We start from the raw sequence: 141,802 nt of genomic DNA, 5'->3' as shown, positions 1-141,802 counted from the left end.
TTTTAGGTATGATGATGTCATTGTGGTTATGTTTTTTTAATAAAAAGCCCTTCTTTTTTAACAATACTGTATAATTATAGGTGAAATGGTAGGATCACTGAGTTTCACTTCAAAATGATCCAGTGAGTATATAGACGAAACAAGTCTGACCATGTATTGACCGTTCTGGAAGCTGGGCAATGGGTAGATGGGAGGGGAAATAGTATCTCCCATACTTTTGTGTTTATTCAAAATATTCCATGACCCGCTAGTCATTCTAAGTGCTCTACATATATTACTACATTGTAAAAAAAAAAAAAAAAAAAAAGACACAAAAATTGAGATCTTATAAGAATGAGATAAACAGGGGTACCGGGGAAGCTCAGTCAGTTAAGCATCTGCCCTTGGCTCGGGTCATGATCCTTGGGTACTGCAATCGAGTCCCACATCATGTCCTGGCTCCCTGCTCAGCGGGGAGCCTGAGCAGGGAGCCTGCTTCTCCCTCTCCCTCTGCCCCTCCCCCCACCCCACTCGTGGCTGTGTGCTCTCTCTCTCCTTCTCTCTCTCAAGTAAATAAAAATAAAATCTTTTAGAAAAAGAATGAGAAAAATATAAACAATATTTTAAGATTTTATTTATCTGTCAATAATTCAAAAGTTAGTTTTGTGCCTGCTAACAAGATGTTAGGAATAAAATGGTCCCAAAGCAAGGGTTTCAAATGTCAGACCAGGCACCGTAGCCTCAAACTATTTGTAGTTCCTCTTTTGAGTTCAACTGTACACCTACAGAGAAGTTCATCATTAAGTTTAAAGGATGTGAAACCAATTTCAAGTACTCTTCTTAATTATTGTTGCTTTTTTTGGTCAAGATTGAAGTCAGATTATGGTGGTTTTTTTTTTTTAATCTTGTCATGTGGCTGATGAAGGGCTTGTTCTAGGGTAAGAGAAATGTACAAATTCAGATATGTAGAGGAAATGGGGGGTGGGGAGAAGGGCATGAGTTCTGATGCAGGGAGGCAGGGGTAAGGGACGGCTTTCTGAGGGAAAGGATGCTGTCAGCCAGATGAAAGGAAATAGGCCATTCTAGGTAAAGAGAACAGTCTGGAACTTCATAAGCTGAGATCTGGGGGCATGAAGAAGTTGGTGGATTCAGAGAGCTATTTGTTCAGTATTGCTGAGTGTAGAAATAGTAAAGATAGTCTTAAGAGTTTGGGGGGTTTTAGAGTTTGGTTTGGTTTAGTTTGGTTTGTTTTGGAGGGTGGGTGGCTGTGTTACAGTTGTTCTGGGCATGCCTGGAAAATCCTTAAGGGAACAAACAAACTGAACTGAGAGGCAAAGTTCTTCCCCACAAGAAAACCTGTTCCTCAACATCGAAGAGCATCCAAGAGGGTTGCAGAGAGCGCCAGCCCCTGACACTCCTGAACTTAATCCCACCCGAGTACCAGGTAGGAGTCTCTGCAGAGGCCCATGAGTAATGCTTAGTGTCCTGAGAAATACTGGGCATTAAAGCAATTGAGCAGCCACTGACCAGCCAACCCTTTCTAAAGAGACTTCTACTAATATCCTTGATGTGGAGCTGAACCCAGGGATGCAAATCTGCTCAAAGCACTCACCAGCTTAGTTGGTCTATTTTGAAGATTCCAGCCTCTAAAGCCAGTGGGAAATGAGAAGCCACTGGATCATGGTACAAAAAATATAGGGAGATTTCCATTTCAAATCTGCTTCTGTGATAGCCACACATGGACTGATCTCTTTGAAGGAAAAAGAAAAGGAATCAAGGTGCTGAAGTCAGGAAACACATGTACCAAAAAGGAGCTTAAGGTTCATGGCGCCATCTTAGAAACCACCAGTGTCTGCATGGGGCAGGTGTGATGGGATTGACTATACAAGAATATTCCTCCAATTCTGTTACTTCCTAAAGGACCAAGACCCAGGTCCTTATTCTGAATGAGGACCCATCTGCCTCCCTCAGTGAGCACTTTGACAAATCGAGAAGCTAAATTCTGCAGAGTGAGAGGACCCTACCTTTATCCTTGAAGAACTTCAAGACCGTCGGTTCCATGTCTGTTGTTTTGGTGTTGCTCTACCTATAACAAAATTGCTGGTACATGTACACTCTTTTCTTATACAAAGCAAAAATGAAACTTCATTGACTCTTCCTATGTGAAACTTAAAAAAAATTTTTTTGAAGGTTCATTGACACAGAGAGAAGTAACAGAAGCAATTAGGGATTCTTCTCTAGTGGCCCTCAGGTTCACAAAACACAAATTTTGTTGTCCTTGCTTTTCAATAGTGATGCTGAAACAGAATCTTCAAAGTTGGCTTCTCTTACCCAGGTTTTCTAGACCAGGGGCTGGCAAACAACAGCCCAGGAGCCAATTCTGGGCCACCATCCATTTTTTTTGTATGACTTGAACACTAAAGGAGTTCTTAAACTTTTTATGAGTTGAAAAACAATCAAAAGACCTATAGTCAAAATATATATATACTGTACACTTAAAATTTGTTAAAATGACAGATTTCATTTTAAATGTTTTTAACCACAATAAAAAAAAGTCAAAGGAGTATTTCGTGACACATGAAAATTTTATGAAATCCAATTTAAGCGTCCCTACATAAAGTCTGGTTGAAACACAGCCACACTCGTGCTCACGGGGTTCGTGACACAGCAGTGGAGGCCAAGGGAAAATCTGCCACCAAACAGCCTTGTAAGGCTTGGAGAATCCCAAGACTGATCTGGATCTATAAGAGTAACCTGCTAATTCAGGGTTGTTAATATTAATAATAATAACAAATAATAACAGAATATTAAACCTTTAACAGCTACATTGGTGCTTATAGGCCAAACTCCAATTGTAGACCAGTGGGGGACTCTTTTAGAGTTGACCAGCCCTCCAGGGAAATTTAAGTCAAGTGGGGACCTCCTGAGGATTTTCTCGGTTTATGTAATGAGGCGGTTTGCTTAAGCTCCTCAGGGCCATTGCAACCAGGACCCCTGGGACACCCAGGTCTGCACAGTCTATCTGCAATCTGGGAGGCAGCCTGCAATGCCCGTATCTGTCCCTTGCTATTGCAAGCAGAGTAGAATGAGTCTAGCCTTAGGAATGCAGCAAGTCAGATGGGTGGTTGCTGGGTTTTGACTTACTTCCATACCCCCTCCTTCCTGTCTGTACCCTACCCCCACATTTTCCCCCAGTGCCCTATCTACATTTAAGAAGAAGAAGAAGAAGAGGCGGCAAGCACCAGAAACTTTCTTTCTGACAGCCCAGCTGCCTGTCCCCACTGCCTCCCAAATTTCATGCTGGCAGACAACTGTGTCCAACCTCTGCCCTACTGGGAAGGTCTTCTCCAGGGACCGTCCTTTCTCTGTCGGTCACCTCAGCTTCCCTGAGGTGAGTTGTCTTGAGAGTGGAAAGAGGGTGGTGGCTTGGGGGTGTGAGCTGGACTGGCCCCCTTCTGGACCTCCGAGTGAGGGCTGGGGGAAAGCTGGCAAGCCAAAGGGACAGTGGCCTCCAATGCCAGCTACTGCTATCTCTTTGATTGGAACCCTTCTCTGGGCGAAGCAGGGAGCGGGGTCATGAAAAACACAGGCCAAGCGGAAGCACATGATGAGGTGGCGCAGTCAGTCCGGTGTCGCACCGGGCCACAGCAGCCACCAAATCAGCCCAGGTCTTGCTTGACCAATTAGGTGTCACTTAGGGTTCATATCTTATTCAGGCTTCTTTGCTTGGTTTGGTTTACCTTACATTCCACTCCCATTCCTGAGCTCACATCTGCCTCAGATTAGTAAGTGATCCCAGTGTTGGGATGCCATTTGGGACCAAAGGCAGCAGCCCTAGGAGAGAGAAAGTCATTGGAGGACAGTGTGGTGGGAGGCAGGAATTTCAAGACTTGTGGGGAGTGGAAAGAGCACTCAGACACCCTCTATAATCAACAGGGAAACACAGTGGAGCCCATGGAATAGGAGCCCCTTACTCTTTGGGCTAGGGAATTATCTTTTTAACCACTTCTAGTGTCGGGATCCTCTCTGTAGGCTACAGAAATTTGGTAATGCAATCCTGCATAACCTTCTCCATCTCCCCAATATCACAATGAAATGCTGCCTCTCCGCAAACACATCCAGCATGGAGACCAAAGGGTCACTGGCCACTGTCTTTCATTCAGCTACTGTTCCCATTTCTCTTGCCCCCCTCCTGACCCCACCTCTTAATAAGCCACTGAGTACCAGAGGAGGAAATTCCAGCCCAATGGGGGACTGGTCATCTCACTGGCTCCAAAGCAGAGCTTGGCTTAGGGAAGGGGGATTGTCCTGATGTCATCATTATTCAAGAGGCTCTTCCTGTCCAGCTCTGGGGAGTAGCCTGAGCAGCTGGGAGAGAGAAGAGATGAAGCCTCTGAGGTCTCAAGCTGGGACCTTGGGCTGCCGATGGCCTCTGGAGACAAGATGCCTGGTGGGGACCAAGAGGCCCTGAGAAGAGTAGGTTGAGAATATTTGTCTCAGGCTGTTCTAGCTGCAAAATAACCAAACACCCACTGGGTACAGAACACCTTCCCAAGCCTAGTGACATATGCAAATAAGTAGAAGATGCAACAATGCCCTCACCATGTTATTGTAGATGATTGAAAGACACATCTAAAAAAAAATTAGGAATACTCACTAACCCTCATTCTAACAAAAGCAAAGTCATTTGATGCAATTCAAGTAGGGTATGAGCAGGGGCACATTAAGGAGTGTAGGAGCTAAGCCAGGAGGTTTGGGGAGGGGAGTTTTCAATTTTGAATTTTTTCTTGATGGATGAGGGGGCAAAGGTATATATATGAAGTTGAGGATTAAAAGTAATATGTTATATTCCTGCAAAGAAAAAAGGATTTTACCTAGAGAAGGAAGAACACAAGAGAAAAATTTTTAAACCAAAGATATCCTTTTGCAGCAATAAATGCCAGGATGGAACTGATGGAAGACTGACCATAATTAATAAGCATGTTGGTGTAATAGAATGTTCTAGTTATTCAAATTCTTTTTATTTATTTATTTATTTATTTATTTGTCAGAGAGAGAGAGAGAGAGAGCGCACAGGCAGACAGAGTGGCAGACAGAGGCAGAGAAAGAAACAGGCTCCCTGATGAGCAAGGAGCCGGATGTGAGACTCGATCCCAGGATCCTGGGATCATGACCTGACCCAAGGGCACCCGCTTAACCAACTCAACCACCCAGATCCCCAAAATTCTTTTTTTATAACAATGTGTGTTTAAAAATTCTTTCTTACTCTAATAAATATAAGATCATGCTTATTTAGAATCCTGGGAGGATTTTATATTTATGCCAAGATATATTGTGGATACCCTGGAAGTTATTTTGTTAAATAAATTCCTCAGAGGAGGTTCCCATAACATGTAGGAATGGGTTAATGGCAACAGGTCCCATGACCCAACAAATACCTAAACCATATAAATGTGCTGGATAAACCATCAAACACCCCCCCCCCACACACACACACACTCTCTCTCTCTCATTATATATATAACCAAGGTAAAAGAAAAAAAAAAAAAAAGGAAAGGGAAAAAAAGGGGTCGGGGAGGGAAATCCCCAAGTTCTAAAACTCACAGCTAGAGAGAGCTGTCACGTGAGTCTGATGTGGCGGTCAAGAAGCAGGTGGGGGCTGGGTGAGTCTGATGTGGCGGTCAAGAAGCAGGTGGGGGCTGGGTCAGCCGGCCGGCTGGAACTGAAACCCTTGCATAAAGCAGCACAAATGGGACTTGAAAATTTCTTCCCACAACTCCAAAGAAGCAGAAAGTAAGATTGCTGTGTCTCAGAGCTCAAGATAAAAACGGAAATACACTCTTATAAGAAATTACATAAGGGGCGCCTGCGTGGCTCAGTTGGTTAAGCAGCTGCCTTTGGCTCAGGTCATGATCCCAGGGTGTTGAGATCGAGCCCTGCCTCGGCTGGCTGCTCCACAGGCAGCCTGCTTCTCCCTCTCCCCTTCCCTGCAGCTCTCCCTGCTTGTGCTTCCGCGTGGGCTCTCTTTCTGTGTCAAATAAATAAAATCTTAAAAAAAGAAAAAAAGAAATTACCAACCCAAATCTATGTTGTGTGGCTCTAAATTGGCACTGCCTGTCCTATGATATGAGAATTCTAGGCCAAGAAATTAACATAAAAGTTCACCCAGGCTCTGTTTAACTCCAGGGCTCTAGTAAAAGGGGATGCAAAACAGCTCTACTTCTAGAACATTCTCACTGGAAGTAAAACAGTCCTGGCAGAAGATAAATACATAGTAACAACTTAGAAACAACAAGAAGTGAACCACCTGAAGATTATTCAGTAGACACAGGTAATAGGAGAATTAGCATCCCAAGAATTAGAAATAATAGAATAATCTGAAAAACACTATACAACAAGAGAGATTAAAGTTATCAAAGAGATAACAGAATACAGACTGTAATGAAGAAAACAGGACATTTTTTTAGAAAAGGACTAACAGATTTGGAAAAGAATCAAATAGAAAACTAGAAAAAAATAATCACTGAGATTCCTGATTTCACCTGTGTGTGTGACTTGTTCTAAGGAGCCCCAATTTCAATCCTGCCTCTTAACCTAAATTTGAAGCAGACCCTGCACCACTCTCTTCTCCTTTCAAAATGAGAGTTCACAGAAGGCAAAGAGCAAATGATATATTCAGAATCATGTGTAGCACACAACTGTTAACTAGGAACGAGAAGATACCAGTTTACCTTCAAATTATGGGTGCAGGGCCCCTGGGTGGCTCAGTCGGTTAAGCATCTTCTTCGGGTCCTGGGATCCAAGCCGCATTGGGCTTCCTGCTCAGCAGGGAATTTACTGCTGCTTCTCCCTCTGCCTGCCGCTCACCCTGCTTGTGCTCTCTCATTCTCTCTCACTCTCTCTTGCTCTCAAATAAATAAAGAAAATCTTTTTAAAAAATAAAATGAACAAATTATGGGTGCAGTTGAGGAAAGGAGAACATATGACTCCCCATGAGACACACTCAAGAAATAGCAGCATTTCGGATTCTCCCTCCCAAGCATCATGGAGTAAGTCCATGCCATTCATGAAGGAGATCAAAGAGGATGGGGAATTTTCTCTGGGAAATAGGACTTCCTGTGTCCCCTGCGACCTTCCAGGGCCCCTGTGATCATTGATGTCTCAGCCGCCAGACTGGCTCTTTAGGGGAAGGGCTGGCCAGGCTTTGGTCCTCCTTCCCTTTCATTCTGAGCTTCCCAGTATGTTTTGTCTTACATGGGGTAGAGAAATTCCTCTTAGTTTATTCCTTTTTCCTCCCCTGAGATTGTTTTAGTTATTCTAGGGCCCATGCTTTGTATCTAAATTTTAGAATAACTTTATCTATGTATACAAAATGTCTTGCTAGGATTTTTTTTTTTTTTTTTTTTTTTAAGATCCTAGTTGGGATGGGGGAGGGGCACCTGGGTCATTCCATTGTTAATCGTCTGTCTTGGGCTCAGGAAATGACCCAGGGTCCTGGGATGGAGCCCTGCATGGGGACTGCTTCTCCTTGTCCCTCTGCCCCTCCCCACTGCTCGTGATCTCTTTCTAATAAATAAAGTCCTTTTAAAAAATTTAAATTCCAGTGTAATTAACATATGATATTATTATTAGTTTCAGATGTATAATACAGTGATTCAACTCTATACATTACTCTGTGCTCATCAGGATAAGTATGTTCTTGATCCCTTTCACCCATTTCACACACACACCCCCCTCTGGTAACCAGCAGTGTGTTCTCTGTAGTTAAGAGTCTGGGTTGGGGGGCACCTGGGTGGCTCAGATGGTTAGGCATCTGCCTACGGCTCAGGTCATGATCCCATGGTCCTGGGATCAAGCCCCGCATCTGGCTCCCTGCCCGGGCAGGGAGTCTGCCTCTCCCTCTCTCTCCCCATTATCCCCTCGCTAGTGCTCTCTCGATCTCTCTGTCAGATAAATAAATAAAATCTTAAAAAAAAAAAAAAAAGAGTCTGGGTTGGGGTTTTTTTGGTCTCTTTTTCTTTAACTGTTTTGTTTCTTATTCCACGTACGAGTGAAATCATATGGTATTTGTCTTTTCCTGACTGACTTATTTCGCTTCCTTGCTAGGATTTTGAAGGAACCACATTTAAACCTATAGACGAACTTGGGGAGAATTGACATCTCTACTATGTCGAGTCTTCCAATCTATGACCATGGTATATCCATTTATTTAGGTCTTCTTTGATTATTTCATTACCATTTTATAGTTTTCAGCGTATAGATCCTATGCATGTTTTGTTAAGTTTATACCTAAATATTTCATTTTCCTTGGAACAATTATAAATTGTAAATTATTTTAAGATTTTATTTATTTATTTGACAGACAGAGATCACAAGCAGGCAGAGAGGCAGGCAAAGAGAGGAGGAAGCAGACTCCCTGCTGAGCAGAGAGCCCAAATTCGAGGCTCAATCCCAGGACCCTGAGATCATCACCTGAGCCAAAGGCAGAGGCTTAACCCACTCAGCCGACCAGGCACCCCAATGGTAAATTATGTTAAATTACAGTTTCTAAATGATTGTTTTTAGTATACAGAACTGTGGTTGATTTTTTGTGTTGATCTTTTATCCTGCATCTTTGCAGAACTCATACAGCAATTAAAGGAATTTTTTTTTTTTTGGTAGATTATTTGGGGACTTTCTTTAAGGACAATCATATCATTTACAAATAAGGACAGTTTTATTTCTTCCTTTCCACCTTTTATTCTTCTTCTTCCTTATTACAGTGGCTAGGAATTCCAGTACTATACAGATATTGGCTTATAGTTTTTATTTTTCGGTATTGTTTTTGTCTGACCTCATAAAATGAGTTAAAATATTCTATATCTGCCCTGTCCAGTAAAATGGCCCCTAGTCATATGTGGGTATTAAGCCCTGGAAATGTGACTAGTGCAACTAAAAAAAATGAAACTTTTAATCTTAATTAATTTAATCTTTGTTATGTGTGGCTAGCAGCGACTGTACTGGGCAGCACAGACCTAGAAAAACCCCTGTAAATGCTCTCAAGAACAAACCTGAAAAGCACTTGAAAGTCAGAAGCATAATCTGTAATAAAGGAAGGAAGCACTAAGATACACTGTCACTTAAAATTGAGCCAAAAACCTCACTCCTCAAATTTACACCAATATTACATGATTCTCTGGTTTCCCTTTATTTAAGCTGTATGTGTGCCAGGTTTTTACAAAATCACTTTTGGCAATATAAAAGGAGTGAATAATAGGCTTCAGGGATCCAGGGGCGCCGGGGCACCAGTCAGTTAAGTGCCTGCCTTTGGCTTAGATCACGATCCCAGGGTCCTGGAATAAAGTCCAGCATTGGTGGTGGTGGTGGGGGGGGTGTCTCTGCTCCGCGGGGTGTCTCCTTCTCCCTCTCTTTGCCCCTTCCTGCCCCAACCCCTTGTGCGCGCTCTCTCTCTCTCAAATAAATAAACAAAATGTTTAAAAAATAGGCTTCAGGGATCTAAATGGAAGTTACTAACCCTGTATCGAGTTAGTTTAGAGAAATAACACTGCTAAGATTTGGTTGTTTTGTTCACCACTATATTCCCAATGCCTAGACTATCCACTGGCAAGGAACATACTCAGTAAAAATTTGTTGAGTGAGTGAAAGGAGGGGCCGACTGTCCAAGAAACTGGACTTAAGAAAAAGAAGAAAAATTTACAAACCCGAACCTCTAGGCTCAGCGGAATGGCCACCGGAGGGCGCTCCAGCCCAGCAGCTAGCTCTCAGACTGCGTGACTTGACGCAGGCTTAATTATTCTCCTCCTTGAGAGAATTCTTGGGTTTCCCTAGCACTTCCCACGCCCTATGGTGGCCATAAAAGAGTAAATCCAAGCCACCACCATCCCCTTCCCATCATACTCCCAGTTCTTTCTTTCTTTTTTATTTTTCTGTACGTTTTCTCATGTGTACCAGACAAGCCCTCTGGCGCAGACGTTAGGATCACAGGCTATCTATGAGCAGTGCGAGGCACCCCCAGCATGCTAGAACACTTAATAAATGTCACAGTTCATGCTTCAAAGAAGGGAAATGGAGAGTCAGAGGCAGAAGCTCAGACCTGGATATCAGTAGGCAGGTTTCCAGACAACTCTGTTCACTAGAAGTTCAAAATGGTCCCAAACATTGTGCTGTAAGCTTTGCGTGACAGGTGGTGTTACCTCCATTTTGCAGATGAGAAAACTGAATTTCGGAGTGGTTGGAAAAGGTCACAGGATTACAAGTGGGTTTTGAACCCAGGATGATTTGTCTACAAACCCATGGAATAAACACCATAGTGTCGGTTTTGAGTTCAAACACGGTACTACCGCGAGCATTGCTTTCTGTGAGATCCAGTGAGGTTAGAAGACTGAAATTGGGCCTTCAACTAGAGTCAGGGAAAGGAAAGAAAAGATAGTTATATTGGAGCCCTTCCTGGAGGCTGGGCCAGGGCACTATCACCACCCAGAAGACCAGGGTGGACCTACTCTAGGCAAGAGTCCTCAAGATTTCTGTTTGGGGCACCTGGGTGGCTCATTGGGTTAAAGCCTCTGCCTTCAGCTCAGGTCATGATCTCAGGGTCCTGGAATCGAGCCCCACATCGGGCTCTCTGCTCAGCAGGGAGGCTGCTTCCCTCCTCTCTTTCTGCCTGCCTCTCTGCCTTCCTGTGATCTCTGTCAAATAAATAAATAAAATCTTTAAAAAAAAAAAAAAAAGATTTCTATCTGTTTAAGGGTTGAATGTTTGTGTCAGCCTCCAAATCCACAAGTGATGGCAAGCCCCAGTGGGATGGTATTTGGAGGTGGGGCCTTTGGGGAGGTAATCAGGTTTAGATGAGGTCATGAGGTGGGCTCCCTTGGTGAGATTGGTGCCCTTGTAAGAGGGGAGAGGGGCACCTGCATGGCTCAGTTGGTTAAGGGGCTACCTCCTGGTCAGGCCCTGATCCCAGGGTCAGGGGCCCAAGTCAGGCTCCCTGCTCCCTCTCCGTCTGCCCCTCCCCCCCTGCTCTTGTGCCTGCCATGTGGATAATACTTGCCTTCTGAGGTTGTTGCGTGATTTATTGATTTTGTCAATGTCAAACCTCTTGCATTGGGTGTAGGCACAGAGTAGAAACTCAGGAAATGTTCGCTTCCTTTTTTCCTTACTTGTGGAGTCATGAATGTCAAGGACAGTTTACATTTAGCAGAACCTTCAGCTCAAAGATAAAAGCTAAAATGGAAGAAGTTCAAACACCAGTCTGTGAGTGGAGAAGACGCTTGGGGGTTTAGAGGAACATTTGGGGACTTAGGACCTTGACGTCTCACCTTATACACAAGGGGATGGTGGGCACGGGTCATTGCCATCACCCCAAAACAAGAGTGTGTTGTGAGGCTCAGCACGCTTCCAGCACGTGCACACGCATTTGCCAGACTAGGATTTGCCCTGGATGGCTCCACACAGCACTCCCCTCCTGCTGTGTTCTCTACTCCACTGTGCTGTAGATTGAATCTCCACTCTTCTGTCCTGCTCTATGCCCCAGGAGGTTGGGCTATCCCTTGTCCTTTGTCTTCCAGCTGGATAAGCCCAGTGGGGAGTCAGACAGGACAGTGGAGGGCTGGAGGTTGGAGAAATCTGAGTTTCTGTTCCCTAGGCCCCTCACTGTGCCTGGGCAGGACTGAAGGTGACAGCCCTGGTGTAGCCACTCCACATAGTGAGCCTGGGCTTGTGCTGGCAAGTGCACACTCTCGAGGACTCTCTTTCTCTCTGGATTTCAGTACCCACACCTTCCCCATGCTCCTTCAGGCCCAATTTCAGTCCCAGATACTGCAGTTGACCTTATGATTTCCCTATTTCCAGCCCACACCTTAGTAAACCACCCCTTTATCCAATTCTCTTCAAATGACCCAGTCTGAGTGCCCTAAATGTATCTCCGAGGGCTGGTTAGGTCCAAGACGCTGGTCTCCCACTGATCTGCTCTTCAGCTGCCACCAGAGGCTCTCTGCTGTGTCGCTCGCCTGAGCAGCACACAAAACCTTCTCAGGTGGACACACACCCAGAGTCACTCATGGGGTTGGGGGGCGGGGATGATGCAACTGCAAGCCAGTCCCAGATGGCCACTCCTGGCACTCACCAGCACCAGGGTGTGGTTCCCACACAGGAAGAAGATGATTTTAAGCCTGAGAACCTACTCTTGAGGTCCACTGAAAGACCGCAGACCCTGCTCTGAGCCATTAGAATTTTTGTAATCTCTCCAGCCCAGAAACCATATTAAAATGTTAAATTCGCCCTTGGGAATTGTTAAAAGAGGAACGAGAAGCCTCAAATGGAGTCATTTGTCCCCAACCACAGCAAACCAAAACCTCACTGCAGTTTGAACCTCTCCCAGGAATGTGACCTTTTAACAGTGGATCTGAAATTTCCTCATCAGCTCTGGTAAGATAATCCCCATGATAAGAACTCTGTTATCCTCTGCCCCCTCAAAAAAAATGTGACCATCCTTTCCTTTGCTAATAATACCCTTGCCCTATCCTCCTTCCTATAAAAATCCTCCATTTTGCACAACTCCTAGGGGCATCCCTCTACTTGCTAGGTCCTGCCCAGTTCGAAAATCACCTCACAAAGCCAATTAGATCTTCAGATTCACTCAGTGAAATTCTGTTTTTTAACAGGCTGCTTCATGTTAGCTCATGTGACCTGCATGCTGTGTCTTTGGGCTCCACAGCATTCAGCCCCTTCGTGCTCATGGGCTGTGACGCCATGACTCTCACTTCTGCTTTGCCTCCAATAACAAACAGCAAAGATATTTCTCGCAGTAAGATATGTTTCTTTTCAATGATAGTCTGTTTATCCTCTAGTCAGTGAAGACTCTGCCTCTTTTCTTTAATGTGTTTTTTTTTTTGTAACTTTTGACCCCCTTCACCCATTCCTTCCCACCCCCCCACCCTTCGCTCTGTCTCTGCAACCACTAGTCTGTTCTCTGTATCTATGAGCTTTTTTTTTTTCTTTTCTTTTGAACATGTCTTTTTCAAATAGTTGAATCTTGATCTGGGGCAAGAAGCATAGGAAGCCCTTATTGTACGAGAAAACGCAGTAGCCTCCAGAGGCCACTGGGGCCATGGCGACAGGATGCACTAGCTGAAGTGAAGGACTCCCAGTGGTGAAGGGGGAACGTTTTCAGCATCAAATAATGTGAGGAATGGATTAAAACTAACACATGGGTCACTTCTTTTTTTCACACGTGGATCACTTTTCTCCCACTGCCTAGGCCCCCAAACTCCTCCCTAACCTGAGGGGCATCCTAAAACAGCCTGTATTGTAGTGTGGTTTAAGACTCTGAACGCGGGTCTCAATCTTGTGGTGCCTGCCACTTCCTCAAGCAGCCACTCCTGGAGACCCTCTGTTGGCACTCTTTCCCTGCACTGGTCCAGTTCAGCAGAGATGTATTGAGACAAATACCGGAGAAGTCAGGGCTGCTTAAAGACTAGACCTGTGTGCCTGGTTTGCTACCCAGAGAAATTCCACTTACTTAAAATGATAAATTTGGTTGGTTGTCCCTCCCTACGTACAGGTCAAGTAGAGCAAGATGGGATGGAAACTTCTCCAACCTGTGTGTGGAGATCATTGTGAGAGTTGAGCTAAGTGGGTGCCTTCCCTGGAAGCTCAGCTCTAACTAAAAATGCACATCCAATAAGGCATCTGAACAACCCCCCTTTCAAACCAGTTCCTCCTAAGGCAGGAGGATGGGCCACTTTGTTTTCCAGTGTGTTGACAAAAGGGCAGGCCTGGCAGGGAGGGGAGCCTGGGTCTTCCAGCTTTGCCTCAGGTCTTTCATAGCTGTGTGGTCTTGGGCAAACCTCTGCATCTCCAAGACTCTGGTTTTTGTTTTTTAAACAAGACAGTGGTGAATTAAAAAAAAGGAAAAAAAAAAAAAAAAGATGTGGTGAGTTCTGCACAGTAGAACCATGGGATTATGACATAGAATGTTAGTTTATCTTAGCTCAATTTGTAAAAACCTTAACTGAAGAAAATATGTACATAGGATCATTTGAAAGACATATTCCACTTACTCTTTCAGATCATTTTAGTTTTTAATCTTTGGCCAGGACAGACTTTTAATAAAACTGAGTTTAAATTATAAGAATTATTTTGGAATTTCTTTTTTACCTTAGTGCCAATGAAAAGTTTTCTTTCCTTAATTATTAGCTTTTACCTCATAAATATGAATGAATGAATGAATGAACGAATGAATGAACAAATGAATGAATAAGATGGTGATGAATATTGTCCTGGACGACCTACTGTGTACCTGGCCAAAGCTAAAATTTGATGATTGTATGGTTTTCCAAGAGGAAGTTTCTGAGAACTTTAGAATTGCTTTCATTACTGCCTCATTCTAGAGGAGCACTGCCCAATAGAAATATATTACGAGCTATATACATATATATTATATACATATAATTTCTTATAATTCCACATTATCTCAACATGTCATCAACATAAATTGAGATATTTTCCATTTTTTTATGCCAAGTCTTTGAAATCTATGTATTTTACACTTGTAAATATGAACTAGCCATATTCCAATTGCTGCATAGGCACGGGAGACCAGCCTTAATAGTAGGAAGTGGAGGCCTAGCGACCAGCCAATCTTCCTATCTGGGGCCTGATACCTCCGGGGATCCACTCTCAAACTCTACAGCCTCCAGCTATCTTTCTGAAAAAGCCACCCTAATCGTGTCACTTCCCAGCTTAAGAGATCTCTGATATCTCCTCCTTCCCTAGGACAAAGTTTGAACACCTTTGCATGCTTTAAAAGACCCTTCACCATCAGGAAGCAAGCTTGCCGCCACCGAGCAGAGAACCTCGTGCGGGGGATCATGACCTGAGCCGAAGGCAGAGGCTTTAACCCACTGAGCCACGCAGGTGCCCCCCCACCCCATTTTTCTTTTAAACTGTTCTCCCGTCTCCTCTCCCCTTGCATGATGTCACCGTCATGACAGAAACTGTTCTCTCACCCGATGATGGGCTTTGCCGCCCTCCTGGCATTTTCCATCCCCACTTGCAGAGCTCCTTGAAGACTCAGTCATCGTTCGTTCAAGGAGGCCCTACTGTCAGGCTGCGCGTGGACCCCTGTACCCCAACTCAAAGGGCCACAGGGAACCTCGCTGGCCAACTCTTAGCCCCCGCCCCCCCACACACCCGTGCCACCACGGACGTCCAGACCCTGTCAGCTCCACCTCGGCTCTAGCGTTAGTCCTCATGACCCAGCTGGGCGGCTTGTTCACGCGTCCTCCCACCCCGTCCCCCAAACCACCAAACGCCCATTCTTGGTTATTTCTTTACACCGCGAAGCCTCAAAGCCGATGAGGGAGTGAATGACCAATTACACCGCACTTTCTCATCGGAGGAACTAAAGCACGAAATAAGAAGGGTTGAGGGGCCCATCCCGCCCCAAGTCCTCCTGTAGAATGTAGGCCTTCCCCAGAGCCGGGGCTGCCGGGATCACCGCACAGCCCTGAACACCGCCCCTGCCCCGCGAGGCGTTGACCTCCACAAAACCCCGGCCCCCGCCCGCAGCCAGTCGCCGCCAGCGTGGCTGGAGGCACCCGCGAGCGAAAGGGGCGGGCCGAAGCGAGGCGGCGCCCGCACCCGCGCGCGGGAGCGAACGAACGGGAGCCTCTGACCTGAGCTGCCGAGGAACGCACGTACCGGGTGCCGCGCGGAGGCTGGTGCGGCCGCGGCGCCGCGGCAACTACAAATCCCAGGGGGCGCCGAGGCTCAGAGGCGGAAGGGGCGAGCGGGGGGCGGGACAAGGCGAAGCGGGAGGGGCCGGGGCGGCCGTAGGGCCACGCTCCGGCTGCGGGCGCAGCGCGAGAGAGACCATGTCTGGGGGCAGCGGCTGCAGCCAGACCCCAAGTCGGGCCATCCCGGCCACCCGCCGGGTGATCCTCGGCGACGGCGTGCAGCTGCCGCCCGGGGACTACAGCACCACCCCCGGCGGCACGCTCTTCAGCACCACCCCGGGAGGTAGGCGCGGGCTCCCGGTGCGGGCGGCGCAGACTGACTGGGCAGTGCAAGAGGGTTCGGGAGCCGTCAGTCAGACGGGGCGAGCGGACTGAAGGGCGCGGTGGCTGGAATAAAGGCATCAGGGGGGCAGCGACGGTCACGGAGGGGGCCACCGGGAGTCAGCAGATGGCCGCTTCCCGACTGCCTGCCCCCTGGATGCATGCTTCCGAGCCCGGGCTGCAAACTGCTCGGTTCGTTTCCTCCCGGGAGAGACAGCCGAGTCCCCCTGCCCAGACCCGCAGCACGCTTCCAGACCGACCACATGCTGGGGTGTGCTGCCCCTTGTGGGTGTGGGGGCGTTCTGAGGCAGCACAGCGTGGGGTCAGTGTGGCCTGGGAGTAAGGAGAGGCCTGGCCTGGGGTTTTTAGGGGATGGGGATGGGCGTTCTCTGTTGGGATAAACGACTCTTGCAGAATCCTTTTTCTTTCCTGAGGCACCCCCAGTTTTGCAGTGGACCAGCACCCTCTGACGGAGGATTTGGGCTGAGGGCGCTCGCCTGCCCCGGCCGCGCCTCACCTGCACCTGTGGCAGCTTGCCCATATGCGCATGTGGGATCTCTGCAGAGGGACGTGGGGCCTCGGGCAGGGCTGTGCAGAAAAACACGTTCTTCTGTCGGGGGTGGGGGGCGGGGGAACCGTGTGACCTCCCTGAAAGTGCATGAGGAAGAGGAAGCTGAGCTGGCACGGGTGGGGGCCAGACTTGGGCTGCCTTCTGGAGCCGGGCATTCCCTCCCAGCCCGGGAGCCCCGGCGCACAGGCGCTGATGAAACCCGCCTGCCCGTTTGCATGATGAAATCCCCGTGGCTCACACTTCCCTACCATGCTCACGCAGCTCTCACCCCGCTTTGCCCTCACCCCGCTTTGCCCTTCTCCCCTCCCTTCCACCCTCCTCCACCGCTCCGACCCATAGGCCAATTACTCGAAAACACCGCAGATAGTGGCGCTACGTTTTGAGGCAGGGGTGCCGGAGGACGCAGGCAGAGAGCGGCAGCCTGGTCCCTTGGCAGCCTCAGGGGCCACATGCTTATTTTCTCAGGCAATGGTCCCACCAGATCCGAGGGCAAGCACTGCCAGATCCGAGGTCTTGAGCCCTTTGATCCAAAACATACAACGTTAGAATTGTTAAGGATCATAGATGTACTTGTTTGATCCGGGCCCCAAACTTGGAAACACATGTTCCTTATCCAGGGTCGCATGGCTTTCTCAGATTGAACAAGAAACCGTATCCAAGCATAGAGGGGGAAAATGCTCTCTCCTCTATTAAAAATGATTAAGGAAAATTTCTCAGCGAGCGTTCTTTCTCCACCCTTGACTTAAATTCTCTTTCCTTGCGATATAGGTCTTTTATGTAGTCCATTTGGTGGGCCTTCTCTGTGTCATGCTGGGTCTACCAGGATTTTTCCTGACAGTTTTGGGGTTCCTTCAAGTGAGGCTGTGAATCTCTACTTGATCTTTTTAGGGTGGGCAATGAGGCAGGTCTGAAGGCTCAAGTGCTCTTTCTTGCACCCTTTGTTGCTGGACGGGGGGCAGGTCAGATTGGAAGCCATGGCCAGGGTTACTGTTTATAGGGAACTCTGATCCATTTCTGACCATGGACTGGGAAATGGGTTTTGGGGGGAGGGGTGTTGTTTGTTTGTTTTTAGGGGTTTTTGTTTGTTTGTTTTTTTATAAACCAGAACAAATCTCCCTGCCTTTGAAAGTTTTTAGTTGGGAGAGAGGGACAGGGGCACCTGGACCAGTGTAACTTTGTGTCTGAGACCAACTGGGAGAAAGCTAGCTGTGCCAGGAGCCTAAAGCCAGATTTCTTGTTTGGAGTGTTCAGCAGGACAGGCACAGCTCACAGTCCATAACCTGAAAACCACACCTTGCTTCCGCTAATGTGAGCGAGTCTGGTCTGCCTCAGTTAGCCAAGGCTTAGAGTCTTCCTCCAAAGCCCAACTTCACCCTATGTCTTTGCCAAGGCAAAGAAGCTTAACCTAACAAAAGGTCATTTCTAGCACCCTTTTGCTCCAGTCTAGAGTGCTGCTTCTCATTCCTCAATGTATGTATAAATTACCTGGGGGCCTCACTTAAATGCAGACTCTGAATCTTTTTTTTTTTTTTTAACATTTTCCTTATTAATTTGACAGAGAGAGATCACAAGTAGGCAGAGAAGGCAGAGAGAGAGAGAGAGAGAGGGAAGCAGGCTCCCTGCTGACCAGAGAGCCCGATGCGGGGTCTCTGGGATCATGACCTGAGCTGAAGGCAGAGGCTTAACCCACTGAGCCACCCAGGCACTCCACAGATTCTGATTCTATAGCTTCTGGATTTGGGCCCGAGATTCCACATTTCTAACCAGCTCCTAGTGATTGATCTCAGTACCATGCTGAGTACTTAAAAATTAGTGGAATGTGACTTCTCTCATCTTTTGACATCCCTGGGGTCTGGCAAAAAGTGATGCTTCTCACGAAGTAACCTCCTCTTGAGGTTGAGTTTGGCATCAGCCTTCAAACAAGGATCTAGAGAGAGTCTGTGCAGGTGCCCACACTAGCTTATTTGCAGGTGTCAGGAGCTCTCGCAGTGTCCACAGGTCACTCTTCCTGGGAATGGCACTGCAGTGTTTGTCCCCAGGGGAACAGGAACAGTAGCTGATTTGAACCATCTGCATTCCTAAGACGCCAGTTTACTTTCCATGGTCATTAACCTTTCACAAGCTAAATCACTAATCTGGTTAGAAGTCTGGAGAACTTTAGAGAAATATGTTAGAAGGAGTGTTATGTATGAGTTTTGAGCCAATGGAGTCTTAAAAATGACCAGTGACAGCACAGACTAGCAGAATCTTTGAATGGGTCAGAAACCTTCCACCCCTCTCCCATTAACCTCCATGTTCCCCATTCCGTGTTGGATTCTTGACCCCCAAACCTCCAGGATTGCTTGGCTGGTAATCATACCCAAACCCCATACCTGGATAAGGTTAATCAGAAGAAGGCAGGTAAGGCTACAGGTGTTAATGGCACCCTTGGTTTAGATAAACAAAGTCTGTGCCCAGGAAGCTTACCCTGGAGCAGCTTCCAAGTCTTTGGCTATGGGACAGCCAGTGCTGGGAAGAGGAGAAGGAGGCCTCGGCACTGACGCTAGGGCACAGCCAGTGTCCCGAGGCCTCAGTCACACAGGGGAAGATTGTGTCTCCTCATTGTCCAGGGTCTCATCATTAAGGACAAGTTAAAAGAACCTGGACATTAAGACAGTGAGGGAAATGTAATGGGTTCTCTTCTCACACTGTTCTGAGCTTCCTTTTAAAGCATTTAGAGCATTCCACATTGTCCCTCATTAAAGGCTTTGATCGGGGGCCCGAGCGTAGAGCACCCCAAACTCTCCCTCATGCCCACCAGCCTCCCGGGTTGTAAGGCATTCACCACATCCAAAACCGGAAGACAGTCTGACCTCAAGGGCTTGGCTTGCTACTTAGGAAGATGGAAACATGCCTGAAACAGAATTGGAAGCATCAAAGTTGTAGCATAGAATGAGGTAATTAGGCAGACACCCCGCACCCTCCATAACCAGTAGAACTTGTATGATTCTCACGTGAGAATTGCCTCTTCCACGTCTTCAGCCTGCTAGGCCTTACATGCTAATAATGCACAAATAGCTGTGAGATCTCATTGCTTTCTGAGGCTTACATTTTGTTGTTGTTGTCTTCCAGTATCCTCAGAGGATGGCAGGGCCTGATTTAAAAGAGGAGTTTGATTTTTAACTTATGTGTGTTTTTCTGAAAGAGCAAAAAAGTCCTTCATTACCAAATGAAGGACAGGCAGGGTGGCACTATGTTCGTCTGCTGTGTAAAGCAGGGAGGCATTTTCTCCTCTGGGTCTTTATTTGATATCCTTGCAGGGGAGGAAAGGAACATGGGACAGCAGTATGGAAAAGAGGATTCCTTCCCAGAGGGAAGGTTTTTAGCAAAGAATGTTCATTTGTACACCTAGATTTTACATGTTCAGACAAACAAACAGAAAACCTGTCACTTTCAGGTCTCAGCCACGCCCATGCTCTTCTTCCATTATGATTCATGACAAATTAATCACGTGTGTTTGTTTACATGTTTGTTCCCTGGAGTAGAAGGGAAGTTCTTTCCCAGCAGTGTTACTCATCTTCCTATTGTGGCTTTTGAGTGCTGAGTCAGGTGTTTAGAAAGTGAAGGGTTGGGGCGTCTGGGTGGCTCAGTTGTTAAGCGTCTGCCTTCAGCTCAGGTCAGTATCCCAGGGTCCTGAGATCAAGCCCCGCATTGGACTCCCTGCTCAGCGGGGTGTCTGCTTCTCCCTCCTTCTGCCTGCCACTCCACCTGCTCGTGTGTTCTCTCTCTCTCTGTGTCAAATAAATAAAATCTGAAAAAACAAAACAAAGAGTTGAAAAGACTCCTAGAATGACAGTATTCTTTTTTTAATTTTTAATTTTTTATAAACATATAATGTATTTTTATCCCCAGGGGTACAGGTCTGTGAATCGCCAGGTTTACACACTTCACAGCACTCACCAAAGCACATACCCTCCCCAATGTCCATAACCCCACCCCCTTCTCCCAACCCCCCTCCCCCCAGCAACCCTCAGTTTGTTTTGTGAGATTAAGAGTCACTTATGGTTTGTCTCCCTCCCAATCCAGAATGACAGTATTCTCAGGGTAACCTGTCTCCTTTGCCATCAGGCCTGAGTCTGAGCTGACTTAATGGTAACATTCAAATTTTTCTTTTCTGCCCATACAGCTGCGGGGTACATACACTTGTTTACCTTGGAATGTCCCAGGGACAAAACTACTTTCCCTGAACTTCCTCACTTACCCTGGTATTATAGAGAACAGTATTACTAATACTACTGTTTCAGTTATTGAGCAGAAAGAAGTGGCCCTTATACAGAACATGTCACTAGTGGGGCCAAGGCTTCAGACACCGGGACAGAGGCTCCTTGTTTATGTTTGCACCCAGCATCACTGATTAGGCAAGGAGTAAGTCACACCTGCCCATGACATTTGGATGATCAGGGACATGGGCGGCACAAGTATCTTGTAATCCAGTGTCCGTGTCCCTGAAATTCTACTGAGAGCTCAGATACTAGGCCTGGAGTGTCAAAAAACGTAGTTTAACTTCAGCAACAATGATTTGTTATTTCTCTCCATTCTTTGGGCTGGTTGGGCATTCTTAAGAAGCTTCCTGAGGTCACTCATCTGGTGACATAGAGTTGGCAACTAGATTGTCCTGGGCTTGAAGGTCCAAGATGGCCTTACCCACGTGTCTGGGGCATTGCTAGGGACACCTGGAAGGCTGGGAGTTCTCTGTTTTCTTGGGCCCATGCATTCAAGAGTCTAACCTGAGCTTATTTATATGAGTTTTCAAGGCCCCTTGAGACCTTGGCCCACATATGCAGTATTCTATCTGTCAAAGCAAGCCACAGAGCTAGTGCTGATTCCAAGAAGGGGGAGATGATTGCCTTGGAATGAGAAAGTCTCCTGTAGGGCAGGGATGGGAAGAGTTCAGGGGCCACATGTTCAGGCAGTCTTCCACAAAGGCCAAGCCTCAAAGTGTGGTCCTTTGAGGAAACTTACCTGGCCATCCTGCTGTGTGGCCAAGCAGACCCAAGTCCAGGTATAGAAACAGACCAGAATCACAAGCCTCTGAATTGACTGTTGGGTTAAGAACTGAGGACACCTTCCTGAAAATGCTGTGCCTGTTTTCAAGGCCCAACGTTCAGCTCCACAAAGCAAACGATACAGGTGGCCATGATGCCAAAATACCTGCCATTTATGCCATGCTCCCCCTGCTACCTGCTTCCTAGCCCGCCTCTACTTTCCTCCTCAAGCAGCCAGACTTTTGGAACATCCTTCAGGGGAGCCCACGCTTGCCCTGCCCAGCTGCTCCTGCCCAGCACCCCCATTTGAACTTCCTTGATTTCCTGGAGTGCTGGCAGGAGGATGGAGTCAGGTTCGGAGCTGAAAATGTGTAGGAGTGAGAATGCCAGCAGGGGCAGGTTGGCCCAGAACTTCCTTTGGTTTCCTGGTGACACCAGATCTGCCTTAAAGAAAGTGCGTGTGTACATTGATTTATCTTCTGCCCTTTGGAATACAAGGGGGAAAGCAGGCCTATATTAATTTGCTAGGGCTACCATAACAAGATACCACAGACGGGGTGACTTAAACAACAGAAATGTATTTTCTCACAGTTCTGGAGGCTGGAAGTCCAAGATCAAAGTACTATCCAGGCTGGTTTCTCTTGAGGCCCTTCCCATTGGCTTGCAGATGGCTGTCCTCCTGCTGCCTCATTTAAAAAAAAAAAAAGATTTTATTTATTTATTAGAGAGAGAGTGAGAGAGAGCATGAAAGGGAAGAAGGTCAGAGGAAGAAGCAGACTCCCCACAGAGCTGGGAGCCCGATGCGGGACTCTATCCTGGGACTCGGGGATCATGACCTGAGCCAAAGGCGGTGGCTTAACAAGCTGAGCCACCCAGGTGCCCCTCCTGCTGCCTCTTTACTGGTATCTGCGGTATCTCCCCCCCCCCTTTTTTTTTTTTTAAAGATTTGATGTATTTATTTATTTGGGAGAGAGAGAGAGGGAGCATATATGTGTAGACTCCCCACTGAGCACAGAACCGGGGCAGGGGAGCGGGGAAGCTCAATCGCACAGTCTTGAGATCATGACCTGAGCTGACACTAAGAGTTGGGCGCCTAACCCAGCCACCTAGCCACCCCCTCCACACACTTAGGGCATCTGTGTATTGGATCAGGGCCCCACCCTAACAGCCTTGTTTGAACTTAATGACCTCTTTAAAGACCTTATCTCCAAAGACAGTTTGATGGAGGTCCTGGAGGTTGGGACTGAAGCCAACGAATTTGGATGTGGTGTGGAGGCAGTTCACACAGCAAACGGCCCCTCCCTTTTCCAGCCACAGCTTTTGTTGCTATGGAACGGGAGGCATTTTAGATGGGCACTCCCTTTTGGTAATGAATTCCAGGGGTAGCTTTCCCTGTTCTGCACTGGTGCATTTTGAAGCGTTTGGGGACAGGTGAGGGAAGGGGAAGGAGCTTGGCCAGCCCTTAGAATAATTACTCGGGCTGTTTTGTTCTGCAGGTTTCTGCAAAAGCTCCGTCCCTGCTGCTTTATTTTCAAATAAAGTGGACTATTCCCTCACACATCAGGGCGTCAAAGGCAAGAAGGCCTTTTGTCACTCACCGATTGCCCTCATTTGGTATTTAAGGAGCTTTGTAACATTTTTGGCCCCCGAGAAACATCCAGATCTTGGTTGCCTTTGCAGAGCTAATAGGGCCAGAAGTGAAAAATCTTGGACCAAGCAAGCTCTGATTCTCTACCCAAGATTTTCTCCCTGACAAGGTGGCTCAGCTTGCTAAACAGACTGCCTGGTGTGTGGTGGGCGAGAAGGGAGACCCCTAGTAGACCCTGTGAGTTTGCCTCCACGATGACACAGAGCTGCTGGCGAGAGCTGAGTGTAGAAGGATCTGGAGTATTTAGTTCACGGGCTGCTGGCATCTGAGCATAGGCATCTGAGCCTCCCCCGAGCATGTTTGAAACACTCTCCCTTTCCCTGGAATGGGAACAGCAGTTCTAGGAATTCTGTGCTTGTACTCTTGCTAGGCCTCACGTCACCCGCTCAGGGGAAGAATGTTTCCACCAGGGGAGGCACAGGGGGAAAGCAAGGGACAGGCTGGATTCAATTTACAGAAGTGGTGGCCAGCCCCCTTTTGAACCCAGTGTGGGTACTGTGGGAAGGTGGAGAAGAGATCAGGGCAGGCCTCTCTCAGGGAACATCCTGTTCTGGCCAGATCCTGAGAAGAATAGGTAAAAGTCAGAAGATCCCCGAGGCCTGGCAGCCTGGGTCTGCTTGGCTAGTTTTAAACAGAGGTTGGATTGGAGGCAGGACAGGCTAGGTCTGTTCCTGGGGACAGACTTTCTGAGCCTCAGTTTCCTGTCTGTGAGTTGAGGATACTGTATCTCCCGTGTGGGGAGTGGGGGAATGGGAGCACTGAGACCTGGCATAACAGGCTCTGAGCACAGCGTCTGGCCCACAGTGATTGCATCTTCACAGTACTCCTGGGAGGTGAGTTAGTACCCTCCTCTTAGAGCTGAGGAATTCAACTGCCCTTCAGGGTTGAGGGGCTGGTACTACACACCCAGGTTTGAGCCCAGAACTTGAGCCTCCCAGCACTGTGGCTGTTTGCACCACCCCATTGGCCACCTGCCAACAAGAAGATCCCCAAAATAGACGGTAGTGTGTCAGAGCTGGAACAGACCCTAAAGATTACCTATAAGGCCTGGCACATGGTTGGGGCTTTAAAAATCGTTTGAATGAGCCTGGTACACTGCCCTTATTTACAGGTAAGGAAAACAGACCCAAGAGGATGTTTGCATTCTTTTTTTTTTTTTTTTTTAAGATTTTATTTATTTGAGAACAGAGAGAGAGAGAGAGCACAAGCGGGGAGGGCCAGAGGAAGAGGGACGAGCAGGGAGCCTGACTCAGGGCTCAATCCCAGGACCCCAGAATCATGACGAGAGCTGAATGCAGACACTTAACCAAGTGAGCCACCCAGGCGCCCCAGAACGTCTGCATTCTTTGTACATTCAAGCAAACTGTCGTCACCACAAGCATGCCTCGAGAAAAAATACCATTCTTGTATTTGGTGCACATCTGAAAATTTTAAAGTCCTAAATGACACTGGTTTCCCAAACATGCCAAAGCTCATGTTGATTCTTGAAGCACGTTTCTGTGGACTGAAAAAGGGATAGAGGCTGTCCTTACCCACCCTCCTCCAACCCCTAGTTTCTTTTCAAGGTTGCTTACCTCCCATCTGATTTGTCCTAGCTCTAACCATATAATTGGTCCCTAAAAATCTGTCACCTGAAGGCATGCTAGTTGTAAAAGCTAGGCTTTGTTCGTAACGGTCTTATCTTGTGTCAGCCGCTGTTCTAATCCACGCCATAACCCTATGAAGTTGGGAGTTAAAGTCTAGCACACAGCAGCCCTGAGAGGTGCTAGAGGGAAAGCTCTGTGCTCCACTTACCCAGTCCAGCAGGGAGCCCCGAGGCTTTCTAGGGAGAGCAGGGAGAGTCTACCTAGCTCCAGCCAGGGCCATTTTAACTTGACTTACTGGAAAAGGAGATTCTTACCCTATCTCCATATTTATTTGTTTGCTTAAATGCCCTGTGTATTAGAGTTTTGTATTAAAAAACAAAATCTGCTCAGTGTAAAAGAGGTTCACTTTGCCTGGATTATCTTACTCCCCCAGAGGTCACCAGACACAAAATATGTACAGTCCTGTGACTGTTTCACACAATATGTCATGGATAATGTATGCGTTTTCCAAATAGTAACCATACAGCACTGAATTGTAGGTCTGATCCATAATTTAACCTGTCATTTAATATAAAAAAAATCAAAGTTTTCCATACATACATGTGTTTATATAAATATATTATTCTCTTTTGTATGAGCCTGATTTTTTTCCATAAAAAAAGTCTGTCCAAGTTAGACGTAAGTTGTTTATATACATAAATACTTAAATCTCAAGTTTGCTAAAAGGCTCCTAAGAAAGCAGTAACTTCTTGCCTCTCAACCTCCCCTCACTCTTTAGAAGCAACTAGTGTTTTCCAGCTCTTTCTCTGGGGATTTACCCCCATATTTCTAACTTTTTCTGGATTTACCTATTGATAGAGGGGAACTTATCACTTAAACACCCTCCTCTTTCCATTCCCCAATAGAATTATACCATGATTTTTTAAAAAATATGCATTATTTTTATTACCATGACCCTTGACAAGCCAGGTAGTTAATTATTGTACAGCTTTTTAAAAAAAGATTTTATTTATTTGAGAGAGAGCACACACAAGCTGGGGAGAGGGGCAGAGGGAGAGGGAGAAGCAGGTTCCCCACTAAGCAGGGAGCCTGACCAGGGGCTCAATCCCAGGACCTTGAGCTGAAATCATGACCTGACCCAAAACTAAGAGTTGGATGCTTAACTGACTGAGCCACCCAGGCACCCCATTGTACAACTTTAAAAAATATATATAGTTAATTATTGCTTCATTGTAAAATATGGTTAGTTTTGGGTTTCCACTCTTGGTTTTGGCTCAGGTCATGATCTCATGGGTCCTGAGACTGAGCCAACCTCAGGCTCTGCACTCAGCAGGGAATCTGCTTAAAGATTCCCTCCCTCTGCCCCTGCCCCCCCACTTTCGTGAATGTGTGTGTGTGTGCGCGCGCACGCACACACACACATCCTCCCTCTCTCCCTCTTCCCTTCTCTTTGAAATAAGGAAATCTTTCAAATGTAGTTAGTTTGAGGGTGCCTGACTGACTCAGTCCATAGACCATACAACTCTTGATCTCGGTTGTGAGTTTGAGCCCCACATTGGGTATAGAGATTACTTTTAAAAATGTGCTTAGTTTTCATTCAAGTAAGTCTTCCACACCCTCCAGCACCTCTAAAATACTCAACAAAATACAGTCTTACACACAAAATCCGAATTCTGGATTTATCAGTCCGTTCTTTTCCCTCTGTTGGGAACTGACAGGGTTTGGCTGCTCTGGACCTGCTATGTAACCACTGATATGAGATCCCCTAAAGTTCTTACTCTTGGTCTGATTTTGGTAGAATATTCCTCCTGTCGTGTTCTGAAAACGTCTCTGTTCTACTTTTACTTGATTGGTATTTGGCTGGGCATCAAGCCAGGCCAAAATGGATTCCCTCTCAGGACTGTGAAAGCATTGGCCCACCGTCTTCAGGCATCCAGCATTGCCATTGAAAATGTCTGTGCCATTCTTATTCCCAATCCTTGTGAGCACCTGTTGTATTTTTCCCTTTCTGGAAGATTTTAGGATCTTTTTACTCAAACAATTGAGAAATTTCCCAATGAATTTTAAGTTGGTACTTTTAATTCATTACACGAGATACTGAAAGGGCATTTTTCAAAGACTGATCTCTTACAATTCAGGAAATTTTTCTTTTTTTTACTTTTTTAGTAAATTCCTTCTAGCAGTTTCTCTCTTCTCTCTTTTTTCACTGTTATCTGATACTAGATTTCTAATTTGTTCTTTTTTTGTCTGTTACCTTTTTTGCCCCTTCTGTTCTTTAAAGTCTTCAAAAAGTTTAAAAAACAGTGAAGTCTCTTTGCTGTTTCCCTCTTGGTTTGTTTGGGTCTCTCCATTGATGTAAGCTTTTCTCAGAAATGCGTGGAGGCATCTGGCTGGTTATATTTAAGAGTGAGCACTGCAGAGCTGACTGGAGGCCCTTTGCAAGGTGTGGAGGCAGGTGGGTGCACTCAATCTGGGGGCTAGCTGCTGTTTTTCATCCAGAACCCCCTTCCCAAAACCAACATCAGTCAGTCTTTATCTTTGATCTGTATTCTGAAGCGGGGCAGGGCTGGGCGTTTGAGGCTCACCATTCAGGAAGTCAACTTGAACTTAACTGCCCTGTCTTCCCTCCCTCCTGGAGTGAGGGCCATAGGAGATATCTGCCTGTTGTTAGCCCCCTTCCCATTTTCCATGATGCCTCTAATTCCTGAACCTTCCTGGGGTTCTGCAGAACCCCACTTCCTATTGCAACATCCACCCCCACGTCCCCACATTTAGATGCCCCCCATCCTCTCTGTTAGAACTGTTCCTCCATTCGCTTTCTGTATTCACAGATTGTGATTTGGAGTCCCATTTTGAGCCCCCCTTGCTTCCAACTTGAGTATGTGCTTGTGTTTCTTGTTTTATTTCTTGGTGTTTGCATGATTTTTGAGACAAGCAGCAGGGGGGGGGAAATGTCTTGGCTTTGCCATCTTGAAGCCTCCTAGAGCCCCGAAGCTCTTCATGCTCTTGTTTGTAGAAGCCTAACGGAGTTGGGTCATTTTCCCTAATATAGAAAGAGAAAGTAGGCCCTCAGCTCTACTTTGTGGAGATCACCAGGTGTGATACCCACACACCCCAGAGGCCCACACCTGATCAATAGCCTCCAGCTGTTGCCACTTAGCCTCTTGCAGGGACCTTGGCATTACCCCCAACCCCTCCACCCTGCCTCGGTTTCCATTTCCTGCTCCTGTATGCAGGCCAAGTCCCCATCTCGGGAGACTGTATTTTAGCCAAGGGTGCCTATTTTTGACAATATGAGAATGTGTGTTTTGTTGTTTGTCTCATCTGTGGGAGACAGAGGGAGTTTCCAGAAGATCACTGTTTGCTGAAGCTGTGTGGTAGTATAGCCCACAAAGGGATAGAAGAAGAAAGGGTTGAAAAGCTAAAGCTGCTTCCATGGGAAACATTTCCACTACCTTGCTCTCCATCTCATATTCCTCACTGACCCCAAATGAGTGGGAGGGGGTTTAGAGTCCCCTGCAAGGCTTGGCGCCTTTGACAGCTGACTCGTGAACATCCCCCTCCCACCCTCCTTGCAGGCTCCCTCCCCAGCGCCCTCCCTCTGATGGCAGGTGTCCTGGGTGCCTCCTCTGCTGGCATTTAGTTCCTGGGTTTTATTAGCTCAAATGAGGATTCTTATTTTTAAACAGCTGCCCTAGGTGTAGGACAATAGGCACAGAGGCTCTTTTTCTCTTCTAAGAGTAATCAATGATTTAAAAATCACCTGGTGCCACTTCCCAGTATACACCCCCCAAAAATTGAAAGCAGGGTCTTTGCAGAGCTCTTTGCACATGTGTGTTCACAGCAGTAGTATTCACAATAGCCGAAAGGTGGAAGCAACCTAGATGTCTGTGGATAAACAAAATGTGGTATATCCATGCGATGGAGTATTACTCAGCCTTAAAAAGTAAGGAAATTCTGGGACACCTGCGTGGCTCAGTGGGTTAAAGCCTCTGCCTTCCGCTCAGGTCATGATCCCAGGATCCTGGGATCGAGCCCCACATCGGGCTCTCTGCTCAGCAGGGAGCCTGCTTCCTCCTCTCTCTCTCTCTCTCTCTCTCTCTCTGCCTGCTGCTCTGCCTATTTGTGATCTCTGTCTGTCAAATAAATAAATAAAATCTTAAAAAAAAAGTAAGGAAATTCTGACACCTGGTCCACATGTGGACATTATGCCAAGTGAAATAAACCCGTCACAGAAAGACAAATACCGTACGATTCCACTTGTATGAAGTACCTAGAGCAGTCTGATTTGTAGAGACTGAAAATAGAATGGTGGTTTCCAAGGGCTAGGGGGAAAGGAGATAGGAGTTGCTATTTCCTGGGTATAGAGTTTCAGTTTTACAAGATGAAAGCGTTTTGGAGATTGGCTGCACAACACTGTGAATGTAGTGCACTGTACACTTAGGAATGGCTATGATGACAAATTTTATGTTATTTGTATTTTACCACAATGTAAAGAAAAAAAAATCTCACGAGGCTCATGACTTTAAAGAGCTTCTCCAGAAACTACTGACCCCCAGTCTTTTGGGTTTGGGGTCTTTTAAATTTTTTTTAAGGGAGGAAAAGAGGTGGGGGAGGGGCAGAAGGAGAGTGAGAGAGAGCCCAATGGGGGGCTTGAGCTTACAGCCCTGAGATCATGACCTGAACTGAAATCAAGAATTGGATGCTTAGGGGTGCCTGGGTAGCTCCATTAGTCGAGCATCTGACTCTTGGTGTTGGCTCAGGTCATGATCTCAGGTCAAGAGAACAAGTCCTAAGTCAGGTTCTGCGCTCAGAGCAAAGTCTGCTTGAGGATTCTTTCCCTCGGCCCCTCCCTCACACGCACCTGTGTGCCTGTGCGCAAACGCTCTCTCAAATGCATAAATAAATAACATCTTTTTGGAAAAAGTCAGACTTTTAATCAACTGAGCCACCCTGGTGCCCCCCGCCCCAGTTCTTTTTGAAGACTATTGAATCTCTAACTCTTAGGTGCCACTTTGATGGGGTCAGTTCCCGATTCTTTGGTGAACAAAGCAACAAAAAAGTGAAGCTGGAGGGAGGCAAGGACAAGGGAGATTCTTGCTGAGTCTTGAGGATTAAGAAACAGAAGCGTGGTCCATCTCTGAATCCAGGGCATTTACCCTCAAGGAGAAGCCACTGTACTTCTCCGTTTGTAGCCTCTGGGTTCACAGGCACTTAGGCCTTCATGTTACCAATGAAGAAACTGAGGCCCAGAGAGGGAGGAGCAGAGCCTCCAATGCAGGCTGGGTTTTGTGTGCTTTGCTTTACACCTTCCCACTAAGAAATGTGAGCTATGAGCTATGGCCCACGGGGTGATGATGATTTTTTTAATTTGACAGACAGAGATGACAATTCAGCATTACTGCCCCTCCGGCAAGGAGAGTGGGACAGGGTAACTGCCTAGGTCAGGCTGCAGTCAGATGAGGACAGGCAGGGAGGCCAAGTGCACCTGTTGGTATCTTACCATTTCTCTGCTGCTCACATTCCAGCCCTCGGTAGAAGGACCCTAACCTCATGCATTCAGACTCAAGAGCTCAAGGGTGCAAATGGGTTCCTCTCCTGGGGCTGCTCCTGGAGAGCCTGGTGCTCAGCATTGAGATGTGGATCCCCACTGTTGGAATGTCACTGTCGCCCTTAAGTGGGGAAAATCCTTCGGTTTTATTGACAAGGACATTCCTGAAGTCTTTAAATAATCACTTCTAAACTCCGGCACCCATATTCTGTCTGCAGTTTGTACTATACCTTGTCTTCTTTTTGTATATATCTTTAATATTTGTCTTTATATCATTTACCTTTTTGACTTAGTTTCTGTTATTTTATTATATATATTATCTATAACATACATGCTATTATCATATCCACTGATATCCTATCCTATATTAAAAGGAAACTTGATATCACTACTATATATGGAAAACCAGATCCACTTACCATAAATAGAAGGTAACTATAAAAAGAAATATAATGACACCAAGACAGTTTTAAATTCTAGCTGGATTCCACTGCCTGCTGAAGGCTTTGAGGCGGAGACCTGCTCTTTGTTGAAAAGGGAGAATCAGGAGTTTGAGGGAGGCATTGAAGAGACGTTACTAGTGCCATCCTGGTGCTTAGAGGTCATGCTGAGTAAACAGGGACCGAACATGAATCACTTCTCACTAGTCACTGTTCTTTGATGAAATCAGCTGGGGCACAAGAATCCTGGGTCCTGGACTATAGAAAATGTTCCTTTTTAAAGTATCAGGAAACCGTCCTCACAGGGTGGGTCCTGGGTGTGGTTTAAGGGTAGTGAATAACTCCATGAGACTTGGTCTCCACCCAAGGGTGATGCTCGGGGAAAAGAGAGTGAAGAGGGAGTGGACAGAACACAGGCCAGGTGCAAGCCTTGTTTTCAGTGACACATCAGAGCAGATATCACACGGAAGACGGGCTTAGCAGGAGAGCCTTTGGTGAGAAGACCCCATGGGCCACTCCTGTCCACAAACCCCAGGTGGGAGAGTTCTCATTTTTACTAGTTTGGGGGATTCACTCAACTTTCTCTTTGCTCATCTATAAAATAAAGTTACAGATTCTGGAAATCCCATGCGGGTACTCGAAGTACTGAATTGAAAAACGAATTAAAATGTACCCTTTAGGGGAGCTTGGGTGGCTTAGTCAGTCAAGCATCTGCCTTTGGCTTAGGTCATGATCCCTAGGTCCTGGAATCGAGCCCCCCATCATCAGGCTCCCTGCCCACTGGGGAGTCTGCTTCTCCCTCTCCCTCTGGACCTCCTCCTGTGTGTGCTGTCTGTTAAATAAATAAAAAACATGTATCTTCTGTAATATTGGCTGTGATTGTCCTGAGTAATAGCACTGAGCACTGATGAGGTAAGGGAGCTGATGGGTTTTAAGGAGAGAGCCCAAGGGAGAAGGTGCAGTGTGGCGGGCTGCCAGGCCTCTTCTTCCATCGGAGCGTCCACATGATGGGGTTGGTGGTTCTGAGGCAGCAGAGGAGGGCTGCAGCGGGACGCCTGAATTTGCCTTGCTCCTCCCTTTATTTGTGTGTGTGTGTGTGTGTGTGTGCGCGCGCGTGCGCTTTTTTTTTCTTTTTTTTTTTTAAAGTTAACTCTACCCACAAGGTGGGCCTCAGACTCACAACCCTAAGATCAAGAGTCATATGCTCTGCTGACTGAGCCCGCCAGGCACCCCAGCCTCACTCCTCCTTGATCTGGCTTTTGCAGAAAAACATGCCACCTCTGCTAGAGCCATGCCTCAGAACTGGAAAATAAGCAGGTAGGAGGTTGGAGATGGCTTTTTCAATGTCCCTGCCCCGCTGCAGGTACCAGGATCATCTATGACCGGAAGTTCCTGATGGAGTGTCGGAACTCACCTGTGACCAAAACACCTCCAAGGGACCTGCCCACCATTCCCGGGGTCACCAGCCCCGCCAGTGAGGAGCCCCCCACAGAGCCCAGCCAGAACCACCTGCGCAACAGCCCGGAAGATAAGCCAGCCGGCGGTGAGTGACAGGGCTCGACCAGGCTCTTCCTCAGGAAGGGACGTATGTGGCCGGTGGGGTCCCTTCAGAGAGGATATTTCAGGGAAGGGAATGATGGTCACTTCCCCGCCTTCTGTGGAGCAGCTCAGAAACCAGACAAGGGGTGTCGGGAGGGTGGGTAGAAGTCTCAGCAGCACCAACCTTCCCCATGGAAGGGGTCCAAGAACTCCAGGAGAGGTGGTTTGGCCCCATCAGGTAATCTAATTCGTGGGGAGCTTGTTTGAAATGATGCTCAGGAAAGGAGAGTGAAGAGGGAGTGGCTAGAACACAGACCAGGTGCAAGCCCTGATTTCGGTGACACATCAGAGCAGGTGTCACAGGGGAGACTATTCAAACAACTGACATCAGCGTGACCCTTGGTATAATTGTCCCTGAAGCATTTCCTTGTGTCTGCCACATTTGGGACACACCCATGGTGTGCATGTTGAGGACATGACTTATCAAAGATACAGTAAACTTGCCTTCTGGGAGATTATAGGCCTATAGGATCAGGAAGGCATCCGGGGTGCCTCCTGTCAGAGTAATGATCACTAGTGGGCTCTTGAGGAAGACCAATCAAAACAATGCAACCCGTTGTTTCTGCAGGTGACATGGGGCGGCTAGGTCCTTCCTGATATCTTACCCCACTTTCCCCCCACCCTGATGAGGGTGACCACCCCAGCGGAGGTGTGTGTGAATGCACTCTGTGTGGCGTCGTGACTAGCTCACCAGAGTGGCTCAGCTCTTCTGCTGTGGGAGGATGAAGTGTAAGCACTTGCAGACAGCCTGTGAGTCCCATCGGAACCCGCTGACCCTTCACCCGGAAGGCAGTGGACCAAGGCCAGACAGGAAGCAACTGGGACCTCGGGCTGGGCTGGCCCTGCTGACAGCTGCGGAGTCCATCTACCTAGGGCCTGCAGGACGTGATTCATAATTACCCTGGGGACCCCACAGTCCATGCCCGACAGCCCTTGCTTTGCCTTGCCTTATAGACTTGGAGAGCACTGGGAAGGAGGGAGGAAGGGAGGTGAAGCTGGGCACACACAGAGCAGTGTGAAGGACCGCTCCAGGCAGTGTGGTCACTGCCTTTCGTTGAAGGATGCAGAGAAGGATGGACAGATTCATGGGGTCAGCTCCATGGTACTTCCCACCCACCCCCTTTTGCCTCAAAAGTTGAGGATGGAGATAGTCACACCTGACATTGTGGAACCATCACTACCTGCTGGCTGCGGCAAGTCCCTCCCAGTTTCTGGAGCTTTGCTCACCCACCGCAAATGCAGGGTTGGCCCAGAGGTGCCCCAGGCTGACCAACCCTGAACCACAATAATGGCTTAAGAGTTCCGTTGTGCTGGTGAGGGATGGACATAATTTTTCGTTTTGCTTAACGGGATATTAACCAAAGCCTCTAGCCTTGGACCATATATTTGGATAAATATAACCAGAAGAAGTGGCCAGTTTCCTTCTGGGGGCCGGGGTGGGCATCTCGGTACATAGAACCTCAAAGCAGCCTTACTTGAGAGATCATGAATGAGGCAGCTCCATTTAAGAAAACAACCTCCTGCAGCCTGAGTTGCTTGGAGATCTTTGTGGAAAGAGTTAGGGTGAGGGCAGTGAGTAGCTGAATTACCAAAATAACCCCTTTACTGCAGAGTCAGGCTAGTCCATGGGTATTTGGACATATGCCTCGAGGGTTGTTTTATGAACTTCAAAACCACAGTTGGGACACATGCTTGAAAAAGGTTTTTGTTTAAGGAATATTCTTCTGTGAGGTTATATTTATATCAAAGTCAAGTAAACATTCATTCTTATTAAGAGAAATAAAAACTGTACAAAAATTAGGACAGTCCCTTCTCTTGTGGGGAGACCCAGGCTCTACTCTTCCTTTAGGATTAGGGAAGAGAGTACAGCTGGACCTTCAGGCCTGTTTCCAGGAAATCCTACTGGAGTCCTGCCCTCCCTCTATTCTCCTTCGCCCCCACTCTTAGGAACAACAAAATGAAAAATAACGCCTCTCCCTGGCCTCTAAAATATGGGCCCTACCATTCACCTGTTGCTTACTTGGCTGTCTGCCCCTTCTCTCCCTAGGTGAAGAGTCACAGTTTGAAATGGACATTTAAAGGACCAGCCATTGAATCGAGCAATGCCTCAGGGCACCCCTGGCCCTTCTCGGGAGAAAAGTCACACCAGCCAGGCCTTTTGCAAGTCATAATCCTGGGCAGGCATTGAGTATGTGGTCGGCCATCCCGGCCCTCGGGCATGGGATGGTCGGCCATCCCATGCCCTTCCTCATTCAGGGCACCTGCTCCCCCTTCCTCTTCGAGAACACCAGCGGATACCTCCATGTGCCTCCCCTCAGGGGGGAGCTGCCACCCTAAGGGAAGTGACTCTCGTGGGCACAGCCTGCAGCTCAGGGCCAGGATTGGATGTGGAGGAGCCCTTCTGAGTGATTATCCAGCTCTTCCGGCCCCAGCCTCTGGGGGCGCACCCACCCCTTCCTTAGGTTGGTGTTCCCTCCTTCCCCAAGAGAGGAAATAAAAGCCACCTTCGCCCTAGGGCCAAGAGTTGGCCCCTGTCTGAGCTCTTTTCAACTCCATCTGGATAACTAACACCAACTACTGTTTGTACTTCTAAGCACTTTCCTATATGTTATCTCGCTTGATTCTCACACTGAACCTAGGAGGTAAGTAGATGAAGTGTTATCCTCATTGTATAGCTCAGGAGACTGGCTCAGAGAAGTAAAACGCACACCAGTACACAACAGATGGGACTGGCTTTGAGCTGCCTGCTGCTCTCCAGCTCCTGGTCAGTGGTAGGTAAAATTTCTTCTCTGGGCTTTGTCCCCTAAACCTGTCAAGTCTTGCTGTCACCTTCGCTCTGTGGCCCATTCCCTGCAAGAGTCCAGGGGAAGAACCTGAGCCTTGCATGATATAGCGTGTCTTTGACCCATGCTCCCCCTTCTGTTTGTCCAGTGATCCCTTTGTGTGCACCGTCTGGGGGACACAAACATGAGATGAGTGCTCTGTCTTGAGGATTTCACTGAAGCATAAGATTTGCCCAAAAGGAAAGGGAGTATAAAAGAGATCGTATTAGGATTGGTTACCAGAGAGTGGCCCATGCAAGTAGAGGCTCCGTGGAGGGGATGCTGTAGCTGGGATCCTGAGGAGGAGTGGGCGGAGGAGAGCTGGGGGTCCACTACGGCCCAGGTCGAGTGGTCTTGGGGAACCAGGGTGTACAAGGACAAGACCTCAACCTGCCCACTTTAGCCAGAGCCAGCAATTTGTGTGGTTGGGGTAGCTTTTATAAATGGCCAGAAAAGAGCCAGATTTCTAAGGGCCTTGAATGCTGGGCAGAGGACTTGCTGAAAAGCAGCGGGTGTTTCTCATTACAGGGTATGCTGGGGGTGGATGGCCTTTGGCCAAGAGGCAATGGCTGAGCTGGACCTTACAGTTCTGGACTCCTAGCACTTGTCAGTCTGCCATTTGGGGAGTAGCAGGGCTTAGTGGTCACGGTCTTTGTCTGGTCTTTCCTACAGTTGAGTTGGAGTCCCCTCCCCTCACAAGGACTGAAGGCAGCTGGAATCCATGTGCCTGGTGAGGGCATGCAGAAAGGCCCAGCTCTGGCTGCCTGCTGGCTTCAGGCCGGCAGCATACCCTTTTCCTATAGATAGAAAGGGACATAGTGGAGAGGCCTCCACCAGAGCAAAGACAGCAACTGAAGCTCCACCTAGAATTGGGATAAAGACCAGCCAGCCTTCCCCGTCCTTCAGTTTTCCAGTAAAAGCATCCAACCTGAGGTCTTGCTCACAAGTCTGCACGATACAACCATTCCCCTTGGTCCTATATCTTCTAGTCCAAGAGAGGGTAAAAATAGGCTTCTCTGACAATAAGAAAATCATTTACAAGTTGTACGCCTTTCCCACTGAACACAAGTATCCTCCAGAAAAACCCAGGTGTTTTTCTTTTTACAAAGATTTATTTTAGAGCAAGCATAAGTGGTGGGGGGGGGGGGCAAAGGGAGGGAGAATTCTCAAGCAGACTCCCCGCTAAGCATAGAGCCTGATGGGAAGGGGTGGGTGGGGCCCGATTCCAGGACCCTGAGATCAGGACCAGAGCTGAAATCCAGAGCCTGCTGCTTCATGGACTGAGACACCCAGGCACCTCTCTTGAGCATCATTTTAGCTGGGTACTATGAAGTGGCAAAGATCTATGACAGGAGGCTCCCCGTGGTCCATTCTACCATCCCAGTGTACTGAGTCTTACAGCTTTTGTAGGGACACCCTATGAAACCATCCGAGTTTGGCTTGGGAACCCAGGGACAACTCAGGAACAGCCGCCACATGCTGTGAGCCAAGGAATAGAAAGACGAGGTATTACCACTTGGTCTGGAGATGCAAGGTACCGTGGGTAGTCGGACACCTAGAAAGGTCGTAAAGCAATACTTTCGTGGTTGTCCAATGTGTGGCAGCTGTACAGATGCCATAGGATAAGGGAATCTGAGAAACCTTCAGACAGGAGGAGGGACTATATAGGACCCTATGTAGTATAGGACTTGAATTTAGGAAGGGCCTTCCTGGGTCAGGAATGGCCAAGGGACTGGGGCCAAGAGCAGTTTAGCTGGAGGAATGTCAAAGCTGGTGAGTCTGCATGTGGATGAAGCGGCTGCAATGGAGTGGAGTCTGCCATACTCTCTCCTGGGAAAGGAGGCTTGACGGCACTTGGTGGAAGGAGGAGAGACGTGACCTGGAGGTTTCCAGTCCAGGTGGCCCCGAAGAGAGGTCAGAAGGGAATGCCGGGTTAGCAGTTGGCACCAAGTAAACAAGAAGGCCAAAACCAGAACCTTGGGGAATGTTCCAGGGAGCACGAGTGCAGCGGGGACCTGAACCGCCAATCATTTTCCAACTTCCTTGCTGCTGTTGGTACAGCTGTGGGCATCCCTCCGACTCCCAGGAAGCCAGACAAGGTCATCTTTCTACCAGTATCCCTTCATGAGACATTCACCATGGAAATGACTCAAGGAAGGGCCCAAGGACACAGCCAAATCAAGGAATCCCTTGGACTGAAAGCCCGTACCTCAGGAGAGGCAGGGTTCATTCAGAGACCTGCAAGTGGTCCTTTCCCACCTCAGTCTGATGTAACAAGCCTTTGCTAAGCCTCTAATCCATACCCAGCAAGGTGCTAGTTCTTGAGGCAATACAGAGGAATGTCAAGACCACCACCTGAGGATAAAACTGAGGCATGATGAAGTGCTTGTAAGCAGAGTGGGAGCAGGGCAGGAGCAGATGAAGGCTGTGGGCTGGGCGGGCTGCCAGAGAGACTGCAGGAGCAATGGCTGGGTGTCTGGAACGGATACAGTGTGCATAGGAATATCATGTGAATATCATGGGAGGCTCCTGTGTGTTCCGTAGCACAAGGTAAATTTAGGTAGCATTAAGATTTGGTTATTTGGGGGGGGGGGGGAATCATTGGTTGAATGCCTTTTGTATGCCTGTAGCTTTACTACAATCTTATTCATGGCCCTGAGAATGTAAGGTAGATTTTCTTCTTTTTTTTAAGGTAGATGTTTTTAATCCCATCTTACTTATGTCCGTGGTGGCTATGTGTCAGAATTAGGATTCCAGCTTCTGTCTGTCCAGCTCCAAAGCCCATGCATGCTCTTTAGATCGTACTGGTTGGAACTGAGGTTGGGTTCTGTAGATTCTGAGCCCTAGACAACTAGGATGTTGGTTGGAGGTATTAGAATGAGGCAGTGCCACACCGGTGCTCAGGTGAATCAGGTGAAGGTAACTAGAGCCCAGCAGACCTTCGAGTGTTCAGTGGATTGGATGAGGGTGAAAGCCAAGGAGTGAAAGAAGATAGATTTCATGCTTTCATTTATGCAAGGGCTATTTATTGAGTGCCGACTGTATGCATTCAAGCACTGGAGACAGAGCAGTGGGCATAACAGAGCTTTCTCCTTTCCTGGTGCTGACCTCACGGACGTAACCTATGTTTAGAAATTGAGGCTACGTGTGATTCTTGTCTTGTATATTCAGCTTTCCTTGCTAAAATCACAAACCTGGCCTTCTCAAAATAAGGTTCAGAACTCAGTCAACCCTCCCTGCCCTCCTAAGCAGAGGACACGTGCCCCTGGCTGTGGGACGATGAATCCTGCAAGGAAGAATCAGCCCCCCAGTGACAGGCAGTAGATAGCTCAGTTTCTGAAAATAACTAGGACAAAGCCTCCCTCCTCAACTGCAGCAGGTTAAATCAACACGAGAAGGGGAGAAAACGGCAGATGAAAGCATAATCCCTGAAGATTAGGTTTTCTTGAATGTAGACATTCCAAAGAATACAACTTGCAGGTATCCTGTAGGGAGAGAGGAGACCCCATGGCCAGAGTGGAAATGAACCCCTCCCTCCCCCAGCTGTTCAGAGGCCATAACCCAGGGCGCTGGTTTTTAAAGGAAGACCTTTGAGCTGATCCTTATTCTCAGGTTCTCTAGGAAATGTTTTTGAGTTTTCCAGCTGCAATATTCCAGTTTGTGCTGCCCCCTGCTGAAAGAGTTCACTAAAACAAGGAAGGAAGCCTACATCTCCATTGCTCTGTTCCATTCAGTTAGGTGAGGGAAAGTGAGGGTGCTACAGGTATTGTAGACCTAAGTACACTTCTTCACGTTATCTCAAGATGATGCGACTGGCCCCTCGTTCTCTGAGAAGAATACTGAGGGGCAAGTATTCCAGACAGTGACCAGAGGTGTATCCCCTGGTAACGGAGAACACTTCTACACTGCTCAGACCTCATTTGGGACAAGCTAGTGACAACCTGTCTCTCCCCCTCCAACCAAATACAGCCATGCATGCCATGGTACTGCCTTCAGTCCTCAACTCACCACTCACCAACAGTAGCCAGGTGGCTCCATCCACTTAGGAGCCAAATTTACTCCTGCTTGGCTTCTGAACTTGAACCTTCACTATTAGGTTGCATTTAAACCTTTTCTGCATCACTCCACCCTAACATAGGAGAAACAAGACTGCCTTCCAAAAGGACAGGACTCTGAACTGTTAAAAAACACTTTCCTTAGGCTGTATCAGGATAGGTTCAGATTTGCACTGGAATCATGGATATAAATGTAGTTGTCACTCAGGCCATCTCCCAACTCCTGGGACAGTTTCAGCTCCTGAGCCCTTCAAGAACCACCAAGAAGCCCATCCAGAGCTCTGTTTCCTGGCACCTGAGCTGACCCTCTTAGCTCAGGCAAGGGGCATGTACAACCTACTAGAAAGCTCTAATGTCCTGCATAGTGGCATTGAATTCAAACACTGTAAGCCTGGTGAACCTTCTCTCCCTTTTACTCAATTCACTGAGAAATTATGCTAGTGGTACTGATTTGTGGGGAAAGTAGCATGACTTCCTCTCTCCTATCCTTCCTAGACGGCATTTAAACCAGATCAGCTTTTGGCAGTACAAGGGGCCCAGAGGCAAAAAGAGAATTTTTATGTAGGTGCCTTGTAGCCTTGTAGTGTGCTTTGGTTCATTACCTGTACCTATTTAGCCCTGGATTTGGGAGCTCTCAAACCACAAAAGAAGAAGATGGCCCCTCCAGTTTTTGTTTTTGTTTTTTCTGTAGTCAAGCTATGTTTGGAAATGCCACTCAGTTACCAGTGGATTATCCCTCCATTGACAGGATTTGGCACCTCCAAGCAGAACGAACTTTCAACCAGACTCTTCTTTCCCTTCTGGAGATTCCAATTCTTTCTTCTTTATCTCAGACATGACGGCTCCCTTCATGTTCCTCCAGGGTTGAAGACAAGCCAGGAGGACATGCTCAGGAAGACATGCTCAGCCCAAGGGATAGTTGATCCTGACCCATCAAAACAGCTGGGCTGCTATGTGTAGCATTTGCACAGATGCAACACAAAGTATATGTGACTGATGGGTATTTGGATCCAGTGAGGGGTGGTTAGCAGAGGGCCCTGGCTCTTGGGTCTGCATCATGAAAGCTTCAGTCCCTGCATGAGTAACTGCATGAAAGTTTACAGTTCAGTCAGAATCTCTCTTTTGTCAAGGAAGGGAGAGAAAGGAGGTCATAACATTGTCTCTCCCCAGGAGTCTTCATGGACTCCTGAATGAGGCAAACTCTCTCTCTTTGCTCCTACTTCAATTCTTCTTTATAACTGCTGTCCTCTTGAGCTTTCCAGATATTCCAGTTTCTTGTACTAAACAGCTTCCTTTATGTTCTGAGGACCTGACTATGCCTCTTCTCCTGCAATTCCAATAGAACAACCATCTACTACGTCCGGTCAGAACCTACTATATCTAGAACAAGGGAGAATTTTAACTTCACTCTTTCCCTCCCCACCTTTTCGGCCTCAGTATCCCACAGGGACTCTCCCCAGAAAAACTCCTATCCAACCCATGAGTTCTAAACAGCCTTCATCACTAGCTCCCCAAGGAACTGCAGGAGGGCAGGAAGCATCTTTTTGCTTGGATGCACACCCCACCTGCCCAGCACTCAAAATGGGCCCTGAACTTTAAGATTTTTATTTTTATTTTATTTATTTGACGGACAGAGATCACAAGTAGGCAGAGAGGCAGGCAGAGAGAGGGGGAAGCAGGTTGCCTGCCGAGCAGAGAGCCCAATGCGGGGCTGGATCCCAGGACTCTGAGACCATGACCTGAGCCAAAGGCAGAGGCTTTAACCCACTGAGCCACCCAGGGCCCTGAACTTTAAACACTTGGTCCTCCTCTAGCTCAACCTCTTGCCCGTTATTCTGCTCCATCAGCGATATTCAAATGTTAGAGGGCATTAGAGAATGACCTGGAGACCTTGTTAAGACCCATTGCTAGGCTGGACCCCCAGATTTTCTGATTCAGTAGGTCTAGAGTGGAGCCCAAGATTCTGATGCTGCTAATCCCGGGACCACACTTTGAGAACCACGGAGCTACATAATCTGAGGATGTCAGCTCTGTTAGTCCGAATCATCACAGCAAGCTTGCGTCTGCTACAAGGGCCAGAGGAGAGAAGCAGCCAATAGGTGCCCTTATATCTTTGGGTAGGCAAAGGCAACTTGTTTCCAAACTCCTCAGACTCTTGAGGACCCCCTTGTTGAACTCTTTGGGCCACTTTTGCCCAGTGGGGCTGGTGGCATGTTTGGACTTATAGTGGGACAGTCCTTCACAGGAGATGCATTTTCACTTATTCAACAAATATTTCCCAAGTGCCTTCTGTGTGCAGGGCACTGTTCTAGGTGTGTGGGATACATCAGTGAGCAAAACACAAAAATCCCCACCCATGTGGAGCTTACATTTTTTCCTAATGAAATGAAGAATAAAACCCTTTTTACTGTTTTTAGGACTCAAGTGTCTGGTTACTGGAAGTAATCAGGAGTGTTTAGTTAACTCTGTTTATATACATATGAGATTAAGGACCAAGAGCTCAGGCAGAGACTAAATAAATGCTTCATTGAGATGAACCACCACAGTAATTATCTTCATCTTTTTTTTTTTTTTTTTAAGATTTTATTTATTTGACAGGGAGATCGAGACAGTGCGAGAGGGAACACAAGCAGGGGGAGTGGGAGAGAAAGAAGCAGGCTTCCCACTGAACAGAGAGTCCAATGCGGGGCTAGATCCCAGGACCCTGGGATCATGACAGAGGCGAAGGCAGAGGCTTAACCCACTGAGCCACCCAGGGGCCCCTATCTTCATCTTTTGATAGTTACAACAAATACAACATTTTTTGCTTTGGTTTTGGGTTTTGTTTTTTGGTGGTTTTTTTTTTTGTTTGTTTTTTGTTGTTGGATTTTGTTTTTTGTTTTTGTTTTTGTTTTTTTTGCTTTATAGTTGATAAAAAAATAAAATACGGAGGTAGAGGGAGAGTGGGGAGCAGGGAGCAGAGTCCTGGACATCCGGCCCATTGCTCTTTTTTCAGAAAGGGCCCAGAAACCTTTGGCAAAGGCTGGGGATGGGACATGCTTCCCCCACCCCATGAGTTCTCTCCCCAGGGGACAGGAGGCCCTCTGGTAGTCAAGAACCGTCTATATAAAGTACACATACAGTGTTTCTGAAGGCCCAACACTGGAATCCTTGCCAGTGTTACAAATGTGAATCTTGGTCCACAACTCAAGTTAGCAAGGACTGGGACTATATAATCCAAAATAATTTCTCTTTATATTCTCTTTCCATTTCTTTTCATAATCCAACAATAGAACTTTACGTTCTATTGGGGGTGGTACACCTAAGGCTCCCCCCGAAAGGTATCCACTGAGCCTTCCCTTGCCCCATCTGGTGTTCAGTGATGGACCCTGGCCCCTTCAGCTCCAGCAGCACCCTCTGCAACTTCTGGGCCAAGTCAGAGTGTGTAGGAGTCATCCTGTCCCCCCTGTGCCACACAAGGGCACTGAAATCACCACCAGGCTCAGTCCCATCTATCTAGACTTACCCCACAGTCATGGCGCATCCGTTCTCATCTGGGTAATCTACATGGGGGGTAGAAGTATTATCCTGAGTATCTTAGTTATGAGACCTTTCTGGACCTCTAAGGAATGCAGATGACTGTGTCACCTTGCGCTATTGCTCCTTCAGTCAGTGAAGCATAGGGCAACCGTGGTCGCACGTTAGAACCAGACAGGAAGCTTTTTTTTTTTTTTTTAATCTTATTTTATTTATTTAACAGACAGATCGCAAGTAGGCAGAGAGGCAGGCAGAGAGATAGGAGGAAGCAGGCTCCCCGCTGAGCAGAGAGCCCGATGCGGGACTCGATTCCACGACCCTGGGATCATGATCTGAGCTGAAGGCAGAGGTTTAACCCACTGAGCCACCCAGGTGCCCCCACAGGAAGCTTTTTTAAATCTACCAATGTCTGGATCCCTGCTTTACAAGGTTGAATTGAATTGGCCAAAGGGCATTGCCTGTTCTTCCTAAAGCTCCTCAGGTGATTTTTAACGTATAACCAGGGTTAAGCACTATGTGGGAAGCAAGAGTGTTGCGGCAAAAAGACTAAAGAGGGAAAAGAAAAGACGGGAAACCCATTACTGTTCCGGGAATCATTCTGCTATGTTAGCTACTAGCTAAGCATGGTCAGTTATTACCCGCTGTACACAACGCCCTGTTGCAAGGGATTGCAGGAGAAAAGCTAGTGGGGAGGTGAAATAGGGTTAGAAATACTCTACTCCCTGCCACTCAGAGCGTGATCCTCGGAAGAGCGTCCTGGCCCCCACCAGGGAGATTGTTAGAAATGCAAATGCAAGAATTTCAGGCCACACCCCAGACTTTCAGCCTCTGCAAAGTACTGCCCGTTGCCAATGCCGCTATTTTGTTAAAGCAGACTCTTGGGAGGAGGAAGGTCTAGAACTAGGTTTTTAAGCTGCAAGGCTTTCTGGAAGGTTTCATTCTTGGAGACAACAGCAAAAAAAAAAAAAAAAGTCATGCAAGAAGTTACTGTGGGGGCGCCTGGGTGGCTCAGTCGTTAAGCCTCTGCCTTCAGCTCAGGTCATGATCTCAGAGTCCTGGGATCCAGCCCTGCATCTGGCTCCTTGCTCAGCGGGAAGCCTGCTTTCACTCTCCCACTCCCCTTGCTTGTGTTCCCTTTCTCGCTGTGTCTCTCTGTCAAATAAATAAATAAAATCTTAAAAAAAAAAAGTTACTGCAGCTGTTTGATGAAGAGACAAAATGGACACAGCTTGAGTGTGTTTCTGGAGTGAGAAATAATCCAGCAACAGTTAGAAACTGGCTCAGATAGGTCTTGGTTTTGTTTTTATTTTTTTAAAGATTTTATTTATTTATTTGACAGAGAGACACAGCGGGAGAGGGAACAGAAGCAGGGGGAGTGGAAAAGAAGCAGGCTCCCCGCTGAGCAAGGAGCCAGATGCAGTCCTTTGGGCTTGATCCCAGGACCCTGGGATCGTGACCGAGCCAAAGCCAGACGCTTAACCACTGTACCACCCAGGTGCACCCCAGTTTTGTTTTTAAATGAGAAAAAAAATCTTCAGTTCCTTAAGGGTCTGGAACATCTTTTTTCAGCTTAAAAGATGATTAGGTTAGTTCACTTCAACACTTACCTTGGGGGAATTATTTAGTTCATATATGTGTAAAGTTCTTAAAAATGTGTTGGCATTTTCTTTTTTCAGGATTTTATTTATTTGAGAGAAAGTGCACAGAGGGAGAGTGAAAGGGGGAAGCAGACTTCCTGCTGAGCAGAGCTTGATGTGGGACTCAATCCCAGGACCCTGGGATCATGACCTGAGTGGAAGGCAGACCCTTAACCCACTGAGCCACCCAGGAGCCCCATGAGTTCACCTTTTCTTTCTTTCTTTTTTTTAAAGATTTATTTATTTATTTATTTGACAGAGAGAGATCACAAGTAGGCAGAGAGGCAGGCAGAGAGAGAGAGAGAGGGGCGAGGAAGCAGGCTCCCTGCTGAGCAGAGAGCCTGATGCGGGACTCGATCCTAGGACCCTGAGATCATGACCTGAGCTGAAGGCAGCGGCTTAACCCACTGAGCCACCCAGGAGCCCCATGAGTTCACCTTTTCTGATAACAAATCCAATTCACAGAAAAATCTAAGATACTACAGGAAGTATATTACTATGGAAGTATATTACAGATACTATGGAAGTATATATTGTAATCACCTCCCCTCCCTCAGAGATAACCACTGAGAAAAGCCATAACCCAGATTTTTTTGTGTATAGTAACAAACATACAAAAGTAGGATCACAGCATAATAGTTCTCTTTTCTTTTTTTAAGTTTATTTAAGTAATCTGTGCGAACCCACAACCCCAAGATCAAGAGACTCCTGACTGAGCCAGCCAGGAGCCCCAATACTGTTTTTTCCTGTACACTCTTTTTATTCTTAAATCCAGAAGGTCCATCAGACAAAATAATTGCTTCTTATTTAAACTGATTTAGGATTTTTAAAGTAATCTCTACACCCAGCATGGGACTCAAATTTACAACCCTGAGGGGCATCTGGGTGGCTCAGTGGGTTGAGCCTCTGCCTTCGGCTCAGGTCATTATCTCAGGGTCCTGAGATCAAGCCCCGAATTGGGCTCCCTGCTCAGCGGGGAGCCTGCTTCTCTCTCTCTCTGCCTGCCTCTCTGCCTACTTGTGATCTCTCTGTGTCAAGTAAATAAACAAAATCTTTAAAAAAAAATTTTTTAGGGCGCCTGGGTGGCTCAGTGGGTTAAGCCGCTGCCTTCAGCTCACGTCATGATCTCAGGGTCGTGGGATTGAGTCCCACATCGGGCTCTTTGCTCAGCAGGGAGCCTGCTTCCCTCTCTCTCTCTCTCTTTGCCTGCCTCTCTGCCTACTTGTGATCTCTGTCAAATAAATAAATAAATAAATCTAAAAAAAAACCATTTTTTTTTTACAACCCTGAGATGAAGAAGCATGTTCTATTGACTGAGCCAGCCAGGTGCCCTACTAACTTTATCCAAAATAATTAAATCCCACAGCGTCAAACAATACCGATCTGAAACCTGGTTTTTCACATTTGCTCTTCAAGCCAGAGGGAGCAGCTCAATGTGAACTGCGTGCAGAGTGGGGTGCTGATTGCTTTTGAACATTTTAAAGAAGTCAATTATTCATAAGACATCATGGTTTGTTAGAAATGAAATGATTGCCTGTGTTTGACCTCATACAGGTGAACCAACCAGGATTATGGACACTGTGTCTGCAATAAAATTTTCTAATTTGCAGCTGAGGACTATTGAGTCACATGTACTCACGTAAAGACCGCATGAAGCAAGGTTTCCAGGAGGAAATAACTTGGATGTGGGTCTTTTTTTTTTTTTCTCTCGAAGATTTTATTTATTTGAGGGAGTGCGCACCAGGGAGCATGAGTGAGGGGAGGGGCATGGGAGATGGAGCAGCAGGCTTCCTGCTAAGCCATGGCTAGGGCCCATGGCTTAACTGACTGGGCCACCCCGGCGTCCTAGATGTAATGCACATGGATGTAAGAATGGGGTGTGGGGCAATCCAGATGGAGGGAAACAGGACCCTAGAGATCTGAAACAGGACCTAGAGATCTATCCTGAGAATGGTGGGTTCCAACAAGTCTGGGGCTCAGCTGCTGGGCACTCTTGAACACAGGGCTGAGTCGGCGTTTTCCCTGAAAGGTGGTAGGTAGCTTGCTAAGGAAAGATGCAGTGGTGCAGGGGTGTCGAATGGCTGACTGGGCTGGAGTAGGAAACCCTGAAGCAGGAAGGTTCAGGTGTGATCATCCTAGTGAGGTGAACAATTACAAGAGGCCAGAGGGAGGCACAACTGAGACAGGATCAATCTCCAGACAAATCTGGAGAAAAATGAGGAAGGAGACAGTCTTTTTTTTTTTTTTTTTTAAAGCTTTTACTTACTTCTGATTTGAACAACACTTGCACATTGTCGAGCATTTGGAAAACAGAGAGGAGAGAGTAAGAGGCAGTCTTTATCAACCCACTGCTCAAGAATAACAATTGTGAGCATTCTGAATACTGTGTTTGAGGACGAGGGAACAGGCTCCGTATTTTCACCAGGGCTGGGCGAATAATGGACTCTCCAGCGGGCAGAGGGAGACAGCTTTCTGGCAAGCCAGGGGAGTTCCCTGCGGCTGACAGGGAGAGCTTCTAAAAATGTGGAGTTTCTCCCATTTATCCATCTTAAACTTCTAACCCGGTGCTATTAGTGATTTTCGGTAACCTTTATCTTGAACAGCTGCCCAGTGTGGAGGATGCCTTGCTTTCCAGTTCTTGAAATTAGGTCTGGTTCCACCTGAGCCTTACCCATTTTTACCCACAGGTGAGCTGGCTGTGGAATTCTCCTAAAATATTTAAGATCACTTATTTGCAGGAGAGGGAGAGCGAGCAAGCGAGAGAGAGAAAGCACAAGCCAGGGGGAGGGCAGACGGAGAGGGAGAAGCACACACCCCACTGAGCAGGGAGCCGGCCTGGAGCTCAGTCCCAGGACCCTGAGATCATGACCTGAGGGAAAGGCAGACACTTAACTGAGCCACCCAGGCGCTCTGAATTCTTCTAACATCTGGAAACTCAAATATTCTCTGACTTCAAACTCTCCCCTTTCCAGTTCCTACCTTCTCATCTGGACTTCTGGACGCTTGGGTTCCCCGTTTTCCCTGTCCTTCTGCTTTCTCCCAGACCATGGTTAATCATCGGAACTGCTTTCTTGCTATCCTCTCTGATCGCCCTTTCTCCTGGCCCTTCCTTTTATGTGCCTGGCAAAACAGAACACTCAAACTGTTTCACCTTCACTGTCCTATAGCCTAGTGTTGCTGCAGGAACCGGAAGATAGAAAGTGGAACCACCAGGGACGCCTGGGTGGCTCAGTTGGTTGGACGACTGCCTTCAGCTCAGGTCATGATCCCAGAGTTCTGGGATCGAGTCCCGTATCGGGCTCCCAGCTCTGCGGGGAGTCTGCTTCTCTCTCTGACCTTCTCCTCGCTCATGTTCTCTCTCACTGTCTCTCTCTCAAATAAATAAATAAAATCTTTAAAAAAAAAAAAAAAAGAAAGTGGAACCACCATAGCTGTGCAGGCTCAGAGCTCAGGGAGGCCGTCACTATCGGCCACCTGTACTGTCTCGTGGCGTCCTGTTCCTAATTACAAGCCACATCCTTATTCCATCCCCCCAATTTCTTCCTGTCTCAGAGGAATGGATTCTCTCCTTGCCATCAAACTGAACTCCATCAGACAGCTGACTCAGCTCCCTGACCCAGTTTCTTTAGAAAGCTGTTCCATCAACCACCACTTCTCCTGTATTTTCAACCTTTGGCTCCCTACTGATGAGTAGAAGTGTGTCATTAGTTCTGTCCCCTCACCCTGCATTCCCTTCCAGCTGTCATTCAATTGTTCTGTCACCTTCAGAGTCAAACATTTGTTTAGGGACTATTTCAAACCTGTTACATGATTCCCTGAGGTTATCAAATCAATCTAATGGGTCACTACTGGCATTTAAAAAGAAGCTCTAACACAGAGTGCAGATTGTTTCAGGAATCTTTTAGTTGTAAATAATGTAAGGTATATACTGGATCACATTGCAAAATGTATCATGGGAGTTGTGGTCAAACACTTGAAAGACCTTGTTCTAAACTGGTGGTCTGCAAAATTTTATTTGCATGAATTTATTATTGTAAGTTTAATTATCTGCAGAGGGTTTTACGTGGATTGCAAACATTAGCATTGTTAAATAAAACTAAAAAGAAATTTCCACTGTATTGATTTGACATCTTCCATAATCCATTCAAAAAATACACAATCAAAGGGCACCTGGCTGGCTCAGTAGGTTACGAGTCTGCCTTTGGCTCAGGTCATGATCTCAGGGTCCTGGAATTGGGCCCCACTTTGGGCTCCCTGCTCAGCAGGGAGTCTGCTTCTCCCTCTGCCCCTCACCCTGGCTCATGCTCTGTCTCTCGTGCTGTCTCTCAAGGTGAATACATAAAATCTTAAAAAAACAAAACAAAAAAAAAGAATGAAGATGAAAATAAAAATAAACTTGAAACAAATACATGAACAAGTTTTGGGGTGCCAGGAAAAGCCTCTGCCTTTGGCTCAGGTCATGATCCCAGAGTCCTAGGATGGAGCCCCACAGTGGACTCTGCTCAGCAGGGAGCCTGCTTCCCGCCCTCCCCCCCACCCCCACCCCCCCACCCCCGTGCCTACTTGTGATCTGTCAAATAAATAAATAAAATCTTTAAAAAAAAATACGTGAACAAGTTTTAATTGTTGGAAATTTTACATCATCTCATTATCTCTTTATTTTTTTAAGGTTTATTTATTTGAGTGAGCCCAAGTGATGGAGATATATATATGTATAATAAGATAAATAAATAAATAAATATTTAAAAAGATTTTTAAATATTTATTTATTTTTTTTTAAAGATGCCAAGTGGACTGAGCCACCCAAGAATTTATTTAATTCACATCCATGGATGAATACTACCATTGCTAGAATGAGACAGGTTTAGCATCAATATTATTCCTATTTTTCTTTTTTTATACATGTAAAAGCTGACAATCTTTGTTTACACAAATAAGTAGATTCCCATCTAGGATTTATTGAATCTACCAAATTCAATTCTTTGAACTCCTTCAAAGTTCTATGCCAGAGCATACTGTGATCTATCATCAATTCTTTTAATTTAAATTTTCAGTTACTTTTACATTTAGAGAAGAATCAAAGATAGTTCAAAGAGTTCCCCCATACAGTCTTGTTCCAGCTTCCCCTAATGCTGACATCTTAAAGCATAGTATATTGATCAGAAATAAGAAATTAACATTGCTGTAATTCTACTAACTACAGACATTGTAGATTTCACCAGTTTTCCCACTATTATACCTTTTCTGTTCCAGGATCTAATCCAGGACACCACACTGCTTTTAGTGGTCATCTCCTTGTCTCCCCCAGAGTTTCTCAGTCTTTTCTTGTCTTTCATGATGTTGACAGTTTTGAAGTGTACTGATCAGTTAGAATGTCTCAATTTGGATTTGACTGTTTCCTCTTTATTAGACTAGGATTATAGATTTTGGGGAAAGAATTCCAGAGATGAAGTCCTTCTCACTGCATCATATCAGGGGGCACATGATTTGATTTACTAATGGGATGTTAACTTTGACCACTTAGCTAAGGTGGAGTCTGCCAGTTTCTCCATTGTAAAAATTACTATCTTCCTTTAAAATATTCTGTTCTTGGGGCGCCTGGGTGGCTCAGTGCGTTATAACCTCTGCCTTCGGCTCAGGTCATGATCCCAGGGTCCTGGGATCAAGCCCCACATCTTGCTCTCTGCTTCCTCCTCTCTCTCTGCCTGCCTCTCTGTCTACTTGTGATCTTTGCCTGTCAAATAAATAAATAAATAAATAAAATCTTTTAAAAAATAATAAAATAAAATATTATATTGTTTAGAAGCAAGTTAGACCAGCCCACACACTCAAGAGTTGGGATTCAAGCTCTACCTCCTGGAGGAAGCAGTACCACAGATTTTTAGCTGTATGTTAAAACCACCACTATAACTATTAAATATTTTGGGGGGAAATACTTTGAGTCTGTGAAAATATTGTTTCTTCTTAAAGTTTCACCCACTACTTTTAGCATTTATCACCAACAGTTTTTAAAATAATCTTATCAGCTGGTAATGCAATTAGGTCCTCCTTCAGTTTTGTTGACAGCAAATACTTGGGAACCAATGGCGAAATCCAAATATCTACATATTTCCAAGTGTTCTTGTGTCTGAAGTCCCATAGGTTTGTACACCTTGGGGCAGTGCATCATAGATATGATTCAGGATTGGAGACAGGTATGCCTTCTTCTGCCAAGTGGGAGGAAAGAGTGTCCTTAGGCAACTTTGTAAAAATCAGGATGTACACACTGATTTCCTGAAAACTGTCTTAGCCTGAATACTTCATGAGGTTAGTATTCTCGAGTTGGAAGACCACGGCGCTGAATGATTCTACTCCAGTAATTTCACCCACCAATACTCCTGTGGATTCCTCACGTTCTTACCTTTTGGTCGATACCTGTTCCTTTCTCCAAGGCCAATCTTTCAACCAGTAAGTCCTTAAGCACCTGACTGCCTAATTTGGGCTTCATTTTCCTTCTCTTACACTATTAAGCGGCTGGCAGCTTCCAGAACACACACTGCTGCTTACCTCTACCGCCTGGATATTCCAACCACATCCCCTCTCCGCTCCTCGCCTGTACAGCGGGGGCTCTGCATTCACAGTCTAGGCTGGACGGCCACTTGAAAACGTGCTCGAAGTGGCCGATCTCAAGGGCAGTTAAGCGAACTGCGTCTGGAGCGGGGCACTGAGCGCTAGCTAGCGTTTGCAGAAGACGGTTCCCACATTTCATGGTGAGGAATGTTTGCATACCACAACCTTCAGAGTCCGTAGGTACCCAGCGCTCTCAAAGCGCCTAGTCTGCGCGGTGATTTCCAGTGCTGGCTACGAAAACGCAGCGTCCAGTCCTGAAATGAAGTGAGTCCTAGAGGAAACCCACTCCTACGCCTTCCCGCCGACCAGCCCAGAGCCGCCCCAAGCGATCCCAACCCCGAGACCCCGCCCGCCTCCCCCTGCCCGCCCCACCTTAAAGTGGGCCCGGAGTGCCCGTTCTTCAGACAAGCGGTGGACCCATCAAGAGCCTTTACTGTTTGAAGATTAGAAAGCCTGGCAGCAACTCACGCGAGACAGAGATAGTATTCTCGCGAGAACTCTGGGAGGCGGCAGTGATGGCGGCGGCGGGAACTGGACCCGGACCGGGAGTGGATGCAGGACCCGGCCCAGCAGCGGCCGCAAATGCAACAGCGGCGGAAGAAGGGGAGACAAAACCGGTGGTAGCGGTGGCAACTGCCCCGGCTGGAGAGGTGACATCTGTTGCTCCAGTAGCGGAACCCGGTTCTGGAGAGGCAGAAAGCGGGTAAGACATCCTGTGGCCCGAGGCAGACACAGGGCGGGAGGCCCTCCCCTCTTGGAATCCGGCGGCTCCCAGGAGCCCTCCTGCCCGCCCCCTCCGAACCTAGGCCCAGCCGCCAACGGCTCGCCCTGCCCCCTCCAGGACTGTAGTCCCGCCCGCTGCTTGGCCCGTCCCCTTGGCCCTCCCCTCTGAACTGGGTCTGAAACTACGCCCCTTTCAGCACCTTCCGCGGTTTGTGAGAGTCAAGGTTCTTGTTCTCTATCCTGCTTTTGCATCCTAACAGGGGGCTCGTAGCTCTGTCTTCTAGCAGGAACCCCTCAAATATCCTAGGGAAAAAACCACTTTGCATTGCCGGACTGGAAGAAGTAACGGTTCCTCTGAAAACAGTGGGAGAGCTGCACCCCTGCGAACTTTCCCCAGGACCAGTTCCATCCCATGTAGTTGTGCCTGTAAGGGCGGACCAGGCTTCCCTGTGCCCCATGGGCCTGCGTCTGTCTAGGCCGTGTTCTTCCTAACCCGGGGCAGCCAGGCTGAGAACAGGCTTAGTTGAAAAAGCTGTAGAAGTGTGAAGTTCAGCTAGACTTGGATCATTACCTTTGGGAATACGCGTTTTGAGGTTTGTTTCTCCTGAAAATTCTTACTTGAATGCTTCCATTATTTCGTAGGGATGCAAATTCAGTCGATGTAGGTGGTGGTTTGGAGACAGAATCTTCTAATGGAAAAGATACACTAGTAAGTATTTTTGGATGTCTGCAAGGCAAAATAGGTTTTACATTTTTAAGTGAGTCAGAAATACAATTGGATCAACTAACTTGATTTTCTGATTGCTCTGTGGACACAGGAAGGTGCTGGGGATACTTCAGAGGTGATGGATACCCAGGCGGGCTCGGTGGATGAAGAGAATGGCCGACAGCTGGGGGAGGTAGAGCTGCAGTGTGGGATATGTACAAAATGGTTCACAGCGGACACCTTTGGCATAGATACTTCGTGAGTATTTTTTGGTAATCTGTAAGAATCGCCCTGTAAAATAAATCTCAGCATGTTCAACACCTGAATCATAGTTTGTGAGCAAATATAAAAGCACGTTATTTTCTGTGTCTTCTAACCCCTGTTCAGTGAGTAGTAGGATTTGAATCAGAAATTGTTTTAGTAACCTGAGCGTGTTTTCTACCTGTTGAGGGCCCAGACCTAGTAGATGCAGTGATAGATATTGTCCTTGTTTGGAGCTTACAATCTGGTTAGGAGACAAAGCTGTGCAATTATGAAGCACTATATAAATATGGGACAGTATCATTTAAATGTTGTGTTGGGTGTTATGGATTTTGGGGAAAGGGTTGGTGTCTATGGTAGACAAAGTCTGTTGTCAAAAATTTGAGATGACCAGTGCCTCTTCATGCTTGAGCCATTCTTTTTATCCTTTTGGCTTCTAACTCACTCTCTTTAAGTATCCGATGTTCACTCCTCAGCATATTTCCAATTTCCTCTTCTAATGAATCAAAATCATTTTATGATTGATTGGGAATAAAAGGCTTTGTGCTTTATTCTCAACAGCAAGTCAACAGCAAGTGCTCAATATTGACTTTGTCTATGGAAATAATTGTATTGCTGGCTCTCTGTTGTTCCTTATGGTTCAGGTTATGCAAGTAAATTTAGATTGTTTCAAGGCTACATTATTAAGTCTGAAATTCTTCCTCAGTGGGTGGGTTTGCAAAGAAATATCATCCTTTAATAATTTATTTTATGTTTTCTAGTTAAAAACTTATAGTGGGTTTTGGAAATGCTAATGTTTAATTAACATGTGACTGGTGATCTAAAATAGAATGTTTAAAAAAGAGAAAATACTGGGGCGCCTGGGTGGCTCAGTGGGTTAAAGCCTCTGCCTTCAGCTCATGTCATGATCCCAGGGTCCTGGGATCGAGCCCCGCATCGGGCTCTCTGCTCAGCGGGGAGCCTGCTTCCTCCTCTCTCTCTCTCTGCCTGCCTCTCAGCCTACTTGTGGTCTCTGTCTGTCAAATAAATAAAAAAAATTTAAAAAAAATACTAAAGGATCTGGAGGAAAGAATTGATCTTGGTAGAAGGATCTGTAGGGAAAATATACAACATAAGCTAAGCTTGTCATTTAGACAAGACCTAAAATTGGGCCCCTTTGGCGAAGAAGAGTTTACTTGGATAGACAAAGCCTAGGAAATTTGGGCGCCTGGGTGGCTTAGTGGGTTATGCCTCTGCCTTCAGCTCAGGTCATGATCTCAGGATCCTGGGATCGTGTCCCGTATCTGGCTCTCTGCTCGGCAAGGAGCCTGTCCCCACCACCACCCCACCGCCGCCTGCCTCTCTGCCTACTTGTGATCTCTCTTTGTGTGTCAAATAAATAAATAAATAAATAATCTTTTTTAAAAAAGCCTAGGAAATTTACCAGAGAGAGAACTTGGGGTGCTCTAGGGAAGAATCAAAGCACAGTTTGGAGTTTTGGTAGGAACCAGTTTGTACCTGAAATTGAGAAGTTACACCTGAAGCCCAATTAGGTGGGACAGATTATCTTTCACAGCTGAGATGGAGGAAGTGAGCTAGCAGGATTGGAAAAAGGCAGCTATAAACACCAGATTATATTTGAATTAAATAATGACTGCCTACATATCTCTAGTTTGAGGCTTTGCTCTCTGTAGGTGATTTTATCACAGGGGGCTGTTGAACAGAAAGGTTTCAAGAGCAAGGTAAAGGCAAGGGAACTCAATTTTACATTCACAATAATGTCTCTTAATTTCTTGAATGGTGGCAATAATGGACACACACTCGGGAAGCTTCTCTTTGAGCATAACTTAAGCAAGTTTCAGCTGAGTCCAAGATAAACCCTTTTTCTTTTTTTTTTTTATAAGCCTGCTTTTGATTTCTTCTCTTACAACTTGAACTAGTCTTGTATTTTTCTGTTACATTCTCCTTTTTAAGACTAATGTCTCCCTGTACTCTACTTCCAGTCATTGGATACAGTCACCACCACTCCTCCTTCTCCAATGCATTGATTCCTCAGTTATATCCTCAGCATCCACCATTTTTTTTTTAAATGTTATTTATTTGACAGACAGATCACCAAGTAGGCAGAGAGGCAGGCAGAGGGCAGGGTGGGGGGTGAGGTGCGGAAGCAGGCTCCCTGGGATCATGACCTGAGCCGAAGGCAAAGGCTTTAACCCACTGAGCCACTCAGGTGCCCCAGCACCACCATTTTTTAACTCTTCCCCTCCACTGGCATCTTTCTCTCTGCCTCTAAACAGACGGTCTTCTCTTGTCCCCAAACTCTCCTTTAAGAAGATTTCATCCTTGTGATAAAAGCACCCTTAGTAATAAGAACTCCTTTCACTCCACAACCCACACCACCCCCGCTCTGTTAGTCACCAAGCTTTACCAGTTTTTTCTCTTACAAGCTTGTCCTTTCTGTTTTTATTTATTTCACCCTAGGTGAGGCCGAGGCCTTCTTTACCTTCTGCTGGAACAGACAAAAAAGCATCTTACATACATTTGCTTTTTCTAATCTCTTCCTTTGGACCCATCCTGTTATGAAACTTGGATTTTTAACCACGTCATTTTCCCCTCAAGGAATTCCCATTACCCACAGAAAAAAATCCAACTCTACCTGACTCCTTGGACTCCTTACCTTTTAAGGCTTACCTTTTTTTTTTTTTTTTATTAAAAAATCCCTGACAGATCCCCTCTCTAGGACAAATTTGTTTATAGCAGTTTGCCTCTCTGCCCACTGGTTGGCCCTTTGTCATCTCTATACATAGTTCACGTAGAGAAAAGAAAACTGACTCATCTTCCCAAATCCAGTTCGTAACTTATATCCTCCAAAAATGTTTTCTAACTCTTAAATGTGAAGTTCCTACCTGTATCCTTAAAACTCTTATAAGACTAATTATCATCTGTGGGATTCTTTTGGTGATGAGACAAGTAATGTTTTGTGACCTATGTGTTTTCCTGAATAATGATGTACATTTTAAAAAAGATTTTATGTATTTATTGTAGGGAGAGAGCAGTGGGGAGGGGCTGAGAGAGAGGATGGCGGGGGACAGAATCTCAAGAAGATTGTGCAGTTGCGTGAAGCCCAATGCAGAGCTCAAGCTCCTGACCCCCATGAGATCAGGACTTGAGCCAAAATTGAGAGTTGGACACCCAACCAGCTGAGCCACCCAGGCACCACCATTATTTACATTTTTAATTAATCTTGTCATAATTTCTGTTTGCCTTTTCCAATGGTGTTATTGGCAGTTTAAGTAAATATTTAAGTGTTTAAACATAGTTTGTGTATGGACATTTATAAAGCTGTTTATATTTAAATATAATTTACATACAAATATTTAGATATAAATATATTTAAAGAGACTGCTTTGTCTTCTTCCACAACTGGCCTGACATACTCTTTTTTTTTTTTTTTTTTAAAGATTTTATTTATTTATTTGACAGACAGAGATCACAAGCAGGCAGAGAGGCAGGCAGAGAGAGAGAGGAGGAAGCAGGCTCCCTGCGGAGCAGAGAGCCCGATGCGGGGCTCGATCCCAGGACTCTGGGATCATGGCCTGAGCCGAAGGCAGAGGCTTTAACCCACTGAGCCACCCAGGCGCCCCCTGACATACTCTTTTTAGGTACTCAAATTCTATAATAAACTAGCTTGGACAAGGTCCCAGAGAGAAACTTCCTGGTGCTGAATTATCTGCCATGGTACATAATGTCTTATTAAATTTCTGTAACAGAAAAATCCAGGTAGGGACACCTGGAGTGGCTCAGTCGGTTAAGCATCTGCCTTCAGCTCCGGTCATGATCCCAGGGTCCTGGGTCCAAGCCCATGTTGGGCTCCCTGCTCAGCGGGAAGCCTGCTTCTCCCTGGGCCTTCAGCTCCCCCTGCTGGTGCTTATGCATGTGCACACTCTCGATCATTCTGACAAATAAAACCTTTCTATAGAAAAAGAAAAATCCAGGTATTTGTAAAAATACAAGCCCTCTTTTGGCTTTGATGACCTTTTTAAGTTTTACTAAGTTTTAATATATTGTTATTACCTTACTTTCACGGTGGGGAGAGGAGAAACCTTGTTGATTCTGTTGATTTATTCCTCAAAAGGAAATATGTGTTGAGAAGTTCACTAATGTGTTTAATCTGGCTGTTCTGCAGATCCTGTCTACCTTTCATGACCAACTATAGTTTTCACTGCAATGTGTGCCATCATAGTGGGAATACCTATTTCCTCCGGAAACAAGCAAGTAAGAACAAACTATGGAGTGCGGCAAAATTGCCCTCTGATGAGCTGCAAAAGAAAAGGGATTTGGATGTAGCAGAATCAGGAAGCCTCTGCCTGGTAGCTAGTAGAAGTTCGGGTTTAGCTCCAAATAATGGCTATTGTCCATTTCAGATCAATGATGACTCTACTTTTTGCTGCTATAATTGTTAGTTTGTGGACCTCCTAGTTGAATTTCTTTTGGTAATAGGGATATAATACTGTAGATAACTTTTTTTTGTTGTTTTTGCTAGACTTGAAGGAAATGTGCCTTAGTGCTTTGGCCAACCTAACATGGCAGTCCCGAACACAGGATGAGCATCCGAAAACCATGTTCTCCAAAGATAAGGTAGAGAAGAAATTAATGTAATTGCAATTATGCCCAAGAATCCGGTGGAACTTCTAAATATACTTCTCAACAATAAGTACTTTCCCCACAATTTTTATGAATATATGACGGTAGATTCATTGGTTATATGTTACATATTTTATGTGATTTACTAACTTCTTAGTATGTACACAGTATGTCACTTTGCTTAGCTATTAGTTGGGTGAATCCTTAAATAGTTTTGGTTGGCTTTATAAGTAACAATTAATAATCAGATCTTGAGGTGGACCTTCTCAGCAGCTCAGTTTATCTGTTTTTGTAGATGGCTATTACAGATTTTGTCAGAGGGAAGGGGTTGAGTTTATTTAAACGAATTATCCTTCATTATTAAACTGCCAAACCACATTACCAAAGTCAGGAATCAAAATTAGATGATTTTAATAGAGTGAGTGATCATGAGTCTTTCCTACTGTGAGTCATGGTAAGAAAATAAGAAAATTATGTAAATTTTAGAACAGTGGAGTTTACATTGTGCCTAGTGTACATTTATACCTACCTTTCATTTAAAACTGAAACAAAAATATCACCAAACAGTGCTTACTCTCCAATCTTTTCCCTCTGCACTGTTATTTTCTATTCTAGTCCATGCTAGTTTTGACCTACAGAATTGATTTTATAACCTGTTAATTGATTGCAATCTACTGTTTGAAAGACACTGGTATGGGGTGTCTGGTGATACTAGTATGGCTGAGATCAGACCTGCAAGGGATTTTCTCCTGAATAGAAATGAGAACATAGTCCTGCAAGCTGGAGTAGTCAGCAGACGGCCCCTTCACTTTCTTTTTATTCCTGCATTCGAGATGTGCTGTGATCAAGTTTGGGTTTTTTCTTACTTTTTCCCCCAAATTATTATTTAGGATTTTCAAACATTTAGAAAAATTCAGATAGTACAGATAGTTTATTCTTTACCTAGATTTACGGGTTGTTATACTTTACGGCATTTGCTTTATTGCCCAGTGTCTCTGTTTTCTCTCTAAGCTATATGAGACTACATTGAACACTATACCCAGTATTCTCTCATAACCACAATACAGTGATCATACTCAGAAAATTTAATTCTGTTGTAATACTACTGTCTAATATATGTAGTTTTTATTTTTTAAATAAAGTATATAATTTTATTTTTTCACTGCTATTCTTAAATCCCTCATAGCTTTTTCCTCCATCCAGGATCCAGGCATGGATCACACATTACATTTAGTTGTAATGTGTCTCTTTCTCACTCTCTCTCTTTTTTTTTTTTTTTAAAGTAGGGCTGCACGCCCAACATGGGGCTGGAACTCAGCAACCCTGAGATCACATGCTCTCCCTACTGAGCCAGTCAGGTGTCCCTGTAGTGTCTTTTTTTGTCTTTAAAACAGTTCCCAAATTAATTTTACTTTGTTTTTTTGGTCTGCTGTGGTGTACAGTTATTTATTGATTTGCTTATTTACAAAGTTTATATATTTTATTTAAGAGTGGCTACACCCAATGTGGGGCTCCAGTTTATGACCCTGAGATTAAGAGTTGCACGCTCCTCCCCCTGAGCCAGCCAGGCGCCGAGGTCCACTGTGACATGAAAATTTTGAGGAGCCTAGACGGTTGTTTGGCATGATGCTCCTCAATATGCATTTATCTGATTGTTTCCTCATGGTTGAGCTTTTTGTTTGTTTGTTTGTTTGTTTTAGAGACGGAGGGGAGGAGAGGGGCAGCGGGAGAAGGAGAGAAAGAATCTCAGGCAGACTCCACATCCAGTGCCGAGCCCAGTGCTGGGCTCGATCTCACAACCCTGAGATCATGACCTAAGCCAAAATTAAGAGTCAGATGCCTAATCGACTGAGCGACCCAGGTGCCCCTCTGGTTAAACATTTTTTGCAAGAATATTATGTAGATAGTGTATAGTTTTCCTTGTGTCACATCAGGAGGCATAAAATATTAGTTTGTTTTATTAGAAGTAGTCCTAAATTTGATTACTTAGGTAGAGAGGAGGTATCACCAGATTTCTCCATTGTAAAGGGACATTTTCTGTTTGTAATTACTAAGCATTCTGTGTGTTGATGCAGTGAGATTGTGTTACCGTCTTGTTCAAACCCTTTCAAGCTGTGGTTTTAGCAACCACCTATTATCCTAGCCTGAATCAGGTTAATAGAGTGATCATTATGAAAAAGAATACATTTATTCATTTATTTCTTGCAGTTCTTTCTGTCCACCTTTTTTTTTTTTAAAGTATCCCTGTGGATTTGTGGATTTTTATACTCTGTTACTAGATTTCTCATAAATGGTGCTCAAATTTGACCAGTGTAGCCCCATTTAGGCTGACTCCTGATACTTTGTGATATGTTCCTATCCGTTTTTGAACTCTTCCTTACTTTCTGGACCAGCAGAATATTCCAGACTTCCTTTCGACTTTCCTTGATTGAACCTGGGTTCCTTTTATTTTACTGGTTATTTATTTTAAAGATACTATTTTTAAGTAATCTCTACACCCAACATATGGGGCTTGAATTTACAATCACAAGCTGAAGAGCCACACACACTACCAACCGAGCCAGGCAGGCACCCCAATCCTGGTTTCTTTTGGTAAAGATTTGGTATTCATGGAACTGACTAGTGGAGGATATTAGTGGTAGACTCTGACTCTGGTGGACTCTGGGAGAATGATGAGAATAGGGGAAGGTTGATGTCAGAAGAGCAAGCTCTGATATTTTTTCAGTCACACCAGCAAGAACTGGTGAGGATGATAATCAAAGCAGCAGGGATAGAACGGAGGCCAGATTGGTGAGAAATTTCTGAAATCTGAACAGGCATTTGGTGTTGGTTTAAATGTGAAAGGCGTACACAAGAGAAGAATCCAAGATGGCTCCATGGGTTCTAGCTTGTGATTCTAAGTAATAGGTGATTCTGAGCATTAAGAGCAAGAACAGAAATCAGCATGGGGCACCTGGGTGGCTCAGTGGGTTAAGCCTCTGCCTTCAGCTCAGGTCATGATCTCAGGGCCCTAGGATTGAGTACAGCATAGGGCTCTCTGCTTGGCAGGGAGCCTGCTCCCCGCCCCCCCTGCCTGCCTCTCTGCCTACTTGTGATTTCTGTCAAATAAACAAAAAAATCTTTAAAAAAAAAAAAAAAAGAAAGAAAAGGAATAGAAATCAAAGCAGATTTGTGAGGTAGGATACAAAGTTTAGTATTTTTGTTTTGTTTTGTTTTGTTTTAGAGGGTGGGAGTGAAGTGTAGAGGAAGAGAGAGAGAATCTTAAACAGCCTCCACACTCTGGAGCCAGATGCAAGGCTCGATCTCATGACCCTGAGATCATGACCTGAGCTGAAACCAAGAGTCAGATGCTTAACCAACTGAGCCACCGAGGCGCCCCCTGCTCCCGCCAAAGTTTAGTTTTCTTTACAAGAAGTTTTAAGTACCTGTGGGGTGGCCACATAGGGATGTCAGAAACAGGTAGGAATAGGAACTCGGGGGAGAGAATGATTTGGGAATCATTGTCCAGATGGCACCCAAGAGAATGGAGTAGATCTTTCCTTCCAACTGGATTGTAAGCCCTATGTAGTTAAGGTTTGTATATACTTTCTGGAAATTCCTCACAATCTATGTGTTTGCATGCAATTATGTATTTATTTAATCATGAGAAGACTAAACATTGGATTTTTCTCTCAATTCTGACAAGGTCTTTGAAAAAGCTGCAGTTTTCTTTCCTTTTTTGTGAGTATAACTTTGAAAGCAACTATAGAAATCTTAATATATTCTGTTTTAAAAATTAGGATATCATACCATTTATTGATAAATACTGGGAGTGCATGACGACCAGACAGAGACCTGGGAAAATGACTTGGCCAAATAACATTGTTAAGACAATGGTGAGTAGACTAAAATGATTAGACTCGACATTTTGAAAGTCAGTGTTCTTTGTAAGAATTAAATTTGTTTTAGTCTCACTGAAATGTGATGACTAAGAAAATGAGAACAACTTAGTTTTAAATCTTGGAGAGTAAGGTATCACTAATTGTAAATTTTAACAGGTTTCACACGTCACAAATTGTGTCTAAAGTGAATATCACCCTGGTTGCTTTATACATGACACTGAAACCTTTGTCCATTGTACTTTTGCAAGTATAATTTTATATTGACATTGCAGACTATTTTTTCCTTTGCTTTAAAAACAAAAACAAATAACACTGTTCTAAACATTATTGTCCTTAGAATTAAAGAGAGCACCTGGGGAGAAGCCAACAGCAAGCTGTTAACAGTGCTTATCTCTGTGAGGTGGAGGGATAGGTGAGGATTCCGAAGGACTTTGGCTCTCATTTTTTCAAGTTTCTCTGTTTGAATTTTTGGATGGTCATGTATTAATTTTCTAATCAGAGGGAAAAGCAATACTGTCATTTTGGGAGATTACACTTAGGAATTGGAGTTGCTGGTTGATCATCCATTCAGTACTACTTTGAAGAATAAAATTTTCCAGTAATGCTAAAATACTGCTTCCTTTCAGAGTAAAGAAAGAGATGTATTTTTAGTAAAGGAACATCCTGATCCCGGGAGTAAGGACCCAGAAGAAGATTACCCCAAATTTGGACTTTTGGATCAGGTACTTTGTACTCCCCTTGTGATCTGGAGACAGAGAATTAGGTTCTGTTAACATTTGTCTGTTTGCCACTGCCATTAAAGACTTCTAACATGGTGGGCTCCAAATGAAGGGTCATTGCTGTGTGCAAAAAGAAAGAGCCCTCACCTTAAACCAGGAGTGTGGCGTTTTAGTTCTGGCTCTTCCCCTCCACGTTACAACTTTATGCATATTCTTTTTATCTTTTTTAATGTTAATTTCCTCCCTTATAAATGGGCTGTGCCAAGTTGTTTCTAATTTTCTTTCCATCTCAAAGTTTACTCTTAAAAACATTTGTTATTATAAAGAAAAAATTTGTTGTGAATTAGAATTTGTGTTGTGTATCTAGCATAACATGAGGAAAAAGAAAATTTCCACTCTGTTCAATGGCAAGTAGGTCAGGAGGCCAAATCTTCCAGCTGTCCCTTAAAATGTTTGACCTGCACCATTGAAAATTCAAGGTTTCACATAGAAATGTTACTGTACAAGGGTCCACTGCCCAATGATGCACAGAAAGGCAAACACTGACGCCAGTTTTGTAAAGAAAAAGGGTTTTATTGCAGGGTTCCAAGCAAGGAGACGGGAGAAAATTTCTCAGATCTGCCTTCTCGAAGGATGGGTCTTGGGTATATTTAATCATAAGGAGACAGGATGTCATGAGGTGGCATGTATGTTGAATAGAATATGCTGATTGGATATAGGGACAAAAGGAGATGTCTTCCTTTCTGAGTGTGAGCATTCAGGAATCAAGCCTCTTTATGGGACATGTGCTCAAAAAATGGCAGCATAAGGTTGGGGGGGGGTTGGACGGGTGTCCTTATTGAGGTTACTGTTGTTTACTCTTGGTCCCTTCTGCGAAGTTGCAGCAATTACTTATTTGTTCCATTCTTAGCTAGTCTTGACCTTGGTCAGTCACCTTCTGCAAAATCGGTTCATCAATCAATCAGGTTAGCCAGAGTTTTCTTAAGGTAGGTGAGTAAAGCATTTGCTAACTTACTGTGCTGGTTTTAGAAATTCAGATATCTGTCTTTTTTTCTAAAATGAGAAGATCTGATTACAGTGGGCCTGAATTCCCACAGCAGCTGAGAAAATGGGGTTTAGGCACTCCTGTGTGCCTTTGCCTCCTCCACCATTCCACCCCCAATTCGTTCTTAACCACTTTGATCCTTACACTTGGCCCACCACACACACGTTACTTGTTGATCTCTGAAGCATCCAAGTTTGGGACCGTGTAAATTTCAGACTTCTTACGGTTGTCAGTTTTGATTCACATTCTTTAAGAATTTCTTGGTGTTTTTGAGCATTGCCAGTGTACGTTGATTATCTAGCCTTCCTTTATAATTGAATATATTTTTCCCTCTAGGATCTTAGTAACATTGGTCCTGCTTACGACAACCAAAAACAAAGCAGTGCTGTGTCTACAAGTGGGAATCTAAATGGTAAGTGTTTAAATGTCTTCTTGATGAAATAGTTGTAAGCTGTTGAATCCAAATATGCCTAGAATTGGGCATCCTTTGGGTTGGTTCTCAATTAGATATTTACAGAAGCTTTAAAGTCCAGTACCCAGTTTTTGGAAGCTAGCCAAAGATTCGACAAATGGTAGTGAAGAACATTTTGTCCCTTTACACCACAGTTTGGTCTTGAGTGAAATAGATTTAGCATAAAACAAGGTACAGGTTTAAGGTCAGATTTACTGTGTTCACCTTAGACTCCATGTCTGTATCCTCATCACTAACACCTACTATAGATTGAGTCGCTCTCTCCCCCTACTCTTAATTCAGCTGCAATTTAACAGACTTCCTATGCTGGTCTTCTAATTTTTCTTGCCCTGAAGCATTAGCTTAGTCCCGTGACAGCAATCTGTACTTATCACCTGCTATACGTGTTTTTCTATGAGTAACCCACCTAATGACACTAATGGTCTTCAGTACTAATGGTAATCCAATGAAAGTAGGGGTAGCTGGAGGTAGTGAGCTATTCATCTAACATGTGATGTCATTAACTTGTCCTTTGGAGTGATAGTATCTTAAATATGTAATCGTGTCTCCTGTTACTAATATTAGATGGGTTGGAAATAGCTAAGTGTATTGTTTATATTTTACACCATTTTTTCCCGTTTTAATTGTTAAATTTTGACAAATACATGGTGCCACTTCTGTTCTTACAGGTGGAGCCTCTTTTGGAGGTGAATTCCTCCTCTGTCTTCTTTCAGCCTCTCAGACTTAAGTATTATGTGGTTTGGAAAATGCTTTTTGCTGAGTTGTGGTAGAAGCTAAAACTAAATTAAAATTTTAAAGCATTGTGAAAATGGTGGCAATAGCACTTGATATGAAACTGTAGTTCCAGTTGAATGTTAGCAATTAAAAGCTTATATGTTGTCATATTCTGCCTAACATGGCCAGCAGTCCCCTTAGTATTGCTTGTTTTATTCCAGGTAGATCTAAAGCTTCTCTCTTAAATTAATTAAAATACAAATAACAATTAATAATTTTTTTAGGTAACTCAAACATGAGATAATGGATGTTGCAAGTTTTAACATTAAACCTTTTTATGGGAAATAAGACTAATACCTGGTATGTTCATAAAAGGTAGTTCTGCATAAATCTGGTCCTGTATGTGCAGAATATGACCTGCTCTCAATGTCTTGATCCTTTTCATTGCAGCAGAACTGCTGATAATTTCCAAGCTTGCCCCAAATTAAGATATGGTACTCTATGTAGTTGTTTCCATAAAGGTGTTTTCCTGCAGTTCAGGGACATATTCTGGTGGATAGAAAAACAAATTGAGAGGAAAGATGGAACTGGACAGAAATTAACAAGTACCTATTTTAGAGATCACTAGGTAGCATTTCTTTGGCTTAGTATGTAGCTAAATTATTTTTTGTATAACATAAGTAAATTGTCGATTGATATTTGCTCTTAATTCCACAAGCTAGGGCAGTCTAACTGAATGTTATACATTGGCACAATCTTAAGAATTGTAAAAGCTGCCTACTAAATTTAAAGCCTTTCTACTTGTGTCATGCACACCCCAGAGTGGATACCAAGTAGCACTGGAGAGAAACACCTTTTTAATATTTCCATTTCTGTTTTCTATGTTTTCTGTACCTTTGTCTTGTTGGATCTTCCAGTTAAGTGCTTTAGCAGATATTGTGCCTTTATTATGTTTACGGACTGTATCATGCATAGTTCCAGCTAGTGAACATCTACTTAGAGTGAGGATAGTCTTCGTGGATGTTCATATTGATTTGGATGGAAAAAATCTTTATCCTTGCGGTTGTTTTTAGATGTGGGTATTCGGAATCTGAATGAGTGAAAATGCATTTGTGTCACATCCTCAGAAAGTGTAGTTCAGTAAGTCGTTGCCGTTCAATAAGAAAGGAAGGTTGAAAACGGTCCACAGTCGTCATTAGTGCTAGGTTCGTTTAAGCTTACTGCCAGAGCTCAGTGTTCTGAGCCATGAGATGCTCAGCAGACTCCTTCGGAAGCAGGGTGAAATCCACTATGCTCTCAGGAAGGAGGTCCTCCTGGGTGCGGTGTTACACAAATGCACGTCGGGAGTGTTAGTCGCCGTGGAATTTCCATATCCACGTGAAGCTTCTGTCACAGCTCACTGAAAGTGATCTACCTTGTCTTTGAAGGGGGAATTGCAGCAGGAAGCAGCGGCAAAGGAAGAGGAGCCAAGCGCAAGCAGCAGGACGGCGGGACCACAGGGACCACCAAGAAGGCCCGGAGGTGGGCAGAACACCCACTCCCACTCATCACTGCTAGACGGTTCTTTGGGGCTGGCACAGTCCATCAGTGGGCAAAGAGCTGTCCTCTTCACTAGCTCAGGTGTCTGAGATGCAAAAGCCTATCCATTTTTCTCAAATCTTGAGCAGTTTGAGGGGTAAAATAATCCCACGTGAGGAGCCCTGTTTTTCAGATTTGTGAAAACAGCCCCTGGGGCGGCAACCCTGTTGGAGTAAAGTTCTGTCAAGACATCTTGAGAAGGGTTAGGTGGAGGAGAGGGAGAGTGGACCCAGTATTGAACTTACGCACTTTTATGTCATCTTTGTGCCTCTCCCCTCATGCCTCTTCCCTGTGCTTTGTTCAGTAAATCCTGGTTTTTTCTTTTTTAGATTGGCAAGATAGTGCTCCCATCTCTGAATTTTGTTTCATTAGTTTATGGTAATTAATGTACTAAAGGAAATTGCCCTTATTCCGCTTTTCCCTTTTTCTCCCCGGGTAGTACTGGCTCTGTTTCAAAGACGGTCCTATAGGCTAGAGAGTAATTTGAAACCACTTTACTAAATTTAAAAACAAACCTGTTTCATTTCCCTATTTTGCCTCCAGAGGGCAGGATCATCTACTTTAGCAATGAAAACCATTTGTGAAGTTGCATGTACTCCTGCTGAAATCTAGTAAATCAGGTGTCTTTCTTACAGATTTGCAGGCATTTGAGCTAGAGGGGGTTTTAGTTTCTTGATTTTATTTTTTCCTTTCTGCAGTGACCCTTTGTTTTCTGCTCAGCGCCTTCCCCCTCATGGCTACCCCTTGGAACACCCGTTTAACAAAGATGGCTATCGGTATATTCTAGCTGAGCCCGATCCCCATGCTCCTGACCCCGAGAAGCTTGAACTTGACTGCTGGGCAGGAAAGCCTATTCCTGGAGACCTCTACAGAGCCTGCTTGTATGAACGAGTTTTGTTAGCCCTACATGATCGAGGTATGCAAGGTGTTAATGTTCATGTTGGTGTTCAGGTGTTACTTTGAATACTGTCTTCAGCTTTGTCCAGTCCAGACAAGATATACTTGTCAACATCATTACCACACTCCCACCATCTGGTTTTAACTAGACACAGTGGGAACACGTTCAAAGAATCTCCTTGTCTCTTCCAATAAGCTCTAGACATTTATATATAAATAGGTGTGTGTGTGTTTAAAACTTTTTATTTTGAACTTATTTTTTACTTTTTAAGTAAGCTCTGACACCCATCGTGAGACTCAAATTACACCCCCAAGATCAGAAGTTGCGTGCTCCACCAACTAAGCCAGGCAGATGCCCCTATTTTGAACTAATTTTAAACTTAGAGTAAAAACAATAGTTTTAGTATATTCCCTCCCCAAGCTTTTAATGGTAACATCTTACACGATTGATCATATAGTTACCTGACCAGGAAGTTAACATTGGATGATGCTATTAATGAAACAAAAGGCTTGATGTACATTTCTCCAGTTTCCCCAGTAAGGCCTCTTCTGTAAGGTCGGTCGTACGTTGCATTTCATTATTTCTCCTCAGTTTCTTGCAGCCTTTAACAGTTCCTTAGTCCTTGCGTGTCTTTAAGACCAGACACTATGTAAATATTAATCCGGGATTCTGTTGAATATTCCTCAGTGAATGTGTGACTTTTTCTCATGATTAGACTGATGCTATGCATATTTTGTCAGAATACCAGAGAAATGAGTCCTCATTGCATCATCTCATGGCAGTCATGATGTGGATGTCTTATGATTGATCATGTTGACCATGGTCATCTGGTTAAGGTGGTTTCTGTGTCTTTCTCTGTCTTATCCTTTGTAGTTAATAAATAGCTTGAGGAAAGATGCTTTGAGCTTTGGAGATAACCTTGTTTATAAAGTTTTGCTCTAATATCCTTCGGTGGATCTTTTCTTCAATTTTTTTTTTTTTTTTTTTAAAGATTCTGTTTATTTGAGAGATTGAGAGAGAGAGCACAAATGATGGGGAGGGGGAGCAGAGGGAGAGGGAGAAGCAGACTCTGAGTTGAACAGGGAGCCTGCCACGGGACTCGATCCCAGGACCCCAAGATCGTGACCTGAACCAAAGGCAGATAGATGCCCAGCTGACTGAGCCCCCCAGATGCTCCTGCAACAATTATTAGTGTGTTGTGCTTGTCTGACGATTTTATATTTCTTTCTTCCTGTCTCCACTTATTATTTAATCAATTTTTACTTTTATCAGTGTGAACTCAGATATTTATTTTATTCCATCGGGATATACTTTATCTAGTAGCTCAAATTATTCCTGCTTTGGCCATTGGGAGCTTCTTCAGGTTAGTTCCTGTGTTTTGTTTTGTTTTTTTTTAAGATTTTATTTATTTATTTGACAGGCAGAGATTACAAGTAGGCAGAGAGGCAGGCAGAGAGAGAGAGGAGGAAGCAGGCTCCCCACTGAGCAGAGAGCCCGACGCGGGGCTCGATCCCAGGACCCTGGGATCATGACCTGAGCCGAAGGCAGAGGCTTTAACCCACTGAGCCACCCAGGTGCCCCAGTTCCCGTGTTTTTTTGATAAGCCTCCTTTTTTGTTTGAATAGTACTTCCTTTACTTTCCAACATCACAAAATGTTCCTGGCTTACCTTGTCTTTTCCCTGCCCTAGGCCAAATATATCAGCCACTTGCTCCAAAGAGCCCTGGTTCCTTTGATTGGAGAATGAGATTTAGAAATGAAGACCTGAGTGTTCAGTATGCTCAGTTTTAGACCCCACCCAGTGGACAGGAGGAGACCGTATGTGTACCAGCTGACACATAAATATACAGGGCTCTACTGCGTTTGCACTGACGACTTGATTCTAGTCAAACACTCCCGGTTTGTGCCAGCCCTCCGTCTATCCTTATTGGTCACTTCTTTCTCCAACAGTGAGAAACCTGACTCTGACTGTCTATGGTGTACTCCCATATTTGTTCATTTCTAGTGTGCACATAAGTAGATTCAGAATTGGTAACCTCTATGAGAAACATTCGCTAGCTAGCTTACAGCAGTTACGTCCGGCTCTTCAGCTTTTAGCGTTGCAGCATCCTTTTGGGTTACTGTTAGATTAGTTCTCTTCTGCCCCACTTCCTTCAGGGTGATTGTGTGTCTCTTTTACAATAGTTAGGTTCATTTGTTAGTATTTTTCTGCTATTTTTAGGGTCTCCCACCTCTCGGAGAGAGAGTTTGTGTATGTGTTTCAGGGGAGTGAGTGTATGAAGGGTCTGTGAAACCTGACTGTGGTTCCAGGAGTTGTACAAAAAGGTTAACCCAGGGCGCCTGGGTGGCTCAGTTGGTTAAGCGTCTGCCTTCAGCTCATGTCATGATCCTGGGGTTCTAGGATCGAGACCTGTGTTGGGCTCCCTGCTCAGTGGGGAGTCTGCTTGTCCCTCTCCTCTGCCACTGCTCGTGTTCTCTGACTCACTCTCTCAGATAAATGAAATTTTTTTTTTTAAATATTTTATTTATTTATTTGACAGAGAGAGATCACAGAGGCAGGCAGAGAGAGAGAGGAGGAAGCAGGCTCCCTGCTGAGCAGAGAGCCCGATGCGGGACTCAATCCCAGGACCCTGAGATCATGACCTGAGCCGAAGGCAGCGGCTTAACCCACTGAGCCACCCAGGCGCCCCGATAAATGAAATTTTTAAAATATGTATATATAACCATTATACCATTATTATTCCTAACTAAGATGAATAATAATTCCTTAATGATCTAATACCCGGTCCATACTCATATTTCCATGGTTTAAAATATTCCTTTCAGTGGTCTCCTTGAATTAGATCTAAACAGGGCATATATTTACTGTATTTGAAATCCCATTATTTCTTGGTTTAATACTAAAAACGTTAACACTTGTAGGGGTACCTGCCTGGCTCAGTCGATAGAGCTTGTGACTTTTGATCTTGAGGTTGCAATTTCAAGTCCCATGTTGGGTGTAGAGATTACTTAAAAAAAAATCAAATCAAATTAGTTTTTTGCTAACACTTATATTGATGGTGGTCATTTCAAAGTGAAGTAATGTAATCCCATGTTGTAATGTCCATTATATGTGGATTGTTTGACTTCTGATAGTGACAAGCATACTTTGAAAGTAAGGAAGGCCAGCCAAGTAAGTGACTTCAGGGTTTAAAAAGTGAGGCTTGTCTTGTTTATATAACTATATAAATATAGTTATATATTTATATGTATGTGTGTGTGTATATATATATATATATATATAACTATATCTTGTTTATAACTATTATATATAATAGTTATAATTCCAGAAGGAGAAAAAAAGTGAGAACACTGACCTGTAATAGTTAATTATTTGTTAGAACTTAATATATAAAATAGCAATGACTGCTTGCTCTTTATGCTTTACAAAAATTAAATCTATAAATAAATAAATCTATAATAAATATAGATTTATAATAAATTATAATAATAATTATATATTTATAATTATATATAATAAATCTATAAGTCTGTATATAAATTTATAAATAAATCTATATTGTATCTATTAAGGTTTTTATTTTGAAATACCTTCAGATGTATAAAAAAATTGTGAGAATAGTACTGAACTTTTTTTTTTCTCCGAACCGTTTGAGAGTAAGTTGCCATGATGCCCTTTCATTTTGAGAACTTCATGGTGTATTTCTTATAAGCAAGGACATTCCAGTTATGTGTTAGTCATTTAGTGCTGCTTAGCAAATCACCATAAAACTTAGCAGTCTAAAACTTCAAATGTTCATTATCTCCCACAGATTCTGAGGTTTGGGAATCTGGGAGCACCTTAGCTATGTGACTTGGCTCAGGAGAATTCAGGCATCTGCAGTCAAGTTCTTAGCTGGGCCTATTAACAGTGAGGACTTGACAGAGGCTGGAGGACTTACTTCCAAGATGACTTACTTGTGTTACTTTGACAGGATGCCCTCAGATCCTCACCATGTGGGCCTCTCCATAGACTACTTATTTATCCTCATCCGTAGAAGCTAACTTCTCCCAATGCAAATGATCCAAGAGAGCAGTAGAGTTCGAGTATCTTCTGTGACCCAACTTTCAAGCCGGATAGTTGCTTCAGCTTTGTTCTGTTAGGAATGAGTCACTACGTTCAGCCCACACTCAGGTGGAGGGAAATTAGCCTCCACCTCTTCAAAGGAAGAATATCAAAGAGTTAGTAGATATTTTTTAAACTTTCATATTCTTGCAGAACCAGTATATAAACGTCAAAGACAGGAAATTAACACTAATTGCTACCATCTGATGAATTTAAGATCTTATTCAGGTTTCTCCAGTTGGTGCAATAATGCCATCGTAGCAAAGAATCCCGTTGAGAATCATTTGCTGCATTTAGCTGTCATATCTCCTAAGTCTTCAATCTGTAACAGTTTTTCTGTCTTTCTTAGACTTTGATGACCTGGAAGCTTTTGCAAATGAGAGGCCACTTGTTTTATAGAATATCCCGCAATTTGGGGCGCCTGGGTGGCTCAGTGGGTTAAGCCGCTGCCTTCGGCTCAGGTCATGATCTCAGCGTCCTGGGATCGAGCCCCGCATCGGGCTCTCTGCTCCACAGGGAGCCTGCTTCCCTTTCTCTCTCTCTCTGCCTGCCTCTCTGTCTACTTGTGATCTCTGTCTGTCAAATAAATAAATAAAATCTTAAAAAAAAAAAAAAAAAAAAAAAAAAAAGAATATCCCGCAATTTGAGTTTGTCTGGTTGAAATCTGAAGATTTGATTCAGTTCTGCATCTTTGACAGAAATATTAAAATGATGCTATGTTCTGCATGTTGCATCCTGTCAGGTGGTGCCTGATTTTAATTTGCCTCATTACCAATGATGTCGCTTTGATCATTTGGCTAACATGGTATCTGCCAGGTTTATCCACTGAAAAGTTGCTTCCTCCCTCCCCCGCATGTAATTAGTAAGTGTTTTAGGAGGGAGGTACATTATTTACTGTCCTATCCTGGACACTTGCCTTGCTCAGTCCCCACCTAATGGCTTTAGGGCTGAATTGCCCAGAAAGGGGTAAGGGAAGAAGTATTTGAGAAGGTAGAATTTGCCGAATACCTAAGAAAGTCCCATTAAACAGGATGTATTTAATTTAAGGAAGTTATCATTGCTTGGGACAGGAGCCATTGTGGTCCATGTAACAGAAAGACTGTGGGGCCAAGAATTTTCAGTCAGCCGTGCCACACTGAGCTGTGGTGTGGTCACGAACAGTCACAGGATCGGCTGCTCCATCTCAGAGTCTTGTCTACCTACCTACCTACCTGGGAAGGTACTTTGTAAATCGTAAAGACCTTTATAAAAGCTATAGCTAATCTAAATTTTGTGCTTCCTCCAATAGAACTCAGGCTTTTAGTGTCATAAACAGTTTCAAATGCTTTTTCCTCATTGAAGTCTTAATTGGATCTGTGATGTTTCTACATTGATAAAATCAAACCTACATCACTTGAAAATACTCTTCTATCTTCTGTCATTTTTTTTTCTTCATTTCCAAGTCACAATATCCCCTCCTATTGATTTAGATTGTCCCCTTATCTTACATAAGCCTCATAGTAAAGTTTCAAACCATACACAAAGGTGGAAAGATGAATATAATGAATCTTTGTATACTTTTCACCCAGATTTAACAGTTATCAAGTTTTTGCCATATTTGTTTTATCTGTTTATTTTTGTGACTCTCTTTTTCTGAATTTTTAAGAAGTAAATCTCACCCTATATACTCTAAAAAAAATACGCATTTCTAAAAGATAGGGGTGTTTTCTTTCTCTCACAACCACAATGCTTTTATCATACTTAACAAAATAGATCATTTCTTGCCATCATCCGAATTCAGTCCATAATCAGATTTCCTTGATTGTGTCAGATACCTTTTTTCCTCTCCCCCACAAAATGCTTATTAATTAAAAGAAAATAGTGACTTCATAGTGGAGAAGCCAGTGAGGCACCCCACTAGTTAGGTGATCAAAGTGTAACATAGGCATTTTGACATCATGTGTTCCCTGATACTGTCCACTGAGAGATACAGCATTATTGACCTCACTGATATTCCTGACGAGAAAGCCAACCTGTGCTTCAGCAGGAGAAAACATCAGACAGACCTAACCGAGGGGCATTCTACAAAGGAAAGTGACCAGTACTCTTCAAAATGTCATGGTCATGAAAGACTTGAACTGTCCCAGATTGGAGGAAACTAAGGACACACAACAACCAAATGAAATGTGGGATGTTGGATTAGAGCCTGGAACAGAAAAAGGATATTATTTGGATAATTGGCTTAATTTGAAGATGATCTATAGATTACTTAATAGCATTCTATCAAGGCTAATTTTCTGGTTTTGATAATTGTGTTATAGCCATAGATGGTGTTAACATTCGGGGAAGCTGAATGGAGGACATAGGAGGAATGTATACTATTCTTTAAAATCTAAAATTCTTTCAAAATCAAATATCAAGTTTATTAAAGGATGGCTTATTTAGGGGCACCTGGCAGGCTCAGTAGGTAGAGCATGCAACTTGATTCCAGAGTTGTGAGTTCAAGCCCCACATTGGGTGGAAAACTTCATTTAAAAAGAAAAAAAAAAAAAAAAAAAGATGGTTTGGGGCGCCTGGGTGGCTCAGTGGGTTAAGTCTCCACCTTCAGCTCAGGTCATGATCCCAGGTCCTGGGATCGAGCCCCACATCCCCCGCATTGGGTTCTCTACTCCGCAGGGAGCCTGTTTCCCACCCCCATGCCTGCTCTCTGCCTATCTTTCTGCCTACTTGTGATCTATTTCTCTCTGTCAAAAAAAAAAAAAAATCTTTTTTTTAAAGTTAAAAAAAAAAAAAAAAAAAAGATGGCTTCTACAAATCAGGCTCCAGGCACATTATAATTGGTTTGTTATATTTTAGGGAATAGACAGCATTATTAATTTTAACCTGTTAACTTAAATATCATTTGGTAGAAACTAAATTACCTGACCACTTCCTTCCCATTTTTTTCCTCTTGCCTTCAGCCATAACTTACATTGAGATTTTGAAATTCCTGAACTAATACTTCAGATTCCTGACCTGTTATTTCTAATTTTTTACTTTGTTCTACTAGAGTATAGGAGACTCTGGTTTTGGGGGCAGTTGTCTCCAAGTGCCTCCAGTAAGTTACAGACCTTTGTTTTCATCTTCGTACTGCAGCTCCCCAGCTGAAGATCTCCGATGACCGACTCACTGTGATTGGAGAGAAGGGTTACTCCATGGTCCGGGCTTCTCACGGGGTTCGGAAAGGTGCCTGGTACTTTGAAATCACAGTGGATGAGATGCCTCCAGACACTGCTGCCAGACTGGGCTGGTCTCAGCCCTTAGGTAAGTGAGAGCTGCTGTGTGGGCATTGCAGCAGGCAGAGACAGACCATCTGCATGAGCTTTGTGACTTTTCACCTTATTGGATAAGAGGCATAAAATTCGCTTCCTGAACGATTGGGTGGTTTGCAATTTTGTAACAAAACAAAAACTAAAATGAGAAGGAGTACAATTTTTTCTTCCAGCAAACCGGGGTTGATTCGCCATCTTTTGACTTCCCGTTTGTCTTTATTGGGACAGGTAACCTTCAAGCTCCCTTAGGTTATGATAAATTTAGCTATTCATGGCGGAGCAAAAAAGGAACCAAGTTCCACCAGTCAATTGGCAAACACTACTCTTCTGGCTATGGACAGGGAGACGTCCTAGGATTCTATATCAATCTTCCGGAAGACACAGAAACAGCCAAGTCACTTCCTGATACTTATAAAGATAAGGTGAGTTTGTCCTCTTGAGAGATTCCCGGGTTTGAAGACCTGTGGCTGCCAATGAATGCTGCAGCAGTGGCCTGAGTGGTTTTTGTAATACCGACATACCATTCCCATGTTTTTCTCACTTTTTGTTACAAAAATGTTTAGACAGAGTTGAAAGAGTTTTAAAGTCCATGTCCAAATACCCATCACCTAGATTCTGCCATTGACCTGTTATTTGTTCATTCCTCTACCCACCCATCTGTCCGTCCATTTTGTTTCAATGCACTTCAGAGAATGCTAGCCATCAATATACCGCACCCCTGCCCATGTATTTCAGGATTCGTGTTGTTAGCTAGAGTTCAGCCTTTATTTAGTTTTTACCTTTGATATAAGACTTACATAAAATGAAATGTACAAAAATAAGTGTATATTCACTGAGTTTTGAGTTTGGCCTAAAGGAGACATTAGAATCTTACCACCCCAGAAGTTCCCTCATGCTCTTTCCTAATCATTCCCAACTCCCATCCCTATAGAGCCAACCACTGTCTTGAAATACTTATTCCCTGTCGTAATTTTATTCCATTAGGTTTTTGTTTTGTTTTGTTTTGTTTTTTAATTTTTTTTTAATTTATTTTCAGCATAACAGTATTCATTGTTTTTGTACCACACCCAGTGCTCCATGTAATCTGTGCCCTCTATAATACCCACCACCTGGTACCCCGACCTCCCACCCATTAGGTTTTTTTTTTTAAAGATTTTATTTATTTATTTGACAGACAGAGATCACAAGTAGGCAGAGAGGCAGGCAGAGAGAGAGGAGGAAGCAGGCTCCCTGCCAAGCAGAGAGCCCGATGCGGGACCCAATCCGAGGACCCTGAGATCATGACCTGAGCCGAAGGCAGAGGCTTAACCCACTGAGCCACCCAGGCACCCCTATTCCATTAGTCTTGTTTGTTCTTAAACTTAAGTAAATGGAACCATGCACTATGTCATCTTTTGAATCTGGCTTTTATTGTTTGGCATAATGCTTTTGAGATTCTTTTATGTTTTTGCATGTATCCATAGCTTGTTTCCTTTAATCGTAGAGTAGTATTCCATTGTATGAATACACCACAGTGTGTTTATCCATTTTCCTGTTTTTTTAAAAAAAATATTTTTAAATTCCAGTATAAATAACATACAGTGTTACATTTGTTTTAAGTGTATGATAGGGTTATTCAGCAATTCCATCTATTACTCAGTGCTCATCATGATAAGTGTACTTATAATCCCCTTCACATATTTTACACTCCCCCCACCCACCTCCCCTAAGGTAACTACCAGTTTGTTCTCTACCATTGAGTCTGGTTTTTTGTCTTTTCTTTGTTGTGTTTCTTAAATTCCATATATGAGGGAAATCGTATATTTGTCTTTTTCTGACTTAATTCACTTAGAATTATGCTCTCTAGCTCCATCCATGTAAATGGCAATGGCTGAGTAATGTCCCACTGTGTATACACCATATCTTTATCCATTCATTCATCTGTAGATGGAGACAGGTTACTTCCATAATTTGGCTATTGTAAATAATGTAAATAAACATAGGGATGCATATATTTTTTTGAATTGGTGTTTTTTATTCTTTGGGTAAATACCCAGTTAATGGAATTACTAGATCAGATTATTCCATTTTCCTATGGATGGAGACTTGAGCTATTTCAAGTTGGGGCTATTATGAATAAAGGTGATGTGAACTTTCTTGTACAAATGTTTTTTGGTTTTTTTTAAAGATTTTATTTATTTATTTGACAGAGACAGAGCAAGAGAGGAACACAAGCAGGGGGAGTGGGAGAGGGAGAAGTAGGCTTCCTACTGAGCAGGGAAGCAATTGCTGGACTCTTTCCACCAATGTATGATAATTGTAGTTGCTTCACATCCTTGTCAGCATTTTTGTTGTCTGTCAGCTTAATTTTAGCCTTTTTGGTGTCCCCGTGTAGTTTAAATTAGCATTTCTTTGATGACTAATGATATTCTGTAGGTTTTCATGTGCCGATTAGCCATCTATTTTCTTTTGTAACGTTTCTCTTCAAATATTTCACCTTTAAAAAAAAAAAAAGGATAACCATATATATATATATATATATATATGGTTATCCTTTTATTGAGTTATAGAGGGTTTTTTAATATATATATTGGATTACACTTCTTGGTTAGAAGTGGCTTTTTTTTTTTTTTTTTTAAGGTTTTATTTGAGAAAGAAGATAGAGAGTACGAGCTAGGGAAGAAAGGAAGAAGCAGGCTCCCTGCTCAGGTCTCAATCCCAGGACCCTGACTTGAGCCAGAAGTAGATGTTTAACCAGCTGAGCCACCCAGGCACCCCTAGAAGTGGCTTTTTAAAAAATATTTTTGGGGGCACTTGGGTGGCCCAGTTGCATCGACTCTTGATCTCAGCTCGGGTCTTGATCTCAGGATCGTGAGTTGAAGCCATATGCAGGACGGGAAGCCTACTTAAAAAGTAACATTTTTTTCCCCTCCTAGTCTGTGACTAATTTATTTCTTAAAGGTGTCTTCTGATGAAATGAAGTTTCTAATTTTTATGAAATCTATCAAATTTTTCTTTTACAGTTATATTTGTTTTGGGGCTCTCTGTTCCATTGATCTCTTTGTTGACTTTTATGCCATACCACACTGTCTTGATTATTGCAGCTTTAGAGTAAATTTTTAAATTGGGTATTATCAGTCCTCTTGCTTCTTTGTGTTTTTGTCTGGTGTGTGTGTGTGTGTGTGTGTGTGTGTGTGTGTGTGTGTGTGTTTAATTTTGAAGATACTAGTATATACCTAGACTTTCTAGAAGGATATACAAGGACACTGGAACAGAGATTGCTTTTGGCAAAGGGAAACTTGAGTGTTGAGGGACATGGTGAGAGGAGTGAGAGATACTCTTCATTTTACGTTCTGGTAGATCTCTTGAAATTTTTTTTCTTACTGTGTTTAATGTATGTATGTGCTAAGAGATTCAAATTTTAAAAAAATTAATATCATCTATTTCCCTGGGAGTGAATAGTTGGGCTCTTGGGAACTGCAAAGAATGGATGACCCAGAGACCACCTATGGGAGAAGCAGGTAGGGAACTCGGATGAAAGGAAGTAGCCCTTGAAAAATGTTTTTATAGAATAAGAGATTTTAAGCTCAGTAAACTTACTTCTTTCACTGAGATTATTGAGGGGAAGAAACCTTGAATTAGTTTTAGTTTAATGGGTATTTTTATTGTGGTGAAAGTGTGTATATGTATGTTTCCTCATAAATTTTAGTAAAGATCTTTTTTGAAATGTTTAACAACTATGTGCTATCTGGTACTTTTAAGAACCACGTAGTTGTTTAAAATCTAGCAAAGCTAACCCTACATAGATTTTTAATATCTGTTGCAGAACATAAGGACTCCGTGCTATTTGTGTGATTCTGGCTTTTTTTTTTTTTTTTTTTTAATTTCATGATGATGTAGCTGATGCTTCAATGTTCCTTTTTTTCCCCTTTCTTTCTTGGTTTTCAAGGCTTTGATAAAGTTCAAGAGTTATTTGTATTTTGAGGAAAAAGACTTTGTGGATAAAGCAGAGAAGAGCTTAAAGCAGACTCCCCATAGTGAGGTGAGTCATGGTCATAAAAATGTCAGAACTAGAAGACTTTGAAGATTGGGACCAACTTCCTAATTATTAAAATAAGGAAAATGAGGCCCAAAGGGGCAGCAGAGCGAGCTCCCTCTCCTGCCTGCTGTGCTTATGCTCTTCCTGTGGTACCGTGCTGCTGCTCTCAGGGTTCTTTTAGGGACAGTCTACAGAGAAAGGGGTAGAAACAGCAACCTACTGAGGAAATCTACAAGCGATTGAGGAAGCGAGTCAAAGATATTTATTCTTCTCAGAGGAAGGATCAAGCACAGAGGGAGGAACACCAGAACAGGAGAGGATGTTGCTGTGTGACCCAGAGGCGGAGGAGCTGTCATGGTTCATTCAGGGTCCTCTAGAACTTTCTCTACTTCCTGTTCCAAGGTTGATGGAAACACGTCTGCCCAAAGTCCTAGTGTAAATAAAGGCTGGCATGACTGGACCAGCCACAGGGGACGAAAATAGGAAAAGGGCGGAAGAAATTTTTGAGTGGGAGACATTTCTCCATAAAAATTCTGCAAAACATCCTGGGACAGTAATAGAGGCGAATGTAGGAGAAAATAAAGTAGGGCTCCAGTTGTCTTTAGGGAGAAAATGTAAAGGGAAACAGTTAATAGGTCTAAGGATAATACAACCAGATAATCCAGCCTGAGAGAATAGCGCTCTTGCTGGGAAGAACAGGCAGAGAAAGTTACTTCAGAAAAAGCCTTTTCTGAAGTCCATAGATAGTGGTTGAGAGAGAATATTTAGAATAATTTCAAAAGCAAAAGGACAAAGAAAATGAGGATTCTGAAACTCAGAAGATCTGAAGAGATTTTCAAAGGAGAAATACAGAAGCGAGAGGGAAGGGGGCAAATGAATAAGTTCACGAGGGTGTGGTTCCAAGGAATTGGTGGAAAACAAAATTCATTTTTATAAATACAGTGTAACGAATAATACAGAGTCGAATAGTTTGGTATAAGTAATAGTTTGGTATAAGTATAGGAATCCAGAAAGCAAATAAACCTGAAGACCAACTAGATTAGTGCATGTGAATATGCTCTGAAAAACCTGGAAGTCCTCTATAAATGTAAGACACTGTTGTTGCTGCGCAAGCTACATGCTGTTCATGGAAGACATTATTAGCAGCATGGTGACAGCACTGCTAAAGGGTTCAAGTGAGTTCCTTTTCAGTTTGTTTGTTCCGTTGTTAAATTCTGAAGTAAAACCATGGTTTTTGTTTCAGATAATATTTTATAAAAACGGTGTCAATCAAGGTGTGGCCTACAAAGATATTTTTGAGGGGGTTTATTTTCCGGCCATCTCACTGTATAAGAGTTGCACGGTATGTATCCTCTGTTCATCCTGTGAACACGACTTGAAGGAAATAGGTGAATCATAGTATTGGAAGAGCCATTGATGGGAGTTCTAGAAAGAAGTCTAAGTAGCCTGAATGAGATGGAAATACGTTCCTGCTGTGACAGTTCCAAAAACAGTTGGGTGTCTTAGGAAGTATTTGCTTGGATAGATACAAGATTGTGCAGTTAGTGGGCCCCATACTTTTCTTTTGAATGTACTGTGTGGCGAATGTTATTGTTCAGTGTAAGGCATATGCAGTATATACATACATCAGTCAGCTTGGTGTTATAGGTCATGGTGACCTACCACCATTGACTATTAACTGTTGGTTACTTCATACACTGTGCTGTTTGTGTTTGTTTTGTTTTGTTTTGTTTTTAATATGATCCAGTGTGAAGGGGACTCTCATCAGATCCTTTTAGGTTTTTGTGGTTGTTTTAAGTGGTTTGAAAAGGTAATCTGGAAGTTTCCTTGTATTTTTAGTCTCTCAGTAACCACCATTTAAGTAGAATAAGGAAATCTTTAGGTTATAAACAGAACTCAACAAAAGTCTGTTTTAGTTATCTAATTTTCGATGGACATTAGGGTGTTGACCACTTTTAGCAATGGTAATCTGTTTCATTTGTTCCACTGCACCCTGAATGTCATAGCTACATTTAAAAAGTTCCTGTGTCACATTAAATTTTTTCACTCTTTTCTTCTGTGTTTTCATGTCTGTCTGAATCAAACTGTCACAGGTTTCCATTAACTTTGGACCATGCTTCAAGTATCCTCCAAAGGATCTCACTTACCGCCCTGTGAGTAACAGTCACGACGCAATCTCAGTATCTCTGTTACTTCTCGTTGTCACTGTTCTCATCACCTCATTTCTGTTTCTTGTCCTTCCCACAGATGAGTGACATGGGCTGGGGCGCTGTGGTAGAACATACTCTGGCTGATGTCTTATATCATGTGGAAACAGAGGTGGATGGGAGGCGCAGCCCGCCATGGGAACCCTGACCAGGTCCCTCTTTCTTTGCAGCTGTGGACTTTCTGGGGAATAAATTGGGGAGGGGGATCTGTTTTTTTGGTTTTTTTTTTTTTAACTATTGCAAACATTCTTCCAAAGATACTGCAGCACAGAGCCTCTCCTGTTAGCAAGCGAAAAGTGGGGGTGAGACCGGCAGAGACTGCCTGCCCTACAACACTTCGCCCACTTCTGGTGACTGCTTCTATTTTGTGTGCCATATGCCAGCAGCTGCTGACCCTCGGATCCCATGCGCTCCCTGTGAAACTGGTGCTGTACAATGTATCCCACCAACTGGGACTTGATACCTTGCTGTATTTTCTACCGAATGAATAATCTTGTCCAAGTAGCTAACTTATTTAAAGACATTTCTTTTTGTGATGTTGAGTTCATCCTATCTGATTTGCAAGGAAGTAATTGGCTTGAATCTGAGAACACCTGAAATCTGTGGCTGTACATTCCAGATCTAAAAGGTCTTTCCTTTTGATGTGGGTTTTTATTCATTTTGAAATATTTTTGAACACTGGGGTCTCTGGAACTACTAGGTCTGTAGAACTGTAATTGTGAAAAAAAAAAAAAAAACTTGCTTGCAGCTTTTTAGAAGTTCTTCCCAAATAAAACTGGTCTTCAAGTGTGTGTGGCACTTTGCTTCCCTTTCACATTGGATTCCTCTTGGGACTGGGGTAGCAAGGTAGGCAGTCTGAGGAACGGTGGTCAGAACTGGGAAGACAGGCACGTTTCTGACTCGATCCCAAGCCCTATTCTCCTGCTTCCAGTCTTTCCAGCCAACCCAGCTATGGTCTTTATCCTGTGAAATCGGAATATCAAGGAGGTGAACAAGAATTTAAAAGGGTTCATGGGGGAATGCCTGGGTGGCTCAGTGACTTAAGTGGCTGGCTCTTGATTTCAGCTCATGATCTCAGGGTCCCAGGATTGCGCCCCGCATCGGGCTCTGCGCTCAGTGGGGAGTCCGCTTGGGATATTCTCTCTCTCTCTCTCCATCAAATAAATAAATAAAATCTTGAAGGAAGGAAAGAAAGAAAAGAAGAAAGAAGTGAAGGGGGAAGAAAGAAATTTCCCAAATCTCAAGTGACTATTGGTGTCTTAACACAGTAGCTTTGAGCAATGTCCACAATAGCCAAACTGTGGCAACGGGATGCCCTTCAGCAGATGAAAGGATAAAAATTTGGTCCATATATACAATGGAATAGTACTCAGCCATCAGAAAGGATAAATACCCAACTTTTCCATTAACATGGTTGGGGCTGGAGGAGATTATACTAAGAGAATGTCAATTATCATATGGTTTCCCTTATTTGTGGAACATAAGGAATAGCAAGGAGGATATTAGAAGAAGGAAGGGGGAAATGAAGTGGGGGGGAATCGGGGTGGGAGGCAAACCATGAGAGACTACGGACTCCAAGAAATAGGATTTTCAAGGGGAGGGGTGGGGGATGGGTTAGCCCGGTGATGGGTGTTAAGGAAGGCATGGATTGCATGAGCACTGGGTGTTCAGCACAAACAACGAATCATAGAACACTACATCAAAAATTAATATATGGTACTGTATGGTGACATAACCATTAGAAACCAAAAAAAGAACACGGTAGCTTTGGCTAATATATTTGTCTCCTAACAAACCATCCAGGCTGTTTTGGCCATTTTGCATCTTTTCACAGAAGACCTAACAGTCAGTATGATTGTAGGCTAAAGACTCAGTCTATCACCACTGAACACCTACCTATTCATTCCTGGCTGGTCTTAAAGGGCAGACTTGGTTATAAAGCTGGATGATCAGAGATGGAAGAACTCAGAGAATGAGGGTAGTGTTCTTTTTTTTTTCCTTGCTCACTTTTTATTAACATAAAATGTATTAGTTGCCCCTGGAGTACAAGTCTGAATCATTAGGCTTACATATTTCACAGCACTCACCATAGCACATACCCTCCCCAATGGCCATCACCCAGCCACCCTATTCCTACCCCCCCATACCTCCCAGCAGCCCTCAGTTTGTTTTGTGAGATTGAGAGTCTCTTATGGTCTGTCTCCCTCCCAATCCCATCTTGTTTCGTTTTTCCCTCCCTACCCTCCACAGCCCCCAACCCTGCCTCTTAAATTCCTCATATCAGAAAGATCCTATGAAAAATGTCTTTATCTAATTGACTTATTTCACTCAGCATAATACCCTCTAGTTCCATCCATATCGTTGCAAATGGCAAGATTTCATTTCTTTTGATGGCTGCATAGTATTCCATTGTGTATAAACACCACCTCTTCTTTATCCATTCATCTGTTGATGGACATCTAGATTCTTTCCATAGTTTGGCTATTGTGGACATTGTTGCTATAAACATTCAGGTGCATGTGCCCCTTCAGAGCACTACATTTGGATATTTAGTGTAGTTATCCAGTAATGTGATTCCTGGGTTGTATTATAGCTCTAGTTTTCAACTGAGGGTAGTATTCATTAGGGAAGCTGGAGGTAAATTCTTTGTAATATAAATTACCACGTTACTTGTACACCCACTTTCCATTTAAATGATAAAATTTTTGTACATCGGATTTTCATAGATCAGAGGTTGCAGAAGTAATGATTTTGCCCATTTATATTTAAAAGCATGTGTGTTTCGAGGTTCATTTGGAGAGCTCATAGAATCCCCACTCTTCACGGAGACCTCTAAGCAGATCATCACTGACAACTTAATTTTATTCCAATGTAAAATTAAACAAGTGGGAAAATATCTCCCAGTCCCCTCAAAGACACAGTTGCTTGGTTTGAAGAAGGCAAATTACAATCAAGCTCAAAACTTCACTGGTATGTGGTAAAATGCCATTGTTTTGCTTTCAGCCTGTTCTTTTTTGAAACCAGAGTGTATATTGCTTCACACATCTTTAAACATCTTTAAACAATCATTTTCGCTTAGCTGGGAGTGGATGATAATTCTGTTCTAGAAATACTTCTACAACTATGCCCTCTCATTCTGAAGCTCCCAGATAGATAAACAATAATTGTGTGTGTGAGTTTTATTTTTATTTATTTGACAGAGAGAGAGTGAGAACAGGAACACAAGCAGAGGGAGAAGCAGGCTTCCCGCAGAGCAGAGAGCCTGATGTGGAACTCGATCCCAGGACCCTGGGATCACGACCTGAGCCGAAGGCAGACGCTTAACGGACTGAGCCACCCAGGCGCCCCAACAGTAATGTGATCTATGCTAAAAATAGACCACTCTAGGAAATGATCAGAATAAATAATAAAAAATGCTTTTCTGAGCTGTAAAATTTTAATAGCTCAATAAATATCAGCACTCCCACTCCTGCTAAACTCTTTAATAAATAAGCTAGGGCTCTATTTCCAAATGCTTTAAATCAGCAATGCTATTAGAACCAGAATCGAAAAGCTTCAGGTGGTAAGGGTTGGATTTGCACCTTCCCTACACACATTAGCAACGTGATCTCATCCCAGTTTATATCTTTAAAGCAAAAGTTCTCTGAATCTTGGAAGGGGAGTTGGCTATCACCATAGCACCTCTTTTTAGCCATCTCTCCTGGAGATTGTAAAACACTGACCTGTTAATGGCAGAAAGTGGCAGCCCTGAACCAGGCTGGAAGCTGATATAATTAGCTCTGAACTAAAGATTCAGTTCCCTTTTCAGATCTCAACATTCTCTTCAGGGAAAATAATAAGATTTGTTTCTGTTCAACTTTGTCATTCATTCTCTCATATTTGGTCCTGCCCTGTCTGTTTTTAAGATTTTATTTATTTATGAACAGAGAGATGGAGAGCACAGGTAGGCAGAGCAGCAGGCAGAGGAGCTGAGCAGGGAGCCCAATGCGGGACTCCATCCCAGGACCCTGGGATTATGACCTGAGCCGAAGACAGATGCTTAACCAACTGAGCCACCCAGGCGTCCCTCTGTTCTATCTTTTAAGTCAGTAAATAAAAATCCTCAGTCAGAATCCTCTTCCAGTACTCATCCATCAGCCACCAGTTCTAGAGTTCTTTCAAGAATTGATTTAGGTTTGTCCTTATCATGGAAATTAAACCCTTATGAAAGATCCTGATAACAGATTTTAAATAATTGAGTGACCTAAGTGCCCAGTAGTTTTTCCTTCTAGTGAGCTATGGGATCTAGTTTCATTAAAATCTTTGTCCAGCTTCTGCTCAGGTCATGAACTGGGGGTCTGCTTATCCTTCTTCCTATGGCCCTCTCCCCCGCTTGTGCTCTCTCTGTCTCTCTTTCAAATAACATCTTTAAAAAAAAAAAAAAAAAACCAAAAAACCTTTGTCCAGGACTCCTTTATCAAAAAGTTGCAGTTTACTAGAATGATTTTTTTAAAAAGAATTTTTAAACAAACAGGTAGAGACTGAAGTTTTTGTGTCGGTTATGAGTCTTTATTCTGACTGGTGCTCATGGGAAAAATAGGAGAATGGAATTAATTAGTTTTCTGCATTTTTTCAATCAAGAAAACCTAGACTACATTTCTTGAGGGCACCTGCTGTGGGGAGTTGCTGATCTTTGGTGCTGCTTGCTACTTATTTGGTAGAGGAGCAGAGGGTTGCTGGAGTCCCTTTTGTCAAACCCCGCTGCATCCACACACATGGCCTATGAGGAATGGAGCTCATGAGCCCATAAAACACAAGGCCCCAGTCATTGTGTTTAGCACCCTCGCACCCTGTATCAGTACCATTTTAAAGATGTTTTTAATAGAAGTGTAAGGGCCCAAAAAGAAGTCTTACAAATATTTGGGGTCCCTTAACCTTCATTTCGCAGCTAATCCCCGAATGAAGTTAGAAAGCTCTTTCTCTTAAAAAGCCTTGTCCCCATTTTCTTAGTTGTAAAATTTGACCAATCAGAGTCCCAGTATCCTACTGGAAATACACTCCCACCCCATCCCACAGTCCCAGATGAAGATCTTAGACTTGTAGGCTTCTAGCAGAGATCTTCCCGATGAGCGTGCAAGCCAGTGCAGCTAAGGACAGTTGGAAGAAGCAGGCTGGTCCTTAACACCTGGCTTCAGGAGCAGGGCTGGACTCCAGGTGCTTGCGCAGGTGGTTGGCAAAATCCACCTGAGTCTGTGATAAGACCTGGTTGATGATGGTCTTTGGCAGCCATCCCTAGAGAAGAAGAAGAATTAGGCCATCTCATGGGTAATGTTCCACTGTAGAAACCTCTGTATCCTATCACAAACATGAGTTGCTTAGGGCTTGGTCTTCCAGCTCTGTTTATGGGCGTGACCTTGGGGTCGACCAGGAAGACTGCATTACTGCCCTGCTGTCCCGACAGTGTAAGAAGCACAGAACGGCTCTCATCCCAGCTGTGTGACGCTGAGCTAGCGACCATATCTTGTGGGGCCTACGTTTCTTCTTTCCAAATTGATAACTGCAGAGTTGAAATGCGACACAAGAGGTAAAAGGGAGAGAAGCTATTACAGGCTTTTGAGATGATGGAATAACAGGTCATTGCTCAAGCCCCTTCCCTCCAACAGCCTGTCTAAAAACGGAAGAGGGTTTTTCCCGTTCCTTTTGGGGTAATGTGGGAGGGTGAGAGCCAGTTTTCCTCCCCACCACCTGCACACTGAGCTCTCTTGTACCCCTCACCTTGAGGTCAATGCTGAGCAGCCAGGTGAGTTTGGTCTTGGAGGGACTTTCAGCCAGGGGATGGAGCACCATGCACGTGGGACCATGCTCACCTCTGGCAAATGAAGAGAGAAGTCAAGTCAGGAGGACCGTGCAGAATTCTTTATGCTGACCGGTTCTACTAGCCACACTTCCCTATTACCTTGCCTTTTCCCAATCTCAGAAATATTGTTTGCCAAGGGTGATATGTAAAGGTTGGCATGGTTGCCAGATCATCAGAACACATGTTGGGTGGACCTGGAGCCTGGCAGCCTCCCGTGGTGCCTTTAAGTTGCTGATGCCAGAGAAAGTGTCCAGGGCAGTGGCTGGTGCCCCTGGAAAATGGGGGTAGCAGCTGTGTTCTGAGTAATATGGATTACATTTTGATCACCAGTAGGGTTGTACCTGAACACACCAGCTAAACCTCAACCCTAAGTGTTCTAGAAAATTATTTAGGTGCTTAAATTTCCTGGGAAGTTCGGGACAAAGTGGCTATGTGGGGCCAAACTTGTCTTCCTCCCCTGCTATGGAAAAATAATATTTCCATGTAACAGGAAGCTGAAGGTAGAGATCAAGGCCTGGTTTCTTGGAGCTGAGGATTCATCACACACTTGGCGGTGCATCCCACAAGCCTATGTTCCAAGAGGGATTGCAAGTATTACCTGATGACACCTTTCTGCTCGGGCATCTCCCCAAAATGTGTGGCCATGCCAGCCAGCACACAGGTGGACCCGCGGCGCTTGGCACAACGCACGCTCACGAAATCACGGGGCCCCACCAGGTTTCCTGCTGCTTCTGCAGCCAACTCGTGGGTGATGACTGTGTCCTTTCCAATCCTCTGCAGGACCTAGTAGGCCACAGGGAGTCAGAGTTACCACTCACCCAGTGCTGGGGCAAAGGCACCACTCACAGCTTGTAGCTTCTTTGCGTAGCTTTCTGACTGAGCTCCCAGGGTTCCGGCCCTACCCTCCCACTTCCCCCCACCCCCAAATCTGGACTCTCCTCACCTTGATCTCCTTGACATTCGGGTTCCATTCTCCCATTGCCTCCATGTGTTCCACGAGCTCTTCATAGAGCCTCTCCATGGGCTGGTCCACCACCACCTCCAGCCGGAACACCTTGCCCACATCTGGGACCACTTTACTCAGCACTTTGTCCCCGTTCGTCTGTCAGAGACAAAAGAGGAGGTTCAGGAAAAAGGTCAGAGAAAAATATCTCTCGCTTAAGGCCCACAGACCGTCAAGGCAGGCAAGGCAGGAAAGAAGTCTGAGCTAAGCATGAAGAAGCCTAACAGCACTTCTGATTAAGACGGTAATCTTTCTTGCTGCGAGCCTCGAACATCTGCTAAAGCCTTGAGAGGTAACCTGCCCGCTCCTGGACCCTCTTTTCTTAGTGGTAAGTTTTGATGGGCGTAGGCAGGTCCAACTGAAAAGGCTCTGCTTGACTCAGAAGCACAAAGCTGCTGAGCGAGACAAACCTGGGAGTGGGAGAGCCTGGTCCACAACCAGCTAATCACACGCACCCAATGTCGGGTGGGAGCTTAAAAGAGGTTTTCAGGGGCACCTGGGTGTCTCAGTGGGTTAAAGCCTCTGCCTTTGTCTCAGGTTATGATCCCGGGATCCTGGGATCGAGCCCCGCATCGGGCTCTCTGCTTGGCGAGGAGCTTGCCTCCCCCTTTCTTTCTCTGCCTGCCTCTCTGCCTGCTTGTGGTATCTGTCAAATAAATAAAAATTTAAAAAAAAAAAAAAAAAGAGAGATGTTCAGTCCAATACCTTATTTTACAACGGAAGGCTGTAGGCCCAGAGACCCTTAGCCTTAGGCCATTGCGGGGCCTGCATCTCAGATTTCCTGACTCCCAAACCAGGAGTCTGCTAACTCAGAACTTGAAGAAGGAGTGGGTTTACCTGAACTTAGGGCAACAGGCAGCATAGAAGTTTCTGGAAGACGGCAGAGCCACCAGAGTCTCAGTAGAGCCCCTGGCCTTGAACACATGCCTATTACCGGTTCCCTGTCAGGATGCAGTGCTCAGGAGCCCAGAAACCCAGAAGGCCTCGGGCCATCTGTATTCTCGTGCAGTTCCTTTGTGGCTGAACCCAGATGAGCCCTGCAGGTTGATCAGCCCCAACATCACGCCCTGGCCCCGGCACTTCTGACCCAGGCTGGTGCAGGCCTCTAACACATGCAGAACTCCCACTGCATGGTCTCTGCCAGATGCGGCGTACGATGTGTTTGGAAGGTAACAAAGGATCCCAGAACAGTGTTTCCCAAACTCGAGTCTCCAGGATGTCTCTGAGGGGCCAGGGAGTATCTGAGGATGTATTCTTGGGAAAGGAGAATTTTCAGATTAAAACCACCTGCTGCATGAGAAAGGCATCCTGAGGCCTTAAGGATGGCAGTGGAACGGTGAGGAGCGTGGGTTCCTCCAGGCCCACACTTACCTGCTGGTTCTCTTTCTTCCAGCCCTCCTGGTTGCTGAGGATGCCCAAGGCCTTCTGCATGGCCTCCTCGCCCTGCCGGATATAGGCCAGCTCCTGGTCGCTGTAGAGGGTGTCTTCCAGCCGTGAACCTGTACACAGCCAAGGAGAGCCCTAGCTTGCTCGGCTTCCCTGGCCTCCCCCACCCACGGCTTCCATCCCTTCCATCTGGATCTGCTCATTCCTCTGAAGAGCCAAGGCCAAAGACAGAGGGTCCCCTCTGCAGGTGAAGTTAAACACGAAGCTGCAGCCAACAGGGGGTCTGGCCTTGAGGAACTCCAGGAAATCTCAAAGTGAGTGAGAAAGGCCAGCTTAGGGTTAGGGGAAGGTGAGGGTGCTGGAGGGAATTTGCCGCTGGCAGGAGCCTAAAGCCTCAGCACTTACCAAGCAGAGAGCTCCGGCGCCGAACCTGGCTGATCCACGCACCCGGGGTCGGGCCCCCCAGTGCCCTCCGGTTCAGCTCCTGGCCAATGGCCAGCACAGCTTGCTGCCTCAGCCCTGCAGAGAGGGGAGCAAATTGTTGCCTAGGATCGAGAAACGCCCTTAGGGAGGGACCACTGGGTTCCTTGCCACAGATGAGGAAACACTGGGAGAGGGAGGTGACTTGCTCAGGAACACAGATCCCTAATGGGGACCTAAATTAGTGCCAGGTTGACTCCCTGTCCAGGGCCCTTACTCTGGCAGCCAGGCTGCATCCGGGGGCCAGAGTCAACCTTCCCTCTGGGCTGGGCTGGCCAGGCCTCATCCTGCCTGGACTGGGGGAGGGGGGGGGTTGGGTTGGTTACCGGAGCCGAAAGAAGCTTCGTCTAACTAGAAAAAATCTGCTGCAGGAGGAGAATCAAAGACCCCCCCATCCCCTGTAGTCTGTGTTGCTGTGAGCAGCTGGGGTCCTTTGCAGGAGTAACTGCTCAATATGTCCTTGGGGTTGAGCACGGTGAGTTTGGGGTTGAGCATGGTGAGCTGAGCGGTGAGGCTTGTTGGTCTAGGGCTGGCGCAGGGATTCCAAGCACAGCTTCCATGGAAACAGAAGCCCGCTCCACCCGGTGTAATTGGGAAGCACTTTAAGTTGGTCTGTGCACCCTTCAACAACTGCAGGGGATTGACTCAGATAACCCTAGGTCTTGATTAGCTCTATAAAATCAGACTTGGGTAACCAGTTCTGCCTCCTCTTTGTACAATCTAACCAGACTTCCAGCTTTCCACTTTCTCTCTTCACTTTGCTCTTCTCTGCATGGGCTTCCCAGAACTGCTCGCTGGACTCAAGGCTCACTCCCACCCCTGCACTGTGGCTCAGTCCTTCCTGGTATCCTTGGGGCCAATCCAGGCAAAGTCAGAAGAGCTCAGGAAAGATTGGAGCCCTGGAGAGAAGGGCAGAAGTGACAGACTCTGGGAGGGACACAGGCGTCTTAGAATCCAGCCCAGCTGTTCCTGGGAAACAGGGCGGTCCAGAAGGAAAGAGACCTGTGCAGGTTCCCCCAACTGGAGGCCCAAGTGGGATCAGCGCCTGAGCAGCCGGCTCCCTCCCCCACTCCCAGTCGCACACAACCACACTGCCCGAGTGCTCTGGGTCAGCACGGGGCCACCCCAGAGGCCAGGGAGCTCACCCTTCATGTTGTGCAAGTGTCTGTAGGAGCTCCCAGCACATAGCTTGAATGTGGCCAGAAGCATGGTGTCCAGGCAGTGGGGAGAGGCAGGGGCGCGGTGCTGTGGCCCCTGCTGCTGTTGCCTCGGCTTCTCCTGCCTCCACTGAGGCTGTCAAGGTCTGCCTCTAGGTCCTGCAGCTGTGGCTGGGGACCAGCCAAGGGTTCTGCGTCTTAAATGCCCCCCAGCTGAAGGCTGTACTTCATCATCCGGAGATAAAAAAAAGCCACCGCTCGCTGTGCGAAGGAAGGGGTCAAGGGTAGAGGGATTGCCTCACACTGTGGTTTTGGCCACTTGCGGGGAGCCTGAAGGAGGGTGCAGAGACAGGAGCCCAGAGGCGGGTGCCGAAGGAGCAGTGGATGGAGCAAGGAGAAAAAGCAGCCGCTGAGGTCAAGGCCCTTTGGAAGAAAGCACACACTATCTGACTGGGTTTCAAAGAGCATGTGGGTGTACTGTTTAAAATGCAGGTTTCTGGGGGTGCCTGGGGGGCTCAGTTAAGCATCTGCCCGCGGCTTAGGTCAGGATTCTGGGGTCCTGTGCTCAGTGTGGAGTCTGCTTCTCCCTCTCCTTCTCCCGCTCTTACTCACGCTTTCTCCATCTTTGTCAAATAAATAAACAAAATATTTTTTTAAAGATCTATTTATTTATGACAAAGAGCACAAACGGGAAGCAGCAGGCAGAGGGAGAGGGAGAAGCGGGCTCCCCACTGAGCAGGGAGCTTGATGTGGGGCTTGATCCCAGGACCCTGAGAGCCAAAGGCAGATGCTTAACTGACTGAGCCACCCAGCTACCCCAATAAACAAAATATTTTTTAAAAATAGAAAAATAAAATGCAGATTTTTGGCCCTCAGCCTCAGAAACTCTTTAGTTTAACAGGTCTAGAATTGAGGCCCTAAAGCTTGTATTTAATAAAAATTCCCAGGTGGTTGCTACACAGGTATCCTGTGAACTGCATGGTACTCATTGAGAAGCATTGCCCTGGTCTCTAACAAACTCTTTTCCCTTTAATATTGAACTTAAGGGGGCACCTGGGTGGCTCTGTCGGTTGAATCTTGAGTGTCTGCCTTTGGCTCGGATCATGGTCTTGGGGTCCTGAGATGGAGCCCCACATCGGGCTCCCTGCTCCGCGGAGAGCCTGCTGCTCCCTCTCCTGTCTGCTCATGCTCTCTGTAGCTATTTCCGTCTCTCTCCTTCAAATCAATAAATAAGTAAAATCTTTAAAAAAGAAAAAAAGATTGAACTTGAGGTTGCTTTTTAAGCGAGATTCACCCAGCAAGAATATTGGGGGTCAAGAGAATCACACTACGTGGCCCCTGGCCCAGGGCCTGCCTTCTTTGTGAGAAAGTTCTGGTGGACGGGAGGTGGCAGGTAGGGGAGGCGTCCGAGGTGGGGAGCAGTCGCAGAAGCCCACTGGCTCTTGCTGTCTCTTTCACTACAGGGAGGATGAAAAGGATGGGAGCTCAGAGCCGCCGGTGCCCAGCACCCAGCGCCCAGCAGAACAGAGTGAGTCCCCCCACCGCCCTCCATCAGCCCCTCATGAGCAGTGGAAAGGGTCCAGCAATCCAGGGGTCCTTGTCCCGGGCTCCTCTCTGAGCAGTGGCTGCCCAGAGATCCCTCGGCCCATTTCTCAAGGCCCACTGTGGGCCCTCTTCCTCCGGGAAGCCTTCCTCGACCCCCCCCAACCCTCTGGAACGGCTTGTTCCCCTGTCTCCCATTCTTACTATCACTGCCACTGGCGGGGTACATCGTGTGGGGTCCCGATTTGTATAATGGTTTGTGTGTGTTTTCTTGTCTCTTCCATAGGACTGTTCCTCCCTGAGGCAGGCGCCGTGTCCACTCCCCTCTCTCCCCCACACTCAGCCACAGGCAGGACCCAGAGCAGACTCATGCTCCTTCTCTATGGGGTGACCAGCTGCGGGAGGTGGGGGGGTGTAACTCTTTCTTTGGCTGAGGAAACTAGCCTGCAGGCTTTGTTTCCAGCCTCGGCAGAGTCCCAGAGGAGACAGCACCAAAGGGAGAGGCCCCAGCGGAGGCATGGGAGGCCTGAACCTTTCACGGCTGCAAGAGAAGGTGCAGAGAGCAAGCTGGGAAGGCTGGGTGGCAGCTACCCCTGGCTTCTCCTCACAGGGACACGTGCGCCCTCAAGCACATGTGCCCCTCAGTGGAGGTGGTGGGGAGCGGGAGGGGGTTATTATGGGACAGTCCACGCAGATAATGTTCAAGGCCCCGCTGTTGCCATCCTGGGGAGAGTTCTGGCCACCGTAAGCAGGGAGGAGTTGGGGCGGGAGATGGCGGACTCGAGCATCAGCTGCTGCTGATGTCAGCGCTGCCACTGACTCAGGGAGGGGTGCTGGTGACCTCCCCCAAGGCCAAGGCCTTCATCGTCCCTTCTTCATCCTTTCCAGGACCAATGAGCAGTTAACTCTCACCGTCCCTCTGAGCAGTAAGGTGGGGAGACACAGGTTTGGAACTTCCTCTGGCTCTGGATGTCATTTGTGTCTGGCTTTGCTTTTTGAGGAGGACAGAGGCCCCAAGGGAGGAGACTGGGTGGCCAAGCCAGGCCAGGGAGAAAGGCGACCAGAGGTCGGGCTCAGACGATGCAGAGTGGTGGGTGGGGGTGGGCGGGGGCGAGAGGCCAGGTTTGGGAGCCCTCATTCCTTCAACACCCCCTTGTTGAGTGTCCACTGTGTGGATGCTCTGCCCTCGCGAGGGAAAATGAACCATGTGGCCATGGAGGAGAGCAGGGGAGCCCAGGAGGGAGTTTGGAAGTACAGAGGGCCTCACCATGCAGGGGGAGCGCAGAGTGGGAAGGAAGACTTCTGGGAGGAAGGGACATTTGAGCCAGAGCATGGAAAGTGCAGTTAGGAGCTGCTGGGTTTGAGATCGAGGATGGGGTGTGTGTTCTGGGAAGAGCGTCTGGCCAGCAGCCCAGAGAAAGGATCCGAGGGTTGCTCCATAGCAGGGTAAGGACTGGTGGGAGGTGGAGTACCGGGGTGGGGGGCACGGGAAGATTCCCCTGCAGTGCTGGGCTGAGCTGTCTGGGTCCCTGGCTCAGAGGAGGTGTGCGGCAGGGGTGGGGGGTGCGTCGCGACCTGAGAGGCTGGGCTGGCCATGTGGGGAGGCTGGAGAGTGGAGGACACGGGTGTTACACTGCAGTGGGTTCCCCGGTCCCCCATCTGTCTCTTGCTTCGAGATTCCCAGCCACTCGCTGCTTCCATTTGAACTTCCTGATCCATGAAATGGGGGTATATTGTCCTTTTCTTTTCCTTTGTGTGACCCTCTCAGGGTGCTGGGAAGGCTGCCATCAGGTGACAATACACCAGGAGCTCAAAAGAGAAAGTCCAGACCTCTTAGCCCAGTCTCTGGGTCCTCCAGTGTCTCCCACCCTGGCTGTCTTCTCTGGGGCCTGCGGGCTGTCTGCCCCGTACACACCCTCTTCTAGTCCAGGTAACTCACAGGATCACCTGCCGTCAAGCCCTCCCCTGGGCCCCCACCTTGCTCTGCTCTTTAACTAGAATCCAGTACTTTTTCCCGTGGGCCCCCTTGATAAAAGTGTATCACAGTATCAGGAAGACCACTGTCCCTCCCGCCCCTCACTCCCACACACCCCTTTTTAAAAATACTACTATTTTAGGGCAGCTTTAGGTTCTCAGCAAGATTGGAAGAAAGACACAGAGGTTTTGTGTTTAAGATTTTCTTAAATTTAATGATTTGAGAGAGAGGGCACAAGCAGGGGCAGAAGCAGAGGGAGAGGGAGAAGCAGGCTCCCTGCAGAGTGGGAAGCCTGACTTGGAGCTTGAGCCCAGGACCTCGGGATCAGCACCTGAGGTGAAGGCAGATGTCTAACCTACTGAGCCACCCAAGTGCCCTGGGATAGAGGTTTTTTATATACTCCGTGTCCCCACACATGCAGGTCCCCCTTTTTTGCATGTCCATAGCTCCGTAAGGACCTGTAAACTCCATGAGAACTTGGATCCTTTGCAAGTTTTTAAACCCCTCGTGCTCAGCACAGTGCTAGATAATTCATAACCACATCAATGTTTAATAAATGTTCGGAAAGCGTAAGAGGCTGGTACTGCACACATTCTCAATAAATACTGATTTTCTTCCATCTCTGAAAGGTGGTCAGCCTGGAGGGGAGGGCAAATCCTGGACTGCTTTCCATCCATTTAGGATGGAAAGTACGCAGTGTTTTCCTCCCAAGGTGGCATTGTGAGGAGGCAGCAGAAAGTTAAGGCAAGTTTGAGTCATCAAACTTGAGGTGATTATGGATTACCTCGCTTTAGAGTACATTTTTTTTAAAGATTTTATTTATTTATTTGACAGAGAAATCACAAGCAGACAGAGAGGCAGGCAGAGAGAGAGGAGGAAGCAGGCTCCCCGCTGAGCAGAGAACCCGAAGCGGGACTTGATCCCAGGACCCTGGGATCATGACCCGAGCCGAAGGCAGCGGCTTAACCCACTGAGCCACCCAGGCGCCCCATAAATAAACAAAATCTTAAAGAAAAAATATAGACTGCTATACAATTTCTTTAAAAAATTAAAAAAAATTCAATTAGCCAACTTCTAGTACATCATTAGTTTTGATGTAATGTGCAATAATTCATTAATTGTGTATAACTGGATATATAAATCTTAAAAAACAAAACAAAAACAAAAACCAACCCTCGTGTTTCTCTCTGGAAACTGGTACCAAGTGTTGCCTCTCATAGCCTGTCAATCCTGGCATATAGTGGTCATCAACAAACTTAGGGCGATGAATGACTTTCTCAGATTATATTTTGTTTCGTGTTCCCCTTCACTCTCCATCTCTGCAGGTAAGCCGGGCTTTAGGTCTCCTTGCCTGGAGATCTCCTGTACCTGGGCATGGTACACAAAGTTTTCTGCCTTTTGGAATAGCCTAAACCAGAAGAATAAATGGAACACGGGTGGGCTGAATTTAACCTTCCAGAATTTTTTTTTAACCTGTACAGTATTTTAAGAAAATTTTGTATTAGTTGCCAACATACACTATAGCAACAGGAAACAGGTCAGTGGTTGCCAGGGGCCAGGAAGGAGAGAGAAGTTAAATTCAAAGGGGCAGGTGTGGTGGGCACATAACTGTAGGCAGTTGTGAACTCATAGAGCTGTGCATTGAAAGAGGAGGTTTTACTGTGTATAAATTGTACATCAACAAAATCTGGTCTTACAGATAAATTCCCAGGCCATCTGGATACCTGACCTTGAGATACATTGAGTCCTTGCTCTTCCTTTTTGTCCTTGCTATGGGCTAGTTGGCTGCCCAGAGCAGCAGCATCTGTGGCCATTCCCAGCCAAGTTGTAGCAACTACTGAATGGCTAGAGTTAGGAAAAACACTTTTTTAAAAAAAGATTTTATTTGTTGATTTGAGAGAGAGAGAGAGAGAGAAAGAGAGCAAGCATGAGAAGGGGGAGGGTCAGAGGGAAAAGCAGACTCCCTGCTGAGCAGAGATTTTTTTTTTTCCAGGACTCCGTCCTGGGACCATTACGTGAGCTGAAGGCAGACACTTAATGCAGACTGAGCCACCCATGCACCCCGAAAAACATCTTTTTAAAAAAGGAGAATGGGTACAGTATAGGCTGAGTATGGGAAAGAGGCAGAGCAGTGAAATGAGGTAGGAGGAAAGAAAAGAACTTGATTTCATCCTCTGCTTCGAGGGAGCCCAGGCAGAACCCAGGAGGAGGCCGGTAGGGGAGTCCTGCCGAAGTGCACCCAGCCAGATGAACAACGGATACATTCCATTTCCTGGAGCCGGTATTCTAATTCTTTCAGGCTAGAAGATGTTGGGAAGGGGATAGTAAAAGTTACTTTCGATCTTGGTTCACTTAACTGGATACAAGAGCTGCTTAGTTCTCAGAAGCCAGCTCTTGCTCTCCTTATTGGGGGGTGGTAGTGCGGGAGGGCGATCTGTAAGATGGGGGGCACTGCAGTTGGGAGAAAACAGGCTAAAGACTATGTTCTTTCCTTCCAGCACCCCTGACAAGTCCTCCCCCACCCCCAACCCCATATTTCCCTGGGATGCTTTTCCAGACGTTTTTATACCAAGTATCTCCACTCTACACACCTGGACATCTGTCTTCAGCGAAGGACATCTCCACATTCAACCCAATGATCTCTACTAATTAATCCTGTTGGTTGCTTGGCGGGTCCAGTTATTTTCATGTTCAGTCTTACCAGCAAAGACCTGACCTCTCTTGGATTTAAGGTACAGTCGGTCCTTGAACAGCATGTGTTTGAACTGCGCAAGTACACTTACAGGGGCGTATTTTGATAAATACAGTATTGTACTGTAAATGTATTTTCTCTTATGACTTTTTAAAAGATGATTTCAGAGAAGGGCAGAAAGGAGGGGCAGAGGGAGAGGGAGAGAGAATCCTCAAGCTGATTCCTTGCTGAGCATAGAGAGCCCCACAATGCAGGGATCAATCCCAGTGCAGGGCTGGATCGCAGGACCCTGAGATCATGACTGGAGCAGAAACCAAGAGCCGGCTGCCCAACTGACTGAGCCACACGGGTGCCCCCATGTTAATCAGTTGTTTATGTTATGGGCAAGACTTTCAGTCAACAGTAGGCTCTTAGTTAAGATTTTGGGGAGTCAGGAGTTACATAGGAATTTCTGACTGTGTAGGGGGGCTGGCATCCCTAAACCCTGTGTTGTCAAGGGTCACCTTTAGGAACCAATTGCTTTGGTAGAGTGTGTGTGCACATGAGCTTTTTTTTTTTTAAAGATTTATTTATTTATTTGACACACAGAGATTACATAGGCAGAGAGGCAGGCAGAGAGAGAGAGAGAGAGAGAGAGGAGGAAGCAGGCTCCCTGCTGAGCAGAGATCCCGATGTGGGGCTCGATCCCAGGACTCTGGAATCATGACCCGAGCCAAAGTCAGAGGCTTTAACCTACTGAGCCACCCAGGCACCCCTGCACATGAGCTTTTATCATGGATGACATTCCTGCTCAGCTCACGTTACCTCCAAGGCGACCGCTCAGACTACTCTTTGTTGCTCCTCTTCCCTTGATTACGAGCAGGCTTGGCCTTCCTTTAAAGCCGGAGGACTGTTTAGGCACTGGGGCTCTGGCCTGCAGCGTCTGCGGCCAGGATGCCTTCTGTGTACCTCAGTGGGAATCCTGGCTCCTAATGGGAAAGGAAGTTGCATGGAGCTGCTCTTGTAGCAGGCCTTTTGAAAGGTGAAAGATGCTCCACAGGTACGGAGATATGCCTAACTTGTTTTGGGGGGAGAATGGAGGTGTGGAACTGTTCCTTAACTGCCTCGACTCTAGTTGTTTCTCCCCGCTGCAATTCCCAGGATTGGCTCTTGAGCTGGGCAGTGTCGTCATGAAGTTCATGCATGGCTGAGACTAGAGGTGGCCCGGTGTGTCTACTATCTGTACTGTCTCTGCCTGAGCCCGCCAGCCCCTCCTCACGTGAGCAAAACAAGACCACTTTCAGCCATCTTCCCCTCTGTGTAATACGCCTGGGATTCACGTGGACGTGGCTTCCCTGAAAAGCCCTGCACCATGGACATTGTGAGACTATCTGGCCCTACTGAGTATCCAGGGCCTGTTAGGAGCTTATCACAGCTGGGGAAGGCTGTGATTTGTTTATTTAAAGACACTTTATTTATTTGAGAGTGAGTGAGAGAGGAGGGGGGGGGAGAAGCAGACGCCCCACTGAGCAGGGAGCTCAGATGTGGGATCATGACCTGAGCCCAAGGCAGATGCTCAACTGAGCCCACCAGGTGCTGCAAAGCTGTGGTTTAAATTAGCTAAGAGCATGTAATATAAGGTCAAGAGCCAAGGAAAAGGAAAAAGAACAGCTAGAGGAGAAAAAGATACCCTTTTGTATACAATTTTATTAGAATAAAGACGGACAGGAAAAGGGCTTTGGCAGGTCATCCTTATTGGTCTCCCTAGAGAGCAGTCGTATGGGAACCACTGGTGGAAGAAACGATTAAAGATAATAGAAAAGTGTGAACTGAGGAGTCTAAAATCTAATAATGGAAGAAGAGTGCCAGCAACGGGCCAGGAGAAGCAGCACCAGATATCAGTACCGGTAAAAAGACTGGGCCGGGCAGAGCTGGGGGCAAGCCATTGTGCCAAGCAGCTGGAGATGGAAGGAAGCTAGCAGTCCGGTTTCACCGTTTGTGTCTAATTCTTAGCTGCTGCCTGGGTGACAGAGGTGAGAAAGCAAGGATCAAAACTTACTAAGGCTGGGATTTTTTTTTTTTTTTTTCCCGAAGATCATATATGTCTTTTTTCTTTTACTGTGTTATGTTAGTCACCATACCGTACATCATTAGTTTTTGATGTAGTGTTCCATGATGCATTGTTTGCATAGAACACCCGGTGCTCCATGCAATCCTTAATCCCCATCAACGGGCTCACCCATCCCCCCACCTCTCTCCCTTCTAAAATCCTGTTTGTTTCCCAGAGTCCATAGTCTGTCATGGTTTGTCTCCCACTCCGATATTCTCTGCTTCATTTTCCCTTTCCTTCTCCTAATGTCCTCCACGCTATTCCTTATGTTCCACAAATAAGTGAAACCATATGATAACTGACTTTCTCTGTTTGACTTATTTCACTCAGCATAATCTCCTCCAGTCCCATCCATGTTGATGGAAAAGTTGGGGATTCATCCTTTCCGATGGCTGAGTACTATTCCATTGCATATATGGACCACATCTTCTTTATCTATTTGTCTGTTGAAGGCCATCTCAGCTCTTTTTATTTATTTATTTATTTGAGACAGAGATCACAAGTAGGCAGAGAGGCAGGCAGAGAGAGAGAGAGGAGGAAGCAGGCTCCCTGCTGAGCAGAGAGCCCATGCGGAGCTCCATCCCAGGATCCTGGGATCACGACCTGAGCTGAAGGCAGAGGCTTTAACCCACTGAGCCACCCAGGCGCCCCCATCTCAGCTCTTTTCACACTTTGGTTATCGTTGCCATTGGTGCTATGAACATTGGGTTACAGATGACCCTTCTTTTTACTACATCTGTACCTTTGGGGTAAATACCTAGTAGTGCAATTGCTGCGTCATAGGGTAGCTCTATTTTTAATTTTTTGAGAAAACTCCACACTGTTTTCCAAAGTGTCTGCACCAACTTGCATTCCCACCAACAGTGTACGAGGGTCCCCTTTCTCCACAGCTTCTCCAACATTCATTGTTTCTTGCCTTGCCGATTTTTGCCATCCCAATGATGTAAGGTTTCTCAATGTGATTTTGATTTGAATCTCCCTGATAGCTACGGATGATGAACATCTTTTCATGTGTCTGTTAGCCATTAGTATGTCTTCTTTGGAGAAGTGTCTGCTATGTCTCCTGCCCATTTTTTGACTTATGTATTTGGGCGTTGAGTTTGAGTTCTTTATAGATCTTGGATATCAGCCCTTTGTCTGTAGTGTCGTTTGTGAATACCTTCTCCCATTCTGTGGGTTGCCTCTTTGTTTTGTTGACTGTTTGCTTTGCTGTGCAGCTCTTTATCTTGATGAAGTCCCAAAAGTTCATTTTTGCTTTTGTTTCCCGTGTGAGGGCAGGAAATTCTATTGTGAAAATGAGGTCCCTTTTCCTCACAAACCGTAACTCTCGCTAATGCATTTGGAGTTGTTTGAAGGAGGTTGGAAAAAAACAAGATCCTACAGTGAACCAAATTCCTTGGAGGTGTCAGATGTTCTGAAAGAGTGGTGCTCAGGAAAACGAATGTAATTCTGATGGCCTGCAGTATCTTCTTGTGATTAAAGTCACACATGCTTTTCAAAGGTGGGTGATGAGTCTTGTCCATCTCTGTGTTAACTCAAGTGCTGGATCTCATGCAGAGTTTGGAGCACCTGCTGCCGAAGCAGGACCAGCCAATATAGCTGTGATGCGATGCGGTTTCTCAAAACGGAGGCTTCTGGTACCACTGGTAACTGCAAAACTTGACTGAAAGCTCCTTCCTCAAGCCTGAAAATGTGTTTTTCTTACCAGACCAAAACATGAAAAGGGGAGAGGGGGAGGGCCTGCAAGATATTTAGAATGAAAATATTCCTTCGTAAGTAACTAGCAACTTGGAATTGTCACAGAAGGGAGAGATCCTGGTGTGTGGACAGCTTATACCTTTGGGAGCAGAAACTTAATTTTATCTATTCACTGGAGGCAACTCAAACTTAGGAAATAACACAAGTTTTGAGACTTTTATTTTATTTACAAGTAAATGAAGAATGTCTTCTGTGAACGCTAATTTGGGGACACGAAGAGCAATATAAAGAAGTAGTTGCCTGCTCCACAGTGGTATGTGAAAGGAGTCCTTGCCACTGATTTTTTTTTTTAACCATGATTTTTGTCATTAAAAAGGAAAAAAAAAAGCCACGTGTTTTCTTCATGTTGCACATGTGAAAGAATTCAAAATAAAAAGGACTTTCCAAAACTCTAGTCTCTAGTCAAATGTGTAAGGTGACCAGATGTCATTTTCATTGGGTGACAGCCCCTGCTCCCCAAGAGCAATAGCCTCCGAGCAGGTGACTTAATACTCATCAAGAGTATCTGCCCGAGGAATGGAGAGACCCCGATCCTTCAGAGCTTGAACTTTCAGCTTCTCGGCTTCCTGCTTGGTCTGCTGTTCTACCCTTTGTTCTTCTAGGATTTCTTCAATAGACACTTGCTGGAGGGGTGTGTCACTCTCCTTTTCCAAGTCCTACAAAAGAAGCAGGGTTGAAAAGCCTCAACTGACCATCGAGAATAGAAAACATTACAGACCTTTATGCAAATGGATTCCTGGGTCGGGCTTGGGTTATTTTTTATAATTGTGACAGGGCTGAAATAGCCTTCTCCTGGGGACAGAGTGGCTGCCAGGAGTGGCTGGCAACACCACCCAGAACATATACTTATGTGAATTTGGTAACAGGGAGAAGTATTAGTGTGTCTCATAAACTTTAAGTTACCTGAAGTCCTACATTACTCAAGGATTGTTTTTCTTAAACAATAATTATACATATATATGTATATACATATGAACAGCTCTTTCCCCAACCCCAAAGGATCCAAGAAAGAAGTTACTGAGACCAAGATGGCTTTATATAAGTTTTATATTTTTATGTTATCAAAGTCAGCTTAAAAAGGACAGTTGTGGCTGACTAAGGAGGTAGAGAACACTGATTCAAAGAAGCACCCCCCACCCAAAGACAAAAAACTGTCCCTCTGTTCCATTAACTAGGAGTCTTTAAATTATAATGCAAGATTCTTTGCCCCTCTAATGGTAACAAATTTACTAGAGAAAACCTCAGTAAACCAATTAGGTTACTAAACCAGTTTGGCTCCAATATATATCTCTATATTTTGGTTTGAAAAAAATTTTTTTTTCTCTTATTTTAAAAATACATGCTCACTGTATGAAATTTAGAAAATGGACAAACAGAAAAAAAATTTTTTAATTACCCATAATTCCAGTATGGAACAATATTTTGGTGAATAGCCTTCTAATTTTTCCATATATATATTGACTTAAAAAAATCCTACAATGCAAATATTAACTGTAATTTTTTCACTCACTCGGGCATATGCTTTTTAATGTAGGCTCCACACCCAGTGTAGAGCCCAATGTGGGGCTCAAACTCACAATGCTGACATCAACACCTGAGCTGAGATCAAGAGTTGGATGCTCAACCAACTAAGCCACCCAGGTGCCCCTATTCTTAATATTTTTAGATCTGAACACCTGATAAATATCTGATAACTAATCTTATAATGCAGAACCTTGCTATAAAAGTATCTCACTATCCAGATTCAACTTATTCTCCTTAAAATGAACATATAGGTACTATTCTTGTTTCTGTAAAATGGAAAGATTATATATACAGGGTATTCTTATTTATCTTCCTCTATGGTTTTCGATTATAAAATTCTGGGAAGGCATCAACATATACACAAACCTTCCAGACGCTGCACCCTCCACTAGGTACTAACACGCCATGTGCTGCCAAGACCTCAGAACCCACAGACGGGGACATCAGGGGGAAGATTTTCACCAGAGAGGTTGGAATGAAAGCCACACAAATTATATAAGCAAGTCCTGCCTTGGCTGAAATGTTAGCTGAACCAGGCGAAATATATCTAATCAAGAATAATCCACCCTCACAATCCATGGGTAGCAGCTGAAGGGAAGATAATGTTCTTAGCGTGGTGTACTGCCTAGTTTTCAATATGTTACTCATCAGGCTAGTCATGTGGTTCTAATGATGCCAATTCCCAACAATCAGTCTTATTACTTAAGGCTGTGTGCATCACCATCCTTGAGGCAGAATCCAGGGACTTCCTAAACAAAAGATGTTTACAGCCCTGAATTGGTTTCTGGGTATGAGTTTCTCTGGGGCTGATACTTAATTTCATCACACTGACCATTAATCATAGAGCTGTATAAGCACTCCCAAACCACAAGGCTTTAGTGGTACCACTGTAAAAATTCTGCAGTATCCAAACCATTAACAGATACGAGTATTTTCTCCACAAACTTTTTCTTTCTCAAGACCAAGTGCAAGTTCCCTCCTCCTCATCTATATGTGTACCACGTAGATGAGGGCCGACGTGTGCCAATGCAATGGCACACACAGCATTTTTGTGGTGTCCACGACTATAAAAGTGAAGCAGAGTATGTGTAAATATTTTAATTTAAATCTTTTCTCCTGAGAGCAAAGTCGTGTTTCCTCTTTGAAAATTAAGAAAAGCATAAACAAAGGAAAAAATAATCACTCCTACTTCTACTATCCAGAGATGGGTCAGCCCCTCTTCATATACCGGCAGGGCACTTTAGTCATTTGCTCACGCCACTCCCCACACCTCATGGTACCACAGTGCTGTGTTTCAGCCTCTGTGTATTACAACGAGATTAACTTCTACCGCTGAAACATGCAAAAAACGATCTACTGAACCAAAAATATCCATTGCAAAAACACTTTAAAAATTAGAAAAAAATATTTCATCCATTTCATAGCAGCATGTAGCAATGCTGTTACTGACAGTATTGATTTGTCATTGCTAGTGTTTCAGCTAGAGGTCTCCAGGCCAACCGGACCCTGGCAGATTATCTCCTTACTTTCTCAAACAACTTCATGTTAAAAGTCACTATAGACCAAACCACTCCACTCCAAAGACTTCTGTAAACCTGATTTAAGATGCAGTTAGCTATTGAGAAACTATACTGAAATCTTTACAAACAAGACAGAAAAGGATAAAAGCAAACACCAAAACTTTTTAGTTCGATACTCCTGGCAAACCCAATAATCAGAAGCAAAGCCAAAGGTTTTAATAAGGTATTTTTCTTTTTAAGTAAATATTTTATGTAAAACATGAAATCAAGTTTTATCTTCTTTTAAAAATGTCTGAGAATCATTATACTGTACACCTGAAACTAACATAACACTGTATGCTGGGGCGCCTGGCTGATTCAGCTGGAGGAGCATGCGATTCTTGATCTTGGGGTTGAGTCCGAGCCCCATGTTGGGTGTAGAAATTAGTTGAAAATAAAATCTTAAACAACAACAAAAAAAACTATTGTATATTAACTAACTGTAACTAAAATAAAAACCTAAAAAGCCCCCCGCCCCCAAAAAGTCAGAGCACTTCTATTAGCTATCTAGTTTTCTAATAGTGTGTGTGTTTGTGTGTATGCCTAAATAAATGTATATTGTGTATATGCATGGTTATGTATGTACACACACACACACCCCTAAGCACTTTAGAAGACTTAACTTTTCACCTGCCAACTGGTCTCCCTGGCATACTGAGGTATCCTCTTTGGCTGTGAGCTAAGGATCCAAGTGAGGCTGAGCTCCGTTCTCAAGAGGTAACAGAAAGGCTTCTCCTACAGCCCCCTTCGTTCCTTCCCCTTCCCCCTTTAAAAAACAGGACATCACGATGTATATCCAATGTGTTTTTTCCTCCCAGCCTTGCTCATTAGCTCTGTCATGAAAACCTACTTATAACCAATTGTTTAAATGACTGAAAAATATTCCAGTGTGTATAAATCATACTTTATTGAATTATTCATCTGTTTGTTATTAAGTTTTTCAACTTTCTACTATTAAAGATAGAAGAAATAATATATTGATGAACATGTTTGTACAGTATGCTACTTCTACATCAGGTAAAATCAATGATGCTTTGCTGCTAATGGGATCAAAATGTTTAAAATGCCAAGAGGCACTGAAACAAAGTTAATTATTCTCTGTAGTTTTCCTTTTATACCTGTAGCTTTCCTAAACTGATGTGGTGGTTTCTGTGAGAAGCTGGGTGCCATGTGGAAAATATATTTTTTCCTCTTGAAAAGGCAAAAAGAAACCTGACTAGTATGATTATCAAGACCCACAGCAGCTTAACGGTTTTCACTTACTATTTCTCCTAGTAGGACAACATTTTCTCCTCTGACCACAAAAATCCCTCGAGGAATATCACCGTATTTTTTGCCCACATGAATACGCTCCACAGTCTGATGTAGCACTAAATTAGCTATAAGTGCACAGGGAAGAAACAAAGATATTTAGTTCAAATTATTGGGTAAAGGTCCATAACTCAAATAATCAGTTATTTTGAGTAGAAAAGATTTCACTGAACATGATTTCCAAACTTTCTAATTCTGGGAAAAGCTAAAATTTTAAACAGTCTTCCCCTGTTTTATTAAGACACACCACTTGTGAGACTTCTAAACAACTGTAAAAAGAGAATATTGGGGATTATGTTGCACTAATGCATGAATGATGGTGGGAATCAGTTACAAAAATTAAATTCCTTTACATCAGTGAGATTGTGAATACTGACATGACTAGAAGAAAATATAAAAGGGCAGGGCACTTGGAAGACTCTAGAACCTAAAAAACTGCAGAGTTGGAAACTTTTTTTTTTTTTAAACAAAAAGCAGTTTTTCTATGTTGCGTGAGTATGTATATATGATGATTTACCAAAGATTTAACTTTGTTTCAGTACTTAAGATTCACATAACCCAGTGCAGGTATCCAGCGATTATGATACACAAAAACCTCTTTTTTTACTTTGTCAGATAACAATACCTGGTAATCTGACAATAAAGTCAGGATTTGCTACTTTTCCCCCAAAGGACAAACCTGACTTAAGATTCAGAACCCCAATCTTTTAAGAATAATTATTTTTCTTTTATAAATTGGTACTATTTGTCTTGGTTTGTATCTATGCTATCTTCTGTAATTTCTCTAGGCATTTCAATTATGTTGAAATCCACTAGCAGATGTCCAACAAATGTTGTTATGAACTGAGAAGTTCCTTGAAACAGAAGCAAATATAGATCTCTATATAGAAAAATGCAAGATGCAAAACAAAGACTGAGATTCTCCGAGTCTGATGTATCCCTAAAGTGTAAAATCTTGAACCGAAAGTTGGGACCCCCAAAATGCTTCAGGAAATGCCTTCTACTACCCAGCTTTCATTGGACAGGGAGGGATTACCTTCAGTGCAGGAACTGCTTTGAAGAGTAGTCGCACCCAAGCCAATGTATAAATGAGCAGCTTTTTCAGTGGACTGAGTTTATGCCTATCATTTGGCTCCCTCTACTGGGGAAAATAAAAAAAGTCCAAAACACTAATCAAATGTTCTAGGGAAAACCAGTTTTAGAAATACAAGCTTGTAAATATTAGCTTTTGAATCACTTAATCATAAAACAGAAAACAATGATGTAATGACTCCAAACAGTATGCCATTATGCCAGACACTTGAAAAATTTGCAGATAAATAAATTTCAACATGACATAACACAAACATACAACAGTAGCTGTTCACTACAGAGAAGTCTGTAACTAGTACATACCAAATTGATCAATGCTTCTTAAAAAACCTATGAGCGTCCTTCCATCTCGAAGCAGGACCAAATGCTTTTCTGGGGAGAGGAAAAAATATTTAAAAAGTGAGCACTGTTAGCTTCATTGAGTTTACAGGATTAACAATAAAACAAAGTTAACAGCAAGTTAAGCTCTACCACTTCTTCCAAAGTATTTAAGGCACAGTTTACTAGGAAATTAGAGGGAGGACCAAGGCATCCTGTGGTTTAGATGAGAAGATTCCCGTGGTGGCAGAGTGGGCAAAAGACTGGGTGAGCAGCCTGGAAGTCTGACTCCCAGCTCTAGATGCTGATGTTAGCAGTTAAACCCTCCCAGTGTCATGTCAGTTACTATATACACAAATTGAGAAATTTAGTCTAGATGACCTATATGATCTTAATATTAGAATTATTTTCCTCTCAACTTATAGAAGAGCTTTTATTTCACACTTTGGGAGCAGGGAAGGTTTTAAATAAAAACAATGCCTCCAACAGATGAATGAGGATGCTGATAGTAAGCTAGAGCAAAAATTCAATTAATATTTATTGAGAGCAATGGTCTGGGGCTTAGATATACAGTAGGGAAGAAAGCTCACAAAGTCACCAACCATATCAACTTACATTCCTGGTGGAGAAAGGCAAACAAGTAAACACACACACACAAATAAACACACACACACAAGAACGACCTACTGTGATTAGTACAATGGAATAATAAACAAAATAGCAGGATAACATGATGAAGAGAGAGGGAAGGTAGCTACAGAAGAGAGGGTGACTAGGGGAAAACTCTCTGAAGAGGTGTCTTTGAGCTGACACTGAAGAATGACAATAAGCCAGTTACCAGAATAGCTAGCAAAATTCATTCATTAATTTCTTTAATGCTATGCATAAAGTACATTCTAGAAACATAACAGAGAAAGAAGACAGTGATTCTTCCCTGAAGGAATTTATAACCTTCTTTGCACTATAATTAAATACAACAAGAAAGCATATCTTAATTATATGTAAGGGAAATTATCTAGCTGGTGGAGGTATCTGAGCTGAGCCTTAAAAGATAATTTTTGGCCTCTGGGATGAATGACGGGGAAAGGGAAAGGGGAATCTGTAATTTAGGAAGCAGAGGGGAAAAAGGCAGGTATGTATCCATATGTTTGGCTAAAAGGTGGGGATGTAAAGGGAAGTCACAGGCTATGAAGCCCCAAAGTACCAGAAGCAGGTTCAATTTGGATTATACTTTACAAGAAAACACTGAAGACTGAACGGGCAGAAAAGGGAGAGCAGAATGTGAGACATGAAGAGGAAACCTACACTAAGGCCAATGAGAAGGGAGAGTTGCGAGAACTAAGACGGTGTTGTTCTACTGTTTTTTAAAAAATATATTTATCTGGGGCGCCTGGGTGGCTCAGTGGATTAAAGCCTCTGCCTTCGGCTCAGGTCATGATCCCAGGGTGCTGGGTTCGAGCCCCGCATCGGGCTCTCTGCTCAGCAGGGAGCCTGCTTCCTCCTCTCTCTCTGCCTGCCTCTTCGCCTACTTATGATCTCTGTCTGCCAAATAAATAAATAAAATATTAAAAAAAATATATATATATATATATTTATCTTAGAGAGAAAAAGAGAGGACATGCACACTCACAGGGGGAGGGGCAGAGGGAGAGGAAGAGAGAATCCTCAAGCAGACCAAACCAAATGCAGACAACGGGATTTCTTTCTTTCTTTCTTTTTTTTTTTTTTTTTTTAAGATTTTATTTATTTATTTGACAGACAGAGATCACAAGTAGGCAGAGAGGCAGGCAGAGAGAGAGGAGGAAGCAGGCTCCCCGCTGAGCAGAGAGCCCGATGCGGGGCTCGAACCCAGCACCCTGGGATCATGACCTGAGCCGAAGGCAGAGGCTTAACCCACCGAGCCACCCAGGCGCGCCAGACAACGGGATTTCATCCTAGGACCCTGAGATCATGACCTGAGCTGAGACCAAGAGTTGGACTTTAAAAGACTGTCACCCAGATGACCTAAGACCGTGTAGTTCTAAGTGATGGGAATCTGCAAAGGTGGGGTGTGACTGTGTGTGTGTGTGGGGGGGGTGCTGAAGAAATGAGTAAAGGACATGCAGGAATTTTTTAAAGATTTCTTATTTATTGGAGAGAGAGCAAGACCTTGTGCCAGTGCTCAAATGTGGGGGTGTGTACTGTAGCGGGAGAGAGAAATTCTAAGCAGACTCTGCACTGAGCCCAATGTGGCTCTATCTCGTGACCCTGAGATCATGATCTGAGCTGAAACCAAGAGTCAGATGCTTAACTGCCTGTACGACCTAGGCACCCCCACATGTAGGAATTTTGAGTCATCATGTCAGGGTGGATGATGTACCAGAAGCTGGCAATAAAAGAAGCTTAAGGTGGAAGATTATTAGCTATTTATGATTCTGAAGTGCTGATCAGGTCACTGCCAACAAGCAGTTGGAAATGTAAGACTGGAATGTCAAAGAGGTCAGAATGAGAGCAATTTTGGATAAGTCCACGAAGAGGTGATATAATCATTAAAGTCCATGAAGCTCTCCTAGAGATTTAAAGAAAGAAGCATGGAGTACCTGGGTGGCTCAGTTGGTTGAGTGGCTGGCTCTTGATTTTATCTCACATCATGATCTCAGGGTCCTGGGATTGAGCTTCATGCTCAGACGGAAGTCTGCTTGGGATTCTCGCTCTCCCTCTGCCCCCACCTCCCTACACTCACCTCATACATGCTCTCTTAAATAAATATATCTTAAAAAAAGAGGAAGACCAAAGTTAGGACCCAAGGAGCCACCTATTTTAGGGAACATTGAGCTGGATAGGTGAGAAAATCAGCAAGTCCAGTGCTGCAGAAATCAAGAGAGCAGAATTACGAATCCAGTGTTAATAGTATCGCAATATTGCAGAGGACAGGGAAGAACCCAGAAGAATGCATCAAACTGCTGCGTTTTAAGAATGCAGCTTCAGCAGTGTGATGACAACAAAACTCAGACTGCGGGAGTAACAGAGGAGGTCTACTGTAGATGGCCAGGAAGTAGAGTCAAAATGGAGAGGATGCAAAAGGTTTGGTGGTAAAGATATGAAAACGGGATAGGAGTTCGATGAGGAGACATAACTGAAAAAAGTACGAGATGGATGGACAAGAATGAAGGGAAGGATCCAGGGAGAGAGAGATGATATGAGAGAAAAAGGGCATTAATGGAAGAAATAGTGGGAAGAAAGAGTAATAGAGGACACAGACTGAAAGGGAGGAATACTTCCTACTCAGATGAGAGGATGGGTGAATATGCAGAAAGATTGAGAAGATAAGAGGAAATAGTTTGTGTGGTTGGGGGGACAGCGAAGGGTGCGTAAGAAATGGTTTCAAACTTCTCAGTAAAGGAGGCTTGGAGTCCACAAAGAAGTGGTTAGAAGTTTGAGAATAAAAATTATTTTTAGTAGACTGGCAGAATGTATTAGGGGCCTCACATAGTTCAGATACATAAAATGAGAGGTGGGAGCAAAACGGCATCCATAGATGACTAAAAGTGAAGATTTCATAACATACTACAGATGGGGCACCTGGGTGGCTCAGTGGGTTAAAGCCTCTGCCTTTGGCTCAAGTCATGATCTTAGGGTCCTGGAATCGAGCCCCGCACTGGCCTCTCTGCTCAGCGGGGAGCCTGCTTCCTCCTCTTTCTCTGCCTGCCTCTCTGCCTACTTGTGATCTCTGTCTGTCAAATAAATAAATAAATAAATAAAATCTTAAAAAAAAAAAAAGCCACCATATTACAGATGGGCTTGTGCAATTGTTATTCATATACAAACATAGTCCAGTTCACACTACATTTTCTTTCAATAGCAAAATCATTAATTTGGATTTAAAGAATGATTTCAGACCATGAGAAAAAGAGAATATGATCACAGCCTCACTTTTTATTATTACTATTATTTTTAAAGATTTTATGTATTTGACACAGAGAAAGACTGTACAAGCAGGGGGAGCAGCAGGGAGAGGGGAAAGCAGACTTCCTGCATAGCAGGGCACCAGATGTGGGACTTGATCCCAAGACCCTGAGATCATAACTGGAGCCAAAGGCAGCCGCTTAACCAATTGGGCCACCCAGGTGCCCACTTATTATTTTTTAGAGGATTTTATTTTTAAGTAATCCCTACACCCAAGGGCTGAACTCACAATCCAGAGATCAAGAGTCCTGCATGCTCTACTGTGTGATCCAGCCAGGTGCCCCACCGGACTCACTTTTAAAATTTGTATACATAGTAACTGTGATTGTTGTAACTTGTTTGGAACTGTGTAAACCATTCTGCAGCAATTAGAAATTAATGAGACAGACCACAGGATTAAAAGGATTAGAAAATGTTGCTTGAGGAATAATTCACAGATGAGAGTTTAGAAAAAGGGAAGTCTTCTTAGTACAAGTAAAAGAAAACTGTCGAACAGAAAAATAGGTTTGAAGTGATTCAGGCTTTCCAGAAAAGTCAGTATCATTGTCTGGCAGGGATCTCTATCATCATAACCTAAAAGTGCTAAAGACTGCAATGCAAACGGCTACATGGCATAAAAACTACGTTTACTGACAATTTAAGTCCAACAGCTGTTATCTGAAAATTTTCGTTCCTTAATGAACCATTTCTTTAACTATTCTCATTCACCCACGAGTAACAACCAGGTACGTCGATATATTGCAGGTGGGAGATAGTGGACGTAGGGAGGGGCAACTCTCAAGTTTGAGTATTAGCAGCCGCGTCCCTCCAAAGCAGGAATGAATTCTACAGCTTGTGGCTTATCGGCCCGGGGACCGGTGGAGGCGGCGAGACGCAGGATAGAGGTAGTCGGACAGAAGGCAGGCAAACGGAGTGTCTTGTGGCTCTTCACTCACGTAGAGGATGTCAAAGCCGAACACCCTGAAGTGTGCTAAAAACAGCCCCCCGCCCGCCCCAGACTCAATTCTACAAGCTCCCCATGAACAGGTACCCGCCCAGGAGGAAGGATCACACCCCAGACTTCATCCAGAGGACATGAGCTACTCACTGTCGATGTCCTCTATGAGGCTGGCGGTGCCAGGCATATAGTTCATTTTGAGCTGAGATAAGGCTGCAGTGTACAGCGGCGGTGGGCCAGCGCGTCCGACACCTCCTTTCTCAAACCTCAGTCGCCGCCTGGGCGGGACCGGGACAAGAACCCGGACCGGGAGCAGCACGTCTGCCCCGGCTTTCAGCAGCCGGGGCCTGCCGGAAACGCCTCCATATTATTCCCACCCACTTCCGGTATCACGTGCCCATCCTCAGGAAGAGGCGGGGCTGCCGTGCGGTCCCGGGACACCCATTCCCCATCCCTGATAAAAGGGGAAGAGGAATCTAGACTGACTAGATGGTAAGGAAAATGTATTCTCCCTTTTAAGAAACACGGTGCTGCCGCGTGTCTTCTTGCTTCCCAGACCTCCGAGTCACGGAACTCCGTCCTTCAACTCTCAGACGCGGCAGCCCAAGGGGCGGGACCGGGCTTGGGATTGGCTGTTGTCGGCCGACCCCTTTCCCTGATGTCCAGTTCCTTTCCTCGGCTGGCGCCTGCGCTGTGGGCTGGCCGTGGGGGGCGGGAAGCGCTACGGGGCAGTAGAGCCCATGTCGGCCTTGAGGCGCTCGGGCTACGGCCCCAGTGACGGTCCTTCGTATGGCCGCTTCTACGGGCCGGGAGGTGATGTGCCCATGCACCCACCTCCGCCCTTGTATCCTCCTCGTCCCGAGCCTCCCCAGCCTCCCATGTCCTGGCGGGTGCGCGGGGGCGGCCCTGCTGAGACCACCTGGCCGGGAGAAGGCGCAGGAGGCGATGGCTACTATGCCTCTGCGGGCGCCTGGTCAGAAACCGGTCGAGCTGGAGGAAACCACCAGGTAAGCTTTGCGCCATCTATCCCGGGGGGGTTCCGAGAAGGGGAGTCTTTGGAGGGTGAGGGCCATGGGGATTGATAAACCTCCAGAGTTCGTAATGGATCGGGTTTCATATTTGTTTTCCTTATGCGGGGTTGGAGAGACGGGCTGGATTTGTGGCTGGAGGGGATATGTTTGTGTTCTCTTCGCGTCTCCTTTTCTGCTTCGACCCTAATAAATGGGTCTATGACCATTAAAAAAGGAAGAAAGATCCTGCGCTGACTTGCTAAGCTAAGTAGCGAGCTGCGGAATCTCTCGCCTTGGATTGAGGTTGGGCTGGAGTGACCCGGCCAAGCTTTTTGAGCTCTAACAATTTATCCTGCGTGGCTCATATGGCCGGCTCTCCCCGAGAAGGGAGGTGGCTGCAGCCCCCGCTGTCACTCAGCAACCCCTCCCTACGGGAAGGAACCGAGAAGGAAGAGGAGGGATCGGGCATTTAGCCCTTTGCCCCTAATGCTCTGCCCGGGATTGAATCACCAATGCTCACCTTTACTTGGATTGTGAAATTACGTTGCGGCTGCAACGTAATTGTCATTACAGCCTCCCTATTTTATGATTTAATAGTTGGCTCTGAGAGGTTAACTCACTTGGTCAGCAGAGATATCCCTGGCTTTTTGAAGGTCCACCTTTATTGCCGCTTCGTTTTTTAGGAAAGACCTACATTAGTGTCTGTTTTTGCTAACTGAAAGAAATTTGAAGAGGAGTTTTTCTTTTAGTAAAAGGGTGAAAAGCGAAAATAGCTTCAGCGTTTGCTTTGCAGCAAGCAGTTGTAGAGGCGGTGCGCAACTGGGCAGTGAGAGTGGCGCCGCCACGCTCCTTCCCTGGGTACTACACTCAGCATCTCGGCATCACAGTGCTTTGAACTGAGTCTGTGAGCCTCGGCGCTTTATCTCTATTTATTTTGTGCATCCGTTGGCAAGATATGTCCTAAGGTAGCAGAAAAGTCTAAGGAAGATTATTTTGGAGGCCTGGAAATGCTAAAACATTTAGCATGAAAATTAATGGTAATTGCTTTTTCCCTTTTATGCCATTTTGGCTTACAAAAGATTTCATAGGGGAATGTTTTGCTTTCAGATAGCAGGGGAAACCTGTACACTTGGACTTATAATATTTTATTTCTTGTCTTCCTGCCAGAACTGTACTTTTCTTTTGTTAATTCAGTATTCTGAGTAGTGAATTATTATACAATCAAAGTTGGGGGGCATACCTCTCTCTCTTTTCGGCAATTTTAATATCCTAATGGGTTGAAAATGTAGTAGGGAGATACCCATATACCTTGCTGGTAGGGATGTAAAATGGTTCAGTGCTTTGGAAGATAGTTTGGCAGTTCCTTAGAACGTTACACACACACAAGCGCACACACAAATATAACCCTTTTTCATAATCTCTAACTACATGTAATATATTAGCTCTGTGTTGAGTCAGTATATTACTCAGCAAGTTTGCTTTTAGATATGTACCCAAGAGAACCAAAAAATGTCTACATAAAAACTTGCATGTTTTTATGAACAAGCATGTTCATGGCAACATTGTTCAAAGTAGCCAAAAAGTGGAAATAACCCAGATGGCCATCAGTTGATGAATAGATAAAATATGGTACATTGATGGAATGAAATTATTTAGCTGTAGGAAGGAAATGAAGTATTGAAACATTCTACAAAATAGATAAATCTTGAAAACATGCTACATGAACAAAGATAGAAAGATCCCATACTGTATTAGTCCTCTTATGTGAAATGTCCAGAATAGTGGTTGCCAGGGGCTGGGGGCTGGGGACTTTGAGATGATGGTCAAGTGTATGGGGTTTGTTTTTGGGGTGATGAGAATATTCTGGAATTAGATAGTGATGATGATTGCACAACTTTGAATATACTGAAAACCTTTGAATTGTACACTTATAACGGGGTGGTTTTGGGGTACCTGGCTTGTTCAGTCAGTTAGGTGTCTGACTCTTGATTTCAGCTCAGGTTCTGTTCTCAGGATCCTGAGACTCTGCTCACCTGAGACCCACCTCAGACTCTGCTCTCAGTGTGGAGTCTGCATGTCCCTCTCCCTCTGCTCTTCCCCCTGCTCGCACTCTCGTCTCTCTCTTTCAAATGAATAAATAAAAATAAAATCTAAAAAAAAAGGGGGGGCATGGGTTTTATGCTATGATAGTCTTTTAAACTAACTATAAACATATCTTTTAAATAATTATATGAGAAACAACATGTATTGAGAGATTAATTGTAAGAAGGGTTATATTTGTATGTGTAAATCTGGAATACTAGGCTGTGGAACTTTTATTCCATGGTAGATTAGAGTGACAAAATGCTTGGCCTATAAGTAGGCAAACTATACCAAAGATCAATGGGAGGGAAAGAGGAAAGGAATGATAAACTGATGACTTCTACTTGGACTTGCAGTATTCTTAAAACAAGAGTGTGTTTTCTGGGCAAGATTAGAGAAGTTAAGATTTTAGACTTGTGTAGCGTGTTATAAGATATGTTAGAGTATAGGTGTGCACATTGCGTGGGTGGGTGGTGGTGCTGGAGTAGGAGTGATTGGAGATAAAGCTGGAATGTGTTACGAGCATTTGTAAACCATTTCAAGATTTTATCTTTCAGGTTAGTGTTTCTGAAACTTGAAAAGTATAGGATGGCAATTTCTTATGCAGCAATAGAAAATTAATACAAAAGTTATGCATGTCGCAAATGTGTTTTCCAAATTCGTTGTCTTCTATCTTCATATGGTTTTGACATAAAATAGATTTGACATTTTTAAATAATCAAATGTGTCAAACTAAAAAAAAAAAAAAAAAAGCATAGGAGATTTTTAGAACCTTACTACTTAAAAAGTGTGGTCCTTGGACCAGAAACTTCAGTGTGCCCTGGAAGTTGTTTGAAATGCAGAATCTCTCCTGCTCAGAATTCATGCTTCAGTTTAGTAAGATCCCAGGTGATTCGTATGCATGTTCATGTTTGAGAAACACTGCTCTGTAGAACTGAATAGACTAAGGTGAAATTGCTCAGAGCCACTACAAAGACTTAACTCTATGTTAACATATTTAAACATGGCAGGGGAAGAAAATGGAAATCTAACTCTCCCTGTTTTCTTTCTTTTCTTATCCTGTTAGCTGTACTTACAGTGCTGTACTTTGGTCCCTCAATTAGCATCATCTGCATTACTTAGGAGCTTGCTGGAAATCATGTATAAGGCCCTGCCCCTGCCCTGCAAAATCAGAATGTATATTTTAACAAGATTTAACAGTGTTTGTTTAACAAGATCCCTAAGTGATCTACATGTTACCACAAAGGTGCAAGTAATAGCCAGCAGCGATCATTGGGGGCCATCTTGGCTGATTACAGTGGGAAGGACTGGGGAAAAAGAGAGCTCAGTTACGCTCTCAGAATAGTCCAGAAGAGAGGTAAAGGCAAGCATTTGAACAATGTCTGAATATATACAGGTTTTTTTCAACATTTTACTATAAAATTTTCAAGCATATAGAATAGTTGAAAGAACTACACAGTGAATACCTGTATAGCTACCACCTAAATTGTGTAATTAGCATTTATTATATTTGCTTCATCACATCTATCTTACTTTCTTTTTTTACATCTATCTTTTTTAAGTTTCTTTTTTTTACATTAATCTGTTTACCCAACGTGGGGCTGAAACTCACAACTCCAAGATCAAGAAGTCACATGCTCTTCCAACTGAACCAGCCATACACCCCTATCTGTCTTACTTTCTGAATGCATTTCAAAACAAGCTGCTTAGATTTGAAAGACATTTTTAAAGGTATATATCAGTTGGAAGTGAGGGAAGCCAGAGAAACATAAGGTGATTCTGAGGTTTTAGTATTTCCTAGGAATAAATGTTTCATAATAATAAAAAGGAAGAAGAACAGGTTTTTATGGGAAGAAATAGTTTAGCTTTGTACCAGAAGAACTAGTGATTGGTTAATAGAGGAACTTAAAAAGATAGAAATGCTTGGTAAGGGTTTATATACTACCTTTATTTCATTTCTGTTAGAAGGCAGTGACTCACTGTGGTCACTATTTGCCAAGCTCTGGATGGAATGTATGTGATTGATTAGAGAGAAGTTTGTGATTTTTCTCTTCTTGTTTTTGTTTTTTGATGCCAAATTTTAGTCTGTGGTATCTGGGAGTTGTTCTCTATAGGAACAAAACAAGAGATTGGGGTCAGATGGGTGATGGGGGATGGAGATAGTGATTTGAGAGTCATCAAATATAAGTGTATGTGAATTACTAACCTGGGTAATGTTCCCATAGGAGATCTTTGAGAGTCTATCAGAGGTGACAAAGAAAGAGGATTCAGAAGGAGACAATAAGAGAGAATACTTGGAAAGATAGTAGGGCAATCAGGAAAGTCATGCAATACAAACCAACCAAGGACGCAGTTATTTTGAACATAAGTGATACGAGAACTGAAAAGACGCTGTTGGATTTGGCAGTTGAAAGGGTCTTGTTGATTTTCATTTTGGGAGTTTAAAATAGTGGGAGGTTTGGGTGCCAAGACAACCAGTATAAACCATACTTCCAGAAGTTAGTAAATGAGAAATTGGTTACTTGACTGTGAACCAGGATTGGGGGAAGAATTTTTTGGATTAGATGATTTGAATATGTTTGTAAGCAGAAGAGAGTAAGAAGAAAGATGGGAACAAAATGATGGAATGTCGCTTGTGGAGAGAGGGACGAAGTGAGGAAGAGCTGGCAAACCTTTTTCAAAGTTAGAGAAGGGGGAATCATTTTGGAGGTGGAGGGGAGGGACATTGAAGGAGTTTATAACTCTTGGTGTCCTTGGCAAAGTAGGAGGCTTAGGTCATCTGAGAGGAGAGGAAGTGGAATAGCGTAAACTGGGAACTTGATATGATAAATGTTGGAAACTAGTGCTGGGGGAAGTGGGAAATTGTAGAGAAGCATGGGAAAGACCCAAATGAGACTGAAAATAAAAACTTGGGCTGGGGGCACTTGGGTGACTCAGTGGGTTAAGCATCTGCCTTCAGCTCAGGTCATTATCTCTGGGTCCTGGGATCAATCCCAGCAGGGAGTCTGCTTCCCCCTCTCTCTGTCTGCCTGCCTCTCTGCCTACTTGTGATCTCTCTCTCTGTCAAATAAATAAGATCTTTAAAAAAACAAAACAAAACAAAAAACTTGGGCTGATGGTCAACCTAGAACATAAAGTGCTTTTGTAGTGATTTGGGCATGTATAGCTAAAAATAATTTTTAATGTATTTTTCTAATAATTTTTCTCTAATTCTTATGAACAAGATAAATTTGTAAATGAAATTTAGCAGCAACACTAGTCAGATTCCTCTGTTAGATTTATTTGGGCTAGGGTTATTCTTTGGAGGTATGTTCGTGAGTTACTTTGTAAATTTAATCACGTATGTGCTTCTACAAAACTAGTTCTAAGGTATATATGAGAGAAGTTGACTCCAGCCTTCATTTGAGATTAGGTATTTCTTCTCAAAAAGGAAGTAAATGAATTTTTTATCTTCTTGCATAATTTTGATCAAATTTCCAGTGCAACAAGAATTTAAATTCACATTAATTACTGCTTCTTGTGAAAACCTTTCTCATCTTTGTCTGCTTTACATCACCTTTTAGCACCTTTGTCTAGTTTCAGACAACAGATAAAAAGTTTGGAAAGAGTTCAGCATGTGATGACATTGGCAACTTGGTTTATAAAACAGAGTCGACTTCAGCTAGCTTCCTGTGAAACCAAATGCTGTTTCATAGAATTTTTGATTCATGTTAGGTGAGCCTTGAGCTGCAGACTTTCATTGTACTGGTGATATTTTTAGATTTGTTCCATTTTGTCCAAAGGAGAGGAAAAAAAGAAGCAAAGACAATCTTACTAAGACTTAATAAAATTAATAATTACTGCCACTTCATTGAAGACATTCTCCCACCCAAGTACTAAGCAGTCTCCAGCCCTGCTTACCTTCTGAGATCAGATGAGATCTGGCATGTTCAGGGTGGTGTGGCTGTTGACAACAATCTGTTTTTATTTTGAAAAATTATGATATGTTTATATTCTGTAAATTGTATCTTTTTAAAGGTATAGTTCTCTGAGTTTTGACAAATGCATATAGTCATTAACCACTACCATAATCAAGGTATAGATAATGACCCATCTTTTAAAAAAAAGATTCCTAGGTTAAGATGGAAGATATCATTTTCATTCATTTCTAAACCCTATTAAAATTACAGAAAAGTAACTGTCATTTGTTGTTTAAAGTATCTCATTTGCATAATGTGTATATATACATGTATACACATATAAATTGTACTCTGTATTTTGAGTGAGTTTCAATCAGCAACAGTCATTTTTATTGCTTAAATTATTTCATATAATGTGAATGGGTGTTCCTTCTTCTTGGCTTCTGAGTCCTTTTGACATAACCCATTGATTTTTGACAGCTTCCTGGATTTCTGGTACAAGATGTGCCTGGCTTATTTTGTGTATATTCTGTCCCAGACATATAATCACCCATTCCTTTAAGAAAACCTTTTTTTTTTCTTTCTTTAAATGGAAGATTATATTTAGAAGCATATGTCAGGATCCAGACAGGAAAACAGAGCCTATTCTAGTTCTTTTAAAAGAGAGATTTGGGGTTACCTGGGAGGCTCAGTCAGTTAAGCATCTGACTCTTGATTTCAGCTCAGGTCATGATCTCAGGGTCCTGGGATCGAACTGCACATCAAGCTCTGTGCTCAATGGGGAGCCTGCTTCTCCCCCCCCCCCCCAAATAAAGAAATAAATCCTTTAAAAAATAAATAAAAGAGAATTTGTATTAGGAAATTAGTGACATGAACACTGGAGATCTCAAAAGGCAAAAAGAGAAAATGGAGGTACCACAGAAGATGATAACTAGGAAACATCTGTAGTTCCTTGGGCTGGGAAGTAAAGAGAAGAGGTTGGGCTATTAAAACCTGCATACTTGGGAGCATGGCCTGGTGGAGCTTGAGCCAAGGAGAAAGTGCTTCCTAGCTGGCACTGGTCTCTCTGAGGGAATTCCAGAAAACCAGAAGAATCTGGTGATTGCCACTAACTGCCACCCCCAGGTTGAAGGGTGTTGTTAGGCTGACAGTGACAGAAACAGCAAATAAGCAAACTGGCAGGAGTCTGGAAGTCCCTTCTCTCCTCCGATTGGCAGAACCGAAGAGTAAGCAGGCCTCAGAGGAGAAATGTTTGGACTGCCAATCCTGCATGACAGAGCCAGTTATGAAATGCTGTGTTTAGAGTTGAGAGAGAGTAGTTTCATAAGTCAGAGAAGTTAAATTTGAGAGCTAGATATACTGATTGAGGTTGTGTTACCACTGCTTCTAGACCTTTCAATGGACAGTTAATGAAATAGTTTTTTTTAATTAAAAATATTTTCTTAAGATTTTATTTTTTAAAAAAGATTTTATTTATTTATTTGACAGACAGATCACAAGTAGGCAGAGAAGCAGGCAGAGAGAGAGGGAGAAGCAGGCGCCCCGCTGAGCAGAGAGCCCGATGCGGGGCTCGATCCCAGGCCCCTGTGATCATGACCCGAGCCGAAGGCAGAGGCTCTAACCCACTGAGCCACCCAGGCGCCCCACGATTTTATTTTTAAGTAATTTCTACTCAGCTTGGGGCTTGAGCTTACAACCCCGAGATCAAGAGTTGCATGCTTGGGGCACTTGAGTGGCTCAGTCATTAGACATCTGCCTTTGGCTCAGTTCATGATCCCAGGGTCCTGGGATCGAGCCCCACATCATTCTCCCTGCTCTGCAGGAAGCCTGCTTCTCCCTTTCCCCCACCCCCTGCTTGTGTCCATTTCTCGCTGTGTCTCTCTCTGTCAAATAAATAAATAAATAAAATCTTTAAAAAAAAAAAAAAAGAGTTGCATGCTCTGTTGACTGAGCCGGTCAGGTGCCCTGAAATAGGTTTTTGTTTGTTTGATTGTTTTCAGATAGAAAAATTAATGAGTTCATATTTATATTAATTCAAATTTAACATTACAGATTATTTTTACTTCTTTGATGGTATTTATTACTTTTCTCTTGTATGGAATATCTTGGTTACTAACAGTGTTAGGATAATTACAAATCCTTGCACAATCTTACAATAATAAATATAACAAAGCCAAAATACTTTTTTTTTTTTAAGATTTTATTTATTTATTTGACAGACAGAGATCACAAGTAGTCAGAGAGGCAGGCAGAGAGAAAGGAGGAAGCAGACTCCCTGCTGAGCAGAGAGCCTGATGCGGGGCTCGATCCCAGGACCCTGGGATAATGACCTGAGCCGAAGGCAGAGGCTTTAACCCACTGAGCCACCCAGGTGCCCCAACAAGGCAAAAATAATGCCAGGTTCTAGTTCTGGCATGACAGCATAAGGAGCTCTGTGGACCCAGTCCCCAGTGAAACTGGTAAAAATTATTTTTAAAAAACAACCAGTTGAAGTCCCTGTAAATGGTTTTAGGATATATAGCAAATTAATAAACATGTATTCTATAAAGTTACTCAAACTCAGTGAGAACAGTGAGAGTCTGTGCCAAGACCTGCTCCATTTCTCCCCTCTCTCAGAGCAGTGAGACAAACTCCATTCCAGACTGGTGTAGCCAAGAAAACAGGACTCCCTCTTCTCCCAGCTCCCAGTTAGAGGGTTATCATCCTGGGAGAGGCAGCACATCAACATTTCTCATCTTGCCCCCAGCTATTGTTGATGAGATCAAATTCCAGGCAAGAGTGGTTAAGTAATGCTGGTTCCCTCCTCTGCCCAGTACCTACTTGGGAATGGAGGCTTTACTTTGGGCAGGGCACTGTGAAGAATACTAGAGTTCTGATCATCCTTACTCTGGCTTATAAAGCAAGCTGAGAAGCCCTGAGGCTACTGCCCTTTCCTCCACAGGTGCTCAGCTCTTAGAGCAGGCTGTATCTTAGAGAAGCATACTATTGTCCCCAACCCAGCTGCAAAGGGTGGCTCAGACATTTTATCTGGAGGCAGAAGCAGGTGGTAAAACATGTAGCTCCTGATCTTTTCCCAAAGGAGCTGTCTTTATTTGCAACAGAGTGTGGTGTGGAGAAGTTGAAGCCTAAGGATGTTCTCAAACTGTGGCGATTGTTGTGAAAGGCAACTGGGAGGAGATTAGTAGATTCATTAGACATCTGGTCTAAACTTTAGACCACCTAGTTTGCTAGAGAGAACCAGGGAAAGAGATAGCTGGGAGAAACCCTTTGGGGCTAGAACAATTCTTAAACACTGCCTTTGAGACCTGTCTCTTTCCAAATTTTGGTTGGATCAGTTTGTGGAACAATTTTTATCCCAGGGTGTGGAGCTTTAACAGCTAGGTGTGGTGAAGGAAAGAAATACACACACGTACATACACTCATTAAAGAAATTAAAATGTTACAGTAGAAAATGTCCACTTAAGGCAAAAGAAAGCGGTAAAAGAAGAATAGAGGAACAAAAACAGATAAGAGATAAAGAAAACAAAAAGGATCCAAATATATGCTGTTGTGAAATAATAGGAAAAAATATACGTATTGGTCTCTGTCCTGGGCTCCAGGCACAGAGCTCCTGAAACCCTTGTAAACTCTAAATGAAGAGAGCACTAGGAGTATTTTTGTTCTAATATTTGCTCTGTGACCCCAGTTCCTGACATGGGGCTTCTAAATCCATTGGAATTTCCTGGGTGATACAACTATTTTTTGTTCTAATGAGGTATCTCTGGGTGTTCTCTTGGATGGCTCCTGGATGGGGCTGGTCACCAGAAAGGCCAGCCCATGTTTAGATGTTTGGAGTTTTCAGTCTTTGTCCTCATTTTCCAGAGAGGGATTTTCCATAAAAATCCAAACACAATGTGGTGCAGAGAGCTTCCAGTTTGGTGAACATATCCACGTTCTGGAAGGGTGGTGCACCGTGACTCAATGGGAACAGAAGCTTCTGCACTTGGGGTTCTCCCAGACTTTGCCTGCCCTATGTATCTCTTTCATCTGGCTGTTCATCTGTATCTTTTATCATATCCTTTAATAAACTGGTAATTGTAAATATTTCCCTGAGCTGTGTGAGATGTACTAGCAAATAATCAAGGGGAAAGAGGCATGGAACCCTACGCTTTGTAGCCTAGTGAGACATAAATTGTGGGTAACCTGGAGATCACAGGAACTGTTCCTTGCAGTTGTCGTCTGAAGTGGTGGGGGGCACTCTCATGGGACTGAGCCACTAACTTGTTGGATCTGATGCTACTCACAGGTAGATAGTTTAATTGTAGGACAGCCAGCTGGTGTTGCTGAATTGCTTGGCATGGGGAAAAAAAATCTCACATCTGGTATCAGAAGTGTTGTGAATGTGGTAATAGCAGGGGAGCAAAGGAAAAACATGGGAGCAGTAGGTTTTTCTTTCTCAGCTGTCTGTGGGAGATACACTTCAGATTTAAAGATACAAATGGCTTAAAAGTAAAAAGAGGAAAAAGAAATAGGCAAACAGTAATTAGAAGAAAACTGTAGTGGCTATATAGTATCCAACAAGTAAACTTTTTTTTTTTTTTAAGATTTTATTTATTTATTTGGCAGAGAGAGAAAGCACAAGTAGACAGACAGGCAGGCAGAGAGAGAGGGAGAAGCAGGCTCCCCACTGAGCAGAGAGCCTGATGCGGGGCTCGATCCCAGGACCCTGAGATCATGACCTGAGCTGAAGGCAGAGGCTTAACCCACTGAGCCACCCAGGTGCCCCTCCAACAAGTAAACTTTAAAACAAAAGGTGTTACTTGGGATAAAGTGGGACATGATAAAAAGGGTGATCTAGGGACACCTGGGTCGCTCAGTGGGTTAAGCCACTGCCTTCGACTCAGGTCATGATCCCAGGGTCCTGGAATGGAGTCCCACAACTAGGTATAAGATCAACAAGGAAAGAGAATATGTGAATAACCCTGTGAACCAATTAGACCTAACAGACATCTACAGAACATTCCACCTAACAATAGACTCTACGTTTTTCTCAAGTACCCATGGAACAACCAAGTGGGATTGATCCCAAGAATGCAAAGTTGGTTTAACATCTAAAAATCAATGTAATATACCATATAAGTCAAAAAATAAAGCCTCTACGATTATTTCAGTAGATGTAGAAAAAGATTTGACAAAATCCAACACTCTTTCTTGATAAAAATCACTCTAGGAATGCAAGGAAATTTCTCCAATCTGATAAAGGGCATCTATAAAACACCACAGCCAGCCACATATTTATGTGATGTAAGACCGGATGCTTTTCCCTAAGATCAGGAAAAAGACCAGGATATCTTCCCTTGCCACTACTAGTCAACATTGTCTGGAAGTTCTTGCTAGGGCAATTGGGCAAGAAAAAGATATATGTAACCTATGTCTGTATGGAATAGAATTGAGAGTCCAGAAATAAATTCATGTGTCTGTGGTCAAGTGATTTTTGGCAAAGATGGCAAGACCATGTAATAAAGGGACAGAATAGTCTACAGCACAAAATACAATACCATGACAACTAGATAGCTGTATACAATTGATAAAGTTGAACTCTCACACCATATGGAAGAGTTAGCTCAAAACGGCTCATAGACATAAATTGAAGAACTAAAACTATGAAACTCTTAGAAGAAACAAGGAGTATATCTTCATTACTTTGGATTTGGCAGTGGTTATGTTACATTTTTAGGGATTTAAAAATATGTCATTATTTTCTCTAATTATGCAGAATATTTACAAGGCATATTTAAGGGAAGTCTACCTTGAATCCCTGTCCCCCAGTGTTGTTTTTAACTTTTTTAAAAAAGATTTTATTTATTTATTTGAGAGAGAGTGAGAGAGCACAAGCAGGGGAAGCTGCAGGCAAAGGGAGAGGGACAAGCAGGCTTCCTGCTGAGCAAGGAGAATGATGTGGGGCTTGATCCCAGGACCATAGGATCATGACCTGAGTTGAAGGCAGACGCTTAACCAACTGAGCCACCCAAGCACCCCATATTTTAACTTTTTTAAAAAAATCTTTTTATATTATAAACTTTTAATTATATGTAAAAGTAGGGAGACTAGTATAATAAAACTCCCAGATAACTATCCCTCACCTTCAGCAATTACTGGGTAGGTTATTGTTAATCTTATTGATTTATATGGTAGTATTTAAATATTTTTTTAGGAGAGTCTTAAGGGCAGGTTTGTGTTGTGATGGGGATTATCTACTGGAGAAGGAGAGAAAAGACTATAAGTACAGGAATGAAATTCTTTAGAAGGTAAGAGATCATGTTGTCCACAGCTATGTGGAGGGATTGGTCATTATTTAATAGGGCCAAAGGCACTTCATGCTTCTGGGAAGACAATGGCAGATAGGGTGCATTTGATTTAGTAAGTTGGAAGACAGAGTTTCTGTCTGATCGCTTCTCCTTTTTTTCCCCCCTAAGTGAAATATGTGATAAAGTTGTCAGTTGAAAAATGAGGAGTAGACTAAAAGAATATTGGAGATTTGGGGGTGGGGGTAAGAGTGAAATAGTTGTTCTGGAGAGTGAGATGAACATCCATCCTAAGGAAGTGTTACAGTTGCTAGGCAGTGCTGTGTCTACTTGAGATTTGTGGTCTCTAATTGAGAAAGAAACCAGAGGGCTCTAGTGTTTCTCTCCACCAGTATTTAGAGGAAGTGCAGATAGGAAGTCAGTGGGCAGATGGGTTTAAATTCGGTTGGGTTTTTGCAGGGTGAGTGAATCCTAGGGAAGCAGTGGCAAGGGATTAGGTGTTGGAAAGCTGAGTTGAGGAAGGAAGTGAGGACATGGGTGGGGTGAGGGATAGTAAGGTGAAGAAGTAGTGAAAATGTGGAGTACCAAGGAGAGTCCGTCAGTAGCAGAGAACAGAAACCAGGGTAGTAGGAGAGAACAGAAACCAGGGTAGTTCTAGGAGATTTAGGCATTCGTTCACCACTGCTGGGGTGAGTCAGCTCTTCATTTTTCACGTCTTCAACTCTTGTCTTTTCATTTCTCCTACTCAAGATTCAGATTCTTGGTAGGGAGAAATCGGTTAGTCAAATGTTTACCCTTTAACCAGGGAAAGGAAGGGAGGTCATTAACTGGGGGCATCTGCCTGCTTGAGAAATTTAGTGAAGATCTGAATTTCGCCTGTAAAATTTTTTAAAACTTACTATTCTTTAGTTTCTATATTATGTAAAGGAGATGTTACTTGCCCAACTTGTATAATATTATATGGAATAATTACGTGCTTTGAAAACAAAGCAGTATGAAACTGATAAATAGTCCAATTAAGCTAAGATGGTGATAATTAAACTCTCAGTGATTACAACTGCCAATGAATTTCTTTATGAAACAGTTTGAAGGTTTTGTTTAAGCTTAAAACTAAAACTAAAAGTTCGAAGCATAATAACTTACAGGATAACAAGTGTATACATTAAACTAGACTCTAAAAAGTTTTGAGTAGGGGCACCTGGGTGGCTCAGTCATTAAGCGTCTGCCTTCTGCTCAGGTCATGATCACACAGTCCTGGGATCAAGTCCCGCATCTGCTCCCTGCTCAGCAGGAAGCCTGCTTCTCCCTCTTCCACTCTCCCTGCTTGTATTCCCGCTCTCACTATCTCTCTCTCTCTCTGTGTGAAATAAATAAAAAATCTTGGAAAAAAAAAGTTTTGAGTTGATCTAGTCTCTTGGAGTTTATTGGCTTATTGCAAATCATTGCATTAACTCTTGAGTTGGGAGTGCAAAGCTGTAGAGATGAGCGTTATAGCTAGATTTGCTTCTTGGAGTGGTAATTGTTCTTTATCAATTCCTGATACTTGGGTTAGTTGTAGGCTGCCAGCAGAAACATAGCCATAAACAGAAAGTAAAGGAATATGAAAAAACTAGTGTGACATGGGGCGCTTGAATGGCTTTTAGTCGCTTGAGCAGCTGACTGCCTTTGGCTCAGGTCATGATCCCAGGGTCCTGGGATTGAGCCCAGTGTTGGGCTCCCTGCTCAGTGGGGAGCCTGCCTTTCCCCTCCCTTTGTCTCCTGGCTCTTGCTCTCACTCTCTATCTCAAATAAATAAATAAAATCTTAAAAAAAACAAAGAAACAAACCCAAAACTAGTGTGACAGTCAAAAGCATATTGAAGATTTATGTGTTTGAAGTTTAGTAGTGATATTTTCAAGCTCCCAAGTTGTTGAGATAGGCAAGTATTGCTCTTAACAGTGGCAAAGAACTATAATCTTGTTGCACAAATTAAATTGGTAGTGATGGGGTTGGTGATTGGAGAGAGATAAAGAAATCCAGGTATCGGGGTGCCTGGGTGGTGCACTGGGTTAAGCCTCTGCCTTTGGCTCAGATCATGATCTCAGGTTCCTGGGATCACGCCCCACATCGGGCTCTCTGCTCGTCAGGGAGCCTGCTTCCCCCTCTCTCCCTGCCTGCCTCTCTGCCTATTTGTGATCTCTCTCTCTCTGTCAAATAAATAAATAAAATCTTAAAAAAGAAAGAAAGAAAGAAAGAAAAGTATGTTGTTTGTGTTTTCTAAGTATATTCTACTGTATCTCCTTTAAAAAAAAAAAAGAAAGAAAGAAATCCAGGTATCTGGTTTTGCTAATCATGTTGGCATAGTAGAATTTTATATATCATTTGGTATCATAATGCATAAGGACAGGCTTTTAGTACATAGTCAATAATTGCTTTGTTCTAGGGCATGTGATTTACCATATAGTATTTCTGGGTCAATTTGTTAATGAGAATTTAATAATGAGTGATTTTTATAGTAGGGTTCTATTGCTTTTTGTCTCTTGCTTTTTTTAAAAAATAATTATAACTGCCTCTATCAACTTTTCTTTATGATACAAGAAATTATTAAAAGTGATTTTTTTTTCCCCCTTAGGACCAGCCGCCGTATTCTAGCTACAATTCTAACTATTGGAATTCTCCTGCACGACCTAGGGCTCCATACCCAAGTACATATCCTGTAAGACCGGAAATGCAAGGCCAGGTATGATCTAAAATTGACAGACTTCCTGAATTTTTTCTTTAAAGATCTAATTTATTTGTTTTAGAGAGAGAGTGAGCACAAGCAGGGGGAGGAGTAGAAGGGAAGGGAGAGGGAGGGAGAAAGATCCTCAAGTAGACTCAGGGTTGAGCTCAGAGCCTGACCTGGGGCTCGATCTCAGGACCCTGAGATCATGACCTGAGCTGAAACCAAGAGTTGGGCATTCAATCTACTGAGCCACCCAGCTGCCCCCTGAATTTTTTCTTAATGTATTGATTTATTTTCAATAATCTGTGAAAGATTATTTCAATAATCTGAGAATCTCTGAGGAGATTTCATAGTAGCAGTGTGTGGAGTTTTGTTATTAGACTCTCTTAATGTTTTTGGCTCAGAAGTAAGGAAATACCTAGGCAAATATATCTGTAGCAAAGGTAGCTTGAGGAATAATAGATTATTGCTTAGGACTTGGAAACAATAAGCATATAATGTACTTGTGTTTTTAAGTTTGACTTTTTTTTAGAAATATAATTGACATGTAACATTATATTAGTTTCAGGTATATAATGTAATGATTCGAGATTTGTATATATTGTGAGATCATAATTAAGTCTATTTAATATCTGTTACCACATATAATTACGATTTTTTTCTTCTGATGAGAACTTTTATGATTTATCTTATTAGGAACTTTCAAATATGCAATACAGTATTAAATATAGTCACTATGCTGTATATTACATCCTCTTGACTTACTTATTTTATAGCTAGAAGTTTGTACCTTTTGACCTCCTTTACCCATTTATACCCCTAGCCCTGCCTCTAGCAACCATTAGTCTATTCTCTGAATGTAGGATTTTTTTTTTGATTCCGCATGTAAGTAAGATTGTATGAGATTTGTCTTTCTCTGTCTGACTTATTTCCATCTGTGTTGTTGCAATTGCAAGAATTGTTTTTTTTTTTTTTTAATGGCTGAATAATAGTAAATTGTTTATGTGTACACAACATTTTCTTTACTCATCTATCGATAGGCACTTAGGTTGCTTCCATGTGTTGGCTATTGTAAATAATGCTGCAGTGAACATCGGGATGCAGATGGATACCTTTTCGAGCTAGTGTTTTTGTTTTCTTTGGACGTATTTTAAGTAGTCGCATTGCTGGATCATTCTGTTTTTAATTTTTTGAGGAACCTCCAAACTGTTTTCTTTTCATAGTGGCTGTACCAATTTACATTACTACCAACAGTGCAGAAGGGCTTTTCTTCATATCCTCACCAACACTTATTATTGTCTTTTTGATACGAGCCATCTTTACAAGTATGCAGTGATATCTTGATGTGGCTTGACTTACATTTCCCTGATGATAAGTGTTGTTGAGCACCTTCATGTATCCGTTGGCCATCAGTATGTCTTTGGAAAAGTGTCTATTCAGGTTGTCTGCCTATGTTCTAATAAGATTGTTTCTTTTTCTTCTTCTTTTTTTTGTTTTTTGCTATTGAGTTTTTTGAGTTCTTTATATATTTTAGGTACTAGCTCCTTATCAAATATATGATTTGAAAATATTTTCTTCCATTTAGTAGGTTGCCTTTTCATTCTGTTGGTGGTTTACTTTGCTGTGCAGAAGTTTTTAGTTTGATGTAGTTTTCCTTGTTATTTTTATTTTTGTTCCTTTCCTTTTAGTGTCAAATAACTTGTACTCTTAGGACAAATACTTAATTTTAAATATTACAAGTATACTGAAACAGTATAGAAAATTTGTCTTTTTATCCACTACTTGCTTTGTCAGTTTCTCAGTTTGCTACATTTGTTTCAGATTTTTTTTTAAAGATTTTATTTATTTCTTTGACAGAGAGATACAGTGAGAGAGGGAACACAAGCAGGGGGAGAGGGAGATGCAGGCTTACCCCTGAGCTGGGAGCCTGACGAGGAGCTCGATCCTAGGACCCTGGGATCATGACCTGAGCTAAAGGCAGGTGCTTAAGTGACTGGGCCACCAAAGGACCCGTGATTTCAGATTTTTAAAAATAAGCAAAAAAAAAAAAAAAAACCCAGTTGAAGCCACATATAAGACTTCTTTTATATTAATTTTCTCCTATGTGTTTTTATGCTGGTACTCCTTGTATGTGCATTTACATAATATTATTTACCATGTTTTTAAAACTTGGTATGAGTGGTTTCATACTAGCATTCTCCTGCAGCTTGCTTTTTTACTCAACATTGTTTTTCACTTTTTTGTTGTACACATTTGAAGCAAGAACTTCCCTGGGGTATGGAATTTTGGGGTTTTTATATGTATGCTTATTAAATATAGCCAAATTATTTTTCCACAATACCATTGTGGAAGTGAGGAATGTTTACAAAGTGACCCATAATCTGGCAACCTTAGTAAGGCAATAATTGTCAGATTTGCGTATTTCTTTCCATTTTTTTTCTGTCTAGAGTCTGTATTTCTATATGCAAATAGTTTTTTTTTAATTGTTCTTTTTTTTAAAGATTTTATTTTTAAGTGATCTCTCCATCCCGTTTGGGGCTCCAACTCAGAACCCCAAGATGAAGAGTTGCACACTTTTCTGACTAAGCCAGCCAGGTGCCCCTGAAAATAATTTTTAAGAACATGATTGTAATATATTCAAATTTTTAAAAAAGTAAACTTTTGGAGCGCCTGGGTGGCTCAGTGGGTTAAAGCCTCTGCCCTAGGCTTGGGTCATGGTCTCAGGGTCCTGGGATCGAGCCCCGCATCCGGCTCTCTGCTCAGCAGGGAGCCTGCTTCCCCCCCACTCTCTCTCTCTCTGCCTGCCTCTCTGCCTACATGTGATCTCTGTCTGTCAAATAAATCAAACAAAATCTTTAAAAAAAATTAAAAAAAAAAAAAAGTAAACTTTTTACCCAATGTGGGGCTTGAACTTACAACCCTATGATCAACAGTCACATGCTCCGCTGACTAAGCCAGCCAGGCTACCTGTATGTAGTATATACAATTTTAAAGCAGCTACATTTAAAGCAGCTTTCAAAGATCTTGAATTTTATATATAGGTCAGAATTCTCTGCAAACTGATGTTCTCTGCAGAATTAAATTTTCAGATCACCGTAAAGTATACTAATGTAATTCTCCTCATAGTTTTCAGGTAGTCAAATACTATATTCAAATTCTGTTCTAATTTTCTGGTGGTATGGAGCCTGAAATGATGAAAATAAGTTTTTCGATGGGGCTGAATAATTAATTCATTAAAAAAATCATTTTCCCAGGGCGCCTGGGTGGTTCAATGGGTTAAAGCCTCTGCTTTTGGCTCAAGTCATGATCCCAGGGTCCTGGGATCGAGCCCCACATCAGGCTCTCTGCTCCGCGAAGAGCCTGCTTCTTCCTCCTCTCTCCCTGCCTGCCTCTCTTGCCTACTTGTAACCTCTGTCTGTCAAATAAATAAATAAAATCTTAAAAAAAAAAATCATGTTTCCTTTTTTCGCATTAATTTGGTGATACATTCCTTTAAGACTGATTTTGAACTAGAGGAGTTTATTAAAGTTAGAGCACGCTTTACTTATGTGCTTAAAGAAAACATAAAAACAGTTGATTTTTCATAATGACTCTGGGTACTTGAACTTTAGGATAAGGTTGATAGGAGACTGTGGAATGCAAAATAAAGAAAAAAACATGTCACCATGTAACACAGACTTCCATTTTACTTGTGTCATCTGCATTCCTGTGACTGAAATTGAGAAGCAGGCATTGTTATTAATGTGATATGCTTGTGGTTTGGCCATATTTCATAAAATTCATCCTTTAAATATACAGTTCCATTGTTTTTAGTCTATTCACAAGGCTGTGCAGCTGTCATCACTGTCTATTCCAGAATATTTTCATCACCCCAATTAGAAACTATATACCTATCACGCCATTTTTCTTTGCCCCTAGCCCCTGGCAACTTTAATATACTTGTTATCCCTACAGATTTGCCTATTCTGGTCATGCCACATAGAATCATATAATATTTGAAATCTATGACTGGCTTCTTTCTTGAAGCATAATGTTTATCCATATTGTGGCAATGTATTGCTATTTCATTCCTTTCTGTGGCCAGAGACTATCCATTCTGTGGATCTACTACATTTATTTTATCCATTCATCATTTGATTGAAATTTGAGGGTTTTTTTCCCACTTATTTGCTGTTATGAATAATGCTGTTATAAACATTTGTGTGCTCATTTTTATGCAGACATAAGTTTTTTCAGATCTCTTCGTTATATATGTAGGAATAGAGATGCTGGGTCATATGGTAGCTCTGCTGTGTTTAACAATTTGAGGAACTGGCAAAGTTCTCACAGAGAACTGAAGTTTTGTTTTTTTTTTTAAGATTTTTATTTATTCGAAAGAGAGCAAGGGAGAGACAGAGCACAAGCATGGGGAGGGACGGAGGGTGAGAGAGAAGCAGACTCCTCGCCAAGCAGGGAGCCTGATGTGAGGCTTGATCCTAGGACCTTGGGATCATGACCTGAGCTGAAGGCAGAGGCTTAGCCAACTGAGCCACCCAGGTGCCCTGAAAACTGAAGATAGCGTTCTGAATTGAGAAACCATGACACAAAAAGCCATTGGTCAGAAACTTTAACACTTTTTTCATTTAATTTGAAGGGGAACTGAGTTGTAAAGTACAGCCTCTTAAGAACTGTGGTCAGGAATTTAGGTGAGACAAAAATTGGAATAGTTCTCTAAGTAGAGATACGGCACGAGGAAGCAACCTATGGATGATCATAGATTTAGCAATTTCAAAAATGAGTATTAGAGAAATTCGAGTTGATATCAACTGCTTAAAATTTTGAACTCTTGGAGTACTTACTTGGTGAGACTTTCCATGTTTTTCATGAGAAGCATAATAGCAGGGGGAGTGGCAGGCCAAGGGAGAAGGAGAAACAGACTCCCTGCTGAGCAGGGAGCCCGATGGGGGCTCCATCCCAGGAGCCTGGGATCATAACCTGAGCCAAAGGCGGATGCTCAACTGGCTGAGCCACCCAGATATCCCAGGAGTTCACATTTTCATTAGTTAATGATCTTTTTCCTTCCCAGAGTTTTCAAAATTGCATATTAAGTCAGGGCATTTCAGTTCTTCTATTCAGTCATCTTTTTTCCTTTCAATTTTGCTTTTTAACAGAGTTTGAATTCTTATACAAATGGAGTATATGGCTCACCATACGCCCCCGGTCCTGCACCAAATACTGCCTCATACTCTGGGGCTTATTATACACCGGGATATACTCAGACCAGTTACTCCCCGGAGGTTCCAAGCACTTACCGTTCACCTGGCAACAGCCCGGCACCAGTCTCTCGTTGGCTGTATCCTCAGCAGGACTGCCAAACAGAAGCAGCCCCTCTCCGGGGGCAGGTTCCAGGATATCCTGCTTCGCAGGTGAGCAGTTTTCTGTTGGGTTTTTAATATTCTGTGAGTGAGGGGTGCCTGGGTGGCTCAGTCAGTTAAGTGTCCCGATTCTTGGTCATGAGTTCAAGCCCTGCATTGGGCTCCACACCAAGTGTGGTGGGAAAAAAAAAAAAAAAAAAAAAAAATTTTTAAATTCTGTGAGTGATACCCATATTTATTTCTCTCTCTGCTTTAAGGGGAGTTCTAATACATCTTTATTTGTGCTTCCTAATAGCATATGGGTCCACTTAGTTATAATGTCATGGGACAGACTTTATGCTGTGCTTTAACCTTTGAATTTTAAGCTTTCTCCTTCTGAGTTTGATGGTCACCAAATCTGCCCCATGTATCTTTGGAACCAAGTTTTTTTGGGGAGTTGGAGAAGTGACTACAACTGATTAGAGATGCTACAACTTAGGTTAGTAGCAGCTGAAGTATACTCGGTTAAGCAGAGAGGAAGCATCGAAGTCTGTTTATACTAGAATATTTTCATTACTTTAAGTTTTTTTGGCAGTGACCAGCATATTTCTTTCCTCTCAATCTAGAATCCTGGAATGACCCTGCCTCATTATCCTTATGGGGATGGTAATCGTAGTGTTCCACAACCAGGACCAACTGTACGACCACAGGAGGACTCATGGGCTTCTCCTGGTGCTTATGGAATGGGAACCCGTTACCCCTGGCCTTCAGCTGCTCCCTCAGCACCGCCTGGGAATCTCTATATGAGTGAGAGTCCTTCACCTTGGCCTAGCAACAGCTCTCCTCAGTCACCTCCTTCACCATCACCCCATCAGCCCAAGGTAGGAGACCTTCTAAACATTCTTTTGACGTTTGGGTAATTGAGAGAACACAACATGGAAATTTTCCACACTGGTGTGTGTTAAATGGAGACTAATTGCAAAAAGTTGGTGATTAATACCAACTTTACATAGCCCAGTTTCTTCTTTCCTTTTAATAAACTTTGGTTTTTAGAGCAGTTTTAGGTTCACCTCTTTTTTGTAAAAGCCAGAAAAATGTTCATTTATTGTTTGTTGTTGTACTGTCAGCTGAATATTAAACAAAATAAAAAATGCATTTTATTACCTTAGTCTGTAGACAGAAGACGATACCAATGGAAATTGTATAAACCATAGACTTGAACATCATTTGCCTGTGGCTAGGTTCCATTTTTAAATCTGTCTTAAGGTTTTAACTCTTTAGGGGAAAAACGATCTAACTCCTCCTTATTAAAAAGTCACTGTGGATTGTGAGGTGGGAAGGATAGATTATGAGGTGTTCATAATGGTGGGTGCTTCAGGGTAGATTCTAGCCATTGCACTCAGGAATTCTCTGCCTTTTACTGGACAGAGCACTCCTTTTATCTTTATAGAGTGTGTTTTTTTCTCAAATGATTTAAGAGGGGGGTCCAGTTTTATTAGTGGGGAATCTTTTCATGTACCTTCATGGTCAGGTGAAAGATGTGGGCTAACAAATCTGATGTTGATGGATTCCCATTAAAACAGCTCTTTTCCCCTCTTTGCTCTCCCACTCCAAGGATTCCTCATACCCCTATAGCCAGTCAGATCAAGGCATGAACCGGCACAACATTCCTTGCAATGTCCATCAGTATGAGTCCTCGGGAACAATGAACAATGATAATTCAGATCTTTTGGATTCCCAAGTCCAGTATAGTGCTGAGCCTCAGCGGTATGGTAATGCTGTCAGTGAACACCCCGGCAATCAAGATGAAAGTGATAATCTTCCTGAAGAGTGTTTATCTTCAGATGAAGGTACTCTGCCAAGTATTAAAAAAATTATACATGTGCTGGAGAAGGTCCAATACCTTGAGCAAGAAGTAGAAGAGTTCGTAGGGAAAAAGACAGACAAAGCATACTGGCTTCTGGAAGAAATGCTAACCAAGGAACTTTTGGAACTGGATTCAGTTGAAACTGGTGGCCAGGACTCTGTCCGGCAGGCCAGGAAAGAGGCTGTTTGTAAAATCCAGGCCATACTGGAAAAACTGGAAAAAAAAGGATTATGAAGGATTTAGAACAAAGGGGAAGCCTGTTACTAACTTGACCAAAGAACTCTTGATTTTGGTTAAAACCCTCTTTTTGAAAAGATTGTTGGTGACAAGAAGCAATACATTCCAACTTTCCTTTGATTAAAACTTGAAAAACTGGTAAAGGACTTGAAAGAACATTTTAGTTATGAGTTGTTTTCAGTTTTCAGACCAATGAATGTAATAGGAAACTGTGGAGTTACCGTTATTGCCAAGTAGACTCACTCCTTAAGAAATTTGTGGATATCTACAAGCTGCTTCTTATCAGCAGGAGGGAAACATGCTTTATGTAACAGGCTTATCAAAAATCTACCAGATGAGACTGGATATAATCTGAGGCCAACAGGCTCTGTTTTTTTTTAACCACCTGGATTACTTGTCACATTTTTGTACATTGTGACTGCTTTCAGCATATACTTCATGTGTAAATTACAGCTTGGGACTTTAGCCTTCTTGGACTTCTGTTTTGTTTTGTTATTTGCAGTTCACAAATATAGTATTATTCTCTACTTCTTGGTACGTTTTGTAGTAATATGTTTAATTATTCAAGAGACTATATTGATAGCCAGATAGTATGGCAGTTCTGAATGAATTTTTATCTTTTCACCACTTGAACATATTGCTGTCTTTAGTGAGTTCTTGAGGTAAATTGTCTCCTTTTTTGTATAGATCGTTAAGGTGGAGTTTTACCACTTCTACTTTTCATGTTAATAGTGGAAAGCGAATTGGGAGATGGCAAGGGCAAAGAAATGAAATGCTTATGGCCATTTTCTTTTTTGCTTTTTTATTGTTTTTGGATAAAGATCCACCTTTATCTCGAAATTTCCTTCCCCCACCCCTTAATTATCTTTTCACTGCTGCTGCTTCCATGTAAAGCATTACGATAGATACAGATGAAAAAGCCACAGTGCGAAGAAATAACTGCAAAAGTAATAAATGTGACCATTTGGAAATGTGCTTCTCTATCTAAAATAATTAGCTTCACCATCAAGAACCCTACAAGCAGACTTCAGCTCAGTTTATATTCAGAAACAATGAGGGTAATAAAGGATTCATGCTCAGGGAATGAAAATCAGCCATAGAGTGGGAAATTTTCTTCTTTTAAAGGTAGATTTGATGTTTACCTTAATTTCCGTAGGATAAATTGTTTTATAAAAAATATATGTATTACCATTAATAATGGTCATTTCAGAGCCAGATTTAAGAAACGGATATTGAAAGGGTCTTCGGTGGGCTGGCTTGGGTTGCTCTTTGCTGTGGTGTGGAAGAGATGAGGTAAATGACTTACTTTTGCTATCTAAGTGAGTTCTAGTATACAGTATCTGTTATTGGGAAAACAACTGTTTCTTTTTTTTTTGTAAAGATTTTATTTATTTATTTGACAGGCAGAGATCACAAGTAGGCAGAGAGGCAGGCAGAGAGAGAGGAAGGGAAGCAGGCTCCATGCTGAGCAGAGAGCCCAATGTGGAGCTTGATCCCAGGACCCTGAGATCATGACCTGAGCCAAAGGCAGAGGCTTCAACCCACTGAGCCACCCAGGCGCCCCAAAACAGCTGTTTCTTAATAAGATGTCCAGGTGATAACTGTTTTTTCTAGACTATCAGGCCTATTAGTGATAATAAATCTATCAGCCATCTCCTTTTTTTTTTTTTTTTTTTGGTTCAGTAGGCACCATGTTCAGCATGGAAGCCCAAGGTGGAGCTTGAGCTTCCAACCCTGAGATCAAGACCTGAGCTGAAGCCAGGAGTCGGCCGCCCAACCAGCCAAGCCACCCAAGGCTCCCCCATCCCCTCTCCTTTTAAACAAAATCAGACAAACACATGATGAGAAAAAATGGAGTAAAAATATTGACTGGGTCTTACGGGTAGGATGAGTGACTTTATGAGATAATATGATGACAGTTTTATTCTAAGATTTTTACTTTTGGCCTAATACAGGAATGTTAAAAAAAGGGCTTTCCATGAAAATTAGAAAACTGTACTTGAAACTAAAAATTTAGAAGGGGGAAAACCTTAAACCCAGCTTAAAGGAAACCCATGAGACAGTGACTCAGTGACTAATTCAGGAGAGAACACTATTATTTAACTGAGGGCCCAAGCTACCAATTTCCACAAAGTCTTGATTTTCACACACACACACACACACACACACACACACACACTGCAAATAAATGTGTGTGTATGTTTGACTAATTCAGGAGAGAACACTATTATTTAACTGAGGGCCCAAGCTACCAATTTCCACAAAGTCTTGATTTTCTCACACACACACACACACACACACACATACACACACTGCAAATAAATGTGTGTGTATGTTTGCTAGCAGCTTTCCTTCTTGAATTTTGAGATAATTTTAGACTTCCCGAAGAGTTACAATACTAGTAGTTTCTGTATGCTCTTCGCTGAACTTCCCCTTATATTAACATCTTCTAGAACCATAGAACAATTGTCAAATTAAGAAATTAGCCTTGATACAATACTGTTAACTAGAGAGTTTATAAAAAGTACAGATTTTCTTGTTTGTTTGTTTTTTTCACTGATGTCCTTTTACTGTTCCAAGATCCCATGCAGAATTCTACTTTGCATTTAGTTGTCATGTCTCCATAGTGTCCTCCTAGTCTGTGACAGTGTATCATGACGCCTGATGTCATAATGTGTTTCTGGTGTTGTTAACCTTAATTGCTATCTAAGGTGGTATCTGCTAGGATTCTCTACTGTAAAATTCCTACATTTTTCTTCGTGATGACAAAATATTCGCTGGAGATTCTCTGAGACTATGCAAATGTTTCTGCTTAAACTACTGCCCACTTATTTTCATGTCCACTGCCAGATCTTGCTTGTGTCAGTTACTGCTGTGGTGTTTTAATGGTGATTTTCTATTTCATTTCTTCTACATTTACTAGTTGGAATTCTTCTGTAAGGAAGAGTTATCACATTTGGATTTATATTTTTAATAAGATATTCAGGTTAAATACAAACTTAGAACTTAAAGATGTAAACCATGTTAAAATGATTCCATATACCAATATCAAAGAAAGGAAAGCTTTGGTAACCTGTTTCAGAAAATATAATGAGCTTAAGAAGGAAAATAGTATTTATCATTTGGGAGTTTGGTTCAATATTTGACCTGGTGTTGACTCCAGACTGAATTCAAAATTTTCTTGGAGTTTCACATCTGGACTTTCGAAAAGTATCTAAATTTGTATTACTTTGAGGATAGTTTTTGTCAAAGTCTTGAATAAAGTTACCCAGACCCAGCATGTTAAATACAGCTATGTCTTCTTTATAATAAACCATTATTGTTTCACATATAAATGCCAGTATAAATGTTTAGACAAATATGCCCTAATGAAGTATATGGATGGTGGGTTATGCTTGTCTCTACATTGTTGGTATGGAATTCTTCTAAATGCTTTCAAAAATAGGGTTTTGAAAACAGTTCTTTAGTGGTTAATGTAATACCGTTCAAGGTAGACAGATTTAAAATGAAGACTGTAGATTAAATTGTCGTTTACAAAAAAGATTTTGGGGAGATGGATAGTTGATGACTGGAATTTTTCTTTTTCATCCTTTTTTTTTTTTTTTTTTACTTTAGTTATAAGCTTAAAGACTGAAATAATTCTATGGAAGTTATAAGGGTAAAGAGTCAATTCTGTGACGAAGGCCATGCTCCTGCTCCCAGTCCCTTGTTTTCTTCTAAAAAAGCAAGTGCTTTCAATGGAGTTTTTAACAAATTCTCTCCATATTTTTGTGTTGTCCTATTGTTTTTTAAGTTGCTATATCACTTACTACTGCTCTAATCTTTATTATTTCCTTCCTTGTGCTGCTTTTAGGTTTTGTTTGTTGTTTTATTTCCCTAGCTTCTTTAGGTGTTATCTCCATATTTAAAATTTTTATTTTTGTTTTAAACTTTTTTTTTTTAAGTAATCTCTACACCCAGTGTGCGGCTTGAATTTACAACCCCAAGATCGAGAGTTGCACACTCTCCCAACTGAGCCAGCCAGGCACCTTTCCATATTTTTTAATGACACAATTGTATTGCTTCTTTTATTTATCCATTTTTAAGTCATCTCTACTAATTTTCTATTGTAGAGGCTGAAGGTTTAGGTCTATCTCTCTGCTCTTACCGTACAAACACCGCAGTCTCATCCCCCAAGACTCAAAACCCCCAGCCCCAGAGGTGGTTATATGATGATTTTGTTTTATGTTTGTTTTATATGATGATGTTTTATGGCCACGTAAAGACTAACCAGAGCTGTCATGTTGTAAACTGTGATTACTTTTCCTTTCCTAAACAACTCCCTTTTTTCCCTGCAGTTAATCATTTGTGTTATTTATTGAGTTTGCTCATGAGTACTTATAGCTAATTTGACCTCAAACCCTCCATCATTTGTGTGAATCATACAAGATGTTCAGACAGACATTTTACCAATTTCATACTCCTGGAGAAGTCTACCCTGGAGCGTTCTGACCGGATAACTGCTATGTTCCGATTGCTAATTATCATTCTGGGATCTTCTACTTATCTTGGGGATTCTTTTTGCTTCTCCTTTTGGTTTCCTGTTTTCTGTACTTTATGTCCTTCTCTTAATTTATTCTCTCAGTTTGGTGGAATGTTCTCCAGTAGCTTCCTGCAAAAGGGTGCAGGAGAAATAGTTGTTTTTTATATCTTACATATTTGAAAATGTGTTTTCAAGATCCTTTGTATAAAACCCTTCACTGTGGAAGCTTGTATGATATTTTTGTCCCCGGTGTTCTGAAATTTCCTAACATTGTAGCTTTGGTGTGGGTCTGTTTTTGTGCATTTTACTGAGAACATTTCATTTTGGAAACTCGTACCCCAAGTCCTATGACATTGTCTTGATTTTGTTAATTTTTCACCTCCATCACCCTCATCTGTTAACTCTTTCTAGAATTTCTGCTGTTTCTGTTATAGACCTCTTAGACTGGTTCCTTTTTTATTTGTTTATTTTTTAAAGGGAGAGAGGGAGAGAGCACAGGGTGGGACAGAGGGAGAGAGAGAAGCTTAAGCAGGCTCCATGCTCAGTGCAGAGACGGGCACAGGGCTCAGTCTCAAGATTATGAAATCATGACCTGAGCCAAAATCAAGAGTCAGATGCTTAATCCAGTAAGCCACCCAGGCACCCCTAGACTGGTTCTTTGATTCACTTTTCTTTTTTACTTTTTGCCTTTCTGTTGTACTTTGTGGGAGGTTTATTCACCTTTATCTTCTAAATCTTCATTAAATTTTATATTTCTGCTATATATTTTTAAATTTTAAGAATTTTTTGTTCTCTGTTTTACTTTTGTGGCTGTAGCATCTTCTATCTGTGAGGACTATTAATGATAATTTCTCAGTGTTTCCTTTTTACGAAATAATGGATTCCCTCCATAATTGGTTTTCCCTTTCTTTTTTGATCTCCGTCTTTATCAGGTTAGAGATATTTTCTCAGATGTCTGTTAGTTCTTGGTTGCGTTTTCCAGTATTTTACTAGAGACCCAAAATTGTTCCTAGAAAATGCTTCCTCACTCTATCATTTTTATTTTTTCATAATCTTTGTCAGAAGGGAATAGCTCTTTTAAATCTGAAATTAGGAAGGGAAGGATTATCTGAATAATTTTCATTCCTGTGTGTAAACAGGAGGTTTTATACTCTATGTAGCTTTTCTCACCAGGAATAGTGGGCACATTTGTTGTCATGAAATGTGAGGCAGAGGAGGTACCAGCTCTGAGAGGGAGGGTTTAGGGGTTTCTGGGATCAGCGCACATTTTCTGTCCGCCAACACTTAAATATCCTTTTATTTTCCAATATATACTTTGTCTTCATTGGCTAATGTTAAGAGTAGTATTGGCTGATAGGTTATAGGACTCCTAGTGACATTTGGATTTCACATAAATAACAAATCATTTTTTAAATGATTATGTTCCAAATATTGTATGGGCCATACCAGTGTTAAAAATAACTGTTTTCCTGAAATTCAGATTTACTGGAGGTACTGTATTTTTTGAAGTTCTGAGATACTAGTAGGTTCCCATGTAGTTTTAAGAAAATGCACAGCTTTCATGTACTCTTCACCTGGTTTCCGGCAATGGTAATATTTTGCAAAACTTAACTGCATTGTCACAGCCAGCATACTGACCCTGTTACAGTCAAGAGACAGAACAGTTCCACCACCACATTTATTCTTACTGTTGACATTCGACAGGCACACATACTTCTCCTTTCCCGCCACATTAACCCTGTGGCAATCACTAATCTGTTTTCCATTTCCAAATTTTGCCATTTTGAGGATGTTATATAAGTAGAATTGTACAGTATTGTAACCATCAAAGATTGGCCTTTTTTCCCTCAGGATACTTCTCTTGAGATTCATTCAAGTGGTTTCATTCAGTAGTTCTTTTTCATTGCTGAGTAGTAGTCTGTGATATAGATGTATCACAATTTAACCTCACCCACTGAAGACATCTGAGTTGTTTCCTGTTTGGGGCTATTATGAATAAAGCTGCTATGTACAATCATGTACAGGTTTTTGTGTGGACGTGGTTTTCATTTTTTGGGGGAAACATACTCAGGAATGCAGCTCTGGGCCATAGTGTAGTTGCATGTTTAATTTTGTAGGAAATTACCAAACTTTTCCAGAGTGGCTGTACTATTTTACATTCGCACCAGCATGGATGAATTTCTCTGCACCCTTGCCAGTATTTGATGGTGTCACTACTTTTTATTTTAGGCATTCTGATAGATGTGTAATAATACCTCATTGTGGTTTAATTTACATTTCCTTAATAGTTAATTTATGTTGAACATCTTTGCATGTGCTTATTTGCCACCTGTGTATTCTCTCCCATGAAATGTCTGTGTGTCTCTTTGCTCATTTTAGGGGGATTTATTTTAATAAGCTGCTTATTTTAGAATAGATTTACAGGGCGCCTGGGTGGCTCAGTGGGTTAAGCCGCTGCCTTCGGCTCAGGTCATGATCTCAGGGTCCTGGGATCGAGTCCCACATCGGGCTCTCTGCTCAGCAGGGAGCCTGCTTCCTCCTCTCTCTGACTGCCTCTCTGCCTACTTGTGATCTCTCTCTGTCAAATAAATAAATAAAATCTTTAAAAAAAAAAAAAAAAAAGATTGTTTAAAAAAAAAAAAAAAAGATTGTTTAGAATAGATTTACAGAAAACTTAGGATGCTAGCGTTCCTTGATACTCTACGTTCTGTTAATACTTTAAATTAGTATTGTACATTTGATCCAATTAATGGACCGATAAACATAGATTCTCATTAACTAAAATGCATACTTTTTTCAGATTTACTTAGTTTTTACCTAACATCCTTTTCCTTTTCCAGGATCCCATTCAGAATACCACATTACATTTAGTCATCATATCTTCTTAGGAGCCTCTTGGCTGTGACAGTTTCTCAGACTTTCCTTGTTT

At 43.5% G+C, this 141,802-nt stretch overlaps 5 protein-coding genes across 14 annotated transcripts; 3 read left to right on the top strand and 2 right to left on the bottom strand.

Moving 5' to 3' along the window:
- Positions 1-15,770: 15,770 nt before the first annotated feature.
- EIF4EBP1 (eukaryotic translation initiation factor 4E binding protein 1) lies at positions 15,771-34,976 on the top strand. Its single transcript, XM_059155804.1, has 3 exons — positions 15,771-15,996; positions 32,218-32,397; positions 34,501-34,976. Exons 1-3 carry the CDS (start codon positions 15,852-15,854, stop codon positions 34,530-34,532), a joined length of 357 nt encoding a protein of 118 aa, XP_059011787.1. The 5' UTR covers positions 15,771-15,851; the 3' UTR covers positions 34,533-34,976.
- Positions 34,977-51,566: 16,590 nt separating this feature from the next.
- On the top strand, positions 51,567-81,122 carry ASH2L (ASH2 like, histone lysine methyltransferase complex subunit). 9 transcript variants are annotated; one of them, XM_059155796.1, is made up of 18 exons: positions 51,567-51,795; positions 52,458-52,524; positions 52,628-52,779; positions 56,948-57,036; positions 57,305-57,399; positions 61,185-61,280; positions 61,913-62,008; positions 63,387-63,462; positions 64,191-64,208; positions 65,664-65,757; positions 66,513-66,730; positions 73,931-74,098; positions 74,335-74,528; positions 78,035-78,127; positions 79,368-79,466; positions 80,218-80,277; positions 80,372-80,483; positions 80,589-81,122. In XM_059155796.1, the coding sequence occupies exons 1-17, from the start codon at positions 51,608-51,610 to the stop codon at positions 80,477-80,479; spliced, it is 1,911 nt and encodes a 636-aa protein (XP_059011779.1). In that variant the 5' UTR covers positions 51,567-51,607; the 3' UTR covers positions 80,480-80,483; positions 80,589-81,122. The 9 variants fall into 9 exon arrangements, with proteins under 9 accessions (XP_059011779.1, XP_059011780.1, XP_059011778.1 ...); XM_059155797.1 differs by having other exon boundaries at positions 52,634-52,779; positions 80,372-81,122; XM_059155795.1 differs by having other exon boundaries at positions 80,372-81,122.
- A 1,471-nt stretch (positions 81,123-82,593) lies between these two features.
- Positions 82,594-90,419, bottom strand: STAR (steroidogenic acute regulatory protein). Its single transcript, XM_059156257.1, has 7 exons — positions 90,182-90,419; positions 88,962-89,075; positions 88,542-88,669; positions 87,111-87,269; positions 86,766-86,950; positions 86,086-86,179; positions 82,594-85,602 (listed from the first exon to the last, which is right to left on the bottom strand). Exons 1-7 carry the CDS (start codon positions 90,243-90,245, stop codon positions 85,489-85,491), a joined length of 858 nt encoding a protein of 285 aa, XP_059012240.1. The 5' UTR covers positions 90,246-90,419; the 3' UTR covers positions 82,594-85,488.
- A 9,959-nt stretch (positions 90,420-100,378) lies between these two features.
- LSM1 (LSM1 homolog, mRNA degradation associated) lies at positions 100,379-111,471 on the bottom strand. Its single transcript, XM_059155938.1, has 4 exons — positions 111,086-111,471; positions 106,039-106,107; positions 104,596-104,711; positions 100,379-100,905 (listed from the first exon to the last, which is right to left on the bottom strand). Exons 1-4 carry the CDS (start codon positions 111,129-111,131, stop codon positions 100,735-100,737), a joined length of 402 nt encoding a protein of 133 aa, XP_059011921.1. The 5' UTR covers positions 111,132-111,471; the 3' UTR covers positions 100,379-100,734.
- Positions 111,472-111,610: 139 nt separating this feature from the next.
- On the top strand, positions 111,611-135,326 carry BAG4 (BAG cochaperone 4). 2 transcript variants are annotated; one of them, XM_059155936.1, is made up of 5 exons: positions 111,613-111,942; positions 126,822-126,929; positions 132,065-132,319; positions 132,874-133,128; positions 133,863-135,326. In XM_059155936.1, exons 1-5 carry the CDS (start codon positions 111,676-111,678, stop codon positions 134,346-134,348), a joined length of 1,371 nt encoding a protein of 456 aa, XP_059011919.1. In that variant the 5' UTR covers positions 111,613-111,675; the 3' UTR covers positions 134,349-135,326. The 2 variants fall into 2 exon arrangements, with proteins under 2 accessions (XP_059011920.1, XP_059011919.1); XM_059155937.1 differs by lacking the exon at positions 132,065-132,319 and having other exon boundaries at positions 111,611-111,942.
- The last annotated feature ends 6,476 nt before the right edge of the window (positions 135,327-141,802 follow it).

Source organism: Mustela lutreola, chromosome 18, assembly GCF_030435805.1.
Source record: "Mustela lutreola isolate mMusLut2 chromosome 18, mMusLut2.pri, whole genome shotgun sequence".
NCBI classification, from domain to species: Eukaryota; Metazoa; Chordata; class Mammalia; order Carnivora; family Mustelidae; genus Mustela; species Mustela lutreola.
This window is presented reverse-complemented; position numbering and strand designations above follow the sequence as displayed.

What these genes read in the sequence shown, in the direction of transcription:
- EIF4EBP1 (XM_059155804.1), top strand. Translation starts at nt 15,852, where the DNA reads ATGTCTGGGGGCAGCGGCTGCAGCCAGACCCCAAGTCGGGCCATCCCG. An exon ending in CTTCAGCACCACCCCGGGAG is followed by an intron (nt 15,997 to 32,217) that starts GTAGGCGCGGGC and finishes GCCCCGCTGCAG; the next exon opens with GTACCAGGATCATCTATGAC. An exon ending in GGAAGATAAGCCAGCCGGCG is followed by an intron (nt 32,398 to 34,500) that starts GTGAGTGACAGG and finishes TTCTCTCCCTAG; the next exon opens with GTGAAGAGTCACAGTTTGAA.
- ASH2L (XM_059155796.1), top strand. Translation starts at nt 51,608, where the DNA reads ATGGCGGCGGCGGGAACTGGACCCGGACCGGGAGTGGATGCAGGACCC. An exon ending in GGGCTGGTCTCAGCCCTTAG is followed by an intron (nt 74,099 to 74,334) that starts GTAAGTGAGAGC and finishes TTATTGGGACAG; the next exon opens with GTAACCTTCAAGCTCCCTTA. An exon ending in CACTGTATAAGAGTTGCACG is followed by an intron (nt 79,467 to 80,217) that starts GTATGTATCCTC and finishes AAACTGTCACAG; the next exon opens with GTTTCCATTAACTTTGGACC.
- STAR (XM_059156257.1), bottom strand. Translation starts at nt 90,245, where the DNA reads ATGCTTCTGGCCACATTCAAGCTATGTGCTGGGAGCTCCTACAGACAC. An exon ending in ACACTTGCACAACATGAAGG is followed by an intron (nt 89,076 to 90,181) that starts GTGAGCTCCCTG and finishes CCCTCTCTGCAG; the next exon opens with GGCTGAGGCAGCAAGCTGTG. An exon ending in CGAATGTCAAGGAGATCAAG is followed by an intron (nt 86,951 to 87,110) that starts GTGAGGAGAGTC and finishes GTGGCCTACTAG; the next exon opens with GTCCTGCAGAGGATTGGAAA.
- LSM1 (XM_059155938.1), bottom strand. Translation starts at nt 111,131, where the DNA reads ATGAACTATATGCCTGGCACCGCCAGCCTCATAGAGGACATCGACA. An exon ending in CCTCATAGAGGACATCGACA is followed by an intron (nt 106,108 to 111,085) that starts GTGAGTAGCTCA and finishes TCCTCTCCCCAG; the next exon opens with AAAAGCATTTGGTCCTGCTT. An exon ending in TTGTCCTACTAGGAGAAATA is followed by an intron (nt 100,906 to 104,595) that starts GTAAGTGAAAAC and finishes CTTCTTTTGTAG; the next exon opens with GACTTGGAAAAGGAGAGTGA.
- BAG4 (XM_059155936.1), top strand. Translation starts at nt 111,676, where the DNA reads ATGTCGGCCTTGAGGCGCTCGGGCTACGGCCCCAGTGACGGTCCTTCG. An exon ending in CAGGATATCCTGCTTCGCAG is followed by an intron (nt 132,320 to 132,873) that starts GTGAGCAGTTTT and finishes CTCTCAATCTAG; the next exon opens with AATCCTGGAATGACCCTGCC. An exon ending in CATCACCCCATCAGCCCAAG is followed by an intron (nt 133,129 to 133,862) that starts GTAGGAGACCTT and finishes TCCCACTCCAAG; the next exon opens with GATTCCTCATACCCCTATAG.